The following is a 144,179-nucleotide window of genomic DNA, read 5'->3' on the forward strand; positions in this document are numbered from 1 at the left end:
AAAGGATTTCAAAATTGTAAATTTGAATTTCAAATTAACCATTGCAACCTTTCAAATATATTTTCGAAAATATCCAACAATCCCCCACCACTTAGTAAGTTAAGTTTCCACTCATCCCCGAATAGATTGGTAGACAAGCTTTGAACCAATTATCCATTAGAACAAGTGTTCATAACTCACATATGAAATCTCGGTACCATTGATCGAATTATCAAAATGACACATTTGTTAAGGCCTTGTGTCTCATATCATTTTCATGAGAATTTAAGAGTCAAGCCCTTGAACTCTATGAAGCGACCCCACTTCATTCTCATATAGGTAGACTATATCGTGAATACACCCATAATTATGCATTCAAGCAAACATATGTTATATGTCTATTAAGAGAAAAATCTCATTCTACCACTTTTTCTTTTATGGTCCAAGTATTTTTACCCCTTGGGATGTATTTGTTATTGTCAAGTACTTCAATCACTCTAATAGTGTACTTTCATCATTGAACTCAAGACTTGATGTTATTCAAGTGTGAGTTGAGTTTCCACCATTGGTGATCAATTAGATATGGGCTTGTACCACATCCCTAATGATACCTTCAATGACTTAACCATCATCTTCGAAAACATCATATCTTTGTCAATCCTTTCGTCAAAGAATTGCAAGATTTTCCAACTTTATAACTTTGATTTTGAATATTCAATCAACCACATAGCTATGCTTTTTAGAAACTTTGAATATTCCTTTATTTGATTTAACCGCTATCACAAAACCATGACTTTTTGTCATTCTATTGTCATTGTGTCATATACTCATATGCACAAACTTTATGTCATTATTCTCTTGTTATAACATATTTAATAATCATTTCAATTTGAAATTCAACTTCCACTTGAATGTATCATACATTCAATACATTAAATATGTATAACATCAACAAACATGGTCATAAAGATTTGTCATGACCAATTTTTATTTCATAAGATGGATCACACCATATACGTCATATACCCCACATGAACTTAAAATATTACTTTAGAATTTATTTCAATTTCATTTAAGAAACCTTTTCATATTATTAGTTATCAAATAACTAATACATGTATCATAAATTCTAAATGTCAAAATCAAGTTTCATGTATAATATGTTCTATGGAAAATTCAAATAATCATCATAATAGAAAGATAAACAATGATTCAAAATCATTAACATTTTCTATAACATAATTTCCTCCATGAACAATTACCAACTTAGAATAATTTCAAAATATCAAATCAATCTTATTATCAATATAAGCAAGAAATTAACAATAACTTTCATATTATCATACACATATAATATGAGATGATCACTTTAAATTTAATAAATTCTTGCACAAAATAATAATAACACTAAAATATGCATTTCATATTTTGACAATTCATATACACTACTTTTATATTAAAAGAAGATCATATAAAAGCATGTCTAAAACCAAACTTATTCAAACTTGTCAAAATTCACAATTCACATACTTTGAGTAGTTTCTGAATCATGTATATATCCATACAATTTAAATATGTACCTTTCACCGTAGTCATTATTATATGTATATTCATCTCTCCTTCAACGTTGCTTGCATTAAACTTTCTATGAATTGAATTTAGTCGCAACCCATCATGCCCTGGTGTAATTCTTCACCAAATCACACTTCGTTTCAACAAATAAATAAACTAATATTATTGCACTCATGATTGACGGTTAGAAGAACAATCAAAATGAAAGGCATTAAATTGACTACCACATACATGCCTTAAAACAAATTTATAACTGAAAAAACCATATTACTTAACAAAATTGAAGAAAGTTAATGTCAAAATTTATACATGCTTTAACCATGAACCACAACGTACATATGTGTCTGACGTAATTTTATATTCCCTCTCATGTTTTAGAATATTGAAATTTATATACTCAAATTCAACGAATCAAACACATATGTATGTATGATATAATAACCCTTAATATTTAATTTGCAATCAAAATATAAAATAAGAAAGATTATCGATACTTATCTCTATAAATTCAAACTTTGATGTTTTTCGCATCTCTTCCAAAGTTGCAGCCATGATTAATCATAAAAGAAACCATAAATCGAACCTAAAGATTGTTAGAACATTTTGTGTTGTGGGACTGCTGCAAATACTCAAACAAGAAGATGATGATGAAGAACATGATGAACATATTGCACAAATTCCAAAGCGTGTTTATCACACTAAACTTTAGGTTCGATTCGCCCCCACCATAAACTGGATGCAAAAGGGTTAACCGGCGAATCCCCTTCAGGATACTTTGGAAACCTTGACATGCATTGCACATACACATCAAGCATATCGATCAACGACATTTTACGGAATAAAGTTTCTTCAATGACCCTTGTGCACAAGAGAAATGAAGAAATGATTTAGAAAAAATTTTGACAGAATTGACTCATGAAATTCATGATTTCTGTTATGTATTTTCTGTCTCCTAAGTGTCTCTATTTATAGAGAAACTTATGTCAAATGATGAAGGGACACAACTTTTGAATGAATTTCAAAATTATAAATTTGAATTTCAAATTAACCATTGCAACCTTTCAAATATATTTTCGAAAATATCCAACAGTAAACAACCTGGTCACCAAATAACCAACGAAAATGAGATAAATAAATAAAGAGAGACAACGTAGTAATCTAGTTCATGTACATACATTAGTGTTATATTTAATTATATGTATGTTTTGTATGCTTTGTCAGTATACAATATATATCTTATATATTGTGAATAATTGCAATAATGCTGGTTTCGTGACATGCTGATTATTATATGTATTGCTATGTTATTAATATATGTTTCAGTGGGTGTGTATGGATATGTTTGGTAATCTATTTTCTTGCTTGTTTTCGTATAAAGAGAGATGGAATATAAGGATAATTAGCAAACTGAAGTAAAACGGATTAATATGGTTTCCTCTTCTCTTTTGGCCAGTCATTTAATTTTAGATGTGTGATAAAATGTGCTTTCATACTCTATTACTCTGTTTCGGTTTTCACTTTTGTACTATAACCACCAAAGCTTTTAGAAAAACTAATAATCATACTTTTTTTAAAAAGGTGAAGTGTTTTGTTATTGTTTTGTAACATTTTCTTATGGTGAGTATGATTCAATGTGGATAAGGAAACTGACTCTTACAACCAACATTTTAGGTACTCAAGGAGAAAACTATGATATGTGATGCTTGAACCGCGTACGTGCGGGGAAAATTGTGTTTTGTAAATTTGAGAATTTGATGTAATGAATAGTTCGTCGTTTTATTTTCTTCCTGCTGCAAATTTTTTATAACGGTTTTATTTTATGAAAAGAAAGAAAAATATTTGTACGTTTTATAATTAAGCAAAATTCTAACTAATATTTTGGATAAAAATCCGGGATGTTACATTTGGTATCAGAGCAATAATCCTCGGACAAATATTTTTGGGGTGGGAGCGATTTTGTATGACCCGTGTCTCATATTGACGTGTGAATGTTTTGATTTCTTTGATGTTAGTATTACCATTCTTCTTGTCTGATTAAATTGGTGATCAAAACTTCGTTGTGATTATATGTGTAACTAGTGCATTGACTTTGCAATTTTGTGATCTAAGTGGTTGACGTTGAACTATATGACTTTTTGTTTTTTTTTTTTTTGTGATATTGGTTTGAGTGACATTTTATTTGGTTATTTTTAGGTGGTTTTTTTATTTACATTTGAGAACAATTTTTATTATTAATCATATAAAGATGTTTGGAATTAATTTTTATGAGAATAAATCAATTTAGATGACGTATTTATTTGACATCAGAGTGCGCAGCGAAATGATATTCTACTCTATTCTTAGACGTACTTATATTCTTGATATTTATTTAAAGAGGTATCTTATATGAGTAGCTTTTGAAAATTATACTTCAAATCTTATATGAGGACGAAACTTTTTTAAGGGGATAATAATGTAATGACCCAATATTTTATACATATATTTTTAATAATTTTTATTATATTATTTGACAACTTATTTTATGGGTAAAGAATTAAAGAAAAATCATGTTTTAAATAAACTATTATATCTTAAAGTTTATCTATTCTTCTATATATTTATTTATAATGATAACTCCACTATTTTATTTTGTCAAAAAAAAAAAAAAAAACTCCACTATTTTATTTCATTTCACTTTAGTCTTATTTATTCTAATTATCTAGTATACAGTACTCTAACCAATTGATACTCATTGTGAAATCAATACCGTGAATGCATATGTTACTCTAGTACATTAATTCTAATTCTAATCCTAATCGACCTTGTCCTTATCTTTAATTTCCGATTTTGACTTCAATGATATGCACGTTCATATAGTATTCATATCTTTATTGGCAATAATCACAATTAAAAACTATACCTTTTTCTCCCTCTCACAACAAGGCAAGTCATTAAAAGGACCTTATTGGCCATAATTTCTTTGGCCGGCCGAGTAATTACAAAAGATAATGAACCCTTCTATCTCCAGGAAACTCACGTCATACTCTCCCTCTCTCACAAACCTTCAAACATATTTTATGACAATCTTGGGTGACACTTTGAATAAATATTTTCTAAGTCTCACAAATTACTTTGTCTACACAAAACTAGTCATTCTCATTATCTCAAGTGATCGTCAAGTCTTTCTTCTCAACACGTAGTTCTTCGTTTTCACCCCTTGGAACGTTGAAACTAACACCGGGACGAGATGTATAGTGTGTGCAACGTAGCTGCGAATTTAGGCTAGTTTTATGCTTGGAAGAAAAGCGTTCAAGGTAAAGGTTCTTTCCCCATACATTCATGCTACATAAGTTTATGTTTTGAGATGATAGTGGAACTTTTGTCATTTAAAACGAACCAAAGGAATCAACCTTATGTAAAATAAAAATAAACAAAAAAAAATATTATTTGATGAAGTTAAACAAAACAGAGATTGATAAAAAAAGGGTACAATATTAAGGAATATTTGGTTCTGTTGATGCATGTTATATTTTTACTATCTTTTAGTGTGCTTATTATTATCCGAATGGTATATATATTATCATTACTTGGTACCATTTTGCTTTGTGGGATAATTTATGTTTATTTTGATTGTTTGGTATGCAGTATGCCGGTTGTTTGTTTTCGATTGTGCCATGTAAAATATCCAATTATGTGTTGAGTACCTCATTTTGTTTTTACCAGTGTAAGGAATATAAAATTCTGATCACCCTATATACATAAATAAGTAAATATAGCCTATGACCTTTGTTGATTAAATCAAAGAAAGTATGAATAAGAGTGTAGGGACTGGTTATGTCTCGGATTGGTCTTAAGAAAATGGATTCCCTTATGTTATAGAGACATGCATTATATATAGTGTGTTTAGATGAGTCTATTTAGTGCCTTTGTGGCAAGTTTTAGGGTCTGTGTGGCAAAACTTACTTTTAACCTGTGTGACAGAACTTACTTTTAACCTGTGTGGCAGAACTTATCTTTTTAGCCTGTGTGGCAGAACCTTTTTTTTTAGCCTGTGTGGCAGAAGCTTGTGTGGCAGATTTTTCTTATCCGGATCATTGTCTCATATAGGATTGTCTTAATTGCATTGCATTGCATATAGAGATGAAAAAAAATTAACAATGCTAAGTAAACATCCTGGTCACCAAATAACCAACGAAAATGAGATAAATAAATAAAGAGATTACTACCTGTACATACATTAGTGTTAACTATAATGTTACATACTAATATATATTTAATTATATGTATGTTTTGTATGCTTTGTCAGTATACTATATATATTATATATTATGAATAATTGCACTAATACTGGTTTCGTGACATGCTGATTATTATATGTATTGCTATGTTATTAATATATGTTTCAGTGGGTGTGTATGGATATGTTTGGTAATTTATTTTCTTGCTTGTTTTCGTATAAAGAGAGATGGAATATAAGGATAATTAGCAAACTGAAGCAAAATGGATTAATATGGTTTCCTCTTCTCTTTTGGCCAGTCATTTAATTTTAGATGTGTGATAAAATGTGTTTTCATACTCTATTACTCTGTTTCGGTTTTCACTTTTGTACTATAACCACTAAAGCTTTTAGAAAAACTAATAATCATACTTTTTTTAAAAAGGTGAAGTGTTTTGTCATTGTTTTGTAACATTTTCTTATGGTGAGTATGATACAATGTGGATAAGGAAACTGACCCTTACAACCAACATTTTAGGTATTCAAGGAGAAAACCATGATATGTGATGCTTGAAGCGCGTACGTGCGGGGAAAATTGGGTTTTGTAAATTTGAGAATTTTATGTAATGAATAGTTCGTCGTTCTATTTTCTTCCGCTGCAAATTTTCAAACTATTGTTCATTTTTACTTAAGTTTATATTTCAATAAATCTCATTTCAATTCTTTTATAACTATTTTATTTTATGAAAAGAAGAAAAATATTTGTACGTTTTATAATTAAGCAAAATTCTAACTAATATCTTGGATAAAAATCCGGGATGGTACATTTATGGTCGCTAAGAATGACTCTTCTTTCAAGAGTACTCCTCATAAACACAAACTCAATTTCATGCAAGGAACTAAAATGATCAAAGTCAAAGCTTCCGAGATACCCGCAAATCATTTCAATTTCATGCCTTTCACGGAAATTTTTGCCGCTACTAAAGAGGATCAGTTTCTTGGTATGTTGTGTTCATCGTTGTTGGTTTCAGTTCATATTTAAGCAGGATTATTGGTTAGATTGTTAAATTTATGACTTACGATTATAATTTTGCCATGTTTATAGATGTTATTGGTCATGTTGAAAAAAATGCTATGAAAGAAACCCATAAAAATGGCAAGATAAGTAATAAGTAAGATAATGGATGCAACCCTCGAAGATTTGGAGTGAGTTTGATTCCCTAGATCTATTTTCCCACTGTATTCAATCATCTACCCCATTTTACTTGTGTGTTAAGCTAGTAATGCAATGTTAATTTTTTGTAGAGGGAATATAATACTCCCTCCGTCCCAAATTATAAGGGAAAAAAACTCATTTTTTTTGTTCCAAATTATAAGAGAAAAAATCATTTTCAAGAATGTTTTTTCCTTATTTTTATAAAATTAAATGCAAATTGCATTTAATTTCTTCTCTCTCATTTTCTCAATAAACAACAACCAATAAAAATTGTTTTTTAATCTTTCTATGCAACTTATTCCAAGGAAAACCCACAAAAAACATACTTCACATTCTCATATTTTACTTTTTCTTAATAAATGTGATTTTTTTATTTTCCCTTATAATTTGGGACGGAGGGAGTACATTGTACCTTATGGGATGATTATGCTGTAAAAATGCAGCAATTTCTTGATGGTCATGATCCATCACTTCCTGTCATAATTATACTTCAACTATGCAAGCTTAAGAAGTATTTTGGCATATAAAATTTCGTGTCTTTTTATTTCCTGTCTTGTGATCTATAGGACTCTGATGACAGCCAATTATATGACGTTTTTAGTAATAGATTAGAGTAGTTTCTATAGTAAATAAAGACCAAAAGCAAGGAAATATCAGGAAAAGTGAAGACACAAGGACCAGAAGCAAGAAAAGTAGGAAAAGCAGCAAAAAAGACCAAAAATGGAATAAAGAAGCGCACCATCGTACCCACGATGAGTCTGGGTGTGGCGCGATGAGAAGACTGGTAAAATTAAAGAAAATCTGCTGAAAATCTTTACCATCGTGGCACGATGGCTTGTCATCGTGGCACGATGATGACTTGAAAAATAAGCAGAAAATCCTGAGTAAATCTTCCATCGTACCACGATAAGATCCATCGTGGCCACGATGAGTCAAAAATACACGCCATCGTGGCCACGATAGGTGCGATGAAGGCGCAGAAAAAGCTCAAACCCAGCTGTAAAACGATAAATAGAGTCTTCCTCCTTCACAATTATTCATCCCACAATATTCAAAGCATTGAATATTCACAAGAGAGTTAGGAGAACTCTAAGAAGGAGGCAAGGAGGTCAAGGAACTCCTTGCCAATAAGAATGTTTGGTTGTAATATTTATAATATTTATGAATTTTAGTTATTTCTATTCAAACTCTTTTGTTGTCTGGTTTTAATTATTTTAATATTATCACATGAGAATAAAATCTAAGGACCTAGTGGATATCACATAGGAAACAAAGCTAGTAATCTCGACCGAAGGATGACATATTAGGGCCTATAGGAGACCATTAAATTCAATATTTGCCGTCTTAGTATAGGATTGGAAAGAACGTTAATTTCTACCTTGCAGAGTATGCCTGTGGGTAGGTGACTAGTTTTAGGCCATTAGTGACAGCTTATAATTTAGGGGTACCTAGGGCGATGAGACCAAAGTTCAAACGAGAAAGTGGAGTTTTGGATCATGATGTCTAAATAAAGATAAGGCAACCTTTCACTAGGCTCTGTAAAAGCTTGTAATAGAAATAGGAACAGATATTGCTTCAAACTTATTTTCAAGAGTCTAAATCCTTAAAGAAAGAAATAATTAAGCCACCAAGCAGGAGTAAGGGAGGGATCCGACCACACTTAACCACCCCGTGTGGTCACACACACATCTTTTACTTTTCCGCAATTTATTTTTCAGTCATTTATTTTTCTGCATTTATTTCCTGCAATTTACTAAAATACATGCAAAGATACATTCTTAAATACACAAAGCGAATGCAACAATCATATTCCTAAGCGAAACTAGTAACCTTTGGCACAATCCCTGTGGAGAACGATAACTTATCACTTTATTACTTGGTAGCGATTCTGTGCACTTGCAGAACCACCGTCAAACTCCTACTTATTTCCCATGATCCATTAGGTGTTATGGGAGTCTCCAACTCTTTCTATGGAACAAAGCTATTATTGAATGTTGAGATGCCTGATGTAGCTAGCTACATAGAGGTTGTTATAGTCTGTTCACTTTCCCTATTATTTTTGTCACTTCTACTTTGTTGGCCAAGTGTGTGTATTTATTGATCTTGTGATTTTTACTTAATATAGGATGACTGCTGCAAATGTGGAACTAACTCAAGTTGTTAGTCAGATGTTTGTACCTCCTGTCCTAAGTGTGGCCGATGATTTGTTGCAGACACCTAGGATGACAATCGAGGATCTCATTGAATCTACTCAGGTTGCCTATCAATTATAAATATGTTATCCCAACTTTTTGTTCTTTTTCCTGCTTATCAGGTGCTTCCTTTCCTAACTTAGAAGTTCAACATCCTACTTATTAACATAAAAATGTCGTGGTTCCGTGTTGGCGTGGGTTTGTGAGTTCGATATGGATGCTGGTTGGTTTTACCAGGCTTGCACTAAATGTGCTTCTAGGATCAATTTTGTTTCAGGACAGCTATACTGTGATAAGTGCTAGATGCCCCGTACCTAGGTATGGAATTTACAATGACCTCACATTTATTCAAGCATATAGTTGACATTGCTCTTGTGTATTTCAGGTACAAGGTTCATCTCCAAGTTATTGATGATACAAGATCAATAACTTTTGTCATGTTTGATCGTGTTGTTTTTCAAGTAGTGGGGCTGACAGCTCAAGATTTGCTGGATTATATGAACAATGTAACTTTATTTCATCCATTGGCTTCTCCATTTTACATGTTGATTTCATATATTCTTATTACCAAGGACTTCTTTGGATGTTTATGTGTGTAGGATCCTAGCTCCCCTCCTTACCCTCGAGAGCTTGACCTGTTTGTCAACAAATGGATGCTATTCAAAGCCGAAGTAACTGATGCCAATTTGTACCGCAATTGGCGTGGTTACAACGTGAAAAAAGTTACTTCTGATGCAGATGTTATTAGTCGGTTCACTTCACTGCATGGAATACAGGTAAGGTTTTGTCAGTGCCAATTTCAATCACTTAGAATGTGGTTCATTTCCTAATAGACTATTTTCGATGGTTGAATTTCAATTGAATTTCCTCCTCTTCATGACCTTCATCATCAGTATCCTCCTCCATGTTGTCAGTAAAGTTTGGGTCATAACTCAGATATGTCAGTGCTAGATGAAGAAAAATAAGCAATAACATCAAGAACTAGAGAAGTGGAAATACCTGAGAAGTCTCTTTCTAAGCCAATTGCCAACAGACGATCATCATTTAGTTTACGGTACGGTATTCAAACATCGTCAGTTTAAATAAAAATCAAGCTTGAAACAGAGGTAATGGAAACCTTTATTACTTTATCAAAGGCAAAGCATTCTTCAGATTCATTATTTTCACTTTTCTAAGACTACAATGCAATGTTGATTTTAGAAAATAAAAAATGGTAGGTTCTAAATTCTAATCAATGTAGTCTCACTCCAAGGTGAAAGATAATAACTTGCAAGCAAGTGATCATAGAAAAGACAAAAGCTATACGTTCAAAATATAGTAGAAGAATTAGATAAAAACCAAAGTATTGTGATTTAAAAAGATTTAGATAAAAAAAACAAAAATGGTAGAGAGGATGATATGAAAATAGTTTAACTTTGAATATATCAAGAGTATTGCATGGCATAATATGCAAAACAACTTGAATTAGTAAGTAGTGCAAATTTTGGGTTCTCAATTTGAGAACAAAGCCATAGACAACAAAGAGAAAATTTACTGAAAAAAAATATTGGCATTAAAAAAATTATAAGAGAGCTGCTTTGCAACCCTGCCAGTGTTATGAAACTTGTGATTGATAAACGAAACCACTTTTCTGGAAAAAAATGAAAATAAAGTAAAGTTAGAAGATTGAAATGCAATAGAAATTATGTCAATTTTCAACACTAAAAATGAAAAAATAAAAATAAAAATATAATGGGAATTAGATGATTCACACCGTAAAATGTAGTATCTCAGATCACCTCTTTCAAATCTCAAGTCACCCTCTTTCGATCCCTCTCTTCCTCTCAAAAATCCTTCAAATTGAAGTCTCATCTTTCTAAATCTTCAGCAACCGAAATTTCGAGAAAATAAGAAGAAAATAGCAGTTAGAGAATTGGAGAAATAAAGGAAAGGAAAGGAAATCGCTGCCTAGAGGTTAATATGATATGCGAGATGTTTTGATTGGAGGGGTATGAAAGGTATTTGAATTTTGATAAAAGGGTAAAGTTGGAAAACAAAGCAGCATCTCCTGGGTAGTACATGGGGACAGTCAAAAATAAAACCCAAAACACATGGAAACTACAACTATGAACATCATAGTTACTATAGGCACATAAATACCTAGGAGAGTTATGGTGGATATTAAGTAAAAATGTTTAGACCTTTTTTTAGCACCAAGATCATGAAAATGATTATATCATTATTTGTTAAGTTCCCCTCTAGAAAGCCTCACATCAATCACAGTTGATCAAGAACGAAATTAATATTTTTATCGATGCCTAAAAGGATCAGATAAGAGTTTAAAAAATGAGATAGATTTTTTAATTGATACCGTGACTTGCTTTCGAATGACTTCTTCGCCTTCTTTCCTGTTCTAGAACCTCTCTATTATGGCTTTTTATCCTTCGTCTGGAATAGCTCCCGCATTTCTTCTGTCCTTGAAGAGGAAGGCTTTCGCGAAGGATTAGATTTATTAGATTTCTTTTGAGGCTTCTTCAAAATCTTGCCAGAGTCTAGTGCCCTCTTGGTGGTGGCCTTTCCTGCGTTTGCAGGTCGGTAAGCAAGATCAACATGTGTCAATCCAGCATTTTCATTCTTATCTGTCCCCTCACCCTGCAATTTTATGCATTTCAATTTCAGCGGAACAGAAAATGAGGAATAACAAATACATCCCAACCTTAACCATATAAAGTTAACAGGTAACGAGGGCTTACTTTTGGTTTGTCATCTTGCTCGTCATCCTCCAACATCTCTCTAGCTGTTTCCAACTTTCTGCACTTCTTTCTATGCAAATTTTTCTGCATCAAAAAACAATAAGCCACAAAAAACAAACATTAAATCCACGTAGAATTGCAAACATAGCTGAAAAGGCATTAGTGTGAAAATGAAATCATGATAGGCTTGTTAAAGATACTAACCCAAGTAACTTGTGCCTTTCACACCCTCTCTTCTATGTCAACTGCCAACAGACGATCGTCATTTAGTTTACGGTATGCCCGTGCAAAATAAAAAATACAATGATTAATTTTAGGGACTATTATATTTGGATATCTCTAATATAAGTCGATTCACACAATAAAATCTCCAGTAACATTAAACAACACAGACTAATTAAAAGGAAAACATTTTAGTTTAAGAGTAGAAGCATCGTTTTCGAATCAAACATTGTCGGTTTAAATAAAAATCAAGCCTGAAACCATAGTTTTAAAAACCGGACCGGACCGGCCGGTCTGACCGGTCGGACCGGGAACCGGTGGAGTAGCCGGCTCGGTTAGCATGCAGAACCGGTTCTGCTTTGAAACCGTCGAAAACCGCTGTGACCCGGCCGGGTTGATGGTTGAACCGGGAACCGGGTTAACCCGCACTCGTGAACCGAACCGGTTTGAAGAGGAAATCAATTATTTCAAAAAAATTCTAAATATGTTGCATATGGGAGTTGAACTCAGGTCACTTGGATACAACAACATCACTACTACCACTAGGCCACTCACATTTATGTGTTATTCTAAATAACTGAAATATATTTAATACTAGTATATTAGTTATAAAACACCATGACATGTATTAATAAATACATTGATATTTTTTTCCTTATTATTTTTAATTTAATATATATTCACTGTTTATTTTAATATAATATATTGAATTATGCATTATTTTTTTTGGACTTATAAATTATGTTGTTCTACTTAAAAATTATGATATAATAATACTTTTATTGACTAAATTATAATATTATACGGTTAGATATGTGAATCAAAATATAAATAATGATGAAATGAAAAGCTTTTAAGTTTTTTCTTTTAAATATATGAAATTTTATTGAAAAAAGTTTGAAGAAATTTTTTTTTTATTAAATTTTATTGTTATGAAATTCAAGTTAATATATTTAAATTTTTTATATAAGCCGGGTCAATAGTCATGCGGTCTGACCAGTGACCCACTGGTCTGACCAGTGAACCAGTGACCCAGTGCCATGACCGGGTCGATCACTGGTCCGGGTTTTAAAACATTGCCTGAAACAGAGGTAATGGAAACCAATATTACCTTATCAAAGGCAAAGCATTCTTCAGATTCATTATTTTCACTCTTCCAACACTACAATACAATGTTGATTTTAGAAAATAAAAAATGGTAGGTTCTAAATTCTAATCAATGTAGTCTCACTCCAAGGTGAAAAATAATAACTTGCAAGCGCAAGTGATCATAGAAAAGACAAAAGCTATACGTTCAAAATATAGTAGAAGTAGATCAAACATTGTAAACAAACAAAAACCAAAGTATTGTGATTTAAAAAGATTTAGATAAAAAAAAACAAAAGAGGTAGAGAGGATGATATGAAAATAGATGAACTTTGAATATATCAAGAGTATTGCACAACATAATATGCAAAACAACTTGAGTTAGTGAGTAGTGCAGATTTTGGGTTCTCAATTTGAGAACAAAGCCATAGACAACAAAGTGAAAATTCACTGAAAAAAAATATTGGCATTACAAAAATTATAAGAGAGATGCATTGCAACCCCGCCACAGTGTTATGAAACTTGTGATTGATAAACGAAACCACTTTTCTGGAAAAAAATGAAAACAAAGTAAAGTTAGAAGATTGAAATGCAATAGAAATTATGTCAATTTTCCACACTAAAAAATGGAAAAAATAAAAATAAAAATATAATGGGAATTAGATGATTTTCCCCGTAACATGTAGTATCTCAGATCACCTCCTTCAAATCTCAAGTCAACCTCTTTCGATCCCTCTCTTCCTCTCAAAATTCCTTCAAATTCAAGTCTCGTCTTTCTAAATTTTCAGCAACCGAACTTTCAAGAAAATAAGAAGAAAATAGCAGTTGGAGAATCGGAGAAATAAAGGGAAGGAAACCGCTGCCAAGAGGTTACTATGTTACGCGAGATGTTGTTTTGATTGGAGGGGTATATGAAAGTATTTGAATTTTGATAAAAGGGTAAAGTTGGAAAATAGAGCAGCATCACCTGGGTAGTATACGGGGACAGACAAAAATAAAACCCAAAACACAGGGAAACTACAACTATGAACATCATAGTTACTATACGCACATAAATACCTGGGAGAGTTATGGAGGATTGAAGTAAAAATGTTTAGACTTTTTTTTTAGCACCAAGAAAATGAAAAGGATTATATCATTATTTGTTAAGTTGCCCTCTAGAAAGCCTCAGTCCACAACTCCACATCAATCACATAACAGAAACAAAAGACATTTTTATGAGTTGATCAAGAACGAAATTAATATTTTTATCAATGCCTAAAAGGATCAGATAAGAGTTTAAAAAATGAGATAGATTTTTAATTGATACCTTGACTTGCTTTTGAATGACTTCTTTGCCTTCTTTCCTGTTCCAGAACCTCTCTTTGCATTTCTTCTATCCTTGAAGAGGAAGGCTTTCGCGAAGGATTAGATATATTAGATTTCTTTTGAGGCTTCTTCAAAATCTTGCCAGAGTCTAGTGCCCTCTTTGTGGTGGCTTTTCCTGCTTTTGCACGTCGGTAAGCAAGATCAGCATGTGTCAATCCAGCCTTTTCATTCTTATCTGTCCCCTCACCCTGCAATTTTATGCATTTCAATTTAAGTGGAACAGAAAGTGGGGAATAACAAATACATTCCAACCTTAACCATCCAACATCTCTCTAGTTCCAACTTTCTGCGCTTCTTTCTAGGCAAATTTTTCATACCTCTCGTTCCCGCTTCCTCTTTTCCTTCAATTTTAGGTCTTCAGCTTGCTGGGCACAAACCACCTTATGAGAAGAACAGTCTTCCCCTTATTCCAAGGATGCCTGTTAACATTCATTTCATTTCTTGAGAACAAAGCCATCGACAACAAACTAAAAAATTACTGAAAAAAAATATTGGCATTACAAAAATTATAAGAGAGATGCATTGCAACCCTGCCACAGACCACAATGTTATGAAACTTGTGATTGATAAATGAAACCACTTTTCTGGAAAAAATGAAAACAAAGTAAAGTTATAAGATTGAAATGCAATAGAAATTATGTCAACTTTCCACACTGAATATGGAAAAAAAAAAATGGGAATGAGATGATTCTCAACGTAAAATATAGTATCTCAGATGACCTCTTTCAAATCTCAATGAACGTATCTCAGATGACCTTTTGTGACATTTCCAGATTGACGCGAGAGCTCGATGAACGTATTAAATACATTCATCTGCAACATATCCATGTAAGATAAACAATCTTGGATCATAAAAGACAACAAAAAAAAGGCTAACCTACCTTGACATTTTCTTCTATCTCTTTAAATCTGTCAATCAGTTTTGGACAAGCCTGTAATGCAGAAAATTGAAGGTTAGGCAGTCATGTAACTGAAGATTATAACAGGGAGTGAACAGCATTATCCACAAACAATTATACAGTTTCTTTGGGATAAAAGAAATTTTATTGGAAGAACATATGGATACCAAAACTTCTAAAAAAAACTATAAATCTAGGAAACCAAATGTTTACTCATTACCCGGGTATAAAATGATGGAAGAACATAAATATCTCAAAAAAATAAAGAGAATAGTTTATTTACAGATTACCAATAAGTGAAAGCAAGGTTACCTCATCATACAGCTTTGAAAGCAACTCACGACGAGAAACAATCAATGCAGCTAAGCATTTAGCCGCTGCTCTGTGAACTTTCCAGCTGGCATCATCATCTGTATATTCATTTGCACTCCCGCTGGAAAATAATATTGCATATATGACATTATTAACAAGAAGAATATTGTGCAAATATGAATACCATACAGACAATTAAGGGAACCACATAGCCACATACTCATCCGCCTCCTCTTCATGACCTTCATCATCAGTATCCTCCTCCATGTTGTCAGTAAAGTTTGGGTTATAAACTCAGATATGCTAGTGCCAAATGAAGAATTTCGTCACAATAAACAGAAATGTCCCTTGTACACCTTAGAAGAAAACTCTCCAGAGCCTACAGAATTTTTTTGGCATTATTGAATACATAACTAATAGTTTATAATATATACAAACATTTCACAGTACAAAGTTATGGGTAATAAACAAATATGGCACCTGCAAACTGTCTTCACGAAGCTCTTCATCATTTTCTGAAGCAGTAGTACAATAGTTGATTAGAGGACTGGAACTGTGTCTCCAAGATGGGGCCAAAATCAGTAGCCAACTGCTCGACTGAAACACCGATTAGCTCAATTATGTTACTCCACATGCTAATATAGTAATAAAGAAACAATTAAAAAAAAAAATAGAACGCAATTAAAAAACCCCAAACAGACAGATTATCTCAAAATCCAGAAAAACAGAGGTTAGAGTAGGTTTAGTCCTAACATTAAACTAAGGAAATCAAAATGTGAACAAACCTACAAAACGGTGATGTTTTGAACAAAAACATTTTCCACTATAGAACAGCTACTATGCACCAAGTAAAAGATCAAACGCTACACCAAGTTTATATGATATTAAGAGAGTTAACAGTATGAAAAACATATAGATTAGCAGCTCAAAAATATAAATGATAGAATTGGTAAAACATTCAAAATCAAATATTAAAAAAACTAGCATTTCAATAGTAAAAAATCTTTTAAAAAAATAAACATTTTCAAACAAAATGATAAGTTAATTTATCTAAAAAAACAAGAGTCGCCAAATATCAGTTCAAAGCCGCTTTGTAGAAAATATGAAGGAAATTATAAAAATCTCCTATGAACAAAGTAAGACAAAAAAAATAATTAGGAACAATAGCTGAAAGAAATGGTCTGACAGTGTTTTGGTTAACTTCTTGAACTAATTCTAAAGCACCCAGCGGCCAATAGTGGCAGAGTTGTTGATTCACTGTAGTTGCAAATCCACAACTGAAAGTATAAGCAATAGATTTGCCTCTAATATGTTCAATATTTATCAATGACCGAAACAACCAAAAGACCCTAAAACTAGCATATTTAAATAATCGTAAACCTATTGATTAAAAAATATATTTGAAGAATTCAAAATCCATAACACTAAGATTATGCATTAGTAAGTGCATTAGTCAGGGATGCTTTAGAGGTAGGTTATGAATTGTGATCCTTTGAAAAGATGAAAGAATAAGAGCAAATATTATTTAAGCATATTTTAAAATTCGTGAGTACAAAATCAGATCACCAGATTTAAGTCAATTCATCTGATTTAAGTTAGTTCATCTGATTTAATAGATATGGTACAAATGTTATTTAAGCATAATTTAGAATTTGTGAGTGCAAAATTGCTTATTGAATTTATTTGGTTGCAATGAAAATCTCACAGTCAACAGAGTCAAATTTAAACTTTAATTTGTAGTTGAGGAATTAATTTATCCCTTCATAAAAACTGTCATAGTCGGTATTTTTTTGTGTGAGGATAAATTCAGCCGCAATGTACTGTGTTCCAGAAAGCAACAATATATTTATGGTCAAGCTGCTACATCAAACAAAGAAACGATAAAAAAACAACAGAAAATTAGAACAAGAATAGTCCATATCAATTGTTACATAGTCTCATTCTTGCTTACCATATGGTTAAAGCCACTACAAAAGTCTTGGCATTATGTAGATTTCCAGCAAAATAAACGGATTGGAATTTTGAAAAAGCAATTCAAGTTAGAAGAAAGTAAGAACAATAAAAGTAATAGAGAAGAGGAAACCTATTTGGCAGCAGAGAGAGGTACTTTCTCTTCCATTTTCGCTTAGGCCAACCATCGAACTTCCTTGGATTTTTGAGTTGTTGCGGTTACACTCTATTGCACCATTTGGCCCCTTCATTTATGCATTTCACTTTCTAAATCACAGTTTGAATTCAAAACATCAAAATTATAAGACTTATTCATCCTTTCACGTCGAACATTTGCCAAAAGAAAAATGCAGCCACAATGGCTTCTATTTACAATCTTCTTTCCTTCAATTTTGACATAAATAGACATTTTAAAGTTTTCAAAAAGTGATCAATAGAAATTGTAAAACTTTTTAAACTTCATAAAATTCACCAAAAGGGGGAACAATCATAAGAGAGAGAAAACAGTGATCAATAGAAATCATAATGAATTTAGGATGTGAAAATAGGAAATATAAAAATGAGTTCAGAGAGATAGCGAAAGAAGAGGAAACAACAGAAGTTTACCAAGTGCCGCAAACCTAGATAGGCTTTTTCAAGATGTATATATTTCAAAACAGTTAAAAGGATCGGCCAAAAACTAATTCACAATTTAAATGAGCAAGAGAATCCCCAATCCCAGTAACACCCCCAAAAGGGAAAACTCAATAGTTGCTGTTGCAAAGCCGCCGTAACTATGGCCTCTTTGGGCTGCCTTCAATGGGTGTAAGGTGTGTTGATCCCACATTGGATGGTTCTCATTTCATAAACTGATTTTGTCAAATTGAATTACATCACAAGTCCAAATTATAAGATGATATTAGAGTATATATCCTAAATCCATTGTTGGAACAACAGCACTCGGCATGCTGCAGGCCTATAATCCTATGCGTGAAATGTGTGTTGAAAAGCCACCTTAGAGGCATTTTTGTAAAGGAATAACTAATGTGTAAAATTTTGTAAATAATCTCATTAAAACGAGTAATAAAGAAGCCGTAAACACTCACTCGGAAAATTCCAGCAGCTCGTGAAAGTAACGGTAAATGCTCGGGATAACGACTTTTTCCACTTAAAATTCTCCACTGAATATCATTCATGCTTCCATACGTACATAACCCCCTCTCTTCGTGCTTCCTAATTATTAGTTCAGAAAAGGAAGATGGTATCTGCTCCAGCAAAAACTGAATTCTGTAGAGCCACATATATTCGATTACAGTCGTTGCAACAAAACCACTTATCCTTTGGAAGCTCCTGTAGTAAGAATAATATGTGATGATAAAAAATGAAAAAGAAAACACAAGTATTTTATTTTCTATAAGGCTCGGTGCTTACTTCCAACTCACATAGCCCAATGTCCCGCAAGCAACCAACATGATACTCCTCACACTGGACAACAACCAAAATATACTTATTGTTTGACAAAAGAAAAATAGTTAAATACAATTTACATTAGGTAATAACGGTAATGACCATACCTGATCACAAATTATTACTGTTCGGTCATCAAATGTATCAACACTGAAATCATTTTCCCTGTTGACCGGTACAAAAAATTAACAAGTCAATAGGTACAAAAATGAAGCTTAATGCTGGTTGGAAAAAGTTACAGTTATAACAGGTTAAAGTTCCCCCACAATTCCCAAAAACAACATTAAGAAAATTGCCAAAAAATTAATATGCACATATACAATAAGTAACAGTCCCAAGTAAAAAACAACTAAAAGAAATGCAAATACCATTTGGAAATTCAATTTACCGCCACAAATCATCACAAGTCTTACCACAATAATAGATTTCATGACATGCATATGCATTGCATTAAAGTCTTAGCATTATATGCCACTGAATCCATGATCTCATGACACGTCAATCTCATGACACATCATAATCCATAATTTATTACCATAATCTTAATTTGAAGTAAAATTGCACATCCTTTCCTTAGGTGAAAGGAAACTACTTCCCGATAAAGTAAGCCAAAATGTGATTGATTTGATATATTTTAAGATAAACAAACACAGTCATATCAAATACCTGCAAACAACAAATCCACCCATTTCATATTCTGGTTCTTCATCAACCCGTGTCAACCGAATCATGATTGGCCTCGCACCTCTTCCATCACCAGTATTATCTTTACAATTTAGACAATGCCAACCACTATCTGGTACACTGTGTAATCCTAAGAAGGCTGCAATTGAAACAGAAAAGACCATAATACTATAATACCTTGTTGCCGGCATCAAAGGTAGTAAGAAACCATGATATGAAAGCTATACCAGGTATGCAACAAACTACAATTGTCATTGTCTAATGATGCATCGGATAACAGGATTTTTTATTTTTAAATAATAAACAGAGGATTTTATTAAGTGGTATAACGAAAACATGGGGAACTAATAATGTTGGAATATAAGAAAATATTTTATAATAACTTGATATTATGGAATCTTATAATACATATTAATATTAATTGATAAGAAAAAATTAAAATAAAAACAATATTAGCAAATAAATAATTTTTAAAAATTTAAAAGGTGCCTGCATGAAAGGCTCTAGGACATCCACTGCAAAGAATCAAATCTCCTCCATCTCCACATATTGCACACATATCATCACTATCTCCCGTGGTAAGGTTTTGACCATTTGCCAAAGAGAGAGCTATATCATGAAGTGTCAATCCATTGGAAGTATATATATGGCGGTAACTGCAAAAGAACAAAAAGCATTTTGAGATGAAGAAAAATAGAAAAGTCAAGTTAGTTATTTAACAATCTACTCACGGTTGACGCCTAGCCGCCATTCCAGCATGGGCTTCAAACTGTGAAGGGCTTATCTGTTTACCCATGAACAAAATATTAAGAGAGAATATCAAGAAACCTGTCCTTTGACATAGTAAGCCAACTCAGCACCGTCTGGTAGGCCATTAGGCATAAAAAGTAACCTGTGCAAATCATTGTCCCTGAAAATAGAAAAATTCAATTCAAATTTCAAAAGTAGCTAAGATATTTCAGTTCACATGGAGATGCTAGTGAGAAATAGAAAACAGCACAAGAATCCTCAACTGGAAAAAACATAAAACAAAACAACAAGAACCTTTTCTTAGTGCAACCATCAGCACTTCTCTTCTGTAGTATACCTGAGTTGTAAGTGTATGTGCTTGGCCTGCAGAAAAAGGTCTGGTGTGAATATACTGGAAGGAAAGGTCTACAATTTAATTGAACAGATAACCTCCTGCATATGTAGACTGCCTAAGCATATGCTCAACAATCAAGTACTAGTAATTAAACCAAGAGGGAAAACACACTTCTTCACCACTCCTTTGAAATGTATCAATAAGATAGACCCATACTTCGAGTTGTTTCACTCCATAAATAAATTCAAACACTTAAGAAATCCGTCGGGCAAGCGGACTCACACCTCTTACAACCTACACAGTCCTCTGTTCTTGGGGCAGAAACTATTTACTTAGCTTTACATCCATCCCAAGGTATCATTTCTAATACATTTGTGGGACAGGCTCGGGTTTCCACTCATCAGTTGTCTGGTTCACATACATTTGCTGCTCAAAATGATTTCGCGCAAGTGGAGATGAGAAGTGGCTGGCACTTTCTATAGATTGACTGGAACAACAAAATAAAATACGTAAGGTCATCTCTTTCGTTTAATTTAATAGTCAGCATAATTTTGTTAACACAAGAGAATTTGACAGAAAGAGACTGAACCTAGAGTTTTTTGAAATGCTATAAACAAAAGCACAAAAACTAAGTTGTTGGCAGTTGGCACTGGTGGGGTGGATAATACCACAGCAAAACTCCAGTGAAAATTGAATTGCATCTCCCTTTAACAAAACCCATATGTTCAGACTTCAGAATTATGAAATACCTAATTAAGTTCAGTTTAACAAAAACCAAGTCTTAAATCCTCAAATCACTGGCAATTGAAAACCTTAGGACGAATCATGTAAGCAAATTAAACCGGAAGTTAGGGTTTATGCTCAATACACAAGCAGATGCACCATTTCACACGATTAGCGAAGTAAGCTAAATCATAAAAGCAGCCTCAGCCCTCAGGTATAACTCTTTCCTAAGGGGGTCCATGGAACAGAGCAATGACTAGGTGGTTAAACTTCAACACATTGACATTTAGCCACGAAGTTCTGTTACTATTTATGTGAAAACTGAATATATTATTATATTTCAAGTTATGAATAATTTACAATCACTAATGTGTTTATATAGGCTATTCTAACCTAATGGGCTCATGGGCCAAATACAAATTACTAATAGAAGATTACTCCTAATAATAGAATATTTACTATTTATTTACAACACTCCCCCTCAAGCTGGTGAATGAATATTTATCATTCCCAACTTGGAAACAATTCTTTCAAAGTTATTGTCGTTCAGCCCCTTAGTTAGAAGATCTGCAAGGTTGCCTTGGGAAGAGACATATGGAGTGCAAATTAGACCACTATCTAATTTTTCTTTGATGAAGTGTCGGTCAACTTCAATATGTTTGGTCCTATCATGTTGCACTGGATTATGAGCTATGCTAATAGCAGATTTATTATCACAATAGAGTTTCATTGGTTCATCACTGTTTATCCTCAAGTCTTCCAAGATGCTTTTCAGCCATAGTAATTCACATATACCTTGTGACATTGCCCTGAACTCTGCTTCAGCACTAGATCTGGATACCACACTTTGTTTTTTACTGTTCCAAGTCACAAGATTTCCACCTAAAAAAGTGCAATATCCTGTAGTTGATCTCCTATCCACAATTGACCCTGCATAGTCAGCATCAGTATATGCTTCAAGTCCCACACTTCCATTTCGTTCGAAAAAAATTCCTCTACCTGGAGTTCCTTTCAAATATTGAACAATTCGGAGTGCAGCTTGTAGATGAATCTCCTTTGGTTGGTGCATGAATTGGCTGACCAAGCTTACAGCAAAAGCAACATCGGGTCTAGTATGTGATAAATATATTAGTTTGCCGACCAATCTTTGATACCTTTCCTTATTAACCGCAACATCTTCTTCTGCATTCCCCAACTTTATATTTGGATCAATTGGTGTACATGCAGGCTTGCATGCTGTCTTGCCAGTCTCTTGCAAAAGGTCGGTAATGTATTTTTGTTGGGATATGAAAATTCCTTTCTTAGAGTGAGCCACTTCTATTCCCAAAAAATACTTCAATTTTCCCAAGGTCTTAATCTCAAATTCCTTGGCTAAGTGTTGACTTAACATTTGCTGCTCCTCTTCATTATCGCCTGTTACGATAATGTCGTCCACATACACCAATAACACTGTGACTCCCCCTGACTTAGAGTGTTTAACAAATAAAGTATGGTCTCCTTGACTTTGTTTGAAGCCCAAACCAACCATAACTTTGGTGAATCTTCCAAACCAAGCTCGTGGTGATTGCTTTAGTCCATATAAAGCCTTTTTTAACTTACACACGGTGTTGGCAGCAATATCTTCACGATATCCAGGGGGTACATCCATGTAGATCTCTTCTTCAAGTTCTCCATGAAGGAAAGCATTTTTTACATCAAATTGCTGCAAGTTCCAATTGTAATTAGCTGCTAAAGATAATATCACCCTAACAGTGTTCATTTTCGCAACTGGAGCAAATGTCTCAGAGTAATCTATTCCATAAGTCTGAGTGAACCCTTTGGCTACCAATCTTGCCTTGTACCTCTCAATAGATCCATCAGCCTTGTATTTTACAGTGTATACCCATTTGCACCCTACAGGTTTCTTTCCATTTGGTAGAGAGACCAATTCCCAAGTATTGTTCTTATCAAGTGCCTCCATTTCCAAATCCATGGCTTGTTTCCATTTCCTGTCAGACAATGCCTCAGACAAGGAAGTAGGTATTGTGGTAGTGTTTAGACTTGTGAGGAAGGCTTTATGGGTAGTTGATAATTGTTCAAAGCATAAGTAATTGGATAGAGGGTAAAGTGGCTTGTTGGTGCAGGTTCTAGTATTTTTCCTATGGGCAATTGGGAGATGTAAATCTTTAGAGTCTACTGGTGTTATTTCTCTGGATTTTGGGTTTTTATGTTTTATCAGAATGGATTCTGGTTCCCTTTGTATGGTTGAGCTAGATTCTGGTTCCTGGGTATGAGAAAATTCTGAAATTGAATCACTAGAGTTTGAAGGGTCAAGGAAAGTTACCTCATGTAATGTTGGATCGGACTCATGGATATGAGTAGATTCAGGAATGGTCTTTTTTCTTGTGTATACTAAATTCTTCCCATATCTCACATCAACACCAACATTTTCATCTTTCTCAGAATCAATTTCAGTCTCAACATTGTCAACTTTAGTTTCAATATTTTCAAGATCAATTTCAGTCTCAACATTGTCACCTCTAGTTTCAGCCTCAACTTCTGGCCCGAAATTAAGGTCAGGGAGTATAAGAGACTCATCTTCCTTACTTGTGCTCTCCCCCTGAAGATGAGTTTGAATGAAGTAACTTTCATGTTCATGGAAGGTGACATCTCGGGAGACAAAGAATTTATGAGACGGTGGATGATAACATTTGTAACCCTTTTGGGTGGAAGAATACCCTATAAAGACACACTTTAAGGCTCTAGGATCAAGTTTCCCTCTACCATCACTATGGATATGGACGAACGACTTACACCCAAATATTCTAGGAATGAGATTACAAGAGGTGGACACATCAGGATAAAATGAGGATAGAACCTCCATAGGAGTTTTAGAGGCAAGGACACTAGAAGGTAAACGATTTATGAGATACGATGCGGTTAAAACCGCCTCTCCCCAATACTTCTTGGGAACCTTATTTTGGAATAATATAGTACGTGTTTGATCTAACAAATGCCTGTTTTTTCTCTCAGCAATCCCATTTTGTTGGGGTGTTTTGACACAAGAGGACTCATGAATAATACCCTCTTTTTGACAAAAGGAATTAAGTCCTTGATTGAAGTAATCTTTGGCATTATCAGACCTGACCCTCTTAATACTCACTCCAAACTGGTTTTTTACCAATGAGAAAAAATGTAGAAACACAGAGGTAACCTCGGACTTTTGTCTTAATAAGTAGACCCATGTAACCCGAGTGCAATCATCGATGAAGGTTACAAACCATCGAGCACCCGATATATTTGGAACATTAGAAGGACCCCACACATCAGTATGAATTAAATAAAATGGAGAAGTACTCACTTTGTTACTGACCGGGAAAGAGGCACGTTTGTGTTTAGCAAGTTCACACACCTCACAACAAAGACTCTCAACATCTAAATTTTTAAAAAAGGAAGGAAATATTTGTTTCATGACTCTAAATGAAGGATGACCAAGGCGACGGTGGTATAGAAAGACTTTCTCCCTGTTGGTCTTAATTGATTCCGAAAAAAGTGAGTTGTTGTTGAGTGGATTTGGGGGGAGATTTTGGTTATCCAAGTAATAAAGACCATTCAATTCTTTCGCATTTCCAATTGTCCTCCCCGAATGCTTATCTTGAAAAACACAAGCATTGTCATAAAAAATAGCATTACATGATAGGTTTTTGGTGAGTTTTTGTATGGAAATTAGGCTAGTAGACAATTTGGGAATGTGAAGGACATTTCGTAGGATTATAGATGGACTTATTTGGATATCTCCTTGACCTGCTACAGTTAAAAGGGTACCATCTGCTGTGGATATTTTCTTGTTACTGAGACAAGGTGAATAAGTGGAAAATTGTGTGGGTAAGGGTGTCATGTGGTCAGTGGCTCCAGAATCCAGTATCCAATATTGGTTATAGGGTTTATCCGAAACATTAAATCCAACAGAAAATTGAGACTTACCAAGAGAAAGTGGAAACGGAAACATACCTGAATATGCCAGAGAAGTTGTAACCGTTGTTGGTGTCTCCAATTCACTAAGAAAAGATTTCAACCTCTTTATTTCATCTTGGTTGAGTGGAACAAATCCTTTTTTTGACATATTGACCGATGTCATGTGATTGTCTTAATAAGGAGAACAAAATAGCAAAAAATCCAAGTTTTTTTTTTTTAATGAACAGTGACGCACAGTACTGCTATGAACAGTACGCACATGGACAGTGTCGTGGATGAACAGTACCGCGTGAACAGTGATTTCACAACTGTTTGCTGAAACTGCAATAAAGGCAGTAGTAACAAATCCTAATCCTGCAATGAAGGCAGTTAGGGTTTATGACCGCAATGAAGGCGGCTAGGTTTATGCGGAAGCAAGGCCCTCAAAGAACGAGAGCTCTGATGCCATGTGAAAACTGAATATATTATTATATTTCAAGTTATAAATAATTTACAATCACTAATGTGTTTATATAGGCTATTCTAACCTAATGGGCTCATGGGCCAAATACAAATTACTAATAGAAGATTACTCCTAATAATAGAATATTTACTATTTATTTACAACAATTTAAATAATATTGACAGCAAAAACTACTTCTGACGAGGAAGGTTTTTCATATCCAAATAAATTCGTTTTACAAGTTGAAGTTATAGGATCTTTGATAAAGAAGAGATGAGAAATAAGCTACGGAGATTATGGTTTTATAAAAAAGAATAAGCACTAGCCACTAACCCTTATATATCTTAATCCTAGACTACTAACCCTAATTGAATAAGGAAACCAACCACAATGCTTACTGAAATTTTAACCCAGATCAAATTCGAAAACAAATCATGAAATATAACAAAAAAATACACAGTCCTGAGACATAGCTCAAGATATTCTATATTATTCTCTAAAATACAACCATGTACTATAATTTTTTTTAATACCAAGTACTATAATTTTTTTTTAATTATTCTACTACCCCCACAAATATATAAAGCTCACTAACCATTAAGCTTGTTAGTTGTTACATACAAAACACTCAAAACGGAAAATATAATATGGGCTTCACAAAACGTGACTGGAAAGGCAGATAATGGAGGTGTAGGAGAGCTAAAACTAAGGCAGATGAGATTGGAATGATTATTAATGGTAATTTCGCAGCAACAAGAACTAAGACTTCCAGAAATCCGCCAAAAATAAAATGTGGAAGCTTTAAATTAAACAACAAAAATTAGGATGCATACTTCAGTTCAAAGCCGCTTTGTAAAAAAATATGAAGGAAATTATAAAAATCTCCTATGAACAAAGGAAGACAAAAAAAAATTAGGAATTGTACTAGTTAACATGTCATGAAAAGAAGAAAGAAAAAAAACCTCATTTAGATGAATGACCAACAAGGCCTGCATCTTCAGTACCATCATTGTGTCTTTGCTGCTGGCTGGCAACTGCAGATGAGACAAATGTTCCAAACAGATAAAAATGAATATAAATACAACTTTTCAAATAACAAAAAAAACTTTGAACTTTGAAAGAATGTAAACAAAACATGTGGTGCTGTGCTGACAATTGGCTTTTAACTACTATAAATTCATTTTATAGGAATGAGAATGCCAGCGGCACAAGTTTTTACATCAGCGAGTTATCTGTCATAGCAGCATGACCATTTTAAAATACAACAAAACACCCTTGTTTAGCTAAGTATAAAATCTGTCTTGTGTATATATGTATAAAAGCATGTGTTTTGTGCTTGACAATCAGCTAAACGGGGCATATACATAGTGTATACTCCATAACAAATTTGAATAAAAAATAGTTAATAATAAGTAAACATAAAAAACCCTGAGCAGGATTTAACATCTTACTGTGTTCCCAGTAGAAATTGCCAAGAGCCGTCCAAAAATATAAACTGAAAAACCAACCAAATTTACTGGCAGATATTAATAATAGAGCAAAAACCCTTAATTAACATCTTATTTTATCAATATAAACAAAATTCCTACAAGAGAACCAGATTCTTTAGATTACCAAGGGTAGTAGTGATGTAAGAAATTGCCTTTCTTCCCACAGTAAGGATCATCATCAACATCACTCGCGTCTGTCTCATTGTCTTGTTGAATGGTGGCTCTCTCATTTAAATCATGTTTAAAAATTTCAGGCCTACACATAAAACATGATTAAAAATGAGTTATTTTTTAGATACCATTATATGCTACCATATAACATCCAAGTTTGATATAGAGAATATGAACAAAGATGTTATTATAAGGAGCTCACCATTCTGCAGATTTCTATAATGCTCGGACTTGTACATAGACAAGAACTTGAACAACAATACATCCAACCTTGCTTCCTGATTCAAGAGCCTCTTTCTTTCCACTTTCATCAATGAAGTAAAGGCACACCAAGGAAAAACAAATAGTTTTCAAAACCAACAAATAGACAGGATTTCAAGTAAATTCTTATGCTGATAAGCTGGAGTTGCAAAAAACAGAGATCTGCAGTGAACTCGCCAATAGCCCAAACAATATTCCAAGTTTAATGTCTATGGATTGTTTGACAAAATGGGTTCGGGGAGTGGAGTTCACTCAGCCTTTAAATAATTCCATTACAACAAAATCATAATCAGCTCCAAAAAATTGGTGTTTTCTTCCCAAAGTCACACTATACATTCCATGATTGAGCATATATGGCCCATAATTAGGACACAAAGACAAACACATAATGCTACAAGCAAAATCATCAACGATAACGGAAAATCATTAGTTCACAAAGACAAACATATAATGCTACAAGTAAAACAGTTTTTGTTGTTTAAAAAAAGTAAATAACCCTGTTGAATGGTTTTTCAATTAGGACAATGGACGTTGAATTTGTACTTAAATACGACAAACCTCGTTTTATCCACATGCTTTTCTGAAATTAAGTGGGAAATAGAACTAGTGATTTCTCGCCACGTGCATCCATAACCTTGAGGAAAATCAAAATGGAAGGATCGGTAAGAACTATATACACACAAGTAAAGAATAAACAATCAATTTAGTTTTACAGTATATAAAATCTGTCAATTCAATCCCTGTTATTAAGATGTTGGAGACTAAATTGACAGATTTTTATATACTTGGGGACTAAATTGACGTTACATACACTTTACGGACTATTTTGGAGACTAAATTGGAAAAAGAGTGAGTAGTTTGGAGACTGAGTTGATGGTTAATTCCACAAGTAAAGAATGATAAAACATTAGAAATTATGTTAAAGAAACCAAAAAAATATATAAAAAGGAAAATTATGGAAGATTTAAGTAGCACTGCTACCTCAATAAGATTGGAGCCACGAAGAGACACAAGCTGCATGATGCATTGACCATCTTGAAGGGTTACATGTTTTTTCTCTGTTGCCCTTTCCAAATTTTCCTTCCTCCTCCCAAGGCCACACAAAATCTTAATATCTTGTTGCTAAGATTTATCACAATCACAAAACTCTGCATATCACAAATATCAGCAACAAAATCTATTGGAAGAATGAAAATTCCTTTACCATGTTGGAATAATATCCTAATTCCTCATGTACCGTAACTTGCTAAATATTTGGCAAAACTTGAGAACTCTTCTGATGAGGATTGAAACAGAAAAAATAAATCAAGGTTCAGAGATCGGTCTCCTACATCCTCACTAAGGTCGATCCTAACACTGTGATCAAGCTGAGCGCAGCAACATCTTGACATTACTTTCTATTAAAGGAAATTCTCAATCCCCTCACTTGAACACTCTATTGGCTCTCTTGGTAAATAATTCACACAATTTAAGGGAGTTAAGCGAAACCTCCCAAAAACCGCCACTTTCGGGCACATCTTTAGTAGTGAATGTTGAGCTCACAAAATGGGATTATTTACTTTGTATAATTCTAATGCAACAAAAACTATAGTTTATCATCATTAAAACAACATGCACCACAATAAATCACTCTTTATAAGTTATTTAAAATCATAAAGAAAAAAAACACAAATTAAAAAAGATTTAAAGAACACAAAAAAAAAAAACGCAGATTTAAACAGTAAAAAACACAAATTAAAAAATATTTAAAGAAAAATTGATGGTGAGAGGGAGACATATACAGATGGGTAAAGGAAATTAGGGTTTCGAAGAAAAACCTTTCTATAACATGTCAAGATCCTGAACCCTTGCAACCTCTGATGCAAATCTAACACACCTGTCGGAAGAAAGCGATATATGACCAACATCACAAAAAATAAAGAAAAAACACAAATTAAAAAATATTTAAAGAACACAAAAGAAAACACATATTTAAGCGGTGAAATACACAAATTCAAAAAGATTCAAAGAAAAATTGAAATTAGGGTTTGGAAGAGGGAGAAGACAACCGCCGCTGACGGTTGGTAATGTCATGATATGTTGAGTTTTGCGGTTGATCGAATGAAACAGAGAAGTTCATTGTGTGATGTCGTGATGTATTAGAGAGGGTTTGTGAGTCTCAAAAGCATTCTAAGGTTCATTTGTTGGGTTTCATGAGAATGAAAAATAGAGTAGAGAAGAAGATTTATGATTCAACAAGTTTCTTTGTGAGGGATTCAACCAGTTTCGTGAGGAATTGTGTTGATATTGTTGAGTTTTTGAGAGAAACAAAGAGATGAATACACAGGTGTGATGATTCTTGAAACAAAGAGAAACAAAGGGATGTTGGAATAATAACAGTGTTGTAATGTAATTCTTGAAGTTTTGATGGCCAGAGATAATTTTAGGGAAGAAAAATGCTTAACGGCACGACAAAGTTGTCGTCAAAAACACACGACACTTTTTGCCAACTCATATAAATGCACAGGCACTCAATAGAAGTGGCTACAGAAACACATGTAAGTTATGATATCCAATCCCCCCTTATCTTTTAAGGACATGCTTAACTGCTGGAAACACTAGTTAAGAGATAAAAAAATATATTTTTTGCATTTAAAAATAATTTTTTTTATAAGTTAATTTATTGACTACACAAGTTCTAAAATGATTATATTATTTTGGTTCATGTTAACATGTGCCCTAAGGGTCTGTTTGGTTCAAAATAGGGGGAGGGGAGGTGAGGTATTTTTATAGAGGGGAGGGGAGGGAGGGGGAGGGGAGGGAAATTTTTTAATTACATATGTGTTTGGTTCAAAAGAGGGGAGAGGAGGGGAGGTAAGGTATTTTAATTAAATATATGTTTGGTTCACAAGGGGAAGAGAAGTATTTTAAAAGCAATTTACTTTTTTACCCTTAAAATCTTTATTATTACATCAAAACAAATAACACATATTTTTCAAAGAAAAAAAATACAGCAGTGCTATATATAGCGAATGACTCTTCCCAAAAATTTCACGATGCTGATGTGTTGGTTTATTAACCGAGAGAATGGTTTAAATTCCTATTTTTGTGGAAAACATGGTTGATCTATGTATTTGACCAGCCAATCACAACAATTCGGGACAATTCGTGAAGTAGTTCTTTCGCTGTATTTATCATTTCCCAAAAAAATATTTCCAGGAGTTTGAGCAAATAAACTCATAGCAAATAAAGTATTAATAAATATCATATAGTATCAAGTTCTCCAGGAGTTTGAGCAGAAAAGTTTTCCTCATAATTCCTCTCTTTCTAGCCTGGTTCTCCAAACTTAATCTGTTAAAAAAAAAAAAAAATTAACAACGATGCAATGAAATAACTAATTAAGATACAGGAAATCATATACTAAATAAAAACACACAGAGAGGGGTTCGCTAAAGAGAGATAAAACAACAGTAAAAACACAAAGGAAGAATCACTTCAGAGCAAACGGTCTAACATCTGTTACTACGAACACGAAAACTATACAGCGAGGTATGAACTTTTTGTAATACAAGGAGTATAGGTAATACGGTGGCAGACAAGAAGTATAAGTAATACAGACAACAAAGACCTAATAATAAAAATGGTAATAAGGATAATATTGGAATTTTAAAATATATTGAGGATAATTTTGTCAGTTTAATAAACTTTGAAAAAGCTTCCCTCCCCTCACCTCCAAATCCCCCCGATTTGGGGGAAGCAAAAATTGAGTTTATGAGGGATTCTGCTTACCTCCCCTCCCCTCCTATCCCCTCCTAAAAATTGAACCAAACACAAAAAAAATAAAATATTACCTCCCCTCCCCTCACCTCCCCTCCAAAACCCCCGAACCAAACATAGAAATTTAAACATGATAAGATACTTAAATATAGAAATTTAGCATTTAATGATACAAAATATTAAATGTTAAAAGAGTTGATTACACGATTTTCAATAGCATATTTCCGCATTTATCTCATTAAAATGTGCCTTAAGGGCACAAGTTAACATTTTCCTATTATTTTTAGTTTTCTTAGCTGGTGTCTCGAAGGAACAAATTAAAATTTTCCTTATTTTTATTTTTTTTTACTATAATATTGGTACGAAGTTTTCACCGCCGCTAGCGATGATTAATCTTTGACAATCTCCGTCAGCACACAAAGTGAGTTCTCCCCTCCCAACTGAATTTTTTCGGTACACATTAGTTAGGAATCGAACTCCTAACCACATGGTGTGACTCTAACTAACAAAAATATTAGACCTATGTGGTTAATGAATTTCTCTGAGTTCGATTTCTAATGAATTTAAACAACTCCTGATCAGATTTTACTTATTTCGCAACTACACTATATATTACTAGCTGGATATCATTCTCCAAAAACCACAAGGTTAAAAACTAAAATAATAAAAAAAAAAAGTGTGACTCTAACTATTAGTTTTTTTTTAGTAAAAAAAGAACTCACAACGCGTAGCGCACATATACAGTATATTTTCATTTATCAACATGGATACATATACCGTCGTGCAATTTCGACGAATGAGCCGTCGTTACATATAGCATGGCTGTTTAGGGAAACACCGCGTGAAAGGAAAATGAGTGTTGGAATAGAGTAGTTTTTTTTTTTTTTGAAAAAAGAACGTTGGAATTTAGTAGTTTTTTTTTTACGATCGAGAATTTAGTAGGTTTAAAACCTTTCATTTTCTTTTATTTAATATTTTTTTCTAGTTTAAAGACATGTGCATTTGCACAGGTCATTTACTTTTATTCGATATTTAAGTTTGTCATTATATTATGGTAGAAAATTTATTTAGAATAAAATATTTAAAAATTTGTTATATAATATTGTTAAACTATTGTGTTTGATCTGCTAAAAAACAGGAGACTAAACAACTTTTGTTATACCCTGTTTGATTTAAAAATGGCTATGGGACTGGAAAAATTATGTAGCAAGGGACAGGACAAACGGGTCTTTAAATAAAATAGTGGTTAGATGGGCACGTTTCGTGCCCGTCTGTGTGGTCTGATTTTATGAAAATAAAAACATGAATAGTTTAATGAAAATAAAAAATATATAAGTTAGCTAGTTTATTTTTTGTTTGAGAGAAGAAATTATTAAGATAGGATTTTTTTAATATAGAAATTAAGAAAAGAAGAGTAGAAGTTATGAATAGTTTTTTTTTTAAAAAAAAAAGAAAAAAAATGTTAAGGGTATTATGGGAATTAAAAAAAGGCTACACCAAAACTTAACTATTTCCTTTATTTTTGGTATAGATTAAAAAAAGGCTACACCAAAACTTAACTATTTCCTTTATTTTTGGTATAGATGATAAAATAGTGGTCAGATGGACACGTTCTGTGCCCGTCTATGTGGTCTGATTTTATGAAAATAAAAACATGAATAGTTTAATAAAAATAAAAAAATATTTAGCTAGTTTATTTTTTGTTCGAGAGAATAAATTATTAAGATAGAAATTTTTAATATAGAAGTTAAGAAAAAAAAAGAGTAGAAGTTAGGAACAGTTTTAAAAAAAAAAAAAACTGTTAAGTATATTATGGGAATTAAAAATAAGGCTGCACCAAAATTTAACTATTCCTTTTAGATAAATTGAATGAGCAAACTTTGTTTTCAAACGACTTTTTTCCATATATACCAATATATCATTCAAACACTTTAGGGCGACATAGTTTTTAGTATAAAATTTATTTATTTTTAACAAAAAGTTTTTAGTATAGAATTTAATAATAACTATTCACGTTATTCCCTTTTACAATAAATAATTTATATTAATTTGATTAATGATATTTGTTTATTTAATCTGCAAGATATAAAAAAATATGTACATTATTTTTAGAATATTTAGTGCCAAATGAAAAGTAATTGTTTTACAATAACAATGTTGAATTTATAAAACATTTGAGATCTACTTTGAGCACAACTACAATTTTTATATGATTTGATGTGTTATTTTATCATTTTTACATAAATGGTTAATGTAATTAGTGAAATTGAAACTCTTTTACCACATTTTACAAGAAACATATTCAATTATCAAGTTAATTGAAAGTAATCCATTAATAAAGATTATAAAAAAAAATGTGTTGGAATAAATTCTATAAAAATATTATTAAAGTAATATTTAATTGCACTTTTGGTCTCCTATTTTGTAAAATACGCGGTTTTGGTTCTCATATTTTAAAATCAATCATTCTTGCCCCTCTATTTTGATTTTTGTTTTTGCACTTTTAGTCCCCCACCCCATTTTATTAACTAGTTGGCAAGAAAAACGCTTATGTGGCAATACCATGTGGCAAATAACAAATAGACATCAGCAACTATATTTTTTTAAATATCACATAAAATTTAAAATAATTAAAAAATAAGTAAATAATTTTTTAAAATTATTATAGTGTTTCTGTGTTTTAACTTCATAGTGTTTTCATATTTTTTCCTTCCCTCTTCATATTCATAATGTTTTCTCTAAAAAATTATCCAGAAAACAACAAGTTTCAACTTAAGTCTTAAAACTCGAGAATAAAAACCCAAATATTATTTGTTTTATTCCATTCACCTATGAATAAATATTCAATCAAATCTTCAAAATCAAAATACTAAACTACATGAACATCAGTAATCAAGATTAATGTAAGGATAACGGAAATCAACATTGTTCACCTGTTGTGAAAAATTGGACCTAATCACAATAATAAATCACATATTTATATAAAGTAATAATAATGAAATTAAGAATAGATATGGTAGAACTTATCTTTCTGGATTTAGTCAACAACAACATAACCAACCATGAACTTTCAAACCAACCATGAATGACCTGCAAAATAGTGAACTATGGAACAATACCTGAGGCGTGCTGATCGCACTGTCCTTAAGGATTTATCCGCCGCATAGGCGCAAATCCCCCAGGATTCAACAGGTCCTTCCCGGATATGAATCATTTTCTCAATTTAATAGTGGGGTTTTTAAAAACATAAGGAAGAAGTAAGTCCCCTTTTTTTTTTTTCTCGTCCCACACAATCATCTCTCTATATAATATACTCATGCTCTATTAAATAGTACCAAACATAACCTCCAATCCTAATAACTAGGATTAAAAACCAAGTAAATAGGAATTAAACAAAACGTGTACTATGTTATGACTTGGTCTAAAAGTAATTAATTTAATCATTATACAATAATTAACTTTAAAATAAATTACTTAGTTAAAATATACAACAATCCCCCACAATTTATTTTAAAGTACAAGAGTTCTCAAAATCATTTTCTAGATTAACATCGTTGATGTAATGCATCAAACTGGTGTAGCAAGCTATATGAACCAGTGCTAGACTGATAGTACTTAACACACAGTAACATTGGTGTAGCAAGCTATATGAACCAATGAAACTTTGTGTATGTTAGTGGTCTATCAATCGCATTACACCCCCACATTTCTTGCTGTTGCCGCTGTGTTGCGCGAATAGGCCGTGCGCGTGCCTGGTTTTTATGAGTGCTCTAGAGACCCGCCACGGTCTCATGCAAGCGGCCCCACTTGACACTCATATAGGTGATTCCATCTAGTGTATGCTACAACCATACACCACCCATAAGGGCTTATGGTAACCATTAAAAGCCTTTAAAGCTTACCCCTCAAATTAATTTTAATTTAGCACTTCTCATAGCCCTTATCATAACACATAGAAAATGGACAAAATAATTTTAGTGCTAACATAACTAACAAGTAACTTGTTTTTACCCATATGAACCTTCTTCATGGGATCTCCAATCACAAAGGTTGGGTTCCCATCACTTGTTGATTTCAATTGGCTTAAGTCCAATTCCTCTCGATGTGTCACATAATTATTTCTTCCCAGGGGCTTTTTCAGTACGTACTTTACACAAATGATGAAGACATAATTTTCTTTCATCAAGTAATATTGACTAAGACGTCTCGAAGTCAATTAATCTCATATAATATTTATTCAAGTCTATAACAATAAACTTGTTCCTCACAATAAATTCGCTTATCGATTTTATTTTCATCGGCTCTTGTATCCGATTAACATCATTGTATTGTTTTAATACAATGGCTCATCACTTTAAGTGATATCTCATATGTTATCAAACTAACTTTCATCATATATAATTCATCAGGTCTACTTGATAGACTATCAAGCGACATCACCCCCACATTTGGTAGCATATAGGTGAATTTTTATTCAGGTCTACTTGAATAATTTCAAGTGACAGTGCCTCCACAATAAGGACAATTTATAATTCCGCATAGAGATATATTTTCTCATAAACGAATTTCACTAAACATCATTGTATTATTTTAATACAATGGATAATCCACAATTTTACTAAACATCATTGTATTATTTTAATACAATGGATAATCCACAATTTCACATACATCATTGTATTATTCTAATACAATGGATAACCACAATATACCATATTATATAATTTATGGTGTCTCAAAAATATTTCATTTACAGGTCTACTTATAATATTATATTTTTAAGTGACAACATTTTTATCACATATGTATTTCTATAAATTTCTCAATGTCTCCCCAATTTGCTTCATTACTGCTCTACAAATTTACATGCTTCAGTGGCAACAAATATTACTGCATCACACTTAAAAATATAAACAATGAACCACATCAAGTGCCATAAAATAATTGGTCTAATACAGTTATACCATAAAAATTAACTTCACGGCAGAGAAACAAATATGCAAAGTGTATGCCACTGTATTTTCGTTTTTATATGTCCAGGTTATTCAAATAAGCCAATATCTCAAACCTCATGAAAAATTATATGTTTAAATCACTTAGAGCAATATGACAAACACTTACACAAGAAAATAAGAATCTCATAATTAAATTCTTTAGTAGTAGTCATCTAGTTTTTTTTTTTCATACCGATTGATCACAAGCAAAACTATACATATAATAAACCTTTGTTTTGTTTTTCCACTAGAAGAAACAGAGTATCATGGACTTGCACAAAGTCCAATTAGGAATTGAATACGTAATTTCAAAACTATCTTATCATTCATTCTCATGGATGTTGAGTAAGATATAAAAATTATTCACAGAAATTTATATAGACAGATCACCGATATAAGTTTCACAATCGAATTCAACAAGCATAGTTAAAAAGACTTACTTGAATTTTTATATCACGTTTTTGCAACATTCATATCTAAGGGATTCAACTAACCGTATACCATCATTTCGTGGATTGGAAATTCCAGCTATCTACCTAATTCTTTTTCACCCACTCTACTTGGATATTCAATATGTAATTCTTCTCTCGCCTCAAAATTGGGGTTTTACGATCTATAATCCGAGCATAATATAAGAGACTAAATCCTTAAGATTGTTGTGAAAAATTGGACCTAATCACAATAATAAATCACATATTTATATAAAGTAATAATAATGAAATTAAGAATAGATATGGTAGAACTTATCTTTCTGGATTTAGTCAACAACAACATAACCAACCATGAACTTTCAAACCAACCATGAATGACCTGCAAAATAGTGAACTATGGAACAATACCTGAGGCGTGCTGATCGCACTGTCCTTAAGGATTTATCCGCCGCATAGGCGCAAATCCCCCAGGATTCAACAGGTCCTTCCCGGATATGAATCATTTCCTCAATTTAATAGTGGGGTTTTTAAAAACATAAGGAAGAAGTAAGTCCCCCTTTTTTTTTTCTCGTCCCACACAATCATCTCTCTATATAATATACTCATGCTCTATTAAATAGTACCAAACATAACCTCCAATCCTAATAACTAGGATTAAAAACCAAGTAAATAGGAATTAAACAAAACGTGTACTATGTTATGACTTGGTCTAAAAGTAATTAATTTAATCATTATACAATAATTAACTTTAAAATAAATTACTTAGTTAAAATATACAACATCACCATCCTCACACTCCACTTTCAACCGACAAAAATCACTTTTCAAACTTCACAAAGTCAAAGCATCCAAAAGTTCATCCAATTTTTAACAAACAATGATTAGAATTCAACAATACAGGCATCCACGTTTTCATCACCCATATTTCAACAATACATAAATTAAAAGATCAACATATGGAGAAGCATCGATTTGAAGAAAAGGTCAAAACCAAAAATTTATCGGATATTCACCTAACCCTTCTTGATCCCAAAAAAATGGTGGATGGTAGATTGTGATATGAAAGAGGGAGTTCAAAGAGAAACATGGCGAGAAATTTTAGTTTTTTCAGATTTATATCATTCTTTTTTATTATTATTTTTTTAGCATCTTTTGGTTTTTCAAATTTAAAATGTTATTGATTTCTTTTATATTTTATTTACTTAAATGTTTTTTTATTTGTATAAGAATATAATTATTTAATTCTTTCTAATTATATTTGTTATTAAAAAAAAGACATTTACTAATATGTACATTTTATTTGCCACATAAGCGTTTTTCCTGCCAACTAGCTAAAAAATGGGATGGAGGACCAAAAATGCAAAAATGCAAAAAAAAAATCAAAATTGGGGGCAAGAACGTTTGATTTTAAAATAGGAGGACCAAAATCGTAAATATTGTAAAATAGGGGGACCAAAACTGCAATTAAGCCTAAAAGTAATAATAATCGTCCAAAGAGAATTGTCTTAATAATTTAATTAATGTTTTAGTTAATCGTAACATCTCAACTTTAATTAATAGAAGAAATATTAATCTGTTTGATGGCCTTCTCTCTTTTTCATCCTTATCGGCCCTAATTATTTCTCATCCCTAACCTTTTTTTATCATTATCTACTGGAGATGGGTGATTTTGGATCATTTTTTGATTGAAAATCACCTCTTTTCATCATTTCTTATTGTCATCTATTTAAATAAGTGTTTTTGTTTTGAAACATCTATTTAAATAAGTGTTATTCACATATATTTTAGTTTTTTTTCCTTTATGTTTTTGTCGTCTGTTTGGTTTGTTCGTCGTCTTGTGCTTTTCGGTTGTCCCGTTTTTGTGCGGTGTTTTGTTTGGTTGGAATGACAGATCAACTTTGACTCATTACAAGTTCAAACAATGATATAGAAATTCAGAGACATATATACAACTCGAGTAAGGGGCTTATGGTGGTTATCACTAAAGTCAATATTCTCCCAACCTTGCAAACAGGGCCGCCCCACAGCCCTAGGCATCAAGATTTTTGGGCCTCACAATTTTTTCAAGCCCATCACATACAACATCACTCAAGTATTATCGCGGACAAAATGAAACATGAAATAGTGTTTGGTTTAGTGTCGCGCATATTCTCGTGAAATTCTGTTGATCATGGGGTTGTTGATACTATTTACAATTTAAATAATTACGTTCTTTGTAAATTTTTTTATATTTTTTATTAGGGTCTATTTTATTATTTATCCCGAGACTCTAAAATTTTTGGACAGAATCGGTATATCAGAGATTACATATAGTTAATTTTTCCAAAAAAAAAATTTGGTCAAATTTTCCAAACATTTTTAAAGTCAAAAAAATGACCACAATCTGTCCCCCAAAAAAATTACTACCACAAAAACTGAAACGTGTACGTTCCAAATTCGTTCTTACCCACAGCGAAGTTTCCGATTCCCTCCATTCTTCAGTATATTATAAATAAATAAATCTTCCCTATTTCGGACAAGATCGCTTTTCCAACGCGCTTTTCTTCTAATCCATTTTTATTTTGCTTTTCACCTCACATGGATTAATCCTCAATTAACAGAAAATCATACACAAATAATCGATTCCCGAACCCTCAGATCTATTTCGTATGTTCTTCGTTCTTCGATCGGTTACGATCGAACAAAGGCGTTTTGATTTTTGTTCTGAAATTTCTTTTGTTAGAATTAGGGTTTCAAATATCATAGAATGATGTCTTCGATTTTCTTTCTACGCCATTTGGTTCTATTTCACGGTGGTTCTTCTTTTCATCGTCTTAAGCATCTTGAAAAAAGTGATCGGCGTGGTAATCTTAGTTAACCTTACGCTTTTTTCTTCCTTCTTCTTAGTTTCGTTTTCTCAAAGTTTTTCGATCTCTTTTTCGGATAATTGCTTCTGGTTTTGTGAATTTCGATTCGCGGTGATCGTGCTTCGGAAATTCGTTGACGAATTTGAGGCTTTTGGTATTGCGTTGACTTCAAAGGCCGTGATTGGTTGCTGTTGTTTGTTCCTGTTTTGAGATTTTTGCAATTTGAATCTACAAACTTCGTTGTTTAAGGTGATTTTTATTTTATTTACGATCAATTAAGTCAAATATGATGATATTATGCATAGCGCGTAATGATAAATATTCGTAAGATTGAATTTTGAATTTCATGAGATTGGTAGTTAATAGATTATTGTTTTTGTTTTGACAATTGTAGTTGTAGGTAATCGTTATTATAGCTATCTTATCTGTTGATTGATTGCTGATTAGTTCTATGTTGTTCTTAAATTTGCTTAAGGTTTGATTAAGATTTGGATTATTAGACTAGTTGACCTAATTTCTAGTATGAAAATAGTATTATAATTAGGGTTTTTCAATCATGTGCAACTTGCACATGTTAAGAAATTTATGGGAATTTGTGTATTTCATATTAAATGTTTAACTTTTTAATAAATAATTGTTGTTTTCATTAAATAGTTACTATTTTTGGTTACTTTAACATGTGCAACATGTGCAATATTGCACATGTTAGACAAACCCTTATAATTATACTCAGTTTTATTAATCATTCCTTTTTATGACAATAGTTTTATAATTATACATTGACCATGTAAATTTCATATAAGTCTAATAAAATTTTATTATCTTGTGACAATATAAATTTGTTTGAAAACATAATATATTGTGATATAGGCAGTGGTGGATCCACCACCTGGCCAGCCCAGGCTCTGGTTAAAAAAATTTGTATTTTAGGGGTTAGTTTATGGAAAAACTGAGATTTTTAGGGGCTAGTTTAGGGGAAAACTGAGAATTTGCCCGAACTTTATAAATTTCCGGACTCCTCCACTGGATATAGGTTATTCGTGTATAACATGTTTACACTCTAGTGTTTAGTTGCTGAATTAAGAAAAAAATGTTTAATTATAAAACCGGGTATAGAAAAGAATATTATGAAATGGAAAAACAGTGACATATAACTGAATATCATTGTAAAATCTATTTTCAGTAAAATCTAGAAGTCTTCACATGCTGTTTTTTGGTTGAATAAAAGTATTCACATGTTGGTTAGTCCCATCATCAATCACCTTTGAGACAGTGCTTCTATCAACTTCACAACTAGTCTTATTGCTATTTCGTTTATTGATTACAGACTTTCTATAGTTCATCGCAAACTCTTTGAACCAGATTCCTTTACTAATGCATTTCTGCTGATGAGTTTCTCTTCTCAGCACTTCGATGATCATTATATGACAATGCATATATTCGTGCTTTGCAAAAACACTAACTTTCGGATTGCTTCCTAATCATAAAGAACAACATACCTAAACTAATCATGCAATGTGTGGATGGTTTTATTTGTTACCACTTGTTTATGAAATTTAGTTTGATTTTTTTATTACTCATCTAATATTTTGTTTTGTGGATTTGTTGCCTGTGTTGTAGTGTTATCTTATACCTTTGATGGACATCCTCTCTCCTGTTAATGTTGGGGATGATGATGATGTCATAAGTAAACTTGAAAGTACTTTCGTCGGGTCCTTACATATACAAGATGATCAGGAGTTGGAACATGTATCTGACAAGGATGGTCTTGGTAACTGTCATGCAGGGGAGGGATGCATATGTGGTGGTTTTGAACAGCAAGAAACCTCACTAAAAGTGAAGAGCTTGAAGGAGTGTTCAACATTTCCTTATTCTAATACGGTGTTGCCTTCATGCTCGGCATCTGAGCGGGTAAGTTTTAAACGGTATAATGTCTGCTTGTTATTGTGTTCATAAAAATAATCCGAGCTAGTTCTAAGTTAAAGATTGTTTTTATTTTAATGAGGAAACTGAGAAAATTACTATTGGAAACTAGTTGGCTTATTGCATTAGTACATATTTCGACATGCACGTTCATTTAACTGTCGTGCTTAGATGTATAATTTTGAACTTCTGGTCGAATCATAATTGGCAACTATTTTTCTTCGCATTTCCAATAATTTGCTTATTGATTATTATTTTCTCTGTATTACACTACAGACACCTACAAAACTTGTATCTGCCATGAAGGGTAGCCGTGAGAATCATGGGGGATCACAAATGAAATTGTCAGTTAAATGGTCCCCTGATGTATATGATCCGGTACCAACATTATCGTCACATACTGTGAGAATCAAGAAACAACATAAATCTAGGATCAAGAAGAGTGATAAGAAATATGTTAAGAAAGGTCACAAAGGAAACTATTCTAAAGGGACTAGTGGCAAAGATAAGAAGCAGTATCACTATAAATGGCCGGAATCTTGTGGCAAAGGATTTGATGCTTCCATGGAATTAAATAATCTTGATGTTGTTGGCCATGATTCATACCATGAAATTAGCAACTCAAAACCACCAGCTACAGAAAATCCTTGTCATGTCGGAGAAGCGCTGAGGAACATCCTTGATTTTGTCTCCTATATAAAGACTGCATAAATAAATATATAACTAGTTCGGTTTTGTATCCTATATCAAGACTTCATAAATACTGAGGAACATCCTTGATTTTGTCTCCTATATAAAGACTGCATAAATGAATAAATAACTAGTTCGATTTTGATGTTTCAAAAAAAAAAAACTAGTTCGATTTTGTATCCTATATCAAGACTTCATAAATAATTAGTTTCCTATTATGTTGTGTGATGAAGAGTTTTAATTTTGCGGTAAAAAACTATTTAGTGCTACTATCATGAAAGACCGAGAAATATCTCTTGGAATTCAGAACATACAATGTACTGCTGGAAACAGCCTGTACTATATTCTTTTTGGTTAAATAATGTGGCGACTTCTTTTGGATAATATTATTTCTAAGCTTATAATGAACTGTACTTGAAGGCCTTCGAATCCATCATTTTCTCATCGTTATGTTTAGATAACACATCTGGTGCACGTTTACACTTCACACAATCTAGCCATGTGCTTAATAATTGCTGTGCACAAGGGACTAATGGAAAAAGCTGGGGAAAACACTATGCAAAATGGTCCTTTGTGATCTTTCTCAAATTTTTAAGTGATTTAATAAAAAATTTATTGATGTCTTTAAATTTATGTTAAACTCCTATCTTTGTTTTAAAATGAATGTCATTTTAGTAAATAAATAAATAAATTTAATTTGGTCAAATTAGGGAGGGATACGGAGCAAAAGGTCATTGTGCTGGAGAGATTTCAAGTCTATCATGAAGATCCCGAGAGTTTTTTTTCAATTGCCCCTAAATTCTTTTTTTTACAATAATACCCCTGTTTTCAAAAAAATTGTTGTAATACCCCTCATTTTGAACAAAAACTGACGCATTGCAGGTCCTGATGGCAGAACACGCTATTACATGGACATGGCGGAATTGGCAATTATGCCATTGACCAAGACCTTTTCCTGTTCGTTTGTTCCTTTTTTGCTCAAAGGAGGGTAGGCATCTAAGCCGTCTGATGAATATCAGCGGCTGTGATGAAAGACTTATGGTGCATCTGCAGTGGACCTGCCTGCGTAGGATCAACCTGGGTATAAATACCCCAAATAGTGACTGCATGTAAATCTCAACCACCGATTTTATTTATGACTTTTATTTATTTGATGAGTTTTGAATCTGGACCATTAAAATGGGATGGCTGCATGAATGCATGATTTCCCTGAGGAATCCAGGTCCCCGCTCACTCTTCTCTCTCAAGAACCGATGAATCTTCATCGGTGTTCATCATGAACACAAAAACAACGGCGACGGACCACCGCCTTGCCCAGATACTGGATAAAAAGACACCGCACCGGCTGGTTTTCGGTGGTGGCGACACCGCGCTGGAAACCTAAAACCACCCCAAATTCGACCAAAAAATCCCAAATCTTTTACTAAACACTTATTTACCAGTTTTGAACACAAATAAACCCAAAAACTCCAAATCTAAACAAACACAACAAAACCCCAAAAAAAAAATTCTGCTACCTTTCTTTTTATTTTGTTTCCGATTCTTCTTTTTATAGCTCTGTTTATGAGGTATGTTCGTTGTTATTTTTTTATATGGGCTGAAAAGTGTAGTGATGGAAGTGGTAGTTTTGGTTCTGTATTTGTTCTACTTCTCTTTTTTCTTTTTCTTTTTTTGATGGTGTTGATGATGTTGAAGGTGGTTTGGGAATGAAAGCAGTGGTGGTTTTGAGTTGGTGAAGGCTTAAGATGGTGTAGAGAATATGATGTTTATGAAAATGGTGGAATGAATATAGTGGTGGTTGTGTGTTGATCTGCAGAAACAGAGATGGAGATGAAGGTGTTTATGTTGGTTTTGAATATGGTGGGTGGTTGAGGAAACGGTGGAGGGGGAGGACCAGAAAACAAAAAAAAAATAAAAAATAATAAAGGTGGGTCAATGGCGAGGTTGGGAGTTCCGACTTCACAAGGATATGGCGAAATTGGCAATTCCGCCACCTGCTCCTGCTGTCAGCGCACAGAAATTGTCCAAAAGAGGGGTTATTACAGAAATATTTTTGGATTGGGGGTATTGCCGTAATAAAAAAATTGGGGGACATAATAAAAAAAAAAAAATCAAGATCCCGACTCCGAGTGGTGTTGGGGTGAATTGGTCTAATGAAGATCTTGAAGTTGTCTTCTAAAAATCGAGCAGGGCATTTTTGAAAACTTAGAGGGGTGCAAGAAGTTTAAGGAGTGGAAAAAAAAAAAAAAACTCTTTTGATCTATTTTTTGCACTCCTTCGCTTGGTTTAAATTTCATTAAAGGAACAACCATCAGTATGCAAAATAGAATTTCCTTTACAATTACAATGGAAGCTACTATTTGTTGTTTCTAATTGATAAGAAAACCAAATACAATTTAAGGAAGAATAAATTCTAGTGGGACTCATTTATTTTACATAGAAGAGATATCCCTTTTGACAATACCACTGTGCGAGTTTAATTGATTTCACCCCAAAAATGGATTAGATGCAGCCACGATTGGTGCAATCAATGTACAATCAACTTTTTGGTACCCTCTGATCGGTTCGGATCTTCATACAGTTTTTAGTTTTCATTTAACATAAAATTCTAAGGTTAAAATATAGATCATGATTGTGTGTTCTCTCTGACTGCACATAAAACCTGATTTGAGACTTAAATCAAACATAGTCTTTGATCTAACCTGATGATCAGAAAAAGTTGATGGCTGGTCCGTTGAGCAAATCGTCCACCGGAGGGGGGGTTTGTACCTGCAGGCACTCCGATGCTTAAGTCAGCACAAGAATGAGAGAGATACAAGAGAGAAGAGAGAGAGAGTAAAGAGTAGAATGATTCAGAATATCTGGCTCTCCTGTCTAGGAGAGCTTATATAGTTGCCCCCAGCGCTGGCAAAAGGTTGGTCTATTGGGCCGGAATAACCGGCCTAATAGACTCAACTACCAAGATAGTCCCTGTATCGTAGGGGAGGCGGTTATTCGCCTCTATCTTGGTTGAAGCCGTTCCGCTATTCGCGGGTAATGGATAGGCTCCTTGATCGCTGTCGTACGCGGTCAAAAATAAGTTTTATAAAATATAGTACAAGGGAGTTAACCTTGGTCGTCTCACAAGGATCTCTAATTTAATAATTAGTAAAAATAAGAACAATGAATAACACAATTAGATGGGGTTTTGGTTTTTAGATTGAAAGAGTATTTGAAATTCAATTGATAAAAAAAAGACGATCAATCCATTGGTTTAAGGAAAACTTCGTTATGATTCTATCCTCGGTTCACATAAAATATTGTTTATATATTCATGCCTTGGTTGGTTTATAAGACCGATTATACAAGCGATAAACAGTTTATACGAATTCATTCGATTAAGCAAAGAATGTGTTCAACTAACCATGAGTAGTGAACAAGCGTCACTTAGAACACGGTTTGTATCATGACAGATTTCGACCAACCCTTTTTTGCTAAGTGATAACACCGAAAAATGCACTATTTATTTAATAAAATTAGGTTAGTATTCTACTATTTCTTTGCATTTTTCGTAGTATTATTACTATTATTTTTATGTATTTCAGGAATGTCCGGAAACTACCAAATAATTTATAAGTTACAAAATAAATGCTAATAAAGAATTGGATCGGATCAGGAAGCAAAAAGGGAGGTGAATGCCAAAACAAACAAGTGCCAATTGGGCCACAAAAACCACAATATAGCAGCCCAAATTGCAAGTGATGGCAGCCACATGTTTTATTTCAAAGAATGGGCACATAATGTGTAACAATATATGGCGCACGCCATATAGATCATGGTGGCCACCACATAACTTATCCCCCATTTTTGCGTACGCGACTTGCTATTTAATAGGAAGCAATTAACATGTGGCGATCGCCACTCTTCCAAAGTGGGCCGAATCACACGCGCAATCTCAACGGAACAACAGGAAGAAAATATCTCCTTCTCGGTCTATAAATAGAAGACCCATATGTTGTTATTTTTCACACACGCTTCATTATTAGAATTTAAGAGCAGATAGAAAATATTTTACTTTCCTGTTTTCCATTCAGTTTAGCATTCAAGTTTCTTCCGGTGACATTGTTTTCAATTCCAGTTTATTAAGGTTCTAATCTCTTGTTCTATTTATTTTATTTTATTTATTTGTTACAATTTGTTCACTGTTCTTTTAATTCAGTCATTGTTTGTTTAAGTTTTACATCTTTCATTACCTATCGTTGCTTTATTTATGTTATGTTTATTTATTTAATTATTATGTTGTTACCAGCAACTATGTCTAGCTAATTTATTGAAACTGGCATGTGAACTTAAAAGCTAATTTGGATTCGATAATTAATTTGTATACTCAATTTTTAAACTAGTTTTCTGTATCAGTTTTTAATAATTAAATTAAAGATTTTGCACGAGAGTGAAAATTAACTAAGGTATAAATTAATAGCGCGACAGTGTGAGATTTGTACCGGATAGTAAAAACTGAACATTAATTTTAAACACCGCGACAGCTCTTTAAAATTAATTAAACTATATTAGTTTTCAAAAAGTATTTTATAAATAAATGTGAGAGCGAGAGTGAAGCATTCATTTATATAATATAGTATTAGTTCAATAGCGCGACGGCGTGAGACTATATTTTTAAACTAATGTTGTTTTGTGAAAACTAGATTCTTTTCCAATTAAATTGTATTGATTTTTAAACAGTGTTTTCATAAGTAAATGTAAGAGTGACGGTTAAACATTTATTTATTTCTACATGATATAACTCAATAGCGCGAGAGTGTGAGAGGTGTATCTTTAAATCAATATCATTTTGTTAAAAAGAAACCATTTTACTAAATACAAATTAATTATTGAATCCATTGAAGCGACTTAATTCACATTCCGGTTAGTATAATAATATTATATTTAATACAGTTTAATTAATTATCTAAAACGCCTTCTTTAATTAATATCTAGCCTTAACCTTACGATTTATTAAAAACAAGCGAATTATTGAGAAAATAGTCCCTGTGGGATCGATAATCTTTTATAACTACACGATATACCTGTGCACTTGCAGGAATATCGACCAACACTAAGCGCGAAAAAAACTATATCAATTCCTATTCGAACTAGTCATACAAGCGATGAATCAATCCGAAAAGTCTCACAATATATAACTCAAAATAGAGATTAAGCATCACTATATTCGAGTTTCATAAATAAATAAAGAGCATGAATTGATAAGAGAAGACAATAAATAAATAAACTGAATTACTATTAAGAATTGAACCTCAAGAAGTCATGAACGATGTTCCCGTATACCAATGAATCAACCTAGGGTTTTTAGGCTTCCATGAGGGAAAAGCAGCCCTCCTTTTCTATTTTGCATGAATACTCCCTGTCCCTGAAACCCTAGCTGTGTTTTTGCTTAAGTACTCAGAGAAAATTGGGCTTAAAAAGCTACGGGTCGAAAAACATAAGTTTGACCCGAAATTACATTATTTTTATAAAGTCTGGAACATAAACGTAAATATTTGACTGTGTTGCGCTCCGAACTGGGTTCTGGCCTTAACATGAAAGTTGTAGCTTTTTCTCTTGTCTTTCCAACGCATATTCGCACACCTCAATCCGATACTCGTAGCTCAAGTTATGACCTGCAGACTGAGAAGGATCAACATGCAATTAAATCCGAAAATTAATCAAAGAAATACATTAGAGCTCAATTATGACCCAAAGTTTAGAAACATGGTAAAAAGTTGATATTAGGCTAGAAAAACTTCCAATACGTCAAAGTACAAAGCCATAAAATATGTGACAAAATGCACTGATCACTCCTTGACGAAGGCGTGGTTGAACGGATCAACACGCGTGGATATATGAGCACGTGTTTAACGTGCTGCTTATCCGTTGAGTCGGGCAGGACACGTCAATGGCTGACGTGTCGGGGAAACCTCCTCTTATTGGGCTCTGCCCCCAAATGTCGGGCAGGAAGCGATTGGGCCAGCTATTGGCCCAGTCCAGAACAGGAGCCCCCCAAGTCGTTGCTCCTAGGCATAGGAGTAATGACTTAAGGTCCAGGCCCGCATGTCGAGGAAATTTTCCCCCCGTCAATCCTAGGAGGAGTTCATAACTTATTGATTATGATTGTTGCTCGTTTGCGCGAGGAGAGTTTATATGTTGCTCGTAAATTCCTATGTGGCACGACGAGGAGAATTTTCCAAGGAGGAAGTTTCCCTTTGCTCGTAACGCGTGCCACGATGTTCGTGGAGGAATTTGCGGGGAAGGGATTTTGCCTTTGAAAGTCATTTAGTTTTTCTTTCCTCGACGAACTGTCGAGGAAGTGTTGCGTTAATTGCATCTCGTTGATGCCGCCTGTGTTTGCGGGCACGTTTATTTGCGATGTTTGTTTCGCTTGCCCGTAATTCGCGCTTGTCCGCAAAGTCGGGGAGATAATCACGTTGGAGATAGCGACGAATCCCTCGAGAGCCGCGTGGTTCTGCTCGATGGGATGTGAAAAGACAGACGTTTCGTCTGATCTTGACACGTGTGCGAGCTAATGAAAAGGCGCAATAATTGCCTTGGGAGCATGCGCTAGTAGCCTCGTTTTACGAGGAGGTTTCTTGGCCGTTGGATCCATCGTGCCTTTTCATTTTTGCGAGATCGAATCTCAGCCATTTGATGGCTTTTAATCAGGATCGTTGGATCTGATCAACGGTTGTAAGATAACTGGGCGCGTTGATTTGCGACACAGGGTGCAGGGGTTCGCAGTCTATAAATAAGAAGAAAGGAAATCATTTGGAACTTTTCACTCCTTTTTCCCATTCGTTGCTGCTGCTGCTCTCACCTGCTCCATTTTCAATGTTCAAGTTTACCAAGTTTCACTTCATTTGCAGATTCAAATCTTCATTCAAACAGGTAATGTGTGTTTTATTTCTTGCTTCTGTTTGAATTTAATCTTCTTTTGTGGATTTTGTCCCTGTTATCCGCTTAGCCAAAACTTAATGTTTTCAGCGTGATTTGGTATTTGGTTTGCCTGTTGTTTAGATCCCCTTATGTTCTTTATTTAGTTTTAGGGATCTCGTGTTATGAGTTTTGGATTGTTTGGGTTTTTAGTAACCCATTTCCTCTGTGTGTCCATGATTTTGGTGTGGTTTGGTGTTTGAATCAACGCCAAACTCTGCCATCGTGTGCTTTTGAGCATTTTTTGAGTTTTAGTTATTTTGGGTTTTACCCATGTTTTTTCCATTTTCTAGAAAGATGAGGAGTTTCGATGAACTTTGATGAAGATTTGATGGTGTTTCTGGAAAATGGTGATGAACACCATGAAGATGACGAACCACATTCATAGATTTCATAGATTTCTGGAATTCCATGCGTTTTGTGTCGGGGTGGAGAGTGTTGTTTCTTCTCCCCGTTGCAACTATTATTTTGTCGGGGAGAATTGAATCGCTATTTCTCTCCATTCATTGTAGCAAAATTTTAGGTTAGTTAAACCTTATGTTGGGGAGCTTCTCCCCGTTTTCGACTTTTGCGAATTTTGCATGCCTTCGCGAATTGTGTGAATGTCGGGGACCTTTTCCCCGTTATTCCCTTGAGGAAATGAGTTTGTAAAAACTCTGTGTCGGGGAGCTTCTCCCCGTTTGTCCCTTGAATGAGTAGAGGGTTTATGTCGGGGACCTTTTCCCCGTTATTCCCTTGAGGAAATGAGTTTGTAAAAACTCTGTGTCGGGGAGCTTCTCCCCGTTTTTAACTTGAGATTTTATGCAAAACTGAGTTTGTTTTTAAACTCTTCCTGGTTAACCGTCGAGCGATGTTGCTAGCTTGTGTCGGGGACCTTCTCCCCGTTTTTAGGTTTCGCTAAGTGTTTTCCTCGTTTCCTCCGTATTTTGATTTTGTTCTGCCATTTGATAAGGGCTTTTGGTCGGGGACAGCGTCCTCGCCCTATTTTACGCCCTTTCACTTGAATTGCGGTGAAAGGGTGGATTTGATGATTTGTCGAATTCACTTTATTTTCGCTGCTTTCAGGTTTTCAGAATGTCGGACACGGAGGAGGTAACGGGGAGCTAAGCGACGTCGAAACATAAACTGGTCGACACTATTACTGACCTCGAGTTGGCTTGGGTTGCGCCCGAGCCACGGGGCATTGCTTCGACAATTCCTTCCCAGGATCCCAAGCTCTTTACTATTGTCGAGGGGGATGGGCCGGTTAACTGGGAGGTTCACATGCCTGCTGAAGGGGAGCGGATTTGCTCGTCGTACACTGAAGGTGGATTTACCATGTACGAGATGGCGTTCAAGGAGATGGGGTATCGGCTGCCCTTTAACAACCTTGAAGCTGAAATTTTTGGCCGGTTGAAGGTGGCTCCTTCCCAGCTCCATCCAAACGCGCTGGCGTTCATCCGGGCATACCAGGTCCTTTGTCGGTATCTGGAGGTGGAAGCCACCGTCTCCTTATTCTTTTATATTTTTAAAATCCAACGACAGAAGGTCGGGGACTAGCAAGGTTGGGTCTCCTTGAAGCATGCGTCGAGCAAGATCTTCAAGATGTTCGAGGAGTCTGCCCGGGGGTTCAAGGAGAGGTACTATGTGGTAATGCCGGTGACGGAGTTCGCTTTGAACTCTCTCTATATGGACAGGGTGGTACTCCTTGAGGATGGGTCTCCCCAGCTGGACGCGGAAGGGGAGCCGGTAACCGAGTGGACTCTTCATTTCCCACTATCGTGGTCGTCGGAACACTTCGTATTGCGAACCGACGAATATCTAACGGCTGGCGAGGACCTGACCCCGGCAGAGGTGGCAGGCTTTGAGAAGCTGAAGGTTTACGTGGATGGTTTTATGCCTTGTAAGGTTATAAATAGTTTAGGAGATGCTGCACTAGATAAGCATGGCAAGCCGAGGATCGAACCTCGTTTTGTCAATACAAAACTGTTGTTGTCGTGCAAGACTGTTACAGCTGAGAACACCTTGTTGGGTATTTATTTTCATTTCTGCTGGTTTGTACTTGTGTTATATTTTAACAATTTTGATGCTCGAACTTCTCCCCGTGATTCTGACCATAAATTTGATTTTGCAGGTAGAATGGCTGACCTTGCTTCCGAGCTAATCAGGATAGCTGCTGAGCAAAAGGGGGAGAAGGCAAAGAAAAAGGTGAAGAGGAGTAAGCCTGGGTCGAGCAGCGCCCTTCATACCGAGCAGGCAGCTTATGGGAGTGCCAATCAGTCTTCGCCCGTGATGAGCTCAGCGGGGACCCTGGGAAGTCGTACGAAGAGGCAAAGGGACGAGCAGATGACGACCATCGTCGATTTGTCTGAGGGGGACGGTGGATTTGTCCTCCCAACATGCCTGAGCAATAAGAACTTTTTTGACAACAACCCCCCCAGGTGCTTGTGTCGGAGAGGAATTTTGTCCTGGGTACTTCTTCGGATGCCCGGCAACAGCAGCTGACCCAAGACATTGCTGCTGTCATCTGGCTGGCGGAGACGACCTTGGTATTAAATGAGGGGGGCCCACTCATGAAGCCAAGAAGTTAGCTGCTCGAAATAGCAAGCTGGAGGGGCGTATGGTGCAGATAGAGAGTGAGCTGATCGATCTTCGGGGTAAGCAGGAGAACTATGGTAACCTGTTGGAAGAAGCCCGGCTTACTCGTGAAGACTTGGAAAAAACTAAGAAGGAGCTCGAAGAGTTGAAAACCCATGGTGCTGAGGAGAAGAAGAAACTGGAGGAGGTGATAGCCGACCTGCAGTCCAAGCTTGCTCCTGCTGCTGATGAGGCAGTTGAAACCTCCAGGCTTACCAGTCGAGCAGACCTGGTCAAGGAAATTAAGAGGCTCGGGGGCCAGATGTTGGCGAGCATGGTATATGGGTGGAAGAATGCGGTGGCTCAGCTGAAGATTGTGAATTCCGAGCACGGGTTGAATACCGAGGGAATTCACAGGCTGAAAAGGGTTGAGAATGGCCAGATTGTTTTTCCAGAGAAGTATAAGCAAATGACCTTGGAGGAGGAAGGTGAGGATGATGACGAGGAGGAGGATGCTGAGGAGGATGCTGTCAAGGAGGAGAAGGGTCCTGACAGGGACAAAGAAGGTCATGATGAGAGCCACTGAGCCTCCTCGACAAGCTGTTTAGGACTGCGCGCCATTAACTTTGTATTTGTTTGTTTTATTTTATAACGATTTTTGGGGGCCTGCGTGCCCGGTTTTGTAATATTCGAACAAGTGGGTTTTTGTCCCCGTATTTATTTATGACAATGTTGGGCATCTGCCCGTTAATATTATCCTGCTCGTTTATTTCATCCTGCTCGTGTGTATGTTTAGTTTTCTGCTAAGTTATGTCTGTTCGTTATTCATAGTTGTTATGCATGTCTGTATGCTTGCCCGTTTTTAACTTAACAATTTTTTTTGGTTTTGAATGGATATTTTACCCCTGTTGCTCGACATTGTTGTATGCCTGCGCGACAAAACCATTTTTCTTATTTGCAAGTTTTTTTTTCCGGGCGCGTTTCGTCGAGGAGGTCGTCCTCGATTTTAACTTAGATAGTTTAGGGAACTGTCTAAGCGCCTAGAGTTGTTTCTAAGGCTAATACGGATGCCGACACGTTGGTGTGCCCGCCCCCGCGGCTTGAACTTCCCATCGCGAGCTGGGCGTTAAGCCTTGGCACGAAGACGAGGGGCTTGTCTCAAAGGTCATCCCCGTCGGGGAGACGCTCTGCCCTTCTTGAGCCATAATATCTCCTTTTTAATTATTGGATCGAGCACGTGTGCCTGCGTGCTCTCCGTTGTAGAGGAGCCGGGCTCGTTGCAAGAGAATCCGAGCAGCCTTTAGTAGTGTTTTTTAGTTTGACAATAACTTAGCTATAATATTGTTTCAATTTTTGTGCGTTCCAAGGTCGAGGAAGTTTCTTTCCTCGAAGATCCTCGAGATAATATGCGTCATTTTCTGTTTTATCGATGACGCGATATGGTCCTTCCCAGTTGGCTGCGAGTTTCCCATCCTGGGAGTCCTTAGCATTTCGTCTTAAGACGAGGCTGCCCACTTCAAAGTCTCTTTTGACGACTTTTACGTCATGACGAGCAACAATTTTTTGCTTAAGGGTGGCTTCCCGAAGGGATGCCCCCGATCGGATCTCTTCGACGAGATCAAGTTCTTCGCGGAGAGCTTTGTCGTTCATTTCTTCTTCGAGCGGTTGCTCGGTTCGACGGGATGGCTCCCCAACCTCCACGGGGATGACTGCCTCTGTTTCATATACCATTCGGAATGGAGTCTCCCCGGTTGTGGAGTGTGGTGTTGTGCGATAGGCCCACAGGACGCTTTCAAGTTCCTCGACCCATTTCTTTTTGTTTTGGTCCAATCTTCTTCGTAGGCCGCGTAGGATTACTCTGTTGGCGGCCTCGGCTTGCCCGTTAGTCTGGGGATGTTCAACTGAAGTAAAATGTTGCTTGGTTCCCAGGGCAGCAAGGAAGTCTTGGAATCCTTTGTCCGTGAATTGTGTCCCGTTGTCCGTAACAACGGCTTGTGGTATCCCAAATCGGCAGAGTACGTCTCGTTTGAAGAAACGGAGTATTCTGAACGACGTTATGTGGAGAGAGGTTCAGCCTCTACCCATTTGGTGAAATAGTCCACGGAGACTATTAAGAATTTGTTCTGGTGCAGTCCCTTTGTAAAGGGGCCAAGTATATCCATGCCCTACCAAGCAAAGGGCCATGGTGACGACAAAGATTTGAGCTCGTGGGGAGGAGCTAGGTGCATGTCCCCATGTCGTTGACATTTGTCACATTTTTTCACATGGTCTTTGGCATCTTGCTGCATGGTGGGCCAGTAGTATCCTGCTCGGAGAGCTTTCCTGGCCAGCGATCTTCCTCCCTGGTGCTGGGCGTTGATCCCCTCGTGTACCTCGCGCAGGATGTAGTCGACTGTCTCCTCGTCGACACATTTTAGGAGCGGGATTGAGAATCCTCTCCTGTATAAATTTCCGTCGAGGATAACGTAGGCGCATGCTCGGCGTCTAACGATTGCTGCTTCCTTCTGGTCGGCCGGAAGGGTTCCATTCGCGAGGAAGTTGTAAACGGGGGTCATCCAACAATTTTTGTCGCCAATGACGTTTATGTCGAGGACGTTGGCCGGCTTTTCGATGCTTGGTCGAGGGAGTATTTCCTGAATGACGGATTTGTTCCCGCCTTTCTTTTTCGTGCTCGCCAGTTTGGACAGGATGTCTGCCCGTTTGTTATGCTCGCGTGGAACGTGTTGCACCTCCACGAACTCGAACTTAGTGATTTTCTCTTTCACTAATGCTAAATATTCAGAGAGATTATCATTTTTCGCTTGATATTTCCCCAACACTTGTGAAGCGACGAGTTGTGAATCTGTGTAGATTTTTATTTCTTTTGCTTCCATGTCCTCGGCTAACCGTAGTCCTGCTAGGAAGGCCTCGTATTCTGCCTGGTTGTTTGATGTCGGGAAGGATAATGCTAGGGATACTTCGATTATGATCCCATTGTCGTTTTCCAGGATAATTCCTGCTCTTGCTCCCGTGGCGCTTGATGCTCCGTCGACGAATATTGTCCATTTGTCTGCCTCGCTTGTCGTGGAGGATGGACTCGTCATTTCGGCCACGATGTCTGCTAGGACTTGTGATTTTAGTGCTTTTCTGCTTTCGTAACGAATGTCGAATTCGGATAGCTCGAGGGACCATTTAAGCATCCTGCCCGCCATATCTGGTCGACCAAGCAGTGACTTGATGGGTTGGTCGGTTCGGACTACGATTGTGTGTGCTAGGAAGTAGTGACGTAGTCTTCTTGCTGCGTTGATCAAGGCAAGGGCCACCTTCTCGATTTGTTGATATATGAGTTCGGGCCCCTGGAGAGCCTTGCTCGTAAAGTACACTGGTTTTTGTCCTTCCGTTGTTTCACGGACAAGAGCTGCGCTGACGACCTCAGATGCGACAGAGAGGTAAATGTATAATACTTCCTCGACATCTGGGCGTGAGAGGACCGAGGGTTCGGACAGGGCCTTCTTTAGATGTTGGAGGGCCTGCTCGCACTCGTCCGTCCATTCGAACACAACTTCTTTCCTCAGTAATTTGAAGAGGGGCAATGCGTGTTGAGCAGATTTTGCTACTAAGCGAGATAATGAGGTCAGTATTCCGTTCAGGGTTTGTATCGATTTTTTGTTGCTAGGAGTTGGGAGCTCGGTAAATGCACGACACTTGTCGGGGTTGGCTTCAATTCCTCGTTCTGTTAGGTAGAATCCGAGGAACTTTCCTGCCCGTACCCCGAAGGTGCATTTCTCCGTATTGAATCGCATGTTATGTTTTCTGGCCTGCTCGAAGACCTTACGTAGGTGGGCGGTATGATCGATTTCCTCGTGGGACTTGACGATCATGTCGTCCATGTAGACTTCGAGCATGTCGCCAATTTCTCCTCGGAATACCTTGTTCATCATTCTTTGGTAGGTAGCACCAGCGTTTTTCAGACCAAAGGGCATTACGTTGTAGTAATAGTTGCCTGACTCGGTCATAAAAGCTGTTTTTTCCCTGTCGGCCACGACCATTTGGATTTGATTGTACCCTGAATATGCATCCATAAAAGACAATAATTTAAAACCAGAGGAATTATCAACTAATTTATCAATGCAAGGTAAAGGGTAGGAATCTTTAGGGCAATCCCTATTGAGATCGGTATAGTCAACACACATTCTCCATTTTCCATTAGATTTTTTAACTAGTACAACGTTGGACAACCAGGTAGTGTATCTGGCTTCAGAAATAAAATTTGCCTCTAGGAGGTCTTTTACAGCTTTTTCAGCAGCCTCCGCTTTTTCGGGAGACTGCCTACGCCTACGTTGCACTACGGCACTAGCAATATTTGGATCTAGCCCGGGCATATCAGCAGCGTGTCATGCGAACAGATCAGCATTTTCTCTAAGGCAGGCTTTTAGCTGCTTCCTCGCCAGGTCGGGGAGCCCTGTACCAATCTTGACTCCTCTGCCCGGATCCTCGCCGAACTGGACTATCTCGAACTCTCCATCTGGAATGGGGCGGTAATGCTCTTTGCTCGCCTCATCAGACTCCTTCCGCAGCTTTTTCTCCTCCTTGTTCTCTTTCTTGGAGGTGCGGCTGTCGAGATCAACTGAGCTCACATTTGGTGCGGGCAGCTTTGGTGGTGATTCCGGGGAAGGCTTCGACTTCTTCGGTTCAGGGGCTTTGCCAACGAAGTTGTTGCCCTTGGATGCTGCATCGAAGCACCTCCTCGCAGCTTCAATGTCCCCGTGCAGAGTAGCAACCTGCCTGTTATGAGTATAGTACTTCATCTTCAGGTGGGCAATGGAGGGGACAACGATCAGGTCCGCTATGGCTGTCCTGCCGATGATGCACTGATAGAGGCATGGGCAGTCCACGACCAAGAATTTGACCTTGATTGACTTGGCAGTTTCCTCGAAGCCAAAGGTGACGATGAGGTCGACATAGCCCCAAGGCTTAGTAGTTGCCCCGTTGAATCCTATGAGATATGAGCCCATGTATGGGGTGAGATGTGTCTCGTCCAGCTGCAAGGTCCTGAAAAGACTGACGTACATAATGTCGTAGGAGCTCCCCGGATCGATGAGGACCCGACGAACGTCCATGTTTGCCATGTCTGCCCGGACCATAAGGGGAATTTGAAAGTTGGTCGTCCCACCGGGCAGCTCTTCGAGATAGAAGGCTAAAGGCATTGATCGCCCCTTCGCCTTGTCCAGCGTTGCATTCATGTTCGAGGATATGTCGATGAGCTCCCCGAATTTGCTTTTTATTGATCCGATGGTGTGCTTGTCCATTCGACCACCGGATATAATGAATGAGTCTGTAAAATAGTCCCACGTGCTAAGCGTAGGACCAGTATAGATGTCCCCGAAGCAGCTGGGGATAGCAAAATCTTCGGGCCGGGATACGCTCATAGCTATCTGTTTGGCGCTGTTCTGCCCGGCTGGTTGGGGAAGTACCTCCTCGACCACGCGAGCTTCCGCGGCCTCTGGTCGAGGGTCGTTGTTTCTTTTGACGAACTCTTTCAGCTGTCCGTTCCTTATCATAATTTCAATAGCATCCTTCAGCTGGATGCAGTCGTCGGTTCTGTGACCATAACTTTTGTGGTATTTGCAATACCTGTTTTTGTCTTGGCCGGGCTTCAAGGGGGTTGGGTTCGGCCACTTTACACCTGCTCTGTTGAATTCGGAGGTGTGGACTTCGGCAAATACCTCTGCCCGTGATTTGATGAGCGGGGTATAAGCGCTGAATGTGCTCGGAGGGCCACGAGGTTCTCGTCGGTCATTCCTCCTCCTGTCTCTGCCCTTGTTATCGCCCCTGTCGCCACCCCTGTTGCCGCCCCTGTCGCCGCCCTATCATCGCTCCTGTGAGTGGACTCACGGGCAGGGTGGCTGCTCCCAGGTCGGGATAGGCGGGCAAAATCTGCTGCCTGGACTTCCTCGTACTGGATGTACGCTTGAGCTTTGACGAGGAGGTCGTCCCAGGTTGTTGGTTTTTAAATGCCAACAGCTTTGGCAAAATCGTTGTTCGGGCGAAGGCCCCTCTGCAGCAAGTATTTCTTCATGTCGTCGGTCGTGTCGACCTGCACGGCTTCTTTATTGAACCTCTCGATAAAGTTACGGAGAGATTCTTCCTCAGCTTGGTATATGGCCTCCAAGGCAAGCACAGTCTTTGGATGCTTGCGGGAAGCTGTAAAGTGTCTACAGAACTGGTCTGTAAGGTCCTTCCACGAGTGAATAGATTGAGGGGGCAGGCTTTGGTACCATGCCATTGCTCCCTTCCTTAGCGTGGTTGGAAAAATTCTGCACCTAATGGCACCGCTAATATTCCTGAAATCTAAATTAGCGTTGACATTAGCTATGTGGTCGTCGAGGTCAGTCAAACCGTCGTACGCAGGAAGCGTAGGAGGTCTCTCGAAGCCCTTGGGAATATGCGCCTTCAAGATGCCTTTGGTAAGGGGGCATCGGGGATCGCCCTCGTCACTCCCGTTGGGAGAATGGTCCTCGGATGACCGGGGAGAATAATCGTCGGGCATAGGCGGACTACGAGACCTGTAGTTGCGAGGGTGGTAGCTGCCCGACGCGCCTTGCTTGGTCATCAGTGCTAACCCTTGAGGTGAATTGCGGCGTGGAACTTCTTGTTTCCCTTTCTTACCCAGGGAGAGCCTACCCTCGCGATGAGGAGGAGTACGCTCTCTCTTCCGAGGAGTTAGTTCGACCCTCTCTAGGTCAGGGCGTCGATGTTTGACAGCCGCCTGACGGGGAGGGGATGGAGTAGCATGGCGTCTCCGCGGGGGAGAGTTGGTCTTTTTGCGGCGCCGACTCCTCTCCAGCGCGGCGAGTCTTTCATTCTGTTCGTCCAGTCGACGACCCTGAGCCTGCACGGACTCAGTTGTTTGTTTCAAGGCAGCGATCTCAGAATTGGCCAAGGTGGTGACCTGCCCGGCGTTGTCTACCGGAATCTCCTGTTTAAGCTGAGGGCATTTGCCCGTTCGACGTTCGGTCAAGACCTCAACGTCTTCTTCATCGGACGAGATGGAGGTTTCCCGGCCATCGCGGGGGTCGCTTTCTGGACCACGTGTTGTGGCATTGTCATGCACCGGTCACAAAATAGTATTGTGCTATGCGGTGGAGAGCCTGGAATGTTGGGAACGTTTTCGTCGCCGGTAGTGGCATTGAATTGCTGTGATGAACTAGCCATGAAGGAAGTTGTTGAAAGAAAGAGAATCAGTTTTGATCTTTGTTTCTTTGAGAAAGAGTAAAGATGGGGAAGAACTCAGTTCCCCACAGACGGCGCCACTGATCTAACCTGATGATCAGAAAAGGTTGATGGCTGGTCCGTTAAGCAAATCGTCCACCGGAGGGGGGTTTATACCTGCAGGCACTCCGATGCTTAAGTCAGCACAAGAATGAGAGAGATACAAGAGAGAAGAGAGAGAGAGAGAGAGTAAAGAGTAGAATGATTCAGAATACCTGGCTCTCCTGTCTAGGAGAGCTTATATAGTTGCCCTCAGCGCTGGGCCAAAGGTTGGTCTATTGGGCCGGAATAACCGGCCCAATAGACTCAACTGCCAAGATAGTCCCTGTATCGTAGGGGAGGCGGTTATTCACCTCTATCTTGGTTGGAGTCGTTCCGCTATTCGCGGGTAATGGATAGGCTCCTTGACGAAGGCGTGGTTGAACGGATCAACACACGTGGATATATGAGCACGTGTTTAACGTGCTGCTTATCCGTTGAGTCGGGCAGGACACGTCATTGGCTGACGTGTCGGGGAAACCTCCTCTTATTGGGCTCTGTCCCCAAATGTCGGGCAGGAAGCGATTGGGCCAGCTATTGACCCAGTCCAGAACAGTCTTCATCTGATTATGATGTGTACTCCGCATTTATTTTGACATAATCGTAGCTTAAATCGCAGCCCCATGCTCAGCGACGGATCCAGAAGTTTATCACACCGGTGGCCGAAAAATAATAAAATAATAAAATAATAAAAATGAATGTAGATTTTTTTGTTGCACTGTCCATGTAATATTCTTTGTTATGTTATCGTGTTATATTTACGAAGTTCTTGTTTAATGGTGACATGATGACTAATCGCCTCAAGGAAATATGCGGGGCACAAAAAATGAGTTATTCCCCTTAATCGGATTTGGTTCATACGCAAGAGTCAAATATCAAACTTTTGAGCACTTACTTAAGAGACTCAAAACTCTTGCCACTTGAACCAACTAATTTTTTGTTAATTAAAAGATTATATTTTTAATAATTCAACACTTATATGATATAATATGATATATTATGTATATGTATGTATGTAAATGAGGGAGAGGGGGGCCTTGGCCACTGCTTGCCACCCTCCAGGTCCATCCCTGCCCATGCTTGTCCATGTCCTAGTCCATTGCCTGTTTGTAGGAAACGGATATATCAAATACTAATATTAGGAGGAAAAAAAAGGAAATTCACACCCCATGTTTATAAATTTTAGTCAGTTCAAAAAAGAAATACACGCTAGGGATGAAATGAAAAGCATGTTAAATGTTTTTAGGCTATTTCTCTATCTAGCACACAATACAGGTGCAAGCATGGGTAGAATCTTTTTTTTTTTTTTTTGATAAGCAGCATGGGTAGAATCTAAGCTCAACGGATAAAGGAGACTTGCATAAAATTTCTCATAAGAGTGTACCATATATTTACCCGATTGTCCGGCAGAAGCATCAACATAGCAATTAAAATACAATTTTAGTATTACCAAAAAAAAAAAAATACAATTTTAGATAACATTTTTATGTTGACATGCAAAAAAAAGGGAACAGACTATATATGTTCTTTGCTTAAAATGGAAATAGATAGCTGAATTTTTTGAATAATAAAACCTAACATGATAACAACTCTTGTTACATATGATACGTCCTATGTTACAAGGTACGTTTTCAATCTTGACCTTTTCTTTTTTCGGACAACTAATAAATTGACACTAAACAGTTTCCTTTATGCAAATTTTTCTTGCCCTCGAATTTTATTCTCATTCTACAACTTATTGTATTGATTCTTTGATCTCTAATGAAATGCTATAAGGTCAAAGAAGGTAAAAACATTTTACTTTAGGTTTTGTCTAACATGCAATATTGCACTAAGTGATGTATTGTGCACAAGTAAATTTTACCATTGGATTTCGTGGAATTGGTAAACTAGGAGATCAAAAGTGTAAATAAGTCATTATTTTATCAAGTAGTTTAGTGTTATATAATTTCACCTTTTTAAAGCGCATAAGTGAGAGTCTGCGATCCCTACATAATATATTCCTACCAACTAAATATGTTATATTTATAATTCCAAGATGCATATACAATTTTGATACATTCTAACTAGGCATGGCAATGGGGCGGGGACGAGTTTTACCCTCCTCAAACTCAAACCCATAAAGTTCGGGTTTCCCCAAACCCATCCCAAATTCGAGCGGGGATAAAAATAATAACCTCAAACCCATACCCAACGGAAATCGGGTATCCCATCGAGTTTCGGGTATCCCCATTACGTCTCTTTCCACATGAATTTAGATTATATTTTAGTATTTTTTATTAAAAAAAAGTTAAATGTCCAAAACTATTTTCTCTCAACAATATTTTTTAAAATAAAGAAAACAAAATAGAGAAAATGGTTTGTTTAATACTCAAATTAAAATAAAAAATAAATATATGAACGTAATTTAAGAGTTTGTTTAAGCGTTTCTAATTTAAAAGAGGTGAAATATAATTTTTAGTATAAACGGAGCGGGTTCGGGGACGGATTCAGGGTGGGTATCAATGTACCTATTACATTCTCCAAACCCATCTTTTGAAATCGGGAAAAACTCAAACCCGAACCCAAACCCAGTCAACTCGGATTTTCCCCATCAAAACGGGTATGATTTGGATAGATACCCGCGAGTATGAGTTTTATTGTCATGCCTAATTCTAACTTAAAAATGTGTAGAAAATCATAATATTAGACATTTTTAAAACACACTTTGGTTTCGAGAAGAAACTGAAAAAAGAAAAACATGTGAGAAAGAGTAATAAATGACGGAAAGAGATATAAGTAAATTTGAGGTATCATTTGGTTAAAAAATAATAAAAAAGAGAAGTATTTATAATTTTTAAAAAGACAAAAATATCATTGTGTTAAAGATTAATTTATTTTATTAATATAATACTATAAAGCAAGAAACTACACTGGCATCACTCTTTGATGCAATATATTACTATAATGCAGATATTTTAAGATGATTTGAATGCATATCCCAACAATATGGTGCTTAGAAAAAAACAGTATAATGCTTGCGTGTTCGCAGTTGAGGTAGCCAGTCAAGAAAATAGTTAATTTTCCATAAATATATACACCCAACAATATTTTGCTATCATTCATCATTGTTTTATGTTCCAAAAAGAGCCAACAACCATCATGGACATCAATTCAAAGTAAAATTCTATAGCGGACATGCATGCTAGTTAAAAATTAGAGAGCATGCTCTCTAAAATCTTCTATTTCTATCATTTTAGGCCACATTCCCCATTTTCCAAGCTTACTCTTTTATCCTACACTAGGGATAAACCCGTGCGTTGCACGGGTTTGATTAAAATATATAATTAAAATATTTTTATAAATAAAAAATAATAATTGCGATAACTATAATTACATATAGTTAAATAATAGATATTATTTTAAAATATGATTATATTTAATATTAGTATATGAGTAAAAAAAAGTTGTTTAGAAATATTAGATTTTTTATTAATTTATATCGTAGTTTGTTTACATTTTAATGTAATAGATCTCTTATAATATTTCATAAGTTTGAAAAGATGTATCATTTTTTATTTTATTAGTGTTATAATATAAGATTTTAGTTTTCTTTATAATATAAGATCTCTTATAATATAAGATTTTATTTTCGATAGTTTCAATTTTATAGTCAAATGTCACTTTGTTTTTTATTTTTGATGTATCCCTTATTTTATTATTTTCAATAAGAGTTGGAGGCATACCTAATTATACTTGTAGACAATATTGCTCATGAGAAATGTTAAAAAAAGTTTTGATTATAGAATATGATTCATATATGGTGGCTTTGACTATATGTTCCACGTGTTCTCATTTTTTGAAAATTATGTATCAAATAGCATATTTTGCTTACTACGTTCTATGCAATTTAAGGTTCCAAATAGCTTATCTACTTACTCATCTCTCGTTTTCTTGGAGTTTATTCTCACTTATTCACTTGGTGAAAATTTATTCCAACTTTATTAGTCCCAATTTTTTAGTCTATTGTTTGGTTCACTTTTTTTTTTTGCTTGGTCCTTTTGTTTTTGGTTTGTTTTTCTTTTTCTTGGTGAGGTTTGTGTCTCTTCAAAATTATTGTTAGTTTTTGTCCCTCTTATTTAATATTTTCTTGAACATTTATTTTCTTATTATATTATATAAACTTGAATATTTGTTGTTGTCAATATATAAGTTTGGACGAAGATTTTATATATTTGAATTTAGGTTTAGTTATTTGGTTAAGGTAAAGAAAGTCTTATAGATGAATTTAAGATTTAACATGTGTCATCTTCTTATTTGCTTAAAAAAATGTCATCTTATTCTTATAAATATTCCACTATTTTATTTTCAGCCATAACGTAAACATTCTTTTAGAATATGTACTTAATTTATCCAAAAAGTTATATTATTATGTAAATTAAATTAATAATTTTTGAATTATTGGTGAATTTTAGTTGTGTGTAAATATGTTTAAATATATGTGTGATTATATTTTCTAAATATATGTAAATATATTTTAATATCTACGGTTTTAATAATTTCTAAAATTTATTTTGACAAATGAGCATCAACAATTTTTATTTAATAATTTTTGTCTTTTTTTAATTTAATTTAGAAAGTTTTTAGTACAATTCTAAGTGGGAGGAAAAAATATTTAGCACAATTTCTAAACTAACATGTTTTTAGCACAATTCTTTTCATCGATTCATTTTATGGTTGTAAGAATAAGATGGCATGCGTAGATTAAAATAGGACCGTCCATTAAAATTCATATATACTCATATTGAACCATCCAGATTTAGGCAAGTGTTATACGATAAATGCATGAAAATTATATATTTGGACAACCTCTAAGTCAAGTTGAATCAATATAACTTCTTGCATGTATTACAATTATAAGAACCGCATGACTTGAGTGTCAACTACAAAAAAAAACTTATTTTAATTTCTACTTTATTTTTGTTTCTATATTTCTCTTGATCGAGATCAAGTAGATCACCTACACATTATAGACAATATAATATTTAAAAATGAGACACATTTATATTTCTAAATTATTTGGACTGTCCTCTTTTAATTGAATGCCTCCAACATCAATATACCCTCGATCTATATAAATTTTAAGGCACTTCAAAATCAATAAATAGAAGTCTCTTTTATCCTCTTCAACTTATTCACATGAAAATAATTAATTATATTCCCATTAATCAACAATTTTTTATACAAATCTTTTACCTTATATAAAATAATAAATGAAAAAGAAAATAAGAAACAAATAAGCTAAAACATTAGACTAATAAAATAATAAATGAAAAAGAAAAGTTGTCTAATTACAAACATTATATCAATAAAAAAAATGATGGTTTACAAACTGCCATTAGAGTTAAATACACATCCTTACATGAGGTGCCATTTCATAGGCTTTATAAGGAGCAAGGATGCAACGTAAGCAAAAATATAAGTATGTTTTATCCTGTTCTCCTCCTTCACATGAAAAAATAGTCATATTCATATTAATCGATTCAACTCAAAGTTTAATTAATCATCGAACAAAACACCGGTTGATATTTAAAAAAATATCCAACCTAAAAAAGAAATAAAAAAATGATTAGAGATGTTCTAAACTCAAAGTAATAGAAAAATTCCAATTTACAAACATATTAATAGGCAACTATCACATATATGTATATCAATTTCTTAATCAATCACATGTAGACATACCTAATATTCTAAGAGGTTAGACACCATCACATACCAAGGACAAAAACCAATATACTTATGATGTAACTATGTATATATGCACACAATAGCTTTTAAATCAATTCAAGACACTATAATGTGTAACTTTAAGATATGGAAGGTGAAGATGCATAACTTTTTCTCATGGAGATGTTAGACAAAGAAACCATAGAGTTTTTGCCATGAAATAGATAAATTAAAATTTTGTTAAAACATAGAAGGTAGACTTCATGATATGGTGGTGGTGATAATTAGTTTTTGGGTTAACTTTATATAGAGTTTGTGTTTGATAATTAGCTAAATTTATATATTCAATATTAGTGTCTCCAAGAATTCTTTGTTTTCAATTGCATTAATAGGAAATTGTAACATACAATATATATTTTAATAATATATTGCAATGCAATTAAAACAATAACATGATGCATCATTCCACCTTTCATTACTTGCAATTCATTTTTGTCTCAATTCAATAACAATAAATTGTGTTAGTTTTTTTTTAATATATTATTATTGTTTATTATTTATTATTAGAGTAACTCTATTATATGAAATGTGAAATTTTTTTAATAAAGATTGTAGATTTTTCTTATAGAGTGTCACATCATCACAATAACTTATATGTCTAAGTAGAGTCATAAAATTAGAAGTATGATCCTTTTAATTCATTAGGCTAAGTAGAAGTATGATCCCTTTGGTTTCAAGCAATCCCTTCTAAACAATATAAGTAATGAAGAATGATCCATTTTAATTCATTTAGTATTGAAAGAATATATTTCAAGCAAGAGAGACACACGTTTTTTTTATTATTAAATTCAGTTCTTTAAGGCATTGATCAAAGAGGTTTGGAATATCAAAGTGACTCACTTGCTTGAAATATAATGATTCCTTTTTTTATTAGTCATGAATATTTTGTGGTTATATAAATCTTATATATTAGTTGGTCCATTTTAATTTAATAATTTTTCATTTTAGTTAGTTGGTCCCTTGTAAGAAGTTATATAGTGATAATTTGATATATTGATAATTAAAATAAAAATGATTTAATTAAAGATAATTAAAATTAAAATGATTTAATTAAAGGAGATGATGAAAAGGTTATATAGTGATAATTTGATATATTGATAATTCAAATTAAAATGATTTAATTAAAGATAATTAAAATGAAAATGATTTAATTAAAGGAGATGATGAAAATGTTTTTTAATAGAGATTGTAAACTTTTCTTATAGAGTGCCACATCATCAAAATACTTGATTGTGAGCAACTCAACATTCCTTTTACTTGTAAAAGATTGTTTGGATTTTGCCCCTTCTATAATATTTAACTCATGTTGAGATGATGAAAATGTTTTTTAATAGAGATTGTAAACTTTTCTTATAGAGTGCCACATCATCAAAATACTTGATTGTGAGCAACTCAACATTCCTTTTACTTGTAAAAGATTGTACAAGGTTGCCACAACAACCCATACTCCAAAAAAATATAGGAAAAGGAAAAACAATATAGCTAAGCAAGAACATAGAAGCAATGTTACACTGAGGAAAATGCTATAAAATGAATAGATAACCAAAATTTAGTTACAACACCAGATAAAGCATATCATTCGGTCACCAGCTGCACAGTCTTCTCCAGCACTGAAGTTTTGTTGAAGAGGGTGAGCTGCACCTCTTTAAGATATTTGGATAACTGGCCAAAACAATAAAATTATAACTGTTAATATTCAAAACAGTATTTTTGAATTCTGAATCCATGTCATCATAACAATTCTTAGTATGCCATGTCAGTAAATATAACGAAATAAAATAAACAGGTCATGTTTAAGTATGTCTTCCTTAATTGCTTCCCAAAAAAAAGTCTTCCTCTACAAATCACAATACTTGTGCATTACACATAACTAACAGCCAACACCCTGAAGTCTGCTTGCAAAATGAAATCTAACATGAGGCTAACTACCATAGAAGAATATCTCAAAACCAGAATGACATTCAAGTCCTGGAATGATAGAATTATCAAAATAAACCCCATTTACAAAAAAGTGATTTATAGTCCTAACCAATGCAAAGAAAACGCTTTTGATTTTAACCTAGTCAGTATCTGTATCTGCAGTAGGGATGCGAGAAATTGAAGGCTGATGCAATTCCAAACATAGCATCAATTGATTTGAAAGTTTGGGTTCAAGATATCACTATCTTACCTAGTTAACCAGTGAAATGTAGAAGATGAACTTTACCTGATCTTCACTCATCTTGTGAAAGCCTAATTTCTTAGTCCAAATTGACTCTGCATCCCCTGCAGCAGGGAGCACCAGCTTTTCTACATTTAGAGAAGACAACAACCTCTCTATGCAAGAGAACAGCACTTGAAAATAACCCTACAATGGAAAATTGCATGTTAATTTGGAAGATGTACAAAGAGTGTTATTAATCCACTTTTTCAATGAGTCATTCCTGAATTACAATAAATTGCTTACTTTTCCTTGATGCTCTCTACTTGTAGCAACCAGGGGAAGCTCAGCAATGTTGCAGCCAAAAATCCTAAGAAGCCCGGCAGATACTACGACAGAACTGCAAAGTATGATACATACAAAGTCAGCTTAACAAAAATTAAGAACTCAGGAAAATAACAAAGCATAGAAAACCACATACTTCACAATTAAAACAATGCAATACATTCCCCCGAATTCTTGGCCAGAAATATTTCTCCTGCAAAAATTTCAAAATACATTATAACATTATCAGAAACAAGACAATGGTAATAGAAACAAGACAATTGAAAAAGTACCCTTAGAACACTGGTTAAATAATAAAACTTTATAGTTCTTATAAAAAATTTCTTTAAAATTACTAATATATTGAATGTTGTGATTTTCAATAAAATTTCATGTGTATTGATTACTTAACTAGTGTCCCTTTGACAATAGTTAGCATTTGATAAGAAAAAAGAAGGGTCAAAAACTAAAATAAATTTTAAAGAAAGACACTGCCAAGACTTGAATCAAAAACAAACTCAAATGCTAACACAACAAATTTTTAAAGAAATAAAAGGTGGTCATTAATTCACTCTAAAACATGTTCCGATATTAAGGTAGGTCAGAGAGCCTATCAAAGAGCTTTTCCATAACCAATGATTATGTAGGGGAGGGGGAGAACCGAGGAAATATGCATATTTATCATAATTCATGTCAGCTTCAATATATGCCGTTAATGGTCTCTTTTTTGTTATATTTTTTGGTACATATGCCGTTGGTAATCTATAATCCTACAGTAAGTCATGTAAGACTGTTAATAATTCAGTGTACAATAAATAATCACTTACAGTTACAGTGAAAAATAAAAAATAATCACTCGGACCAACCACAGTCAACCAACATTAAAATAAATTTTAGTTGCTTACCCATAGACCATAACAGGAATCAGGTCACGACCAGATATTGCAACAATGGGATCAAAACACTCCTGCCAAAGCATTAACAGAGCATATTCAAAATGTGGTACAAAATAAAGATAGAATACTAGATAGGCTTTTTCAAGATGTATATATATTTCACAACAGTTAAAAGGCTCGGCCAAAAACTAATTCACAACTTAAATGAGCAAGAGAATCCCCAATTCCAGTAACACCCCCAAAAGGGAAAACTCAATAGTTGCTGTTGCAAAGCTGCCTTAACTATGGCCTCTTTGGGCTGCCTTCAATGGGCGTAAGGTGTGTTGATCCCACATTGGATGGTTCTCATTTCATAAATTGATTTTGTCAAATTGAATGAGATCACAAGTCCAAATTATAAGATGATATTAGAGTATATATCCAAATTGATATTAGGCCTATAACCCTATGCGTCAAAGGTGTTGAAAAGGCACCTTATATTAAATACAGGCAGTTTTGTAAAGGAATTACTAATGTGTGAAATTTTGTAAATAATCTCATTAAAACGAGTAATATAGAAGCCGTAAACACTCACTCGAAAAATTGCAGCAGCTCGTGAAAGTAACGGTAAATGCTCGGGATAACGACTTTTTCCACTTAAAATTCTCCACTGAATATCATTCATGCTTCCATACGTACATAACCCCCTCTCTTCGTGCTTCCTAATTATAAGTTCAGACAAGGAAGATGGTATTGTATCTGCTCCAGCAGAAACTGAATTCTGTAGAGCCACATATATTCGATTACAGTCGTCGCAACAAAACCACTTATCCTTTGGAAGCTCCTGTAGTAAGAATAATATGTGATGATAAAAAATGAAAAAGAAAACACAAGTATTTTATTTTCTATAAGGCTCGGTGCTTACTTCCAACTCACATAGCCCAATGTCCCGCAAGCAACCAACATGATACTCCTTCTCACACTGGACAACAACCAAAATATACTTACTGTTTGACAAAAGAAAAATAGTTAAATACCATTTACATTAGGTAAATAACGGTAAAAACCATACCTGATCACAAATTATTACTGTTCGGTCATCAAATGTATCAACACTGAAATCATTTTCCCTGTTAACCAATACAAAAAAATTAACACGTCAATATGTACAAAAATAAAGTTTAATGCTGGTTGGAAAAAGTTACAGTTATAACAGGTTAAAGTTCCCCCACAATTCCCGATAACACATTGGTGGAAGAAAATTGCCAAACAATTAATATGCACACATACAAGAAGTAACAGTCCCAAGTAAAAAACAACTAAAAGAAATGCAATTTACCGCCACAAATCTTCACAAGTCTTACCACAAGAATAGATTTCATGACAAGCATTGCATTGAAGTCTTAGCATTATATGCTACTGAACCCATGATCTCATGACACATCATAATCCATAATCTATTACCATAATCTTAATTGAAAGTAAAATTGCACATCCTTTCCTTAGGTGAAAGGAAACTACTTCCCGATAAAGTTGCCAAAATGTGATTGATTTGATATATTTTAAGATAAACAAACACAATCATATCACATACCTGCAAACAACACATCCACCCATTTCATATTCTGGTTCTTTATCAACCCGTGTCAACCGAATCATGATTGGCCTCGCACCTCCTCCATCACCCGTATTATCTTTACAATTTAGACAATGCCAACCACTATCTGGTACACCGTTTAATCCTAAGCAGGCTGCAAGGCATCAAAGGTAGTATGAAACCATGATATGCAAGCTATACCAGGTATGCCACAAACTACAATTGTCATTGTCTAACAATGCATCGAAGAAAACATGGGGAACTAAGAATGTTGGAATATAAGAAAATATTTTATAATAACTTGATATTATGGTATCTTATAACACATATTAAGATTAATTGATAAGAAAAAATTAAAATAAAAACAATATTACCAAATAAATAATTTTTAAAAATTTAAAAGGTACCTGCATGAAAGGCTCTAGGACATCCATTGCAAAGAATCAAATCTCCTCCATCTCCACATATTGCACACATATCATCACTATCTCCCGTAGTAAGGTTTTGACCATTTGCCAAAGACAGAGCTATATCATGAAGTGTCAATCCATTGGAAGTATATATGTGGCGGTAACTGCAAAAGAACAAAAAGCATTTTGAGATGAAGAAAAATAGAAAAGTCAATTTAGTTATATAACAGTCTACTCACGGTTGACGCCTAGCCGCCATTCCAGCATGGGCTTCAAACTGTGAAGGGCTTATCTGTTTACCCACGAACAAAAATCATAAAGCTTATCTTAGCATTTGCATACAAACATAAGGTAGTTGGTGCAAATAGGTATATGACCATACCTCTACATCACAACAACCACAGACTATACCGTTTCCTTGTTTGTAACCTCCAAGTAGTTTCTGAAAAGCACATCAGTCAAGTCACATATTTATTTAAGAAAAATAAAAATAATGTGCAGATCAATCCATAAACGCAAAATATTAAGAGAGAATATCAAGAAACCTGTCCTTTGACATAGTAAGCCAACTCAGCACCGTCTGGTAGGCCATTAGGCATAAAAAGTAACCTGTGCAAATCATTGTCCCTGAAAAAAGAAAAATCCAATTCAAATTTCAAACTACAGTAGCTAAGATATTTCAGTTCATATGGAGATGCTAGTGAGAAATAGAAAACAGCGCAAGAATCCTCAACTGGAAAAAACATAAAACAAAACAAGAACCTTTTCTTAGTGCAACCATCAGCACTTCTCTTCTGCAGTATACCTGAGTTGTAAGGGTATGTGCTTGGCCTGCAGAAAAAGGTCTAGTGTGAATATACATAAGGAAAGGTCTACAATTTAATTGAACAGATAACCTCCTACATATGTAGACTGCCTAAGCACATGCTCAACAATCAAGTATCAAGTACTAGTAATTAAACCAAGAGGGAGAACACACTTCTTCACCACTCGTTTCCACTCATCAGTTGTCTGGTTCACATACATTTGCTGCTCAAAATGATTTCGCGCACGTGAAGATGAGAAGTGGCTCGCACTTTCTATAGATTGACTGGAACAACAAAATAAAATACGTAAGAATGGTCATCTCTTGCGTTTAATTTAATAGTCAGCATAATTTTGTTAACACAATAGAATTTGACAGAAAAAGACTGAACCTAGAGTTTTTTGAAATGCTATAAACAAAAGCACAAAAACTAAGTTGTTGGCAGTTGGGACTGGTGGGGTGGATAATACCACAGCAAAACTCCAGTGAAAATGAATTGCATCTCCCTTTAACAAAACTCATATGTTCAGACTTCAGAATTATGAAATACCTAATTAAGTTCAGTTTAACAAAAACCAAGCCTTAAATCCTCAAATCACTGGCAACTGAAAACCTTAGGACGAATCATGTAAGCAAATTAAACCGGAAGTTAGGGTTTATGCTCAATACACAAGCAGATGCACCATTTCACACGATTAGTGAAGTAAGCTAAATCACAGAAGCAGCCTCAGGTATAACTATTTCCTAAGGGGGTGCATGGAACAGAGCCATCACTAGGTGGTTAAACTTCAACACATTGACATTTTGCCACGAAGTTCTGTTACTATTTAAATAATATTGACAGCAAAAACTACTTCTGACGAGGAAGGTTTTTCATATCCAAATGAATTAGTTTTACAAGTGTAAGTTATAGGATCTTTGATAAAGAAGAAGAGATGAGAAATAATCTACTGAGATTATGGTTTTATAAAAAAGAATAAGAACTAGCCACTAACCCTTATATATCTTAATCCTAGACTACTAACCCTAATTGAATAAGGAAACCAACCTTACTGAAATTTTAACCCAGATCAAATTAGAAAACAAATCATGAAATATAACAAAAAAAGTCCTGAGACAGCTCAAGATATTCTATATTATTCTCTAAAATACAACCAAGTACTATAATTTTTTTTTAATTATTCTACTACCCCCACCAAGATATAAAGCTCACTAACCATTAAGCTTGTTAGTTGTTACATACAAAACTTAAAATGGAAAATATAATACAAGCTTCACAAAACGTGACTGGAAAGGCAGATGGTGGAGGTGTAGGAGAGCTAAAACTAAGGCAGATGAGATCGGAATGATTATTATTATTATTATTATTATTATTATTATTATTATTATTAATGGTAATTTCGCAGCAACAAGAACTAAGACTTCTAGAAATCCGCAAAAAACAAAATATGGAAGCTTTAAATTAAACCACAACAAAAATTAGGATGCCTAAATAAATTTCTAAAATTTGAATGAGATTTGAAATGTAGGCTGGTGTGGATCTTAGCCAAGGAAATTTTATTGCAGCATGACTTGGCTCATCAATGAGATATAAGAAATCAGCATTGGTATGATTCACAATGGGAGGTTGGTATGAGTTATATCTAATTCATAATTAGTTTATACTTTTTCCGTATAAGTGTAACTAATAAGTGTTACACTTAGAATATTTGTTTGTCTAGTATTATTTGTCATTATAGAATATCAAGGAAACATTAATTACCTTTTTCACTAGTACCCTTATTGTATCCATGTCCACCTAATGACACCATTAACTACTTTATAAGTATACATAAGCTTAAACAACACTTAATATGATATGGAGAGTAATTACTGAGGCCAAACTGAACCTGCGATAATTGGGTCCAAACTGAATCTGGGTGGTAGAGATCAAACATCATTCAGTTTAAGTTACAGCCTAAATATTATGAGATCTATTTTTTTTTATTTTTGAGTTTATTTCTGTTTTACCTGTTGTGTGTATGACGCATGCCAGTAAACTTTGTACTGTAGTTTTTATGAGTTGGAACCTTCCTGTTGCTTTGTAGGAGACTTTCTGCAGAAGCCATGGAAAACATATAAACATATATAAGGAAAATGCAGGTCCAAAAGCAAAGCAAGAGAAACACCTCTTACTATTTGATATGTAGTCTGCATCCATATGACTAATATGCCTACCAATGCAAGTTGCGGCAAACAACATGCATGGGTTACTCTATGTTTTATATTTCTATTCCTTCCCATTCGTGGATGCTGTGCAATAATAATTGTTAGATATAAAACCATTCATAAGCTTTCACCTAGGCACCTAGCAACTTAAGCTTTTTGAACAGTTGGTGATTGACAATAATACCTCTCCTAGTTGATAGACCAGATGACTATCACACGATTGAGAGCGTGTTTATTTAAGTTTTTTTTAAAAAAACTGTATAGATAAAAAATACATCACTTCAATTTTGACAAAACAAATTTTAATAAAATTAGAATGCTTGTCTAAACATTCGAAAAACCAAGATTTATAATTATTTTGAGAAACTACTCAAATAAATACTGAAGCAGGTGGCTAACTGAAACTTTTCTATCTTCAATAAAGTGATGTTAGAAACTCAAGTCAAAGGCCGGTGTAGATTATATAGAAGATGGAAGCTGTGGACAATATCTAAAAGATAAAATGACTTAGGTAGGGATGTAAAGATGGAATCTGTGGACAATTTCAAACGCAAGTGATGTTAGAAACTCAAGCCAAAGGCAAGTGCGTTGAACAAAAGGAGGACACTAGATAAGAGAGTAAGAGAACAAAATCTGGTGCTATAAAACTCCTAGTCTCCTACTATGATAAGTTCCAAGGACGGATCAGACCCCTATGGGTTTATTACTATCGCACGTAGTCTTTTTACTTTACATTTACAAGAGGTGTAGTCTGCTATTCTACTTAGATATATATGTTAGATAAAACAATGACTGGTTCGAATTTAGTATTTTGAACATTAGTTTCAAATCAAGACTTCTGTTGAATGTTATATAGCTTTTCAAGACTACCCATAGTAGTTAATCCTGGATCCCGGAGCGGAGCGGCCAGCCCCAAAACTGGGATAGCGGCATCCCGGGGAGCGGGATGGCCGGGATGCCGCTATTATTTTTTATTTATTTATAAATTACATAAATAATACTATAAACATATAATTAATGTAAAATTAAACAAACATCTCAAAATCCATAAAACATTCATAAATTAAAAATTAAAAACACAAATCTCAAGTCTACAACACCTTCTTCATCTTTGTCAAAAAAAAAAAAACACCTTCATCATAAAGTAACTAAAAATTACCAACAAAAGTCAAGCAAAATAAATAAGCAAAAGTCAAGTCTCCAACACTTAGATTAATAAAGTAACTAAAAATTAAAACTCGAGTTCATCATCAAAGTCTAAGTCTAATCATCCGAGGTTGAAGAAGAAACAACAGATGAAGGTTGAAGAAGAAACAGCAGATGAAGGTTGAAGAAGTTTGGATCTTGAGAGTGAGAGAAGATAGTACGATAGCGTGAGAGAAAGAATGAATTGCGGCTAGGGTTTAGTTAGGAGTAAGTAACAGTTTTAAAGGTAAAAAAACCAATTTTACCCTTACTAAAATGAGTGAGATTTCAAAAATGGCCTTTAAAACCCATGAAAACAAAATCTCAGTCCTAACCCGGGATGGCAACCCGGGACCCGCTCCGCTCCGGTCCACCGGGAACCTGCTGGGATCCCACCGAGAAGCTTAGCTGCGCCGCTCCATCCCATCCCGTCCCGGCAGAGCTCCGCTCCGCTCTGCTCCACCGGGATCCCACTGGGATCGCCCGGGATTGACTACCTGACTACCAATAACTTGCCGGCCAAAAATCTAAACCACTAAATTAACACATTTATCCAGCACGCATTTCCCTCTTTTTTAAGACATCTGATTTGACCAACATGAACCTAAAACCTATAGGCTCCATAATGCAATTATAAACCAGAGAAATAATTGTCACCTTTCCAAACCTGGAAGGATTCCTCGTTGATAGATGAACCAGCCACATTCTTTATAATCTCATCTGGCATGCTGTTTGGAGCGGTTTTTATTTCGTGTATGATGCTATAAATTGGTTTTCCATTTTCTAGGAATATATGATTATTTGGATGTCTAGTCTTAGCACCAGCATGCTGCTCAAACTCATAGGCACTGAGCACCTGAGAAAACATTGACATTAACTATCTGGTAAATATAGAGCAAAAATTCCAATAATAGCGATAAATAAATCATGTATCTTACTCTAGAGTAACTGCACATTGAACAGCCACACAAATACCCACCACCACCAATAATCCCATCGAGCTCAACCTGACAACAATTCCAAAATATAAGAAACTTAGCAGAACTGTATAAAAAAACAGACCACAATAATGCATGCTATACCTTTCCGGGATTGTAGATATATTTTACTGCAGCTCCATCAAGGATACCAGTTGATAACAGCTTTTTGACATTTGTGGGGAAGCAGTTAGGGACGACTTTCTTTGACATTTTCAATTCCATATTTCCAGAATACAAATCTGAATCTTCATAAGGAACATATCCCGTGCCATATGAGGTCTCTAAAAACCCACTATTAGAATCATCCTTTGCCAAATATTCATCATCCCCGTGATAGCCATAGCCATAGCCATTTCCATCAGTATAGCCAGCAGATGTTTGATAATCATTATCATAGTCCTCCTTCTTTTTACTGAACTTAAAAGTAATCTTTCTAATACCAGTTGAACTAGCATGCTTCGGGATTTCCATCACAACACGGGACATCACTGCATCGTTGCTATCCGTACTTTTATCATTCCGAGAAGTATTATTGTTATTATCATTATCGTTGTCATTATTCTGATCACCGGCTTCATCACTCGTGGTATCATGAGAACTAGAAGAATTTTCCAAACAAGTAGATGTAAGTTCCCCACACTCTGCATGGTTAACATTTTCCGATTCTGTGAGTTGGCTACTGATATCATGAAAGGTTAGTGCATGCTCTGTTGAAGAAGCGTTGGGATTTGTAACTTCAGAGCGCACTTCATCGTTCGAAACTTCTTTTGCTTGTTTTTTATTGGGAAAAACATCGGGTTCGGTATCAGCAACGCATTGGTTATAGTCACGTTTCAGTTCCGTCTTTGATTCCTCTTTATTTTCCGTTCTTCCATCTTCCAATGCTTGCACACAAACAACTTCTTCTCCCATCAAAATCAAAGAACAGAGCCTCTGAGAATTCAAACCACACAAAACCAAAACCACCGCACAGCATCCACGAATAAATCAATGCCAGACTCAAATTTTCGCTGAAGTTGACTCCAGAATCGGGTATCCAACCAACGCCTGAACATAAAATCTATAATTAGAAACAATTTTCGATCAATCATCAGTAACAAACACGACAAAAACAGAAATAAAAACAAAAAAACCAAACAACTAAACAATAATCCAATCGGCGAGTCCACAAAAATTTCCGATATGAATTTTTGAATCGAAAATAACCGCTTAACCGTTTAATTCAATTAATTTGAAGATCGAAAGAAACAACAAGAATTATTACAAATCTAAATCGATCAAAAAAATTCGACAAACTCAAATCCAAACACGTTTAAATCGGTAAAATTGAAAGACGACCTGAAATCGATATGAATCGAGTAATTGAGTAACAGATCTGAGAGTGCAGTGAAAGAAATTGGAAAGAGAAGAGTGTTAGGGTTTGGTTTAGGACGAAAGGTAGAGATAGAAGTGAGAGTGCGGGAAGAAAGTGAAGCGAAAAGCTTGGTTCGTGGTTGAGATTTCAAGTTTTATATGGAAAAAATGAAAAGAAAGAAGAGAGCGAAGAGGCGATGAGTTTAGTTTATTTAGTGAAAAAGAAAAAAGAAAATAAAAAATTGAATAAAGAATGACGAACTTTTGGAAGGGAGGAGAAGAGAGATGGATAAAGAGATAGGACCCACCGGAAGTTGGGCCTATATTGTTTAGCGACGTGGCATAACTTGTGGGATCTAACGGCCGCCTTCGTCAGCCGTTTTTATGTGATAAAGTGTCCTGCAAGTTAACACGTGTAAGCATTTTTGTACTTGTAGTAGTAACTCTCTTCCAAATCTATACTAATTGTTATGCAAAAAAATTACTTTTTATATTCATTAAAAAATTTATGTATTTGGTTAATAATATAAGTTAAATATATTAGTTTTTCAACGAACCTAAAAAAATGATTTGTTTTTGCTTATAATAGTGATTTGAGGAGTACAATACTAGCGGTCAGACGTGCATGTTTCACGCTTGTCGGTGTGATTTATATTTGTTAATAAAAAATTTTGCTGTTAAAAAAAAAAAGATGTCTTATGTTTTGCTGAGTTTGTTAATAAAAAAAAATTTACCGCTAAAAAAAAATTGGTATTATGTAAAGTTCACACAAAAGAAAAATTATCCTCTTTATAAATAGGTATAAAATAGATTAATTTTGTGCAACATTTTTTAAAAATACCATAAATACTTTTAGCAATTTTTTTTTCACATTCTTTTTAACTTCCAAAACCAACCAGTTTTTTTTCACACTTTTTTTAACTTTCAAAATCATGTGCAAGCATTTCTATTGATTTGTTCCATTCATTTAATCTCGCGATGTTAGCAAAACAATGATGGCGAATTTTGAATTATACTCCCCCTAATTCTAAATATAAGATAACATCTACTTTTTAGATTCATTAAAAATCTGATGTATCTAATTCATAATATGGACTGGATACATTACATTCTCAATAAATCTAAATATAAAAATTCCTCTTATATTTGGAACCGGAGGGAAGGAGAGCCTTCTCGCTAAATGCTTGAAAAGTCGCTATTTTTCGAGATGCAATTGGTTTCAAACCAAGTTACACATGGAGAGTATATATTTCAAGCAATACAAGATGTCATTCATTTTGCTGGCATGCGACGATTTGGTGATGGGGAAAATGTGAGGATTTGGGAAGATAATTGGTTACCTCACCAACATGGACACAAAGTTTGATCTCCAAAAACTTATGTGGCGGACATCATACATGAAGACTCGAGAGGATGTAATACTCAGTTGGTGAATGGTCTTTTTTTGCAATTTGAAGCACAACAAATTTTGCAAATTCCAGTGTTTCCCCTCTCACCAAACAAACAAATACACTTGGAGGGCTAATAAAACGGGTGAGTTTTTGGTAAAGTCAATATATAAGTTTCTTAAGGAAAGACAAGATATATTGAGCTCAAATTGATCTTATAACTCTCTTGATGGATATGTTTAGAAGAAATTATGGAAGGTGAAATCTATTATGTGACATATTAATTTCGTCTGGCGAGTGTTGCATAATAGGTTGCCGGTTAAATCTTATCTTATCTACTTAAAAGATGAATTAATTGTTTTCCTCTCTACTGATTGTGTGTTCAGCAACAAGAAACTATTGACCATCTTTTTATGGAGTGTGAATGGACTACAACAGTTTGGTTTGTGTCACTCTAGTGGTGAATGTGGACGCTGTGAGGTGGGTGCCGTGTATCTCGGGTCATTACAAATTGAATATGGACGCTGCAGGTCTAACGGAAGATGATAATTGTCGTGCTAGTAGTGGCAGATCTTCATTATAAGAAAAAAAAAAAAACAATGTAAATTTGAATTATTTAATTTATTCAGAAAAAAATGAATTATTTAGTTTGTTATCCTAATCCTATTATGTATCAATAACTTATGTTAATCCTAATTATTTATTATTTTAGTTTAGATAAATTTAAGTGAGGTCCATCGTTTATTTTTTTAGTTATGTTAATCCTCTACCTTCTTTTAGTAACATACATTTAAATTATTTGTTTAGCTATGATATGTCGTTAAATTTAAATGTGGTTCATCATTTTTTTTAGTTATGCTAATTCTCTGCTTTTTTTTTTAGTTCAGATAAATTTAAATTATTTGTTTAGCTATGATTTTTTTTTTTAGTTATGCTAATTCTCTCCATTATTTTCTTTTTGAGTTATTTGTTTTGTTATACTAATTTTAATAGACCAAATTACATTTTAGTCAAAAAAAAATAGTGCAAATTACATTTAGTAAAAAAAAATAGAGCAAATTACATTTTCCTCCCTTGAGTGATACTTAAATTACATTTTTTTTTTTGAGAAACGATACTTAAATTACATTATCCTCTCCTCTTGTGTTAAAATATACATTTCCCTCCCCCTTATGCAAATTAAATTACACTACCCTCCCTCTTATGTTAAAATATACACTCCTCTACCCTCTTATACAAATTATAATCACACTCCCCTCCCTTGAGACGGAGAGAGTATTATTTTAAAATATAAAACCTAATATAATTTTTTTAATCGACTTTAGTAATTTATCTGAGATTTGTATTTTATTTTGTATAGTTTCGCAATTTATAACAACATTTACACACCGTTTGGTTGAAGAGAAAGTAAGAGGAAATAAACTAAGGGAGGTGAAAGCTCAAATCCCAATTAATTTTCCGTTGTTTGATTGTAGCAGAAAGTTGGAAGGAAAGAATAATATAGCTATGGGACCCACAATAATTCTTTCCACCCACAACAACTGAGAAGAAGTTTGGAACCAGCGGAAATTTTTGTTTATTCCAAATCTGCCCTTTTCTACTTTCTTTCTCATACTGTGCGTTGACATGTTGATTTTTCTTGTGCCATTATTTTGCATGAATTATGTAACGTAAAAAATATACATTGTTTTCTTGTGCCATTTTTTTCTCATACAATATACTGTACACTGTTTTTCATAAAAAATAGTGTTGTCCACATAATTAATATATTTATACATTTTTTTGTGTGAGGATATTTCTGTCATTTCATAAACATGCATCTTTCTTTCCTATCACATTCTTTTCACTTTCAATCAAACCAAACAATAAAAAAATCACCTCACTTTCTACTCACTTTCATTCCCTCAACATTTTTTCATCTTACTTTCACTTTCCCTTACCATCCAAACAAAGCCTTGACATTATATGTTAATGACTAGATTTCCGACCCGTGCAACGCACGGGCAAGCATTTGTTATATATTTTAATTGTTAGTACCATGATAAATAATTAGGCATAATATTAAGATATCAAACATTGACCTAAAAATAATCGAATAATACGAAATAGTACAATAATAATGACATAGGTCAATCAATAATACAACACATGATTTTTAAAGTAGAATTTGAAACTCATACTAATCAAAATATAATAAAACAACACATGGTTCAAACCATAATAAAACATCACATGGTTCTTAAAACATAAGCTAAACTGAACAAATGATAAATAGAGTTAATCATGTTGGTCGATGATTCCAACATTCAAAATTTATGGTGGATCTAAAAGAGTAATCCTAAGCCTGGAACCGATGTTGATATTAGCTTGTTTGATAAATGCAATCCACCCTTGACTTATATACTTCTCATTCATATTCCTTGGTGATGTATGAATCATGCAATTCACAGAAATGCGACACACAGGGAAGAATTTGTATATATGATATGGTTTTATATTTCGTTTGTTAGTACAATCAATAAATAATTTCATATAATTTCCCGATATCATTATAAATTAAACTAAATATAATTCGACATTGTCATTAGATTAGAGGGATAATATTTATCTGATTAACTACAACACTTAAGATTATATGATTAAATAATGACATACGCTTTTTTAAATATAATAATTAGACATCTGTTAATTATTAACATAATAAAACCATATAATAAGGAAAATATAATAAAGGCTACATAAAATCATACAGCTCCCGTGCGTATTTTAGATATATAAAATTTGAAAATTAATATTAAATTTAATGGATAAAAAACTTGATACACAAAACATAGAGCGTATAATAAAGGCTACATAAAATCTTACAGTCCCCGTGCGGTTCGTAGAGATATAGAATTTGAAAATTAATATTAAATTTAATGGATAAACAAAATGATACACAAATCATAGAGCGTATAATAAAGGCTACATAAAATCTTACAGTCCCCGTGCGTTTTTTAGAGATATAAAATTTGAAAATTAATATTAAATTTAATGGCTAAACAAAATGGAAAAACAAAACATAGAGCGTATAATAAAGGCTACATAAAATCTTACAGTCCCCGTGCATTTTTTAAAGATATAAAATTTGAAAATTAATATTAAATTTAATGGATAAACAAAATGGATACACAAAACATAGAGCGTATAATAAAAGCTGCATAAAATCTTACCGTCCCCGTGCGGTTTGTAGAGATATAGAATTTGAAAATTAATATTAAATTTAATGGATAAACAAAATGGATACACAAATCATAGAGCGTATAATAAAGATTACATAAAATCTTACAGTCCCCGTGCATTTTTGAGAGATACGAAATTTGAAATTTATTTATGGTAAAACATATATCATATTACACGGTTACATTATTAAATTATAAATTTCATAAAAAATTAATGTAATCTTGAATGGATAGACAAAAATGGATACACAAAACATAGATCGTATAATAAAGTCTAAATAAAATCATACAGTCCCCGTGCATTTTTGAGAGATACGAAATTTGAAATTTATTTATGGTAAAAGATATATCATATTACACGGTTACATTATGAAATTATAAATTCAATTAAAAAATTAATGTAATCTTGAATGGATAGACAAAAATGGATACACAAAACATAGAGCGTATAATAAAGTCTGCATAAAATCATACAGTCCCCGTGCATTTTTGAGAGATACGAAATTTGAAATTTATCTATGGTAAAACATATATCATATTACACGGTTACATTATGAAATTATAAATTCAATTAAAAAATTAATGTAATCTTGAATGGATAGACAAAATGGATACACAAAACATAGAGCGTATAATAAAGTCTACATAAAATCATACAGTCCCCGTGCATTTTTTAGAGATACGAAATTTGAAATTTATTTATGGTAAAACATATATCATATTACACGGTTACATTATGAAATTATAAATTTCATATAAAATTAATGTAATCTTGAATAGATAAACAAAAATGGATACACAAAACATAGAACGTATAATAAAGTCTACATAAAATCATACAGTCCCCGTGCATTGTTAAGAGATACGAAATTTGAAATTTATTTATGGTAAAACATAAATCATATTACACGGTTACATTATGAAATTATAAATTCAATTAAAAATTAATGTAATCTTGAATGGATAGACAAATGGATACACAAAATATAGAGCGTATGATAAAGTCTACATAAAATCATACAGTCCCCGTGCATTTTTGAGAGATACTAAATTTGAAATTTATTTATGGTAAAACATATATCATATTACACGGTTACATTATGAAATTATAAATTCAATTAAAAAATTAATGTAATCTTGAATGGATAAACAAAAATGGATACACAAAACATAGAGCGTATAATAAAGTCTACATAAAATCATACAGTCCCCGTGCATTTTTGAGAGATACGAAATTTGAAATTTATTTATGGTAAAACATATATCATATTACACGGTTACATTATGAAATTATAAATTCAATTAAAAAATTAATGTAATCTTGAATGGATAGACAAAATGGATACACAAAACATAGAGCGTATGATAAAGTCTACATAAAATAATACAGTCCCCGTGCATTTTTGAGAGATACGAAATTTGAAATTTATTTATGGTAAAACATATATCATATTACACGGTTACATTATGAAATTATAAATTTCATAAAAAATTAATGTAATCTTGAATGGGTACACAAAACATAGAGCGTATGATAAAGTCTACATAAAATCATACAGTCCCCGTGAGTTAGATGAGATTGAACTATTTTATCATTAAAATTGGAATTCTTATGTCGTGAATCGTTAATACATAGAAGTTAGAATTACTAAATTGTAGTTAGTCTAATTAAGTGAGAAATATTACTCCATTTCCTTGTGATATGAAATTCATGCTATAATATTATTGGTAAATTAATGTTTGGTCCATTTTGTTTTTCCTCTCCATTTAGATGACGTATTTTGTAGTTACCCTTAAAATTTTGTTAGATAACTATCAACATTGTTCATAAGCTCATGTGGATATATGTTGCAAGTTTGTGTGAAGAGTAAATGTTATGTGATAAATATAAGTTGTTAGCAAAATGAAATCTCTTGAACCAAGAAAAACTTAATGAATGGAACCCAATATTAGGAGATTTCCGATTACCTTCAAATTTATATTGTCATAAAATAACATTTGTATGATAATAATGAGAAACTAATGTCTTTTTTCAAAAATCAAAGCTTTTTGACATCTTTTTATACCAATTTTTTGAAAAAATTATATATACAACACAAAACTAATATGTCTCTTGTTTTAATTCATTTGGTTTACACTACTTCACCTATTTAAAAAACTATGCCGTAATTTACATAAGTTTTTCAATGTGCAAGTACTTTGCTTTCATTTTTTTCACTAAAACTATCCCAAAAAATATTGTAGGGAAAGCAACATATAAAAAGAGAAGTATGGAAAAAAAAAACTTCTTTATCATTGAAAAATATTCGGATTTACATAATCATTAACTACTTTAATTATGCTACAAATCATATCTAAAAAGATTACAAATAGATCACATGCCTAGAAAAGATTCAAGGCCTAGTTCCCATACAATCTCTATCATGACAGTAGGAGTAACAATAGGCTAGTGGTATGCTCTTAATGTCCTCTATAGTTATAATTCTTGCACGTAGTAGTAATAATAAAATGAAATTAAGTAATGGAAAGGAAAATCAAAGAAATAATACACACTATAATAAAACTAAATATAATCCTCAAAATTATCTCATTGTTCTGTAACAATTTGTGTTGGCGCTATCTCCCTTTGTAACTTCCCTTCATCTTACCTCTTTCCTGCAACCATTCCACACTCATGTCAAAAATAGTTGATGACAAAATTATAACAGAAGACAATGGGCTGGTGATGATAAAACTAAAAGCAAAACCTTAGACTACCAAACACCCTTCAAAGTAAGGTATATGAGAGATTATACTACTCTCGATCAAATAGAATCACATTTGATTCCTTTTCAATAAGCCTTACATGATTTAGCTTCTTCAAAAAAAATAAAAAATAATAAGCCTTACATCAAATAAATGGCAGATTCTTTGCAACCTTACAACATTCCACAAAATTTATCTTATAATCTTACATTGCAGTTGAGGCCTATAAACCTTCAATCAAGCATTATATACTAAAAAATGAATTATTCTATAACATTAAGCTTAAATACCATAAATTGGGTGAACCTCTATTCTATCAATAAAGTAAACTAAAAAATAAGATGCATCTTACTTACTTATGAGCATCTGGAACAACCATTCAACTATTCTCTTGATCATCTTGTCATATCATATGGATGTAGGATTCTTTCATAAACCTTCAATCAAGCCATATACCCAACAATGAAACTAACAACTAAAATATCAATCAATATAGGAGAAAACATATAATCTCGTAATAACAATAACAATATAAAATGTAATTGAAGCAACTTGCAATTATATCTCAAAGGACCTAAATTCAACATATGTTGTGAATCTGGATGCAAGCAAACATACTAATACTAATCACTACAAAACAATTGAATTATTGACTTTGTTATTTTCCTTTTTTCTATGGCACAACAAAGACACAGGTGAAGCAAATCCATCCACTAATTTCAAATATCACAGTCACAATGTGAAGCACCATGTAAACAAAAAGTAACATATTTACTTTTTAAGACATAAAATTTACAAAATGGATGATAGAGACAAACAAAAGTAACAACAAATTCTAGGTAAGTAGTTTATTTAGCTTCTAATGATAGCTTACCAGTAAGCATGTGGTGGATAGAATGGTGAAGGCATGAAAGGCCTCCTTGCTCGTAAACCAGCAGGTCTTCTTCCAAAATACTGCTTCAATCCAGGCACATTTGTACATTTCGCAGACGACTGAAGGAAAAACCATAATTCAAGTAAAAATGAATGTAAACATGGAGTGATTAATTGAATTTACACAGATAATCAGATAAAAATACCTTTAGCTGTCGGCCATGCAATTCAGTTTCATTTAAAATGAGATCATTCTGAACAACATGTACCTCAACAAATTCTAGGTAAGCAAATCCTTTCGATTGGCCAAATTTATCTGTCAGTGTTGTCATTTAAATACAAAATAAAAAAAAAGAAATAAAACTGATTGTGTTCAACAATAAAAGCAAGAACAGGGAAAAAAATTTATATAGATCTCACCTGATTGTGTTCAAGACATTAATCAACCAAAGTGAGGATGGAAATGCACCCCATCTCACCTATTATTGGAGATGGAGGAGGCAAAAAAAACAGAGAAGAGGGAGAATCCTTATAATAATGCAAATTAAAATGATCTGACCTTGCCAATTTTTTTTGTTTGTGTTGGGAATTAAACTGGGCTTACGAAAAATATGGCCCATTACAACATTACACGATAACAATTGCTTCTCAATGGTCAATTCAAAAAATTGTCCAAAAGAGGAATCACAAAGGAAGAAAAAGAGGAGTCACAAAGGTAAGCATTGTTTTTTAAACTTCGGAGGGATTTTTGAAATTTTAATTTTGAAAACATTTGTCACAGCTTGTAGAATAAGATTGCAAAGTAACAGCTTTTGGTTTTTCACCAAAATGGGATGGTCAAGATGCACAAAGAAAAGAAGAAAATCAGAGCTAAAAGTGACACAACACTGTGTGTTCTGCCTTGCCAATTTTTTTTGTTTGACTGTGAAAGAATTACCAAAAGTAGGAGTTCAAGGTCAAAACGTGAAGTCTGCCAAAAAATGCATCCTTTCATTCAATATCATTAAAACAGGTGGTTTGGTCGTTAAAAATTAGAGCTTCAAATTAGCACAACACTACTTAGTGTTATTAAAAGCATTATGTTTCAACACACAAACCAATTAACTCATTCAAGTATTGTTCTAACCAATCAACCAATGAAAGTATTGATGAAAAATATCTTATGCAACTTCTTTTACATGTGATAGAAATAAACTTTGCATCATCATAATCAAAATTCCTAGAAATCTAAGGATTAAAGTTTTCAGAAATCTTTATCCTACAATTAATCATAAAGTAAAAAAAAAAGTATGCAACTAAAGTAAAATTGTAAAATTGATCAGGAAAAAATAAAAAAATTCCAAAAATAATCATATTTTTTCATATTCATTATACTAATTCAAGCAAATCTAATTCATATAAATATAGTTTCATAAAAAACTAATCCATGGAAATTCATAAACTTGACCCCTCAATTTGATAGTCTTCATCCCCTCAATTCAAATAAGATATTTCGAAATAAACAGGACGGAACAAAAAAACCTTGAGAAAAGATGAAGCAAATTCTCATCACGTTAGAAAGAAAATGGATAGTTGTTTTGATTGTTAACATGGCATACCTTTATTTATCCTCAAATTGATGAGCAACAAGAACCTCTGATTGCACATGAAAACAAAAAAATAAAGCAAAGATCTAAGTAGAGCAGGAAGCAACATCATTACAAATTGAAGGAATAAAATATAATGATATGAAATACGAAAATGAATGAAACACAATAATGAGAAACATCTTTTTTCATAATCCAAAGCTGGTTGACATTTTTTTATACCAGATTTTTCTTTAAATGTAAATATGAGAGATTGAGAGTTCTTAATTTTTCTTAGGCTTATAAATAACAGAACAATAAAACTAACATCAACTAAAACTGTCACAAAGCACACCATCAAATCAAAACACCATAAAAAAAAACATTAACAATAATAATATCACTTGAACTGGTTCCTGCTATGTGTCCTTGCTAATAGCAGATTCGACGGTGTTTCCTTCTTGATGGAGGTTCCTTCCATTGCAGCTTCAATTGATTTTCCTTGTATTCAAAATCACTGTTACTTGTCTTTTGCCGAAAAAAGAGAATGGAATAAAATTAGGGATTGGTAAACGGCTAATTGATTTTATTTTGTATGCATTGATATATAATAAAGTGGTTGTCATCAAGAACAACTAATTAAAGTGGTTGCCACTTAAGTAAAATAAGTAACAACTAATTGATAGGATATTTTATATTAGTTGCTAATTTGAAATCAAATTAAAAAGAGGTTGTTATCAATTGAGAAAAATTAGGAACTGAGGTTATCCAACAATCAAAACTTATTTACAAAAAAAAAAAAAACCAGTAACTACAAACTTTGTTGCAAGGTCAAAGTGAAAATTGCAGAAACCTGTGTCTTTAGATACATGAAAGGAAGAAATCTCAATTTGAACATGCATTTAATTAGTCATGAAATCCAAAGCCAAAATAATAATAATAATAATAATAATAATAATAATAATAATAATAATAATAATAATAATAATAATAATAATAATTTCAACAGAAATTCAAAGAAAAAACAAATAATCAAAACTCATGAAATCCAAGGAAAGTTTTTTTTTGGACACAAAAATCCAAATTAGGAAATTAGAAAACAATAAAGCAAATATTGAATGAAATTAGAAAACAAATTAAGAACACCAATTAAAGCAAATATTGAAATCAATAGAGTTAGAAAAACAATCATTATTATAGTAAAATATTTAAACAGTAGATTTAAAAAATCAAAAGACCTACCTTGTTTTTTGAGAAGCCCTTTGAACATTCCTTCATGAAAATCCAAAGATCACCAAAGTTACTTCAATACATCGCCGCTTCAATTGATATTTTGCTTGAAATCAAAATCAAAGTTATTCCATGTATCTAAGTGAAAACAGCAAAATAGAATCAAAATTCATTTGAACCAACAATAACAGAAACAAAAAAAAAACATTTAGATATCTCTCACCTGATTGACGTGATTAATTTGTTAGGGTTTCAGACCAATTTTTTTGCCTCTAATTCAGAATTGAAAAAAACGATAAAGAGGGTTAGAAATACAATTGAAGAAAATTAGGGATTTAAAAAATGAAAGAACCTGAGATTAAGAGTGTTACCGGAAAAACAATCGTTGTAGGCATTTTTGGTTTCATATTAAAGGATGAGATGGTGGTGTGCCGATTTGATACGGAGGAAGGTTACCAGCTTTGTTGTTGTGCGTGAGTTGTTGTTTTAAGAGAGATGGAGGATGAAAAAAAGAAAAGAAGAGAGAGAATCTTGTATATGCAATGGAAGAAAGAAAGGAGGAGTCACAAAGATAAAGATTGTATTGAAGTTTTTGAATTTGAAATATGAAAACATGCTTTTGGTTTTTTCACCAAAATGGGTTAGTGAAGAAGGAAAAAGAAAAGAGACAGGGAAAGCAACGTGGGAAGAGAAATGAAAGTGACACTACTTGCTAGCTCATTTTGTTTTTTTTGTTCATCCATGTGGGCTTATTGGACTGGGCCAGAGAACAAAGCTGGCCCTTTGAAGCTTTTGTTCACCATTTTTTCCCTCCATTTTCAAATTTGAAAACATTGCCTAAATTAAGCTAATTTTTTGTCTTGTCATGAAACTTAAAATCCTATGTGGACTAACTTAGAGGATGACACCTGTTTTTTTTTGCTATTTGTTGTTTTACACTTGTGTAGTTTGAGAGATGTGAGCAAAAAATAATAATTAAAATATATGCATTAGAAGTTTGATTACATTAAAATGAAGTTTTATTAAATGATAGTAATGTAAGATTTAACAGGGACGAACCCAGAAACATATCATACCGAAGGTCGAAAACTAACAAACCTAATTATAATTATAAATTTTTTTTTTTTATCAAGTAGTCCAGAGGTTAGAATTTTATTTTTAAAATGAAAAAGTAGATGTACTAGAGTTCGAACACCAACCCATATATATTACATGCAATATTCCTATCGCCCGAAACATGAATTATAATATACTTACTACTAAGTATATATAGTATATTAGGAATTAGTGTTTGAGTTGGAGTGAAATATTGTTATCCCATATTTTAGCTTGAGCTAAAATATGTTTTCATCTCTAGTTCCAAAGACATTCATTATTGAAAAGCTTGTTAAAAGGGCTTTAAATAGTGTCAGGTTTTAAATGTCTTCAAGAACAAGAGAGATTAACTCTCTTATCTTCTCATTTAATGAATGTTAAGGGTAATGTCTTTAAGAATAAGAGAGTTTTGATGGAAAGTGTTCTTTGTATTGTCCAATGTGAGTCTACAAGATATGAAGAAATTTTGCCTTTCGAGTAGATGGTTGATTCGATTAAAGTTAACGAATCGAAGTGCTTAAAATTGTGGACTTAGAGTATTTTCCATCCTTCAAGTGTGATTCAATTTCGACAGTTACAACGGTTCAAGGCCTTGGTTCATTTCAAATGCAGAAAGACGCGTGGCAGAGGAATAATAGTTTAACGTTAAAATAGTAGTTACTTAGTTTTCCTATAAATGGGAGTTTGTAAGTCGAAATAAGGGTCAGAATTCACTTACACAAATTCTCAAACACTCAAAATACCCATGTTAAAGTGAGAAACGAGTTACTCGAGAAAGATGTATAAATCAGTGAACCACTCTCATTTATTTGTAACTTTTACATTCTAAATGCAAATTTACTTTTCATAAGTTCTTATTTTTAAAGTACTTACAATTTCTGCATTTAATTGGTTCTCTCATTCGAGTGAACTTTTATCTTCATTTTCATTCAATTTATGTCTTAAACTTGTGTTTCGTAAACTTGGTTTTACAAACTAAACACATTGTTTTACGAATTAATGATGAGCATTCAAACCTCTTTTAATATAACGCACAAACAATTGTCCCGAGATTTACTAGTTGATCTCTCAAGTAATTAATTTAAACTAGCGGTTGTTTACCAAAAATCAGTGTAAACAAATTGGCACCCCCGGTGGGGCGGGTTGTTTTGTGCAGTTTTATATTCTTAAAAGAAGTTTGTTTTCTAAGAGTCTTCATCGAATACTAAAACAATTGGTATTCAAAGTTGTATGTTTTGATTTTGTATGCATTTGAGGAGTGGTAAATCCTTACCAAATTTAACTAGTGTTAAATCTCAATAAAAAATGGTTCGACCACCCAATAATAATCAAAACAACAATAACAATGTCCAAAATCCTGAGGGACAACCAACACAAGCGTCCAATAGTAACGCTACAATCATGGCCAATAGCTCTGGAACATCTGGTTCGAGCGCACCCTCAGTGAGTTTTGGGAATATAGGAGTAACAGTTCCTTCAACGAGTTCGACCCTATCTGGGTCAATATCTTCGTTAGTGTCAAATATGGGAAATAATCAGCCAGGTCCTAACGATTTAAGAAGCCCAATTTGATCATTTGCGCTGAATCAATCAGGATTAGATATGCCAGAATCTCTAATGATGGGCTTACATCATTCTAATTCTAATCCTGAAGGGGTTACCATGCCTTCCCCATCAGTCTCTGTTGTGGGAAATAGGGCTAGGGATATTGCCCAACAAAATTTGACAAATGTAACCATGATGTCTTTTCGACAACAAATGGACGAAAGCAACCATGAAATGGTTAACACCCTAACATCACAATTGGGAACTATTTTGAATCCTTTAATCAATAATACAAACAACAATTATCAGTTGTTAGCCCACCAGATGGGGCGAATTGTAGATTTCTTTGGCACACCTGCAATGCCTAACAAAAACCTTCAACCCATTCGAAACCCAGCGCATGTTCAGAACCAGGGTTTGCCCATTAATGATGAAGTTCCTGTCAATCAAGTGCCACAAGTGGTGCAAGAGGAACCACCAGTCCAAGTGGCGAATCAGGTTCAAGACCCAGGGATAGTTTTGGTTAATAGAAATCAAAATGTTGACGAAGTAGTCAGAAATGTGCAACGAAACAATTTTGCACAACAAGATAATTTGGCAAATTTAGTCGAAACGATATTGACCCAAAATGGTTTTAATGTTGCCTTGCACATGCCTAACTTCGTTTCCCCTTTGTCTGAGTACATACTACAGACTGAATTGCCAAGGGGATGGAAGATCCCCAAATTCACAAAGTTTGCTATGGATACAACTGAATCAACAATGGAGCATGTTGCAAGATTTTTTACTGAAACAGGAAATTTGGCAGATAATGAAAATTTAAGAATGAAATATTTCCCAAATTCCCTCACAAAAAATGCTTTCACTTGGTTCGCAACGCTTCCCCCTCATTTGATTCATCATTGGGCTCAACTAGAAAGGGTTTTCCATGAACAGTTTTACATGGGCCAGTCTAAGATTAGTTTGAAAGAATTGGCCAGTGTTAGGAGGAAAACACCAGAGTCCGTAGATGATTATTTGAATCGATTCAGGCTACTCAAGGCTAGGTGTTTTACCCAAGTGCCTGAACATGAGTTAGTCGAAATGGCTGCTGGAGGCCTAGACTATTCGATTCGAAAGAAATTAGATACACAACATCTAAGAGATATGACACAATTAGCAGATAGAGTAAGACAGGTCGAACGCCTTAAAGCTGAAAAGGCTAGATCATCGAAGTTTCAAAAAAGAGAAAAAATAGCCTATGTTGAAACAATAGATGATGAAGATGAATATGTGGTAAATTACGAAGACATAGAGGACAATGAAATTAATGTGGCCGAATTAAAACCAGGCCCTCCCTATGTTTGTAAATTGCTAAAGCCATCGAATGGAAAAAATCCTGTCGAACCTAAAAATGATAAATTTGTTGCTAAAACATATTCATTCGATATAACTAAATGTGATGAAATATTTGATTTATTGGTTGCTGATGGCCAAATTGTTGTCCCAAAGGGGTTAAAAGTGCCTCCTTTAGAACAACAAAAGAAAAGAGGTTTTTGTAAATTTCATAATTTTTTGGGTCATAAAACCTCACAATGTGTTCTTTTCAGGGATCTTGTTCAAAAGGCTTTAAAAGATGGAAGGCTGAAGTTTTGAGAGAAACCCAAACAACAGATGAAAATTGATGAAGATCCATTACAAATATCAGATGCTTCCTATGTGGAACCAGTCGAATGCTTAATGATTGATGCCATGGATTTATCTGGTGGCGCACAATTAGTTTCTATTCCAGAGAATGAGTACTACGAAAAGATGAAAGTAGTATATCCTGGGGCTGAAGAGGAACTAATAGATTTCTTACAGAGGTGTAAACTTAACAAATCTGAAGTTATGCTCTGCCCAAGGTGCAGTGCAGTATTCGACAAGAAGGCTACTGAGGGCCTTAACAAGTTTATACCTTTTAGAAGAAACAAAGAGAATTGGCCAAAATCAAGGCTAGTGAAAAGACAAAATGTGGCGCATGCTAAACCAATGTATCAAAGGTTAGACAATCCAAATACTTTTGTGCCATCCAACAACACACCAATGAACAAATGGGTTCATGGTCATGCATCAAACCTTGTCAGAAATTTTGTTGATAAGGGGAGTTCAAGTAAGAGCCAGTCGAATCAATCTGTTGATTCGAAGAAGTATGCTTACAGAAATAACTACATGGGAAAGAATCCCATGACACATACACAATGGCGTTGGCATCAGCGCCAACAAAAATTGTCACTTCAGGGGGTTCAGAAGGCAGAAGATAACAAGGGAAAACAGGTGGTCAAAGCGACCAGAAGGCCAATAAAGGAGAGATTGTCTCAACCTTTGGCTGATCGAAAGACTGATGACAAACTCGAAGAGGAGAACATGGAAGATGAGGATCTCCTTGATTCAGATCCTGAGTTTGATGTGCTGGTAAATGTAGTTTCCATTCTGCCTGCTGAATATGACGTGTGGTCCGAAGTAACTGAAGGAGATGATGAGTTCAATGAAAGTGAATTGGCTTTACACAAGCCAATGTGTTACTATGTTATGAACAATGGCTGCCTAAAAGAGCAAATGGCCAATTTCGAATGGCCAATTGAGGGAATGAAGAATCATTTGAAACCCCTCTTCATTCAGGCCAAAGTTAACAATGTGGGGGTCAACAAGGTGTTGATTGATGGAGGAGCAGCAGTAAATCTGATGCCAGAATTCATGATAACCAAGATTGGTAAGTTTTCTACTGACTTACACCCTCACAACATCGTTCTTTCGAATTACGAAGGTGAGACTGGTTTCTCACTAGGGGCAATTCAAGTCGATGTAGCAGTTGGCAGCACTGTTAGGCCAACTTTGTTTTTGGTTGTGGCATCAAAGGCCAATTACAATCTGCTTCTAGGAAGGGAATGTATACATGGTGTAGGAGCGGTGCCTTCGACTCTCCATCAGAGGGTAAGTATTTGGAGAGAAGATGATGTGGTGGAAAATATCGAAGCCGATCAAAGCTATTTTAGGGCTGAGACACACCATATAACCAAGCACTCTTTTGATAAGAAATTGGCGAATATTTCGCCATGTACTGAACAGGGATATGCCTATGCCCCTGCTGATAATGTCTATCATTCTGTCAAGTTAGATCCAACTCATGGGTTTATTTGGGAGAGAGAGGAGATAGATGATGGTCCATATGAGGATGAAGGCAAAATTCACCCAACTGGGTGGAACCTTTATGAAGACCACTATGACTAAGCCCAATGCTTGGGCCAAGATTTCGGCTTATATGGCCGAAAACAGAATAAATATGGCTTTATAAGCCACCATGTTACAAGAAAATATGGCTGTCGAAGCCAATAATTGTGAAAATGGCAAAGTTGTGCCAACAATCCAAAAGTTGGACTGCATCTATGATGAAGAACCATTAGGATTTGAAAAAGATCCTTCGAATTCTAGTCAAAAGATGCAGGCCCAAGATCCTTTGGAGGAAATAGATATTGGAGATGGCTCGATCAAAAGGCCAACATACATAAGTGCCAATATCCCAAAGGAATTGCATGATAAATTGGTTGAACTCCTCAAAGAGTTCAAAGATTGTTTTGCTTGGGATTACAACGAAATGCCAGGTCTGAACAGAAATTTGGTCGAACACAGATTACCCATTCGACCAGACAAGAAACCAGTTAAACAATCACCAAGAAGATTTGCACCAGAAATCCTATCTAAAATCAAGGAAGAAATCGAAAGGCTGCTGAGAAGTAAATTCATCAAAACTGCCAGGTATGTCGAATGGTTAGCAAATATAGTTCTTGTTATTAAGAAAAATGGTTCCCTTAGGATATGCATAGATTTTAGGGACTTAAATAATGCTACACCCAAGGATGAATATTCCATGCCTGTGGCAGAAATGCTAATAGATTCAGCAGCAGGATTCGAATACCTTAGTATGTTAGATGGATATTCTGGATATAATCAAATTTTTATTGCTGAGGAAGATGTGACAAAAACAACTTTTCGATGCCTAGGGGCCTTAGGCACCTATGAATGGGTAGTAATGCCTTTTGGTTTGAAAAATGCTGGAGCCACATACCAAAGAGCAATGAATTCAATTTTCCATGATTTTATAGATACATTTATGCAAGTGTATATTGATGAATGATGATATTATTATTAAGTCATCATCTCAAAATGATCATTTGGTTTGTCTAAGAAAATCATTCGAAAGAATGAGGAAATATGGATTGAAAATGAATCCATTGAAATGTGCTTTTTGTGTACATGCAGAAGACTTCCTTGGTTTTGTGGTGCATAAAAAAGGCATTGAGATAAACCAAAATAAGACAAAGGCTATTTTTGAGACTAAGCCTCCAACGAACAAAAAGCAACTTCAATCCTTGTTAGGGAAAATCAACTTTCTGAGGAGATTCATTTCGATTCTAAGTGGTAAGGCTCAAGCTTTTTCACCATTGCTTCGACTCAAGAAAGAAGATGTTTTCACTTGGGGGCAGGATCAGCAAGAAGCATTTGATGAGATCAAGAAATACTTGTCTAATCCTCCAACTCTTATGCCTCCAATTAGGAATAAATTTATGAAGTTGTATATTTCAGCATCTGGTACAACATTAGGTAGTATGTTGGCCCAAGAGGACGAAAATGGCGAAGAAAAAGCCATTTATTATTTAAGTAGAGTTCTTAATGATGTTGAAACTAGATACAGTAGTATCGAAAAGCTTTATCTTTGTTTATACTTTTCCTGTATGAAATTGAAGCATTATATAAAGCCTATTGATGTTTATGTGTACTCTCATTATGATGTCATTAAACATATGTTGTTAAAACCAATTTTACATAGTCGAATTGGAAGATGAGCTTTAGCTCTTTCCGAGGATTCACTTTCATACAAGCCTTTGAAGGCTATTAAAGGCCAAATATTGGCTGATTTTATTGTTGATCATTCAGAAATCGAATCACCCCAAAACTATGTTGGTTTGGAACCATGGATACTATATTTTGATGGGTCTAAACATCAACATGGTACATGAATTGGTATTTTAATCATTTCCCCATTAAAAATTCCGACTAAGTTCAAGTATAAGATTAATGGTATCTGTTCGAATAATGAGGCTGAATATGAAGCCTTAATAGCTGGTTTAGAGATACTGTTAAGCTTGGGGGCAAAAGATATTAAGATAAAAGGTGATTCAGAATTGGTTTTGAAACAATTAACAAAAGAGTACAAATGTATCAAAGAGCATTTGATTCGATATTTTGTCATAGCGAATACGTTATTAAAGCGTTTCGATTCGATTGACATAGAACATGTCCCTCGAATAGAGAATCAGGAAGCAAATGACTTAGCGCAGATTGCTTCAGGATACAAAGTGTCCAAAGAAAAATTGGAACAATTAGTGGAAATTAAAGAAAAATTGATTTCCGACGAACCAATGCATTTGGAATTGTCAATGCCAAAACTTGTGGGGGCAGATACGTCACACAGTGACATAAATAATTTTGATCCAAAAATGGATCATGATGTTTATGATGAATTTCAAATTTTTGTCATTGACAATTTAGTAAATGGTGATTGGAGGAAACCAATTGTGGAATACTTGGAAAACCCAATTGGGAATGCTCCTCGAAAGATCAAATATAGGGCGTCAAATTATGTAATCATTGGTAATGAATTATTCAAAAAGACCCTTGAAGGAATATTATTAAAATGCCTTAGTGAAACTGAAGCCTATATAGCAATTTCAGATGTCCATAGTGGAGCCTGTGGTTCTCACCAATCAGGTCATAAGATGAAATGGCTTCTATTTCGACAGGGTATGTATTGGCCATCCATGTTGAAAGATTGTATAGATTTTGCTAAGGGATGTCAAGAATGTCAAAAACATGCAGGAATTCAACATGTACCTGCAAGCGAATTACATTCGATAGTAAAACCTTGGCCATTTAGAGGTTGGGCTTTAGATTTAATTGGTGAAATAAGACCAACATCATCAAAAAATCAAAAGTACATAATAGTTGGTATTGACTATTTCACTAAATGGATCGAAGCCATACCCTTGCCCAATGTTGATCAAGAAGAAGTGATAAGTTTCATTCAAAATCATATCATTTATAGATTTGGAATTCCCGAAACTATTACAACTGATCAAGGCTCAGTGTTCATTGGTCGAAAGATGCAAGAATTTGCTAGGCAAACAGGGTTTAAACTATTGACTTCGACTGATCAGTGCATTTTGGCACATATTTTCTAGTATTATAATTTAGCATATTAGTAGTCTTTCTACAATAATATCGAGTTTTTATTATGTTTCTAAGTTTTGGGTCACAATTGAGCCTTAATGAATTTATTTGACCAATTTTCGTATTTAATGACATATTGACACCTTCTCATTGCGCAGACCATAACTTGAGCTACGGATATCGGATTGAGGCGCGGGAAGATGTGTTGGAAAGCTAAGATAAAGAGCTACAACTTTCATGTTGATGTCGAAATCCAGTTCAGAGCGAAAAGGAGTCGTTTATTCACATTTATGTTCCAGACTTAGTGATAATAATGTAATTTCGGGTTAAACTTCTAATTTTCGGCCCGATACTTTTAGAGCCCGTTTCCCATGTATTATAAAAGCCAAAAAACGCAGCCTAGGGTTCATTATTCTGATTTCACGCAAAAAAATAGAAAAGAAAGGCTGCTACATTCTCATGGAGAACTAGCAACCCTAGGTTGATCCATTGGTATACGGGAACATCGTTCATGACTTCTTGAGGTTCAATTCTTAATAGTAATTCAGTTTATTTATTTATTGTCTTCTCTTATCAATTCATGCTCTTTATTTATTTATGAAACTCGAATATAGTGATGCTTAATCTCTATTTTGAGTTATATATTGTGAGACTTTTCGGATTGATTCATCGCTTGTATGACTAGTTCGAATAGGAATTGATATAGGTTTTTTCGCGCTTAGCAAAAAAGGGTTGGTCGAAATCTGTCATGATACAAACCGTGTTCTAAGTGACGCTTGTTCACTACTCATGGTTAGTTGAACACATTCTTTGCTTAATCGAATGAATTCGTATAAACTGTTTATCGCTTGTATAATCGGTCTTATAAACCAACCAAGGCATGAATATATAAACAATATTTTATGTGAACCGGGGATAGAATCATAACGAAGTTTTCCTAAAACCAATGGATTGATCGTCTTTTTATCAATTGAATTTCTAATACTCTTTCGATCTAAACAAACCCAAAACCCCATATTTAATTGTGTTATTCATTGTTCTTATTTTTACTAATTATTAAATTAGAGGTCCTTGTGAGACGACCAAGGTTAACTACCTTGTTACTACTTTTCTTAATTAAAACTTATTTTGATCGCGAAACGACAGCGATCATCGACACCTTATTATGCACAAGCGAATGGTCAAGTTGAAGCTTCCAATAAGATTATTATTGGATTAATTAGAAAACACATTGCTCAAAAGCCAAGAAATTGGAATAAGACTTTGAATCAAGTCTTATGGGCATGTAGAAATTCCCCTAAAGAATCAACGAATTCTACTCCGTTTCGATTAACATATGGTCATGATGCTGTTCTACCTGTGGAAATTTATTTGCAATCTATCAGAATTCAAAGGCAAATGGAAATACCAACTGACCAGTATTGGAGTATGATGTTTGATGAATTAGTTGATTTAGACGAAGAAAGGCTAAGGGCACTTGATACTTTAAGTAGACAAAAAGAAAGAGTAGCAAATGCCTATAATAAAAAGGTTAAGTCAAAAACCTTTGATGTGGGGCATTTAGTGTGGAAAGTGATTTTGCCTATGGACAAAAAAGATAGAGTTATAGGCAAATGGTCCCTAAATTGGGAAGGACCTTTTAAAATAATTCAATTATTTTCGAATGGTGCGTATGAGATAGAAGAATTAACTTCAGAAAAGCGAACATTGAATATAAATGGTAAATATTTGAAAAAGTATAAGCCAACGCTTTTAGAAGTTAATATCAGCACAGAATAGATATTCGAAATAAAACTGAAATGGCATAAGCAAGGTAAAAAGTGCCATAAAAGGCAATTGTCAAGGTTACAAACCAAATAAAATGAAGCCGGATAATTGTTCGAATAGTAAAAACATAAAAGAAAATCTAAGGTAAACACTTGGATTTAAAATCTGCATAATGGTCTTTGATGAGACCAACCTCTACGCTCTGGATCTTGATAGCGTCTTCGAGAGACTTGATTTCTTCCTTGATCACAGCAGCAGCACTGAAGTGAGAAATACCATCTTTTGCAGCCTTTCGAATTGACTCTTGAGTGGTAGCAGCAATAGCTTCCTCAATCTTCGAGCGTTTGGTCTTTTCTTCGAGGATCTTCTGCTCTCGATCAGCAATCTCAGCTCGAAAAGATTGTATTTCTGCTTCCCACTTAGCAATATTGTTGTTGCACTCCTGAATCCCAAGACCTGGTTGCTAAACATGTGCCTTCATTTGCTCGACCTTCGATTGTGCAGCCATAGCCTTCTCGAATAGAGCATCGTAGGCAGCTTGTTGACCAGCGAGCTTTTGAGAATTACGCCTTAAGTTCTGCACAGTAATAGCAAATTGGTCCAAGATAGACTCGAGTTTGATAACCTTCCCCAGAGTTTCAACATCAGTATGTGGGTTGTGCAACCTGTTCAAAAATGATTTATGTTTGAAAGCGTTAGAAGGGTGCTCCTCCACTGATGCTAAGATATCTCCATTGATAAATTCATTATATAGCTTCGAGATGAGAGAATCTTGTCGAACAGAAGAGTTGATTTCTGAATCTGAAGCAGTTGAATTGCTGGGTCCACTCGAACTCAAAGGATCAGTAGTCTTCTTAGATAACAAGAGCTTCAAAGCAGCTTCTGGGTCATCCCTTTGTAAAGCAATGAACTCTTCTTCAGGAAGCCCTAGACTGGCTGATAGCTTTGATGTTGAAGTTTCAGGCAATAACTCCGATCCTCCAGCTTCAGCTTCCTTCATGGCTTCTGAATCAAACTCCTCTTCTTCTGAGGAGGTCTGAGAGACTTCGACTTCGACTGGCGCAATTTTGCCCCATTCCTTGAAAGGAGAAGTTTTGTCTTGAGGCTCGTTGGAGTCAGGATGCTCTGGCTGGTCTTGGTTCGGTTCTGGCATGATTTTCTCAGAGATAGTGGCTTCAATATCCTTATGGGTATCACCACTAGCCTTGTTCGATATAATTTCCTAGAAAATATCAAAATATGAGAAAATCCATTTTTGTTAGAACCAATATTGAAAATAAAGGAATGCAAGAAATTATTGAGAATACCTCTTAAACAGTATCTCTCTGGGGTACATTGCTTGGTGGATCAGGAGTTGCATCAGACAGGATGGTATCTTCTTGAGTTTCTGCTTGAGGGGTGGGTTCTTTTTGTTCATTCGAGACAGACGGAACGCCAAGATTTGCTTCAGAGGGATCACTCGAAGACTTGGATTTCTTCTTCTTCTTCTTCTCTTTAGGTTGGCCCTCTGAACCTATCTTTTCCTCTTTCCTCTTCTCTTTCTTTTCTTTCTTCTCTTTCTTCTCTTGTTTCTTCTTCTGTCTTTCTTTAGCAGAAGGGTTATCAGATGGAATATCTTCTGGGATATTAGTTTCGATGCGTACAGGAGGTTGACTCCTCTTCCTCTGAAAACCTACTTCTGCTTCTTCATGTATTCGTTAAAAGGTCGAAACATAAAACATTAGAAATAATGACTTCGATCTAGAAGGTTTTTGAAAAAACAAAAATAGAAGAGAAAGGAATTGAAACCTCTTCTTCTTCTTCACTTTCGACTACAACGCTAGGTTTTGGCTTCTTCGATGGGCCAGTTTCAGTAGTGGTGGTGGTGGTTGACCTTTTGCGTGCCTGAAGGATGAGATAAGGTGGAGAAGATAAGAAAAGTGATTCAGAAATTGAAAAAAGAGTTTGATTGAAATTACCTTAGAAGGCTCTTCGATCCTCTCTACAGCCTCTGGTACTTGTTTCTTTGTGACTGCAAAATATAAACAAATTCGAATGATTAGATCGAATGGCATGAAAAATAAATAGCAGGAAAATTAGAGAAGTATATATAAAACAAGTTACCTGTAGGCTTGACCTGTTGCTTGATTCTATTGATCTGGGGCTGGGTAAATCCACTCTCCAACCTGGAGATAAGTGCTTGATCTCCCAGGTACCTGCTGTAAAAGTATTGCCTCCACCAGTTGGCAAACTCTTGCGTGTAGTAGTAAGAAAGGTTGAAATCAAATGGCTCGAAGCCATAAACATTATTGTGAGCACGTGCATATACTTTTCGTACAGAGTGGAAGTAATGGTAGTGCCTAGAACAATATTCTTCTTTCTCATGTACATACTTCTGGGTCGAAGTTGTGAGAACCCAAATTGTCTGGAGACAAGATTTGGTTGGTACCCAACCAATCCATACTCAGAGGATAGGGTACCAATTCGACAGGATAAAATAGTAGGATCCAAATAGGCTGTCCAAACTTCATTAACTTCCTCTTCGAGATCTGGATTCAGCACGGGAATTTCTTCAACAAACCAGTGAGGTCCAATGGGTCTCTTCACAAATGGGGCGTGTTCAGGTTTAAACTTGTCAATGGCTAAAAAGATTTTCATATATTTCATGAAAAGTTGTTGGGAGTTTTGTTCAAGGGGGTTAGGTTGAAGCCTTATCAAACGAGTGCCTTCGATTTTCCTTTTGGCTATCGAAGCTTGGTGTTCAGTGGGAATGAACAAGCCAAGTTCTTTTTCAAAAGTGGCATTGAGCCACAATTGTAATAGCCACATAGGCCCAGCAGCCTGGAAACCTCCATCTGTCACAGCCTTCTTCGATTTCGATTTAGCAGGAACCAAACCCTTCAAGTTATCACAAACTTCACCTATAGACTCATAGAGGGTTGCTAATAATAAGCGTCCTAAGGCAAAGTGGTTTCCTTCATGTATCTGCACAGCCATGGGAATAAACTTCCTAGCAATTTGGAGAGATCTGGAGCAGAATACATAGTGGGATAGCCAAAGATTAAGGAAAGCCACATGTTCCTCATCAGAGACCTCTTCGTTATCAGGTCCTGAATGCTTAAGGATGTAAGCAGAAAAGGCATTCTCTTTGTAGTTCAAGGTGATATTATCACTCGAATCAGAAGGGTTATAGGTTTTTCCAGTGGGTCTTAACCCTGTGATAGCTGACACATCGAAAAGGGTGGGTGTCATCATACCACTTTTAAAATGGAAAGTGTTGGTAGATTTCTCAAAGAAGTGCATAGCTGCTATTAACATTTCAGGTTGGTATTTGGGTCTTACCCTAGAAAATTGCACTAATTCGAAAATGCCATAATCTTTCCAAAAATTTCCAAAAGTGTTTTCTACTCGATCAAGCCATGAAAGGTACAAACTGTTTCCATAATAAGGATGGGATCGAAAGGGTTTGTAATTATTCAGCAAATATTCGAAATTGTAGGGTTTGCTATTAAAAATCCTAGGTTCGCAAGTATCGAAACAGGGAAATATTTCATCTACTTCTCTAGTTAAAGACAGTTCATCGGGAACTGGACCACCAAAGGCATAAACGCTCTTATTAACAACAAAAGGGATTAATACCTGACTTTGCCAAATTAGCTTGTGTTATTTGATGTCTCTGGGTTCTGGAACGTACTTGATTCCACCATCAGCAATGGGGAATTCGCTCCATTTTCCGGCAAAGGGAACTTGATCTGGATTTGATGAAGACACCATGGAAATTTGAATAGAAGATGAAAAGATGTGGGTTTTAGATCTGAGATAGAAAAGGTTTGTTTTGAACTAAAATTTAAAAGTTCAAAGAGTTGAAGTTCAAGAAGTTGTTTTGTGTTCAAGATTGAAGAAAAAGAAAGGTCTTCAGATCGTATTAGCACTAGAGGAAGTTGAAAAAGTGTGAACTGATGAAGAAAGTGGTATTTATAGCAGTTTATTAAATTAAATTTATTTTAATTAAATTGAATAAATGCAAAAAGGCGCTTTTTGCCTTTTCTTCTTCAACTTCCCAAAACGACACGTGTCCCACTACTTGAGTATAGTGCAGAACGTGACAGTTTGTTGGAAACGAAGCAGTTGCCTTTTAATTCCATGACATCATCCAATCGAATCGAAAGCATGAGATTTGAAGCAAAGTACTTTAAAAATGCCAATCTCTTATTTCATTCGAATCATTCAAATCGAAATAGGCATTTTTGGGGGCAATTTGTTATCCCATATTTTAGCTTGAGCTAAAATATGTTTTCATCTCTAGTTCCAAAGACATTCATTATTGAAAAGCTTGTTAAAAGGGCTTTAAATAGTGTCAGACTTTAAATGTCTTCAAGAACAAGAGAGATTAACTCTCTTATCTTCTCATTTAATGAAGGTTAAGGGTAATGTCTTTAAGAATAAGAGAGTTTTGATGGAAAGTGTTCTTTGTATTGTCCAATGTGAGTCTACAAGATATGAAGAAATTCTGCCTTTCGAGGATGGTTGATTCGATTAAAGTTAACGAATCGAAGTTCTTAAAATTGTGGACTTAGAGTATTTTCCATCCTTCAAGTGTGATTTGATTTCGACAGTTACAACGGTTCAAAGCCTTGGTTCATTTCAAATGCAGAAGGACACGTGGCAGAGGAATAATAGTTTAACGTTAAAATAGTAGTTACTTAGTTTTCCTATAAATAGGAGTTTGTAAGTCGAAATAAGGGTCACAATTCACTTACACAAATTCTCAAACACTCAAAGTACCCATGTTAAAGCGAGAAACGAGTTACTCGAGAAAGATGTAGGAATCAGTGAACCACTCTCATTTATTTGTAACTTTTACATTCTGAATGCAAATTTACTTTTCATAAGTTCTTATTTTCAAAGTACTTACAATTTCTGCATTTAATTGGTTCTCTCATTCGAGTGAACTTTTATCTTCATTTTCATTCAATTTATGTCTTAAACTTGTGTTTCGTAAACTTGGTTTTACAAACTAAACACATTGTTTTACGAATTAATGATGTCTTTAATTCCAATATCGAGCCTTTGTATTTGTTACATTATTTTTAGCTTTGCAAACATTCGAATGTCTAATTATAAGAGGAGAAGGGCCATAGCAAAACATTTATTGGCCAACGACTATTCATCTTTGGTGGTTGTGGACAATCTGCTGATAATAACAGTGATGTCTACTACAATAATCTTTACATCCTAAATAGAGGTAATTTTCCCTCATCATACCGCAATAATGCTCATTAACATTTAAATGAGACCTCATGTAGCTGACATAAAGTAGGATAAATTGACCAGGATTTCCTATTCTATTGATTATTTTTGCAAACTAGTTTAAACTAGTTATACTACATGATTTGCTTTTTGAGGCTCATTAAAATTTCAATTGTGTGTGAAATTATAATTGGTTTAGCTTGTTTAGAGCTCTTGTTTGGATACATAGGGAGAACTGTGTAGCTGCATTATTTGGATATTTATGCCTCAATGAGCCTCATGAATAATGATGCCTTGAATTTATTTACAATATTGATGCCTCGTTGTCCCTACAGATGCCTTGAATTTATTTGCGGTATTGATGCCTCGATGACCCTAATGATGCCTTGAATTTAATTGCAATATTGACGCCTCGTTGACCCTATTGATGCCTTGAATTTAATTGCAATATTGATGGTTCAATGATACTATTGGTGCCTTGCGTTTCCTTTTGATATTGATGCATCATTGACCCTAATAATGCCTTGACTTTACTTGCTATATTGTTGCCTCAATGACCTTAATGATGCCTTGAGTTTTCTTTCGATACTGATGCCTTGATGATCCTAATAAAATGAAATATTATTAATACTTCACTCAAATGTAAAAGTTGTCTTATTGAGATAATGAAATGAATTTTTATTCATTTTTAATATCTCGATACTGATGCCACAATGTCCCTACAGATGCCTTGAATTTAATTGCGGTATTGATGCCTCGATGACCTTAATGAGCCTTTAATTTACTTGCGATATTGATGCCTCGTTGACCCTTCTGATGTCTTAAATTTACTTGCAATAATGGCTCAATGATACTACTGGTGGCTTGTGTTTACGTTTGATATTGATGCCTCATTGACCCTAATAATGCCTTGAATTTACTTGCTATATTGTTGTCTCGATGACCTTAATGTTGCCTTGAATTTTCTTGCGATATTGATGCCTCGATGACCCTAATAAATTGAAGTATTATGAATACTTTACTCAAATTTAAAAGTTGCCTTGTTGGGATATTGAAATGAAATTTTATTCATTGATAGTATATCGATACTGATGCCTCGATGTCCCTATAGATGCCTTGAATTTACTTGCGGTATTGATGTCTCGATGACCCTAATGATGCCTTTAATTTACTTGTGATATTGATGCCTCGTTGACCATACTGATGCCTTGAATATACTTGCAATATTGATGGCTCGATGATACTACTGATGCTTTGAGATTACTTTTGATATTGATGCTTCATTGACCCAAATAATGCCTTGAATTTACTTGCGGTATTGATGCCTGACCCTAATGATGCCTTGAATTTACTTGTGATATTGATGCCTCATTGACCCTACTGATACCTTGTTTACTTGCAATATTGATGGTTTGATGATACTACTGGTGCGTTGAGTTTACTTTTGATATTGATGCCTCATTGACCCTAATAATGCCTTGAATTTACTTGCTATATGTTGCCTCAATGACCCTAATTTGCATTGAATTTTCTTGCGATATTGATGCTTCACTGACCCTAATAAAATGAAATATTATGAATACTTTACTCAAAAATGTAAAAGTTGCCTTATTGGGATATTGATGCCTCGATGTCCCTATAGATGTCTTGAATTTACTTGCAGTATTAATGCCTCGATGACCCTAATGATGCCTTGTACTTGCGATATTGATGCCTCGATGACCCTATTGGTGCCTTGAATATTTTTGAGATATTGATGCCTCGATGACCCTAATGATGCCCTGAGTTTACTTGCGATATTGATGCCTCAATGACCCTAATAAAATGAAGTATTATGAATACTTTTAATGTGATATTGATGCCTCGATGATCCTAATGACGCCTTGAATTTACTTGCAATATTAATGCCTCGATGGCCCTACTGGTGCGTTGAATATTCTTGAGATATTGATGCCTCAATGAACCTAATGATGCCATGAATTTACTTGCGATCTTTGATGCCTCGATGCCTAATAATGCCTTCAATTTTTTTGTGATATTGATGACTCAATGACCTTAAATGAAGTATTACGAATACTTTAGATGCAATATTGATGCCTCGACGAGCCTAATGATGACTTTAATTTACTTGTGATATTTGATGCCTCGATGCCTTCAATTTGCTTGTGATATTGTTGCCTCTATGACCCTAAAGGAAGTATTATGAATACTTCAAATGTGATATTGATGCCTCAATGACCCTAATGATGACTTGAATTTACTTGTGATATTTGATGCCTCGATGCCTAATGCCTTCTATTTGCTTGTGATATTGATGCCTCGAGTTTGCTTGTTATATTGATGTCTCAACGACCCTAAGTGAAGTAACATGAATACTTTAGTCATTATGTGAAAGTTGCCTTACTTGTGATATTGATCTGTCAAATCTTTTTTTTTTTGTTACATTTTCTGGTAAGTCTAATGATAGGCCATCATAGAATTCACAGAAAATCATAGATAATGGCTTTGAAATTTAAGACTTTGAACCCTCGTATATTTTCTACTTGTATATACAAAGATTTTCTGCATAAGTGTTGTTTATAAACCTTGGTACACAATGGATTGTTTGGAGTTGACGTAAGGTGGTAGTGTTAGGTTGTTGTCTTGAAATGTGATAACACTACCTAAAACATAGACCAAGAGCTATTGAATATCAAACTTGTAAATCTAAATACTGACAAAATTCGTACACGACCTCTTGGTCAAATTGTAAGTATAAAATTCAAAATGACACTCTAGTTTGCACCAAATGGTGTAAAAAGGCTCAACATCAGAATGAAATAATTTTCAAATGAAAAACGATTTTGCAATGAAAGAATTTTGATTTTCCAAATACAAAGTTCACAAGAGAAACCATATCCAACAGACCACCAGAACTTATACTGGACCCCTAGAACCAAATTCACAACTTTTTAAGGCTTAAACGAGTGGACAAAATGGTTAAATCTCAAATCTTGTGTATCTGTAGGCTATGAAGCACGGACTCCGACACGGACACCGCGACACGACACGGACACGGACACCACGACACCGCTAATGTAAAAAATATATGATACCGACACCGCTACATATTTATAAAACATATAAATTGAGAATCAAAATATATACATGTAAATCTAATTTGAGCAAGTTATTTTTTTAAAAAAGTTTTAAAACAAGATATGATAGTATTTTACCTTTATTTATCCATCTACGATCGAAAAAACTAAAACTATCGTAATCAAAATGTAATGTCTTCGATCCCTCATTGATCAATATTATTGTTTCTAAACATCTTTAACTCTTGTAGATATGTCTGGTATGTGCCTAAAGAGAGTATAAGCAAAGAAAAATAATTATTTTTGGGACACTTGTCCGACACGTGTCATACGAGTGTCTTACAGGTGTCGGACACCGATCAAATGAGTGTCAAACTAAAGGAAAAATTGATTTTTTTCCGACACCGATATGAGCTATCCGACACGTGTCGGACGAGTGTCGGACACCGACACGTGTCGGACACCGCGACACACCTAATCATAGAGGTGTCGGTGCTTCCTTATCTGTAGGGATGAGAATTTTATACTCAGTTCTATATAATATAATTTAACACCCAAACTCACTATATATTTGACACTAGTACCTACTTAAGGAGTCTGAATAGAAATTTATGAAACTCCAAAGTGAGCCTCTAAGCCATTCATCATATATGAGAGCTGAATTTGAAATTGAATATGTAAAATTTAAATGGAGTTAATATGTTGTTATAAGGTTTATAAGGTATCTATTGTGGATTCTGCCATTGAACTCGCTTGTACCAAAAAATACGACTCAATTTTCTTGTGATAACGTTTCTTTGTTACCGTTTTAGATCTTTCTAACACCAAATTCAATTTCATTCTAATTGATCATCGATTCAACCCATTGCCGCGAATCTTTCGTTTACGAAACTGATTCGTTCTCCGCAAATCTTGATTACTGGAACCCTAAAAGTTTTATTTGAATGGTGTCGCAATTTTAGGGTTTCATATTTCTGCAGCCATTCGATTTGAAAGAGATATGTAGAAATGGAAATGGAAATGATTCTGCAGTCTTCTCAAGTTTAGCGATGTCGCTCGTATCAATGTAATTTTTCTCACTCTTTCAATTCTTGATTCTTTATTATCTTTTTAATTTTTTTTTTTATAATTGGTTTGACAGGAATGCTAAATCTTGTTTATCCCAGAAGATGCTAAATCTGTAAGTCTTGATTATTCAAGTCTAAGAATTCTCAATACTAAGTCTTGGGATAATGTGTTTGGATGACTTTTTTTTTATTCTTTACCCGTATGGAATCAGGATATACACATGGAAATTTTGATGGTCTGAATCCAATTTTAAATATGAATGAATGTTTATTGGAAATGCAAGTTGAGACTTGTTAAGGATTTTCTTATTATGGTAAATTGGGAAGATGTACTTTGTGTGCCCTAATGCCTTTGATGCAAAATTGAGTATAGGATGTCCCTAAATTGATGGTTTGAATGGAATTTCAATGTGAATGCTTATTCATAACTCAAATGTAAGTTGAGATGACCCTTGGTGCCATTGATGCGAAAAAGTATATATGTCCCTCGATGTCCCTAAATTGGATATATGTCCCTCGATGTCCCTAAATTGCATATATGTCCCTCGATGTTCCTAAATTGAATATATGTCCCTCGGGGTGTCCCTAAATTGAATAGATGTATATGTCGCTCGATGTCCCTGAATTGATGATCTGAATGAATGCAATTTGGTGTCTCTAAATTGATGGTCTGAATGAATTCAATTCGGTGTCCCTAAATTATTGAGCACAACTAATGTGCATGTTTTTCCTTCGATATGCTATCGGTTATGTCTTATCGAGCATAGTATTTTTAAGGAATTACCTGCTGTTCATTTTGGTTCACAGCTTCCATGGTACCAATTTTTATGTTGATGCTGGTCTTATTAAGTATACCAGTTTTACCATTGAGATACATCTATTCCCGAGTCTTAAATTCTTATTTACATGCTTGAGGTCATGAATACCAATTTAAACTCGACGTTTGCATAATATTTTATAGGAAAAAGTGGTTGAATCTCAACGGTGGGGTCACATTATTTTCTGCTTACAGAGTTGCTCTAGAATTTCAAAGGAAGCAATTGATTTGCTATATGAGTTACTTCAAGACCGTTCTGGCTGGAATAAGAGTTTCTGTAAAAGGCTTTCTGAGCATCCCAGCGTAATTCTTGACCTTGTTACCATTCTAAAGGAACCTGTCAGTGATTCAACTGGGATTGCAGAAAAGATTTTGATAGAGCTTTTTGAAATAGATGAGGAAAATGTTTCTTGTGCTGCTAAGTTTAGTTGGTACAAAGAGCTTGTTGATCGCATTATTCAAGGTAGAAAGACATTGTTGTTTTAGCTCGTCTTTGTTGTGTTGAGAGTTCATGGAATGCGCATATTCAATTATATATATTGACGACAATGCAATTACATTCATTAAATACATGTATAGATAAAGAGAAAATACTGAATATCTTCTATTGTCAACAATCGACATCTATAATATTTTAAGATAAACTATAAACACAGCAAAATCAATGATAAACAATGTTGTATCCTTGACAATAGTTTTTGATTCCTCTGGTATTTTGTACTAATCAGTAATCACATATGGGAAATCTTCTTTTCTCTATGGTTTATGCACCAAATGAAGTATTTGTGTCTATGTGATTGCAGTCCTATAATTTACCGATCAAATTATTTTTCCTTATTTGTATTCTTCAGGATCGGAGTCTTCAAGAATCTTAATGGTTAAAGCCATGATTAATTTGGAATTGGAAGAATCAAACTTGAAACTCCTTGGAGAGAAAGGAGTTATACCTCCTTTGCTACCTGGAAGCATTATCATTATCAGGCTTGGTCAAACTAGCAGGAGCTCATGCTATAAGGGAATTATTGCTGCATATGGAGGTGTCCTTCTTGTTCTAGATTTAATGTTCTCTCGCAGGACACGAGCGTACATTTCAATTAAATGCTTTGAAATCCTTGAGAAGCTTTCATCCGATGATGACAGAATTAATTTCTTTATTGATGGAGAAGGGAAACAACTCGAGTTAGATAACATTATCACCGATTTGCTAGCTCTACAGAAGCTTCCTAACTCAGGTCACTACTTCCGTAAGCCTGCATTACGCGCTCTTGGCATTTGTAAGTTTGAAACAAGTTTAGTTAAGAAGGTGGTTTTGGCAGCGAATGGTGTATCGCAAATTCTCCCCCTTCTTGATGACTCTGACTCAGAAATCAGGGAAACTGCCAATATGTTTTCTCTTTCTTTTCTCACAACATGAACCGGAAGGAGTTGTTGAATACCTCTTCAGGCCGAGAAGACTCGAAGCTTTAGTCGGGTTTCTTGAGAATGATGGAAATAATGTACAAGTGACTGCTGCTGGTTTACTTGCCAACCTTCCTAACTCCAAACGAAAATTCACTATGCAATTAATCAATTTGGGTGGGCTTGATGCAATTATACACATTTTGAAAAATGGTACAATGAAGCAAAAGAAAATGCTCTCAGTGCACTCTTCACAGCGTGATTTGGTTAAATGCGGAATATACCCTTTGCCAGTAAATTTCTGAATACTGATTCAGTGACAGCAAAGGCGAGAGCAGCAGCATTCATCGGTGATCTTTCCATGAGCACTCCAAAGCTCACAGGTGCCTCAAAATCAAGCTTTTCCTGGTGTTTTGGATCATCTCGAGCTTCTTTATGTTCGGCACACTGAAGCATTTGAAATGTGAATTCCACATTTTGTCTGTTGGAAGCAAATGCTTTACCTGGCTTGATAAGGGTTTTACAGGAGGAAGTTCATGCAACTGCTTATGAGGCTATACAAACACTTTCCACATTGGTTTTAGAAGACTTTCCGCAGAGAGGAGCTCGTGTCTTGCACGAGTCGAATGCAATGAGGACCGTTGTTGAAAATTTTGAACTGTGGAAGTGATTCTCTCAAGGCAGAAGCTATAGGACTCTTGGAGAAGGTGTTTGTCTCAAAGGAAATGGTTGATTACTCTGCTGTTGAACTCCATATTTTCTCTTATTTTCCCTTATACTTCTTCTTTCCTCCTATTTTACAATTATTTACTTGCAATTTTAGTATAGTTGCTTAATATTATAGCACTTCAAGGACCTGTCCAATGATTTGCAATTATTCGATAATTAATAGTCCTTTATTTGAATTAATCTATTTTATTTTGAATTTATTGTTTCATTTTTTTAAGAGTGATACAGTCAAATTTCAATGTGCATGTTTGTTTCATGCAAGCTAATGATATTGGGAGCGAGCTAATGCAAAATCTAGTTGCTTCAGGTCAAAGACAAGTGCTGAAAAAGTCTCTTAGTCAAAAAGATTTGAGATCATATGATGGCTACTCCCTAAGTGTGATAGTTGTCTGGATTTTGTTGTTAAATATATTTGTTTGTCTCACTTAAAGCTTGTCCTTGCAGTAATTTTTTATGTTGAGAAGATGCTTAACAATAAAAAAAATCTATTAGATAGAGGTGAAAGTGCAACGTGATATCTAATGCTGTCTAGTTAAATTATTCTCATTTTATTTTAGAATAGTTATCATGTGATTGTGACTATGAGTTTTCAGAATCATTCTTCATGATGATGAAGGAGCAAGTACTCACTTCAAAAAAAGTGGAAGGGGGAAAGTACGAGCAGTTCATGCTCATGAGAAGATTGGGGAATTATAGTTGAGTAAGTAGTGCCTGAGTTTTATGATTTTCACTTCTAATCTTCTTGTTTATTAAAAATCTTTAGGTTGGCCTCACTGACATGGCTAATGGATTGCACAAAGCAATGCAAGAAGAATTTTTAGGCATATGGAAACTGATCTAGTATGTCAAATGTGATTTAGTTTTATGTAAATCTGCCTGTTTGTATGTTCTTTTTCATGCACACAATAATTGCAACCCTTCCTTGCGCACCGAAAATTTTCCTACTCTCTAATGAAACTTTCACCATTAAGGTGGTGGTGAAATTAAGGCTCCCCCCCTTTATCCCCGAGCAATCAGTTACTGTCAGATTATTCAGATTCTTTGCAGGGTGTTTCTTCAGTCCGGAGGAGCTATTCAGGGTGTTTCTTCAGTCCGGAGGATGAAACTGAATTGGAACAGGTATTAGAAGTTAGTAGTTATTTTCAAACAATATATTACATTTTTTATCATTGATTAGTGTGAAATTTTGAGTAACAGTGTTACTCTGAATTTTGTTTTGCATTTTTGTTTGGCATTTTAGTATGAACATATTTATGCATTAGGCTTCACATGCACACTTCCATTGACTGCTAAAAGAGCATGATGGAGCAAACTTTGTCTCACCTCACTATATATATACTACTAAGACATAACCAACTTGCCAATTAAGCATTTTAAACCACACTATTTACCATATAACTTCACCATACTCTTTATTACACAATAGCCCATTTTCATAATCTCTCATGCTCGGGTCTCTATCACTACTCACCCCTTCAAAACAGCCTTATCCTCAAGGCTGGTATTTATATTGGCATAAGGGTCACCAAACATAAATGCTTGAAGGAATTAGTGGATGTTGTGTCACTTTCTCCCTAAGCAAAATTTCCCTTAAATTCACTTTTTCTCCCTCAAATTGGAGGATTTGGAGTGGAGAAAAGGAAAGGGATAATATATTATTATTATTATTATTATTATTATTATTATTATTATTATAAAACTATCCTAATATTTTATGTTGAAATCCAAAATTATCGTTATCAAAATTTTCAACATCTTTATTATTCATGGTGGATCATTTTTTTTTATTACTATACCCATATCTTGAAGGATAAGGCTGTTTTGTAGTGAAGGAATTAGTGGATGTTGTGTCACTTTCTCCCTAAGCAAAATTTCCCTTAAATTCACTTTTTCTCCCTCAAATTGGAGGATTTGGAGTGGAGAAAAGGAAAGGGATAATATATTATTATTATTATTATGGCAGCATCTATTATGCACCCCAAAAAATGGGGGTTTATGGTGCACCAAACCATTTTTACTGCGGTTCCACTTCAATTTAATATCTGATTATTTTAATTAACAATGCAAGATTACATTTATGCCTTTTTGGATTGATTTACTAACCACCTCCTTCTATTTCTCCTTCACATGACAAGAACAACACCAAATTCTTCACAACACCATCTTAATTTCTCCACTTCCTGCTACCATCCTAATCTCTTTCTTCTGTACTCTCATTACATCTTTTTGGTGAATTTTCTCCACTTCCATCTCCTATTTCACAACCCTCCTTAAATTTTGATTTTCAATTTCAAACTAAACAAATTCAATCTCAATCTGAATCCAACTCCATCAATTCCGATTCTTCATCTCTGCAAGGAAATCTCCGGTTCCAAATTTCATTCATAGAACAAGCAAGGAGAAGCTTTGGGTCTTCCTATCCACCATTTCCAAGACGTGATTTTAACTTCATCCACCAGTTTTCAATACAAAACAATATGAAAATGTTGTTAGATTCTTGATTCTATGCTTAAAACTTGAATTTTTGGTGTTAAAATGCCCTAAAATCGTGTATTCCAGATATGGGTTTCGTGGGTTTTAACCGGGTCATTTTGACCCGTCTAGAGGTTGAAGGAGAGTTAAAAAAACGCAGAAAAAAGAGTTTTTATAAAAAAAAAACGAAAAAAAAAATGCTTTTCCTAGAGACTTGGACTTGGATGTTAGTGTGAAATTCCTCTAGGCTGTCCTTACTTTATTTGTAAATTTATGATTCTACTAATATATATTACTCCCTGTGTCCCATAATATAGGAAAAAAAATATTTTCACACTTATTAAAAAAAAGTAAAATATGATAATTTTAAGGTTGACTTTTTGTGTGTTTGTTGAAATAAGTTTTATGGGAAGATGTAAAAACAGTTTTTATTGGTTATTGATTATGGGGAAAAGAAGAGAGGGAGTAAATTAAGTAAAAGTTTATCTTGAAAATGATAAAAGTTAGTTTTTTTTGCTTATAATTTGGGACATGAAAAAATGATTTTTTTTGCTTATAATATGGGACGGAGGGAGTACTTCATACAGCGTTGTAACCGCATTAACTAAGGGATTAAAATTAATTAATTGCTATTCAGTTGTCATTTAAAAGTCATGATTAAGAATTTGTATTAAGAACAAAAGGAGAGATCCAATTATCCAAATGGGTGAGTGACACGCAACAATAAGTTTTGAAACGATATTTTGGTATCGAAATTAATGCGTTCTTTGTTTTGACTAATCGCATTATAAAATATTTAATTTAGACTTGGGAATTCTAATTAAACGATGACTACCGCTAATCTCATTATAAAATATACTTACTTTAGACCTAGAAATTCAAATTAGACGATGACTACCACTAATCTCATTATAAAAATCATAATTTAGACATTCGAATTCGAATTAGACGATGATTATGCCTAATCGCACTATAAAATACATAATTTATACCTTACAATTCAAATTAGACAATGACTACCACTAATCCATCATAAACTACTTACTTTAGACCTAGAAATTCAAATTAGACGATGACTGTGACTAAACACATTATAAAATAGTTACTTTAGACCTAAGAATTCAAATTAGACGATGACTATCACTAATCCACTATAAAATACTTACTTTAGATCTACGAATGCAAATTATACGATGACTATGCCTAAACACATTATAAAATATTTACTTTAGACCTAGGAATTCAAATTAGACGATGACTACCACTCATCCATTATAAGATATTTACTTTAGACCTACGAATTCAAATCAGACGATTACTACCATTATAAAATAGTTACTTTAGACCTAGGAATTCAAATTAGACAATGGTTATGACTAATCGCATTATAAAATACTTATTTTAGACGTAGGAATTCTAATTAGACGATGACTACCGCTAATTCCATTATAAAATATACCTATTTTAGACCTAGAAATTCAAATTATACGATGACTACCACTAATCCCATTATAAAAATCATAATTTAGACATTCAAATTCAAATTAGACGATGATTATGTCTAATCGCACTATAAAATATTTAATTTATACCTTACAATTCAAATTAGACAATGACTACCACTAATCCATCATAAAATACTTACTTTATACTTAAGAATTCAATTTAGACGATGACTATGACTAAACGCATTATAAAATAGTTACTTTAGACCTACGAATTCAAATCAGACGATTACTACCATTATAAAATAGTTACTTTAGACCTAAGGATTCAAATTAGACAATGGTTATGACTAATCACATTATAAAATACTTATTTTAGACGTAGGAATTCAAATTAGACGATAACTACCACTAATCCATCATAAAATACTTACTTTAAACCTAGGAATTCAAATTAGACGATGACCACCACTAATCCCATTATAAAAATCATAATCTAGACATTCGAATTAGACGATGACTACCACTGATCCCATTATAAATACTTACTTTAGAACTTGAAATTCAAATTAGACGATGATTATGATTGTTCTTCAAGAGCATGTAACAATTGTTTAAACAATTGTTTAACTCTTCTATTTGAAAAATCTAATTCTAAAATGCTTAATTTTGACCTTCGAATTCAAATTAGACATTGCTTATGCCTAATCGCACTATAAAATACTTAATTTAGACCTTATAATTTAAATTTAGACCTTGATTATAATTTATTATGTGTGAAAATAACATTGAATTTCATTATCACTATGTATATGTATTCATTAAGGCTGTTTTCAAGATTTTTAGGGTGGATATAGATTGAAGAAGTCACAATTTAATTAGGGGAAAATTGATTTACCGTAATGAATTTCAATTAATTTTGAAATTAGAACTTAAGCTAGTATTCATGGAGGTGATGAAACTTAGGTATTTTAGAACTTAAGCTACATGTATCTTCACGCAAATTTATTGGTTTACATTTCGGTCGATTTTGAGCTCAATGGATCCAACATTCTAAAATCGCACTCGTTGATAGTTTTAGTCAAACTTCACGACCATTTCATAGAAATAATCAATAGAGAGAAACAACAAGGACCGAAGATCAAACAAACATAAGCAATCGATATCGAGAGAAACAATCTCAATGAAATAAACCAATAAAGAGAATAACAATCAAAGATAAAACAATGTTTGTATAACACTAAACATTGTTTAAACAAAGTCTTACACGCCCTTGAAGAATAAGTAAGGTTTATAAAGTAAGTATTTTATAATGCGATTACTCATAACCATTGTCTAATTTGAATTTCAAGGTCTAAGGTATGTACTTATAATGGAATTAGCGGTAGTCATTGTCCATTAACTTTGGCAAAATCTACAAGTTGCTGCAATTGTTTCCTTGGCCTTATAATTCAAATTTAGACTTTGGAATTTCAAATTAGACGATGACTACCACCGATCAATTATAAAATATTTACTTTAGACCTAGGAATTCAAATTAGACGATGACTCCACCAATCCATTATAAAATACTTACTTTAGACCTAGAAATTCAAATTAGACGATGACTACCATCAATCCATTGTAAAATACTTACTTTAGACATAAGAATTCAAATCAGACGATGACTACCAATAATTTCATTATAAATACTTACTTTGGAACTTGAAATTCAAATTAGACGATGACTACCACTAAATTATGTTTTTTATAATGGGATTAATGGTAGTCATGGTCTAATTATAATTGTAAGGTATAAATTAATTATTTTAGAATGCGATTAGTTGTTATCATCGTCTAATTTGAATTCCGAAGTCTAAATTATGATTTTTATAATGCGATTAGTCATAACAATCGTCTAATTTGAATTCCTAGGTCTAAAGTAAGTATTTTATAATACGATTAGTCGTAACCATCGTCGAATTTGAATTCCTAGGTCTAAATTAAGTATTTTATAATGCGATTAGTCGTAACCATCGTCTAATTTGAATTTAAAGGTCTAAAGTAAGTATTTTATAATAGAATTAGTGGTAGTCATCGTCTAAATTAAATTTCTAGGTCTAAAGTAAGTATTTTATAATGAGATTAGTGGTAGTCATCGTCTAATTTGAATTCATAGGTCTAAAGTAAGTATTTTATAATGGGATTAGTGGTAGTCATCGTCTAATTGGAATTCCTAGGTGTAAATTATGATTTTTATAATGCGATTAGTCATAACCATCGTCAAATTTGAATTCCCAGGTCTAATTTAAGTATTTTATAATGCGATTAGTCGTAACCATCGTCTAATTTGAATTTGAATTTCTAATTTGTTTGTCAATCCAATTAGGTGATATTGAACGGTCGGATTGATAAAATTCAAAATATCTGGTCAAGATATGTAGTTTTAGTCGAACTTCGTAACCCTTTCATTAAAACTAGGTTTGCGATGAGATTGTTTTTACGATCTGTCTATACATTCGGAGTCCGATCATCAAAAGTCTTTTTCTAATTTGTTTGTCGGTCCAATTAGGTGATATTGAACGGTCGGATTGATAAAATTCAAAATATCTGGTCAAGATCTGTAGTTTTAGTCGAACTTCATAACCCTTTCATTAAAACTAGGTTTCCGATGAGACTGTTTTTACGATCTGTCTATACATTCGAAGTCTGATCATCAAAATTCTTTTTCTAATTTGTTTGTCAGTCCAATTAGGTGATATTGAACGGTCGGATTGATAAAATTCAAAATATCTGGTCAAGATCTGTAGTTTTAGTCGAACTTCATAACCCTTTCACAAGTTTAATTGCGGGGGATCGAACCGCGATCCTCCATACCAAGTTCAGCGTCAATCACCACTGAACCAACTAACGATTGGTTTATTTGATATTAATGGTTGTTAATTTTTTAAGGAATGATTCATTTTCATTGATTAATTCGTTATTATTTTAGAAGAAGTTTGTATCGATTTTGCTTAGCTCCTTTTACTCCTTTTCGATGCATGGATGCGTGACACATGACAACAATGAATCTAATGGTTGAGATTAAAATGTTATAATTTAATTGAAACAAAAAGAGAAAAAGAAAGAAAAAATATAATACATGACCTGCACTTACTATAATACATGACCAACTTCAAATTGCTCAGAACTTAGTTAACAATCTTTGGCGTTCCCTTTTTTCTTTCTTATTGCTTACTGTTTTATTTGCCTTAAATTATCAAAGTCTATTTTTCTTTTGGTTCCGCGAGAGCGTTGTTCTCTGGTTTCAACATTATAGATTGAGTCTTAAAGGTGTCATTGCACACTAATTTCACAGTTCTAAATTTCAATATGGATTTGTTCAATTGGACTAGTTACTAAATCATTTAACCAAGTTTATATCTCAGGACAAATGACACAATTAAATATCTCTCTAGTAAGTTGCTATTTGCTAGCAACTTGGATGCTAACAAGAACAATAATGAGATCTGTTCTGGACTAGACTAATGCTAGTCCACCTAGACCCTCACAAAGTCCACATGGCTTGCCCAACCACCTCCATGTCAGCATGGCACAACCTCTCCACCAAGATGGGGTAAAATTACTACTCCACCCACTATCTAAGGGTAATATCTTGGCAGTCCCTCTTAATGGGCCTTGGCTAGTCCAGCCCACTAAGAGGACCTTTGGCCCAGAGCTGGGGGCTATATAAGCTCTCCTATACAGGAGAACTAGGTAACATTATTCATTCTCTCATTTACTTTCTCTCTCTAGTATCTCTCTTGCTCTCTTTCCTTGTCTGACTTTGGCATCGGAGCACCTGCAGGTACAACCCCCCCCTCCGTGGACCATCTGCTCGGACCTGCTGCCTACCACCTGCTCAACGGACTTCCAGCTGGCCTTCTACCTGTTCTGATCAACAAAATTCAGGCAAAAATTCTCTAAGTTGAAAACGGGGAGGCAAGCTCCCCGGCATGTTCGAACTATCTAAAGTTTGAAACGGGGAGAGAAGCTCCCCATCACCTAATAAACCATCAAAGTTGGGAACGGGGAGGTAAGCTCCCCGGCACTAGTTATCTAACCTAGAGTTTCAAAAGGGAGGAAAGCTCCCCGGCACTAAAATTCGTACGGTGCCCGGCACATTCATCCTAACGTTCATAAATTCATAGCGTTCTTCATGCAAAAACCCAGAAAAACACATAAAACGCTGGGCGGGAAAGCAAAAATGGATCTAAGTAACAAAATTTGGAAGAATTACCTTGAATATGAAGAAAATCTGAAGAACGATCTGACAAGTAAGTTGAAACTTCAGAGAGAATATCCAGAATTACAATTGAAGAGAGAGAGTGAAAAGTGAAAATGAAATTCACTCTCCTCTATTTATAGATCAAGCCAGGAAAATGAAGAGACGCTTTGATCCGATGGTCCTTACACTCCCTCGTAAAAATCAAAGCAGTAAATGCGCCCTTTCACATTCCCAACAAACAGTCCTCCTCGTTACTAACCTCCTCGTCATAGTAACAAGCAATAAAACCCCCTCGTTCCTAACCTCCTCTTCATAGTAACTAGCGATAAAGCCTCCTCGTTGCTAGCCTCTTCGTCATAGCAACGAGCGACAAGACTTCCTCGTCGCTATCTCTTCACCAGAACAACAAGCAACATAGCAACAAGTAACAATTCTTTCTTGAAAATAATCTCCTCGTCATCGTTGCGAGCAACAATACTTCTCGTTGTTATCTCTTCGCTATAGCAACGAGCAACTATTCCATCTTGTGCAATATCTCCTCGCAGGAGATACGAGCAACACATGCTTCCTCGTAACCATAACTACAAGCAAGATATTAAACATCCTCGAAAAATCGATTCGAGCAAAACATTGCAGATGCTTGCTTCGAGCAAGGCTTTGACGAGCAACTTCCTCGTCCACTTTTGTTCAAGAGAGGTTGCAAGGAGATTTCCTTCTGCACTTGGGCACACATCTAAAGTCATCACTCCTATGCCTAGGAGCAACGACTTGGGGGGCTCCTGTTCTGGACTAGACTAATGCTAGTCCACCTAGACCCTCACAAAGTCCACATGGCTTGCCCAACCACCTCCATGTCAGCATGGCACAAACTCTCCACCAAGATGGGGTAAAATTACTACTCCACCCACTATCTAAGGGTAATATCTTGGCAGTCCCTCTTAATGGGCCTTGGCTAGTCCAGCCCACTAAGAGGACCTTTGGCCCAGAGCTGGGGGCTATATAAGCTCTCCTATACAGGAGAACTAGGTAACATTATTCATTCTCTCATTTACTTTCTCTCTCTAGTATCTCTCTTGCTCTCTTTCCTTGTCTGACTTTGGCATCGGAGCACCTGCAGGTACAACCCCCCCCTCCGTGGACCATCTGCTCGGACCTGCTGCCTACCACCTGCTCAACGGACTTCCAGCTGGCCTTCTACCTGTTCTGATCAACAGTTAAGATCAAGATCAAAAGACTTGCTACGCAGAAAACATTTATAACATGATAATAATAGTCAAGAAAAAATCAAGATAATCTCAAGAAATCTGTAACGACAAAATCCACAAAATTTTATTGAAGAATTAAAAAGAACTAATCAACATACACAGTAAATGGATAACAATGGGAACGAACTACAAATGGCAGAGTTTCACTTCAGCAGAGAAACGCACGTCTGACACGCGAATCCATAGCTTCAGAAACCCTCATCTGATTCCTCATAAGTTCACCAACCGTTAACAGCCGTTTCGGTTTACCTTGACCCGAACCGGAACCAGAACCAGGACTCTTCTTAGAACCCGAACCAGGAGATTTCAAACCAAAAGCCTTCTTAACCTTACTGGCGGCGGTAGAAGTTAGAGATCGTTGAATAACTAACGAGTTCTGACTCGATGAATCGGAATGGTTGTTGTTGGAAGAGGAATTAGCAACAGAAGAACTTAAAGGCTTACTGGAGGATGTTCTACATGCGGCGACAAGATCTCGTAAGCGGTTAAGGTGAGCTGTGAATCGGAGAGGTTGATTGAAAGTTGACCGAGCGGTGAAGGAAGATCGTCAGCGATTGTAGGTGGTTTTCTAGGTGGCATTATCTTTAACGGTGGTGATGGTGTTGATGTTGATTCTCTCTTGGAATGGCCTAATGATAGGTCTCTGCACAACTATCTTCACAACTATTCTCAAGATCCGCTATCGACAAGTAATGGTTCGGTACGATATGGAATCTCACATTGCTAATGTATGACTGAGAACCAGAGAATATAGAAAGATCGTCCACGGGCGCTTCTTCGCAAGCCGCAGTGTCACCCACCGCTTCGCCGCCCACCACCGTCGGAACCGAGAAGCATATGGGTCGAAGAAGAGAGTCAATTCTTTTTCCTTCAGATATTCAGTTCCTATAAAATCAGAATTTTCTCCCTTTAAAAATTCCGTGGGGCCCACGAGAAAGTAGAAACAACACTTCAAGGGCGAAACCGTAATCACATAAAGCTTTTCAATTTTTTGATTTTTCAATTTTTAGGTGGGCCCATGATAAAACAGTGAAAAAGTGGGGGTGTATAAAGGGGTGCACCCTAAAAGTGTCCATAATAGATGCTGCCTATTATTATTATTATTATTATAAAACTATCCTAATATTTTATGTTGAAATCCAAAATTATCGTTATCAAAATTTTCAACATCTTTATTATTCATGCTGGATCATTTTTTTTTTATTACTATACACATATCTTGCTTCTTTTTTTTTTTCGTTGCTAATGTTACATTGTATTACGACATTTTTTTTTATTACTTTGTATTTACAACGTTTTTGTTTTTTAAAAAAGGTATTACAATGTTTTGCTTTGTATTCTTACTAGTCTATTCTTACTAGTCTCTATACCCGTGCGATGCACGGGGCTATGTTAAAATTTGAAACGTGTTAAAAATTTATATAATTTTTTGTTACAAAATTTTTGTTCAAAGAGTCTTTAAAATGTTAAATATATAAAATATTAACATTGTGTGCCAAAATTGTCATAAATATATATAAATTATTTTTGTAAATAAATAAATTTTTATTTTAATTCATAAATTTTCATTGACAAAAATGATATTTTTATAAGTTGTTTTATCATAAACTTACTTGAAAAGCTTATAATAATACATAAAAAACTTATTTATTTGTATAAGCTGTTTCACATAAGTTAAAAAATAATTAAGTCAATCCAAAAGACCTTAAAATGGGTGTTGTTAGTTTTTTGAAAATAGTATGGTTGTTTTTTTTTTCCTTAGTGGCTAAATTTTTTATCTTAAAAGGTGAACATGTCAGTGTCCAAGGTTCGAACACTGACTCTTCAATATATAATATGATGTCTTGACCAATTGAGTCACATGTGTTATTCTTACTACTACTATATGTGTTGTTGGGAATTGAAAATTAGATGGATTGGAATATTAAATTTCATTAGAAAAGGTTTGGTATAGTGGTGAGGAGTTTGGGTAGTATGTTATAGGTCCTGGGTTCGACCTCCAACTCATTGTAAACCAAAAAAAAAGTGAATATTAATTTATATGGACTAATCGGAGCTTTTGTCGGGAAATAGTGCTTAAGATAGTATTGTGTCTTACTCCCTCCGTTTATTTTTAAGTGTCTTTTTAGAATGTTATAAAAAAAATGTCTTTTTAAAATAGTAACACCAAATTAGTAAATTATATTTTTGCACTTTATCTTTCTATTATACCCTAAATCCACCAACAAATTTTTATTTTTTTGCACAACACTTTCTCTTTCTAATAAATTTAATATATTATGTAAATTTTTTTTTTTTTTTTTTCAAATATATAGCAATAATTAGTTTATTGAAAAAAATAAGAGTAATTGACAATAGGTATAATTGAATCATACCTTTAAAATACCAAAAGGATAGTCAAATTGGAACGTTAAATCAGACGTCAAAAGACACTTAAAAAGGAACAGGGAAAGTAATATGTTAAGGATAAAGTTATATAAATCAAGAGCGGTATCATAAAATGATGATTTTTTACGTGAAAAAAAAATATTATCAATCAAATTTGTTTAGAATTGGTATATTGTACTTATAATAAGTTATAATCCCCATAATCATTTTTATAAGAGACAATTGAGTATATAAAAAATGATGTATTAGTGATCTAACCTGATGATCAGAAGAGGTTGGTGGCTGGTCCGTTGAGCAATCGTCCACACCGAAGGGGGGGTTTGTACCTGCAGGCACTCCGATGCTTAAGTCAGCAAGAGAATGAGAGATACAAGAGAAGAGAGAGAAAGTATAGTGAGTAATGGTTTAGAATACCTGGCTCTCCTGCCTAGGAGAACTTATATAGTGCCCCCAGCGTTGGGCCAAAGGTTGGTCTATTGGGCCGGGATAACCGGCCCAATAGACTCAACTGCCAAGATAGTCCCTCTATCGTAGGGGAGGCCGTTATTTGCCTCTATCTTGGTTGGAGCCGTTCCGCTATTCGCGGGTAAAGGATAAGCTCCGTGACAGATGTGGTTGGATAAATGGGCACGTGTTAAACGTGTTGCTTAGCTGTTAAGCTACGGTAGAATGGATCAACATGCATGGATAGACGAGCACGTGTTTAACGTGCTGCCTATCCGTTGTGTCGAGCAGGGCACGTCACTGGCTGACGTGTCGGGGAAGTCTCCCCTTATTGGGTTGTGCCCCAAATGTCGGGCATAAGCGATTGGGCCAGCTCCTGGCTCAGTCCAGAACAGGAGCCCCCCAAGTCGTTGCTCCTAGGCATAGGAGTAATGACTTAAGGTCCAGGCCCGCATGTCGAGGAGATGTTTTCCCCGTCAATCCTAGGAGGAGTTCATAATTCATTCATTATTATTGTTGCTCGTTTGCGCGAGGAGAGTATATATGTTGCTTGTAAGACCTCGAATTTCCACAAGCTTATTTACGTATTTTATCGTTTAAATATAGGTTATTAATCGTTAAAAATAATTATGTGCTTGGTGAAATTATATGTTGTTGAGTCTTGGCGCAAGTTGATTTATGTTTGTTTGGTTGAAGTAGGAACAGATATGTGTCTTTTTGACCCCTTTGCGTTTTGAATTGGTTTTTATGGCCAACATGAGAGTTGTAGCCCTTTTTGCTTGGTTTTTCGCGTAGGTTTCGATTTCGAGAGTCGTTTGTTGTTGAGAGTCTTACCTTGTATCGTAGGTTGGTTTGGGAACCTTGAGTTTTGGTAGGTTGGATTCGAGTTTCGTTTAGTTAGTTCGAGTATCGTCGATTAACGACATTATTTGCTGAGATCGTGTCTGTTTCTCGCTCGAGTGTCAGAATTGTTTGGGGTTTGTTTTGTTGGTCTTCTTTTGAGAGAGCGAACGTTCCTGTGTTTTTAGAATTTCATTTTTCGCGTTAACCTATTTTCTTATAAAACGATCTAAAATTTGTCCGACGTTCCGAAATCTTTCGAACTCGGAATTCTTTTAAAATTTAACCCGAAGTTTTATATATCGGCGTGAGTTAGGAAATGTCTTTAAAATATTTTTAAGAGTTAGGGTTGAGAATCACAGTCGAGGAAAAATATTTCGAGTAACTTTTCGTAAACCATTTTTAACGGACATTTAAATTCTTAATTTTCTTATTTCGCGACTTTTGTCCGTGAGCGTAACGCGACTCGTCTGTGGAGGGTTCTAATCTCTAAACTTTATGAAAATTATCTTTGTCACAAAAGTAAAAGATCTAATGGTGAGGATTCAATTTGCTTTTTGATCCAATGGCTAGGGAATGCCTAGGCTTTACTTGTGAAGGAAGGTCACATTGCTTTTGTACTTAGCCAAAATCAAAAGATCACTTTTTCTTTCTCCTTTCTTCTTCTCTTTGCCGTGGCTTCTCCTCTCTTAAACCCCATCTTCATAAATTTTTCCTTTCCACCATTTTCATTGAAGATCAAGCTTGCTTTCCATTAGTTCTTTGCTAGCTTACTTCCTTCTTGAGGTATATCATTCTTTCTCTTCATTTCACTAGTTTTTCTCATGATTTTTCTTAACTCTAAACTCTATGAAAAATTTCTTAACTTGTGAAAAAGAGTTTTAATCCATGGAAAAGCTTCATTGTTGTTAAACTAACATGGATTAGGCTTTGTTTCTCTTGATTCCTTTAGCTATTGAATTTTTCATGGATTTCTCTCTAGTCTAGGGTTTTCGAAAATTCTCTTGATCAATGAGTAGTCTAATGACATTTTGTGCATAGGAGAGAAGTGTTTAGAATGTGTTTGTGAGCTAGAAAACATTGTCAAAAATCATTTGTGAGAAAAATAAAATTTTTGTCATAAAACACTTAGTGAATTTTATGAAAATTTCATGAATTTTGGGTGTGTTTGGAAAATGTTTTGGGTATGCAAGAAAATTATCTTAAGAGCTAGGTGATCAAGGCTATGGTTTTAAAAATGAAAATTTGTGGGAGAATGCCTTGATTTCTCAATTCTGGACAAACTGTGCAGGGGCATTTTCGTCCATTTAAAATTGTTCCAGTTCCAAAAAAACTTAACCATTTGATCCGTCTTTTCGAGACGAAGAGTTTGGCGTATGGTTCGTCTCGATTGGACAAGAATTGAATGTGTTATGGTCATTTTAGTTTGAAAACTATTTGGTCGAAAATTGTGTTTAAAAGAGTTTTACTTGAATTGGTGATCAATTAGGGAGGTCTCGAAAACACTATCCGAGAGTGTTAGAACGTATCCTTAGAACCCCTTTCGATTGTGTAGAATAGGTTCGTTCCTTTGGTTTTGTCGGAGAGTGACTTATGGTATTATGTGTATTATTTTAGGAAACGAGTAACGGTGTTTAATTGCGCGTTCGATTGTGTGATTGGAAACTTTTTCCGAGGTAAGGGCATCTTCTATCCATGACTTTAAATTATGTCAAAAGCCATGAAATATTTGATGTTTGAATTTGTTTGAAATGCATGTGAAATGTATTCATTTTTGGATGGTTTGTAGGGTTGCATTAGCATATGATGTGAAGTTATATGTTCATGCATTCATTGGTAGACATGTGCGTACAGTGAATGGCGTTACTAAATGTCTTTTGTATTTTTGAGTATTAGACTCGTAACGCACAGTGAATGACGTTACACAAGAGTCTCTTATCTATTTCTTTTAGTAAGCTTGTGATGTACAGTGAATGGCATTACTAGAATGTTTACGACTCCCTGCGGTGAGGTTAATTTCCGGAAATCATGCATGTGACGTACAGTGAATGGCGTCACGGTGACGTACAGTGAATGGCGTCCCAGTGGTGCACAGTGAATGACACCACCATTCATTAGAGTTTTGCATTAGGCTATGTGCGCATTTTATTTATTATGCTTGTGTGCGACTTTGTGGTAATTGCCTAATATTTGTATACATGTTAATTGCTCAATACTTGTATTTATGTTAAATGCTATTTGCCTATTTGTTACTGTTGGTGACCCTTACTTTTGCATGTATACATCGCGGGCTCCTCCCACCCCTAGATGACATTCATGAGCGTGGTGCCGTCGGCCACGAGGATGAGATTGATTTGGAGCGCTCTTAGGATTGTGGTGTTTGTGATGAGACGTTCTCCACCACATCCATTTGATCAGACCTAGAGTCTTAGTTCATTTTGCTTACGTATCTAGTTTATTTTGAGATGTAGTACTTTGACAGACTATTATACTTATGGTGCCTTAGTGGCCTTGCGATACATTAGGTTCACGTAACCGTCTTTGTGGTTCGTGAACTAATTGTATCCCTTTTGATATGTATATTATTCAGGTGAACACTTGCTTCCCGTAAGCCCTATATATATATATATGATGGTTGGTTGTATATTATATTTTGTCTTGTGTAATTTAATTTCTTGAGCCGATTTCGAGTTACGCGCACTCTGATAAATTTTTAAAAGGCGTGTTTTATTTCGAAAAAAAAATATGCCCTTGTTTGCTTCCGCATTGTTTTTATTTGAAAAATCGGGCTGTAACATTTTTGGTATCAGAGCTCAGGTTATTAGATTATCAAACAGGGAAAGTGTTCACATGAATAGATAGTCTGGAGTCGGTCGGTCTAGAGTTAGAGTTGTGTCAGTTTCGTGAGTGTTAGAGTGTCTCCTTGATTTAGTCGTGTCTTTCACCAAACATAGACTTATATATTTAACGTTTGATTTTCTTGGACGTGGAACTCTGTGGAATTGGAAAAGGAGTAAATTAACAATTTGGTTATTTCTCCGCTCATGTTTGATCTAAATGTTTCAACGCCTGCAAAAGAATTAATGGTTAATACTGCATGTCTGCATTGTCCGGTAGTAATTCAAAATAGGGAGTTTTTGATTAATCTGATCTGTATGCCCCTTAAGTCTCTCGAGATCATTCTCGGGATGGATTGGTTGTCTTACCATTACGTTATTCTGGATTGTGCTCGTAAGTTAGCGTTCTTTCCCGAGCCGGGAGTTGCTAAATATTTGTCTGCTAATAGGCTTGTAGTGTCTTTGAATAATGGAGAGACTGAGTTTGTGTCACTTGCTAGTATGGAAGTAAGTTCGGAAATTCTTGTGGGAGAAGTGCGTGTGGTCCAACAATTTCAGGATGTTTTTCCATCAGAGATTCCGGGTTTTCCACCAGTCAGAGAAGTGGAGTTCTTTATTGATTTGCATCCGGGTACCGGACCAATTTCTGAGTCTCCTTATCGTATGGCTCCAGCTGAGTTAGTAGAGTTGAAAAGTCAGATTGAGGACTTGTTGCAGAAAGGTTTTATTAGGCCGAGTGTGTCTCCGTGGGGAGCACCGGTTTTGTTGGTTAAGAAGAAGGACGGGAAGTCAAGGTTATGTGTGGATTATCGGAAGTTGAACAAAGTGACCATTAAGAATCGTTACCCTTTGCCTCGAATTGACGATTTAATGGATCAATTGAAAGATGCATCGGTGTTTTCCAAGATTGACTTGAAGTCGGGTTACCACCAGATAAGAGTGAGGAATGAAGATATTCAGAAAACGGCTTTTCGTACGTGTTATGGACATTATGAGTATTTGGTAATGCCATTTGGAGTGACGAATGCACCTGCAATTTTTATGGATTATATGAATAGAGTATTTCATCCGTTCTTGGATAAGTTCGTGGTGGTGTTTATTGATGATATACTTGTGTACTCGATGAGTGAAGAAGAGCATGAAGAGCATCTTCGGTTGGTTTTGCAAGTTTTACGCGACCGTGAGTTGTATGCTAATCCGTCAAAGTGTGAATTCTGGATGGAAAAAGTGAATTTTCTTGGTCATGTTATATCTAAAGAGGGTATAGCTGTGGATCCGGCTAAGATTGATACTGTGCTTTCATGGAAACAACCCGAAACTGTTACTGAAGTGAGGAGTTTTGTTGGTCTTGCGGGTTATTATCGGAGATTTATCGAGGGTTTTGCAAAGATTGTGGCACCTATGACGCAACTTACTAGAAAAGATCAACCTTTTGCTTGGACTGATAAATGTGAATCTAGTTTTCAGTTGTTGAAAGAGCGTTTGACTACATCACCAGTGTTGATTTTACCACAGTCGGACGAACCGTATGAAGTGTATTGTGATGCGTCGCATCAAGGGCTTGGTTGTGTGTTGATGCAACATAGGAAAGCGGTGGCTTATGCATCGCGTCAGTTGAAAGTGCATGAGAAGAACTACCCCACTCATGATTTGGAATTGGCTGCGGTGGTTTTTGCTTTGAAGATCTGGAGGCACTATCTGTATGGTTGTACTTTTGTGGTGTTCAGTGATCATAAAAGTCTGAGGTATCTGTTTGATCAGAAAGAATTGAATATGCGACAGAGACGTTGGATGGAAACGCTTAAGGATTTTGACTTTACTTTGGAGTATCACCCCGGGAAGGCTAATGTGGTGGCAGATGCCTTGAGTAGAAAGAGTGTATCGGCGTGTTCAGCTGTAATGGCAAGTCAACAAGAGTTACTAGAGAAGTTTCGAGATTTGCACCTTTCGGTTAAGTTTGCACCTGGAGTTCTAAAGTTCGGTATGATTACAATTTCAAGTGGATTTTTGGAAGAGATTGCAAATTGTCAAGATGACAAGTTGCTTATGGCGAAGAGAGATTTGATAGTACGAGGAACGACCACAGAATTTAAAGTAGGGCCGGATAATATTCTGAGATGTAATGGGCGAGTTTGTGTGCCAGATGTTAATAATTTGAGAAATACCGTTTTGGAAGAGGCTCACAAGAGTAAGTTAAGTATTCACCCTGGAGCTACCAAGATGTATCAGGATCTGAGGAAAGATTTTTGGTGGCCGAGTATGAAAAGGAATGTTGCGGAGTATGTGGCATCGTGTTTGACGTGTCAGAAAGCGAAGGTGGAACATCAGAAACCTGCTGGGTTGTTACACTCATTGGATATTCCGGAATGGAAGTGGGACAGTATTTCAATGGACTTTGTCACGGGTTTGCCTAAGACAAAGAAAAAGAAAGATTCGATTTGGGTGATAGTGGATCGTTTGACGAAATCCGCTCATTTTCTAGCTGTCAAGATTACAGATACTACGGAGAAGTTAACTGACCTCTACATTGCAGAGATTGTGAAATTACATGGAATACCTTCGAGTATTGTTTCGGATAGAGACCCAAAGTTTACTTCACATTTTTGGACAACACTTCATGAAGCGTTGGGAACTAAGTTAAGATTGAGTTCGGCTTATCATCCACAAACAGATGGTCAAACAGAGAGAACTAATCAGTCATTGGAGGACTTATTAAGAGCTTGTGTGTTGGATGAACGAGGAAGTTGGGACGACGTGCTACCATTGATAGAATTTACCTACAACAACAGTTATCATTCGAGCATTGGTATGGCTCCTTATGAGGCACTTTATGGGAGGAGATGTCAGACACCGTTATGTTGGTATCAAGGTGGAGAAAGTATGATATTAGGACCTGAGATGGTGCAACAGACAACGGATAAAGTGAGGCAAATCCAAGCGAGGTTGAAAGTTTCTCAGGATCGCCAGAAAAGTTATACGGATAAACGTCGTAGACCTTTGGAATTTGAAGCGGGAGAGCATGTTTTTCTTCGAGTTACACCTACCACGGGCGTGGGGAGAGCTTTGAAAGCAAAGAAGTTAACACCAAAGTTTATTGGACCGTATCAGATTACGGAGAGAATAGGAAAAGTGGCCTACCGTATTGCTTTACCACCGGTTTTATCAAGGATTCATGACGTGTTTCATGTGTCGCAATTGAGGAAATATATTTCGGACCCTTCACATGTTATCACACCAGACGATATTCAACTTAAGGAAAATTTGTCGTTTGAGGTTCCACCAATTAAGATTGCGGATAGAAAGATGAAGAGTTTGAGGACGAAAGAGATACCGTTAGTCAAAGTTATTTGGAACGAGGTTACCGGAGATGCGACTTGGGAGCTCGAGAGCAAAATAAAGGAGCAATATCCGGGATTATTTATCGACGTTTGAGTTTCGAGGACGAAACTTCTTTTTTGTTGCGGAGTAATGTAAGACCTCGAATTTCCACAAGCTTATTTACGTATTTTATCGTTTAAATATAGGTTATTAATCGTTAAAAATAATTATGTGCTTGGTGAAATTATATGTTGTTGAGTCTTGGCGCAAGTTGATTTATGTTTGTTTGGTTGAAGTAGGAACAGATATGTGTCTTTTTGACCCCTTTGCGTTTTGAATTGGTTTTTATGGCCAACATGAGAGTTGTAGCCCTTTTTGCTTGGTTTTTCGCGTAGGTTTCGATTTCGAGAGTCGTTTGTTGTTGAGAGTCTTACCTTGTATCGTAGGTTGGTTTGGGAACCTTGAGTTTTGGTAGGTTGGATTCGAGTTTCGTTTAGTTAGTTCGAGTATCGTCGATTAACGACATTATTTGCTGAGATCGTGTCTGTTTCTCGCTCGAGTGTCAGAATTGTTTGGGGTTTGTTTTGTTGGTCTTCTTTTGAGAGAGCGAACGTTCCTGTGTTTTTAGAATTTCATTTTTCGCGTTAACCTATTTTCTTATAAAACGATCTAAAATTTGTCCGACGTTCCGAAATCTTTCGAACTCGGAATTCTTTTAAAATTTAACCCGAAGTTTTATATATCGGCGTGAGTTAGGAAATGTCTTTAAAATATTTTTAAGAGTTAGGGTTGAGAATCACAGTCGAGGAAAAATATTTCGAGTAACTTTTCGTAAACCATTTTTAACGGACATTTAAATTCTTAATTTTCTTATTTCGCGACTTTTGTCCGTGAGCGTAACGCGACTCGTCTGTGGAGGGTTCTAATCTCTAAACTTTATGAAAATTATCTTTGTCACAAAAGTAAAAGATCTAATGGTGAGGATTCAATTTGCTTTTTGATCCAATGGCTAGGGAATGCCTGTTGGAGTAAGCCCTAAGAGCCAATCTATTTTCATAGTATTTGCTTTAGGAGTTTGAATATAAATATGGCATTTCTTTATTATATTTGTAAGGTTGCAAAATAATGAAGTCCCTAGAATAGAAAGTCCGTTTAATAATTAAGTGTGACTTAATCATGAGATAATATTAAACATAAGGACACTATTCTTAAAGTATCCGTAGTCGAGCTTTAAGGTAAAGGGGATAACCTTAAAGCATAAAGACTATTATGAAGATAGACTGATGATCACATCTCATGGATCATGGGATAAGGAGTTATCAAGTCTTGACGTAGGTATAAATATTAGGAGTAATATTTATACTGGATTGACCCGCTATGAGAGTACTACATGCAAAGTTATGCAAAGTGTCATAAGTTACTCTCATGGTGATAATGGTGTAAACCGCCCTTAGACCTGAAACCACTTTGTACCCTAGATGTGGAGTCAAGTACTTTGTTGCTGATCTAACGTTATCCGTAACAGGATAACCATAAAGGCAGTTGATGGGTACTTCACAAAGCATGCTGAGGGACAGTAGTGACCTAGATGGAATTTGCCAATCCTGCATAACAGGATAAATGTCATGGGCCCAATATTGAACTGGACAAAGATGACACCAAGTATGTTTTGTGTTCAATATAGACATAAAGGGCAAAGGGGTAATTATACACACTGATATTATCACAAGAGGTTATGTTTAGATCACATGTTAATTTCTCGTAACTTGAGTAGCAGTGATGTGTTGCTAGATACCGCTCACTGTTTATTGTAATAAATAGTGATTTATTATAATTGTCAATGTTACGGAAACCTACAGGGTCACACACATAAGAACAATCTAGTGAGATTGGAACACCGTAAGGTACGGTGCACCTTGGAGAAATAAGAAAATATGATAAGGGTATTATGGTAATTAAAATGAGCATTACATCATATGGTATGATGTAGCAAGAAGGGGGTGCAAATATGTACTAGACATATTTACATGAGAATGGCGCCCACTATAGCCCATTTAGTTAAAAGGGCTTTAGTGTAATTTTGCCATGGCAAGTGGTTCTATAAATAGAACCCTTGTGGTAAGGAGAAATAGTTACACACTTTTGTTACTCATTCTCATGAGCCTTTGTTCTCTCCTCTCTTGAGAAACCCTAATCACCTTTCTAGAGTTTTTGTGAAAAACCCTAATCCTTATTTTGTGCCTCCTTTCTCCTAACCCTTCAAACCATTGGAGCTAGCACTCCATTGAAGGTTGTTGTTTGTGTGGACTGGCTAGAGGCGTTATACCTTTAACGCTTGTGATCAAATTCGTTGGTGACTTGGTGGTGACCTTGTTCGTGACGGTTCGAGGTTCTTGTTCGTGACCTTGTTCGTGATTCGAAGTGTTCGATAGCCGTTCGTGATTTAAAGGGAGTTTTCGAACCAAAAGGTAAAACTCTAAACACAATCCATGACCATTCGTAAGGATCACAAAAGGAAAATTTTAAAATTCCGCTGCTTTTATCGTATCAATTTTCCTTCAATGCCTAGGCTTTACTTGTGAAGGAAGGTCACATTGCTTTTGTACTTAGCCAAAATCAAAAGATCACTTTTTCTTTCTCCTTTCTTCTTCTCTTTGCCGTGGCTTCTCCTCTCTTAAACCCCATCTTCATAAATTTTTCCTTTCCACCATTTTCATTGAAGATCAAGCTTGCTTTCCATTAGTTCTTTGCTAGCTTACTTCCTTCTTGAGGTATATCATTCTTTCTCTTCATTTCACTAGTTTTTCTCATGATTTTTCTTAACTCTAAACTCTATGAAAAATTTCTTAACTTGTGAAAAAGAGTTTTAATCCATGGAAAAGCTTCATTGTTGTTAAACTAACATGGATTAGGCTTTGTTTCTCTTGATTCCTTTAGCTATTGAATTTTTCATGGATTTCTCTCTAGTCTAGGGTTTTCGAAAATTCTCTTGATCAATGAGTAGTCTAATGACATTTTGTGCATAGGAGAGAAGTGTTTAGAATGTGTTTGTGAGCTAGAAAACATTGTCAAAAATCATTTGTGAGAAAAATAAAATTTTTGTCATAAAACACTTAGTGAATTTTATGAAAATTTCATGAATTTTGGGTGTGTTTGGAAAATGTTTTGGGTATGCAAGAAAATTATCTTAAGAGCTAGGTGATCAAGGCTATGGTTTTAAAAATGAAAATTTGTGGGAGAATGCCTTGATTTCTCAATTCTGGACAAACTGTGCAGGGGCATTTTCGTCCATTTAAAATTGTTCCAGTTCCAAAAAAACTTAACCATTTGATCCGTCTTTTCGAGACGAAGAGTTTGGCGTATGGTTCGTCTCGATTGGACAAGAATTGAATGTGTTATGGTCATTTTAGTTTGAAAACTATTTGGTCGAAAATTGTGTTTAAAAGAGTTTTACTTGAATTGGTGATCAATTAGGGAGGTCTCGAAAACACTATCCGAGAGTGTTAGAACGTATCCTTAGAACCCCTTTCGATTGTGTAGAATAGGTTCGTTCCTTTGGTTTTGTCGGAGAGTGACTTATGGTATTATGTGTATTATTTTAGGAAACGAGTAACGGTGTTTAATTGCGCGTTCGATTGTGTGATTGGAAACTTTTTCCGAGGTAAGGGCATCTTCTATCCATGACTTTAAATTATGTCAAAAGCCATGAAATATTTGATGTTTGAATTTGTTTGAAATGCATGTGAAATGTATTCATTTTTGGATGGTTTGTAGGGTTGCATTAGCATATGATGTGAAGTTATATGTTCATGCATTCATTGGTAGACATGTGCGTACAGTGAATGGCGTTACTAAATGTCTTTTGTATTTTTGAGTATTAGACTCGTAACGCACAGTGAATGACGTTACACAAGAGTCTCTTATCTATTTCTTTTAGTAAGCTTGTGATGTACAGTGAATGGCATTACTAGAATGTTTACGACTCCCTGCGGTGAGGTTAATTTCCGGAAATCATGCATGTGACGTACAGTGAATGGCGTCACGGTGACGTACAGTGAATGGCGTCCCAGTGGTGCACAGTGAATGACACCACCATTCATTAGAGTTTTGCATTAGGCTATGTGCGCATTTTATTTATTATGCTTGTGTGCGACTTTGTGGTAATTGCCTAATATTTGTATACATGTTAATTGCTCAATACTTGTATTTATGTTAAATGCTATTTGCCTATTTGTTACTGTTGGTGACCCTTACTTTTGCATGTATACATCGCGGGCTCCTCCCACCCCTAGATGACATTCATGAGCGTGGTGCCGTCGGCCACGAGGATGAGATTGATTTGGAGCGCTCTTAGGATTGTGGTGTTTGTGATGAGACGTTCTCCACCACATCCATTTGATCAGACCTAGAGTCTTAGTTCATTTTGCTTACGTATCTAGTTTATTTTGAGATGTAGTACTTTGACAGACTATTATACTTATGGTGCCTTAGTGGCCTTGCGATACATTAGGTTCACGTAACCGTCTTTGTGGTTCGTGAACTAATTGTATCCCTTTTGATATGTATATTATTCAGGTGAACACTTGCTTCCCGTAAGCCCTATATATATATATATGATGGTTGGTTGTATATTATATTTTGTCTTGTGTAATTTAATTTCTTGAGCCGATTTCGAGTTACGCGCACTCTGATAAATTTTTAAAAGGCGTGTTTTATTTCGAAAAAAAAATATGCCCTTGTTTGCTTCCGCATTGTTTTTATTTGAAAAATCGGGCTGTAACATTTTTGGTATCAGAGCTCAGGTTATTAGATTATCAAACAGGGAAAGTGTTCACATGAATAGATAGTCTGGAGTCGGTCGGTCTAGAGTTAGAGTTGTGTCAGTTTCGTGAGTGTTAGAGTGTCTCCTTGATTTAGTCGTGTCTTTCACCAAACATAGACTTATATATTTAACGTTTGATTTTCTTGGACGTGGAACTCTGTGGAATTGGAAAAGGAGTAAATTAACAATTTGGTTATTTCTCCGCTCATGTTTGATCTAAATGTTTCAACGCCTGCAAAAGAATTAATGGTTAATACTGCATGTCTGCATTGTCCGGTAGTAATTCAAAATAGGGAGTTTTTGATTAATCTGATCTGTATGCCCCTTAAGTCTCTCGAGATCATTCTCGGGATGGATTGGTTGTCTTACCATTACGTTATTCTGGATTGTGCTCGTAAGTTAGCGTTCTTTCCCGAGCCGGGAGTTGCTAAATATTTGTCTGCTAATAGGCTTGTAGTGTCTTTGAATAATGGAGAGACTGAGTTTGTGTCACTTGCTAGTATGGAAGTAAGTTCGGAAATTCTTGTGGGAGAAGTGCGTGTGGTCCAACAATTTCAGGATGTTTTTCCATCAGAGATTCCGGGTTTTCCACCAGTCAGAGAAGTGGAGTTCTTTATTGATTTGCATCCGGGTACCGGACCAATTTCTGAGTCTCCTTATCGTATGGCTCCAGCTGAGTTAGTAGAGTTGAAAAGTCAGATTGAGGACTTGTTGCAGAAAGGTTTTATTAGGCCGAGTGTGTCTCCGTGGGGAGCACCGGTTTTGTTGGTTAAGAAGAAGGACGGGAAGTCAAGGTTATGTGTGGATTATCGGAAGTTGAACAAAGTGACCATTAAGAATCGTTACCCTTTGCCTCGAATTGACGATTTAATGGATCAATTGAAAGATTCATCGGTGTTTTCCAAGATTGACTTGAAGTCGGGTTACCACCAGATAAGAGTGAGGAATGAAGATATTCAGAAAACGGCTTTTCGTACGCGTTATGGACATTATGAGTATTTGGTAATGCCATTTGGAGTGACGAATGCACCTGCAATTTTTATGGATTATATGAATAGAGTATTTCATCCGTTCTTGGATAAGTTCGTGGTGGTTGATCAGTGCATTTTGGCACATATTTTCTAGTATTATAATTTAGCATATTAGTAGTCTTTCTACAATAATATCGAGTTTTTATTATGTTTCTAAGTTTTGGGTCACAATTGAGCCTTAATGAATTTATTTGACCAATTTTCGTATTTAATGACATATTGACACCTTCTCATTGCGCAGACCATAACTTGAGCTACGGATATCGGATTGAGGCGCGGGAAGATGTGTTGGAAAGCTAAGATAAAGAGCTACAACTTTCATGTTGATGTCGAAATCCAGTTCAGAGCGAAAAGGAGTCGTTTATTCACATTTATGTTCCAGACTTAGTGATAATAATGTAATTTCGGGTTAAACTTCTAATTTTCGGCCCGATACTTTTAGAGCCCGTTTCCCATGTATTATAAAAGCCAAAAAACTCAGCCTAGGGTTCATTATTCTGATTTCACGCAAAAAAAATAGAAAAGAAAGGTTGCTACATTCTCATGGAGAACTAGCAACCCTAGGTTGATCCATTGGTATACAGGAACATCGTTCATGACTTCTTGAGGTTCAATTCTTAATAGTAATTCAGTTTATTTATTTATTGTCTTCTCTTATCAATTCATGCTCTTTATTTATTTATGAAACTCGAATATAGTGATGCTTAATCTCTATTTTGAGTTATATATTGTGAGACTTTTCGGATTGATTCATCGCTTGTATGACTAGTTCGAATAGGAATTGATATAGTTTTTTTCGCGCTTAGCAAAAAAGGGTTGGTCGAAATCTGTCATGATACAAACCGTGTTCTAAGTGACGCTTGTTCACTACTCATGGTTAGTTGAACACATTCTTTGCTTAATCGAATGAATTCGTATAAACTGTTTATCGCTTGTATAATCGGTTTTATAAACCAACCAAGGCATGAATATATAAACAATATTTTATGTGAACCGAGGATAGAATCATAACGAAGTTTTCCTAAAACCAATGGATTGATCGTCTTTTTATCAATTGAATTTCTAATACTACTCTTTCGATCTAAACAAAACCAAAACCCCATATTTAATTGTGTTATTCATTGTTCTTATTTTTACTAATTATTAAATTAGAGGTCATTGTGAGACGACCAAGGTTAACTACCTTGTTACTACGTTTTATAATTATAATACTTATTTTTGACCGCGCACGACAGCGATCAAATTGGCGCCGTTGCCGGGGATCTCTGATTAGGATTAGTAAAATTGAGAACTAACTAACATTACTAACAATTTTGTTTTGTGAGTTTTAGTTGTGTTTCAGGTTCTGACGTTGAATTTTGTAGTGAAGCTGAAAAATAATTAATTTTCGGTTCATATCTTGGATTGATCCGAAATTTGGTCCACAAATCCGAAAAAAATCAAGGAACAAAACTTTCGTATCTTTGATACGAAAATTCAGGCTGAGATTGCGAAATTCCTTCGTTTAGACCACTTTTTATTTTTTTTGAATTTTCCATATATTTAAAAAAATCCAAAAAAATTATATATAGATTTGTTTGATTTTTAGAGATTTTAGGTGGTATTTTTATTTTTTTTAGATTTTATTTGACTCAATTTTTTATTTTTCTCTTCATTTCATTTAGACAAAAAAAAAAAAAAACCTATAAAAAAAATGGAAGATTCATTGGACCAGTTGACTTATATAATTAATTGCTTGGATGCAAGAAAACAACAAACATGCTATCAAAATCATATTCCAACTGTGATGTGTAATATTTGTTCTTCGAGTTTTCATATTAGTGATGCATGTCCTATATTGTTAGATACTGCTCTTTGTGGTGAGACCCAATTTGTAGGTAATTTTCAAGGACAATACTATCAAGAACAAAATTCATATCTTGAAGAACAGCCTATTTGGTCACATCCACAGTTTCAGCAAATTGATTCATTGGTAGTTGAACCACAACCTAGTTTGGAAGAAATGATAATGCAGATGGCTGAAAATAATAAGAGAATGGCTGAAGATCATTTGCAATTTCTTCAACATATGCAAGTTATGAAAGTCCAAACTGATCAAGTTGAACAAATAATCTCCACCGTCCATCGAATTCAAGAGGAGAAGATGTCTCATGTTGATGTACAACCTGCTGCACTATTAGAGGTAATGCAATGTGATACAAGTCTTGATGAAACTCCAAGTGAGCTCATTGAAAAAATACTTGTTTCCGTTGATGAACACAAAATAAGCAACATAAATTCAAGTGAATGCATGGAAGAGATTACACCACAAAATTTATTGAAATCTGATTTAGATGAATTATATACTTCTCTTGAAGTAGATAAATCTTTTGAAATTTTTGCTTGTGAATGTGGTGTTTGTAATATTTGTCATGAGATCAATGCAGCTATTTTAGGTGAAGACATTTTGATTCCGGCAACCAGTTGTGCAGAAATCCCAACAAATTCAATAACTCTTGAAGTTAACACAAAAAGTGTGGATTTTAGTCGGAAGCAACCATTGTCTATAGCAAAAAGATTGTTGGTGGAACCTCTGATTAAGCCGCACAACAAGCAGCCATCCTTCATCATTTGTGCATCTCTTCCACCCAATTTATCTGACTCACAAGCTAAATGTGGATTTTCTGATATTCATGCTTTTGTTATTGCAGGTCCACCATATACATTGGCTATTCCTCCTAAGCCACCAGATTTTTTACTAAAGGGCAAGTCCACTTGCCACTTGCTTCTTCCTGTTACGTGTATTCGTAGTGTGGAACGACCTCCTCCAAAACCACCAGACATGAAAGCTACACCTTAGCCCTCGGGTGTGTTCCTTCCTTTTCTTTATGCTTATTGTTATACATTGCGGACAATGTCTGTTTTAAGTGTGGGGGGGACATTTATTTATTTTATTTTTTTGTCAATTAAAAAAAAATAGTAATAATAAAATAAAAAATAAATTTAGCATGCATGCAATTGTTATGAGTAGTTACATGTTTTAAGACTAGAGCAATATAGCTGTAGGATTGGTGAAATTTTTGGAAATTCTTGTTTTCATGCTTGATATGATGATCTTTGCACCTTAATGCACAACTGCTGAAAAACATGCAAACTTAGTAGTGGCTTGATAAATCTTTAAAATACACAGTCATTATCCTAAGTTGTCTGAGTATAGAATATGATAAAGAGGTATGATTAGGACTAAGTTTGAGGGAAAGCTGGATTACTTGATTGTAGGATCATGGCTAGATTAAATGATGGGATACTACACAATAAAAAAAAAATTAAAAAAATTAATTATAGAATAAGTTCCTGTGCCCGAAACTGGAGGAACAAATGCTGTGTAGGGTGCTCTATTCGGAGTAACAGGTTGGACTCATTACAAGTGAGATCCCGTCAGGTGAAAAGGTAGAGTAGCACCTAAAGCATAACTAAAATGAACTTAAGTAGTATCCTTGCGTATAAAAATCAAAAAGCCTGTGAGAACAAGAAAAGCGTAGCTTCCCCTCAAGCTGAAATCCGAACTCAAACTCTGAGTTGTAGGAAAGAAAAGACAGCTTAGTATCCTGACTGTGTAGTTTTCAAGAAGGATCATGTCATGACTCTGGTTGACAGTAATAGGCAGTACACACACACACGCAGGGTTATCGTTGACAGTTGATATACAAGAGTTATGTCAATCTTTGAAATACAGTCCACGGTTGGAAGCTTGAATCCTAGAATTTGTTGATTGCTTGTGATGATTGTAGCATGCTTTGTTCTTGAGTTTTGCTCAGGAGAGCAAAAGAATAAGTGTGGGGGAATTTGATCAGTGCATTTTGGCACATATTTTCTAGTATTATAATTTAGCATATTAGTAGTCTTTCTACAATAATATCGAGTTTTTATTATGTTTCTAAGTTTTGGGTCACAATTGAGCCTTAATGAATTTATTTGACCAATTTTCGTATTTAATGACATATTGACACCTTCTCATTGCGCAGACCATAACTTGAGCTACGGATATCGGATTGAGGCGCGGGAAGATGTGTTGGAAAGCTAAGATAAAGAGCTACAACTTTCATGTTGATGTCGAAATCCAGTTCAGAGCGAAAAGGAGTCGTTTATTCACATTTATGTTCCAGACTTAGTGATAATAATGTAATTTCGGGTTAAACTTCTAATTTTCGGCCCGATACTTTTAGAGCCCGTTTCCCATGTATTATAAAAGCCAAAAAACTCAGCCTAGGGTTCATTATTCTGATTTCACGCAAAAAAAATAGAAAAGAAAGGTTGCTACATTCTCATGGAGAACTAGCAACCCTAGGTTGATCCATTGGTATACGGGAACATCGTTCATGACTTCTTGAGGTTCAATTCTTAATAGTAATTCAGTTTATTTATTTATTGTCTTCTCTTATCAATTCATGCTCTTTATTTATTTATGAAACTCGAATATAGTGATGCTTAATCTCTATTTTGAGTTATATATTGTGAGACTTTTCGGATTGATTCATCGCTTGTATGACTAGTTCGAATAGGAATTGATATAGTTTTTTTCGCGCTTAGCAAAAAAGGGTTGGTCGAAATCTGTCATGATACAAACCGTGTTCTAAGTGACGCTTGTTCACTACTCATGGTTAGTTGAACACATTCTTTGCTTAATCGAATGAATTCGTATAAACTGTTTATCGCTTGTATAATCGGTTTTATAAACCAACCAAGGCATGAATATATAAACAATATTTTATGTGAACCGAGGATAGAATCATAACGAAGTTTTCCTAAAACCAATGGATTGATCGTCTTTTTATCAATTGAATTTCTAATACTACTCTTTCGATCTAAACAAAACCAAAACCCCATATTTAATTGTGTTATTCATTGTTCTTATTTTTACTAATTATTAAATTAGAGGTCCTTGTGAGACGACCAAGGTTAACTACCTTGTTACTACGTTTTATAATTATAATACTTATTTTTGACCGCGCACGACAGCGATCAGTGGTGTTTATTGATGATATACTTGTGTACTCGAGGAGTGAAGAAGAGCATGAAGAGCATCTTCGGTTGGTTTTGCAAGTTTTACGCGACCGTGAGTTGTATGCTAATCCGTCAAAGTGTGAATTCTGGATGGAAAAAGTGAATTTTCTTGGTCATGTTATATCTAAAGAGGGTATAGCTGTGGATCCGGCTAAGATTGATACTGTGCTTTCATGGAAACAACCCGAAACTGTTACTGAAGTGAGGAGTTTTGTTGGTCTTGCGGGTTATTATCGGAGATTTATCGAGGGTTTTGCAAAGATTGTGGCACCTATGACGCAACTTACTAGAAAAGATCAACCTTTTGCTTGGACTGATAAATGTGAATCTAGTTTTCAGTTGTTGAAAGAGCGTTTGACTACATCACCAGTGTTGATTTTACCACAGTCGGACGAACCGTATGAAGTGTATTGTGATGCGTCGCATCAAGGGCTTGGTTGTGTGTTGATGCAACATAGGAAAGCGGTGGCTTATGCATCGCGTCAGTTGAAAGTGCATGAGAAGAACTACCCCACTCATGATTTGGAATTGGCTGCGGTGGTTTTTGCTTTGAAGATCTGGAGGCACTATCTGTATGGTTGTACTTTTGTGGTGTTCAGTGATCATAAAAGTCTGAGGTATCTGTTTGATCAGAAAGAATTGAATATGCGACAGAGACGTTGGATGGAAACGCTTAAGGATTTTGACTTTACTTTGGAGTATCACCCCGGGAAGGCTAATGTGGTGGCAGATGCCTTGAGTAGAAAGAGTGTATCGGCGTGTTCAGCTGTAATGGCAAGTCAACAAGAGTTACTAGAGAAGTTTCGAGATTTGCACCTTTCGGTTAAGTTTGCACCTGGAGTTCTAAAGTTCGGTATGATTACAATTTCAAGTGGATTTTTGGAAGAGATTGCAAATTGTCAATGAAATCTGGCATGCAGTGAACACAATGCTGCACAAGATGCTATAGCATACGTTGCAGCAAGACAGTCGCAGAACACAGGAAATAAATAAATAAATGGCAGAATAATAAATAAGACAGATAGTTGTTAACCCAGTTCAGTGCAACGTCACCTACTCTGGGGGATACCAATCCAGGAATGAATCCACTATAATAACTCTAGTTCAAAGCCCTCGACCAACACCCGGTACTTGACTTATCACCTAGACACTACCCGTGCAATCCTACCTAAGAACCTCTTAGATAATGAGACCCCGTCCCAAATTCCCTCTAACAACACGTACTATGTTGCTGTCAATAATAATAATCAGGATGGAGACACTCTCCTAAAAACTAGACCACACTCTTGCTTAAAAGCTTATGAGTGAATCACACACACTAACTCCGTGCTTCAAAGCTTAGGAGCAGCTTACAATAAACAACACAAACACAGTCCTAAACTTGCATCAGATTGACACAAGAAAGGCTGACAAAAAACACACAACCAAAACCTTAAAAAAAACGCACGCTTTATGAAAGACAAGGTTTTGAATACACGAGTAGAATAGCTTGAGGCTTCACATATTTATAGTCTTCAATTGTCTTGATGTCCAAGTTAGGTCTTCAGACTTGTACAGCTTTGACCGACTTCAATAAAACTTGCTGAGTAAGGCTCGTCTTGCCCAGACGCACGTGCCTGAATATATAATTGAAGCAAATCTTGACTCAGATTTGAAATAAAAATTCTGCACGAAAACAGAGCTTCAGTATGCTGTACTATAATGCTACAGCATCTCAGTCCAGCATCTGGCTGGTTGGCTTTTGCAAAATGTAGCCAATCAAAACACCAACAATCTCCCCCTTTGGCAAATTTTGGCTAAAACAACCTTAGGCCAGTGCATAGAGAGATACAGTCTAAACTTTCCTTCGAGTCAACACAAGCACACAACTAGGAAAGAGAGTAAAGAAATTCATCAGATGAATAGATAGCTAGCATGTAAGCATCAGAGGCATGCAACAGCGGAACATAACACATCTTAGCCTCAAAGTACAGACAAAGAGAAATAAACTCTCACATAGTGGATTCAAGATCGGAGAAATAAACTCCTTAATAGTTAAATAGCGCCACAGAGAATAGGAAAAATAAATTCCTATATAAGCATGCATATCATAAGTAGTAGAAAAATAAATTCTACCTACTCCCCCTCAATATATGCATAAACTTCACTCCCCCTCAAAACTTGCATATCACATAGAACAGACATGCTATACTAGATGCTATAGCATTATGCATCACATCATGCACAACATATTACTCCCCCTTTTTAGCCATAAATTCTGACAAATAAAGTCAGTATCACATAGTAGGAGCAAAATACATATTTCCACAGAGTTATCAGATCATAGAGAACATAGAGTGCAGAGAGAATCAGAGCATAGGAACTCATAAAGTGCATATACAAACCATCATGGCATAGAAAACCTGGAGTATCGGACCCAAAGACATGGATTATGCATGTTACAATCCAGAGAGCATCAGGGCGTAGCCCAACAAATTAAAATCCAAAAGGACATGCAAATAAAGCATAAGCAGGTCACATAGAAGGACTTGCGTCAGAGTCCTCCTCCTCTACCTTAGTATCACCACCTGCAATATCATTAAGAACACCAGGATTGACATTGAAAAAAAACACCTTGAGGTCAACAATCATTTGCTTCCTAGGCAAAACATCAGTTTGACTGGTTGACAGATGATGCAGCACAGTCTGCAGCATGTGTTACTCAAACAGTCTAAAATCAAAAGACAAATTACAACCTCTCTTACTAGAAACACCAGCCTTAGTACAAATGTCAGTATGTTGAGCTAAAATAGTATCACACATCAGTGTAGGAAAGGCTATAGGCATCTTCACAGCACATGACTTAACATCCAGAATAATTTCATCAAGAATATAAGAACCAAAGTCAGAAGGTGATCTGGTCCCTACAACATATATAAATCTAGCCAAACCTGTAGCCACAGTATTGGAATGAGTAGTTGGAGCCCAGT

General features: G+C 35.0%; 6 protein-coding genes and 1 pseudogene across 25 annotated transcripts; 4 read left to right on the forward strand and 3 right to left on the reverse strand.

The window, feature by feature from the left end:
• Positions 1-7,399: 7,399 nt before the first annotated feature.
• Positions 7,400-9,984, forward strand: LOC123895200. The gene is made up of 5 exons (XM_045945435.1): positions 7,400-7,473; positions 9,088-9,217; positions 9,432-9,472; positions 9,540-9,660; positions 9,754-9,984. Exons 1-5 carry the CDS (start codon positions 7,400-7,402, stop codon positions 9,982-9,984), a joined length of 597 nt encoding a protein of 198 aa, XP_045801391.1.
• A 570-nt stretch (positions 9,985-10,554) lies between these two features.
• LOC123904952 (cullin-associated NEDD8-dissociated protein 1-like) lies at positions 10,555-18,951 on the reverse strand. Of its 11 annotated transcripts, none has more exons than XR_006808291.1 (16): positions 18,809-18,951; positions 17,857-17,990; positions 16,254-16,370; positions 15,994-16,152; positions 15,774-15,894; positions 15,444-15,494; positions 15,283-15,375; positions 15,064-15,146; positions 14,880-14,981; positions 14,504-14,750; positions 13,220-13,270; positions 12,091-12,131; positions 11,887-11,970; positions 11,505-11,785; positions 10,908-11,015; positions 10,557-10,784 (listed from the first exon to the last, which is right to left on the reverse strand). XR_006808291.1 is itself a non-coding variant. In XM_045954555.1 (7 exons), the coding sequence occupies exons 4-7, from the start codon at positions 16,038-16,040 to the stop codon at positions 15,295-15,297; spliced, it is 300 nt and encodes a 99-aa protein (XP_045810511.1). In that variant the 5' UTR covers positions 16,041-16,152; positions 16,254-16,370; positions 17,857-17,990; positions 18,809-18,951; the 3' UTR covers positions 15,153-15,294. The 11 variants fall into 11 exon arrangements, 1 of the variants encoding a protein (XP_045810511.1); XR_006808292.1 differs by having other exon boundaries at positions 10,558-10,784; positions 15,104-15,146; XR_006808290.1 differs by lacking the exons at positions 15,064-15,146; positions 15,283-15,375 and adding an exon at positions 13,668-13,743 and having other exon boundaries at positions 10,561-10,784.
• Positions 18,952-39,602: 20,651 nt separating this feature from the next.
• LOC123904976 lies at positions 39,603-42,833 on the forward strand. Of its 2 annotated transcripts, XR_006808294.1 has the most exons (4): positions 39,665-40,254; positions 41,626-41,916; positions 42,205-42,752; positions 42,786-42,833. XR_006808294.1 is itself a non-coding variant. In XM_045954581.1 (3 exons), exons 2-3 carry the CDS (start codon positions 41,644-41,646, stop codon positions 42,637-42,639), a joined length of 708 nt encoding a protein of 235 aa, XP_045810537.1. In that variant the 5' UTR covers positions 39,603-40,254; positions 41,626-41,643; the 3' UTR covers positions 42,640-42,833. The 2 variants fall into 2 exon arrangements, 1 of the variants encoding a protein (XP_045810537.1); XM_045954581.1 differs by having other exon boundaries at positions 39,603-40,254; positions 42,205-42,833.
• Positions 42,834-46,113: 3,280 nt separating this feature from the next.
• On the forward strand, positions 46,114-52,875 carry LOC123904985. The gene is made up of 2 exons (XM_045954587.1): positions 46,114-46,744; positions 51,692-52,875. The coding sequence occupies exon 2, from the start codon at positions 52,178-52,180 to the stop codon at positions 52,718-52,720; it is 543 nt and encodes a 180-aa protein (XP_045810543.1). The 5' UTR covers positions 46,114-46,744; positions 51,692-52,177; the 3' UTR covers positions 52,721-52,875.
• A 13,772-nt stretch (positions 52,876-66,647) lies between these two features.
• Positions 66,648-77,424, reverse strand: LOC123904992. Of its 3 annotated transcripts, none has more exons than XM_045954606.1 (20): positions 77,053-77,424; positions 75,817-76,761; positions 75,673-75,741; positions 75,392-75,590; positions 73,352-73,436; positions 71,516-71,626; positions 71,299-71,367; positions 71,082-71,163; positions 70,919-70,978; positions 70,776-70,828; positions 70,534-70,700; positions 70,124-70,280; positions 69,602-69,659; positions 69,455-69,511; positions 69,125-69,373; positions 68,560-68,621; positions 67,812-67,868; positions 67,637-67,730; positions 67,397-67,537; positions 66,648-66,852 (listed from the first exon to the last, which is right to left on the reverse strand). In XM_045954606.1, exons 2-20 carry the CDS (start codon positions 76,624-76,626, stop codon positions 66,766-66,768), a joined length of 2,667 nt encoding a protein of 888 aa, XP_045810562.1. In that variant the 5' UTR covers positions 76,627-76,761; positions 77,053-77,424; the 3' UTR covers positions 66,648-66,765. The 3 variants fall into 3 exon arrangements, with proteins under 3 accessions (XP_045810562.1, XP_045810557.1, XP_045810551.1); XM_045954601.1 differs by having other exon boundaries at positions 75,817-76,774; positions 77,053-77,326; XM_045954595.1 differs by having other exon boundaries at positions 71,082-71,367; positions 77,053-77,326.
• A 6,527-nt stretch (positions 77,425-83,951) lies between these two features.
• On the reverse strand, positions 83,952-88,691 carry LOC123905009 (polyadenylate-binding protein 1-like). Of its 7 annotated transcripts, none has more exons than XR_006808302.1 (7): positions 88,461-88,691; positions 88,313-88,361; positions 88,102-88,227; positions 87,264-87,387; positions 86,893-86,929; positions 85,296-85,610; positions 84,342-84,858 (listed from the first exon to the last, which is right to left on the reverse strand). XR_006808302.1 is itself a non-coding variant. In XM_045954642.1 (7 exons), exons 3-7 carry the CDS (start codon positions 88,135-88,137, stop codon positions 84,825-84,827), a joined length of 336 nt encoding a protein of 111 aa, XP_045810598.1. In that variant the 5' UTR covers positions 88,138-88,227; positions 88,313-88,361; positions 88,461-88,691; the 3' UTR covers positions 84,342-84,824. The 7 variants fall into 7 exon arrangements, 4 of the variants coding, with proteins under 4 accessions (XP_045810598.1, XP_045810582.1, XP_045810575.1 ...); XM_045954642.1 differs by lacking the exon at positions 87,264-87,387 and having other exon boundaries at positions 85,296-85,414; positions 85,501-85,610; XM_045954626.1 differs by having other exon boundaries at positions 85,296-85,414; positions 85,501-85,610; positions 86,893-87,360.
• Positions 88,692-108,375: 19,684 nt separating this feature from the next.
• On the forward strand, positions 108,376-111,259 carry LOC123895225 (annotated as a pseudogene).
• Positions 111,260-144,179: the final 32,920 nt, after the last annotated feature.

This window comes from Trifolium pratense, linkage group LG1 (assembly GCF_020283565.1).
Source record: "Trifolium pratense cultivar HEN17-A07 linkage group LG1, ARS_RC_1.1, whole genome shotgun sequence".
In the NCBI taxonomy this organism is placed as follows: domain Eukaryota; kingdom Viridiplantae; phylum Streptophyta; class Magnoliopsida; order Fabales; family Fabaceae; genus Trifolium; species Trifolium pratense.

What these genes read in the sequence shown, in the direction of transcription:
- LOC123904985 (XM_045954587.1), top strand. Translation starts at nt 52,178, where the DNA reads ATGGTGCAGATAGAGAGTGAGCTGATCGATCTTCGGGGTAAGCAGGAG.
- LOC123904992 (XM_045954595.1), bottom strand. Translation starts at nt 76,626, where the DNA reads ATGGGAGAAGAAGTTGTTTGTGTGCAAGCATTGGAAGATGGAAGAACG. An exon ending in ATGGCGGCTAGGCGTCAACC is followed by an intron (nt 70,701 to 70,775) that starts GTGAGTAGACTG and finishes GTTCTTTTGCAG; the next exon opens with TTACCGCCACATATATACTT. An exon ending in CAGTAATAATTTGTGATCAG is followed by an intron (nt 69,512 to 69,601) that starts GTATGGTTTTTA and finishes GTTGTTGTCCAG; the next exon opens with TGTGAGAAGGAGTATCATGT.
- LOC123904976 (XM_045954581.1), top strand. Translation starts at nt 41,644, where the DNA reads ATGGACATCCTCTCTCCTGTTAATGTTGGGGATGATGATGATGTCATA. An exon ending in CATGCTCGGCATCTGAGCGG is followed by an intron (nt 41,917 to 42,204) that starts GTAAGTTTTAAA and finishes ATTACACTACAG; the next exon opens with ACACCTACAAAACTTGTATC.
- LOC123895200 (XM_045945435.1), top strand. Translation starts at nt 7,400, where the DNA reads ATGCAGCAATTTCTTGATGGTCATGATCCATCACTTCCTGTCATAATT. An exon ending in CAACTATGCAAGCTTAAGAA is followed by an intron (nt 7,474 to 9,087) that starts GTATTTTGGCAT and finishes TACTTAATATAG; the next exon opens with GATGACTGCTGCAAATGTGG. An exon ending in ATCTCATTGAATCTACTCAG is followed by an intron (nt 9,218 to 9,431) that starts GTTGCCTATCAA and finishes ATTTTGTTTCAG; the next exon opens with GACAGCTATACTGTGATAAG.
- LOC123905009 (XM_045954626.1), bottom strand. Translation starts at nt 87,217, where the DNA reads ATGGTGTGCTTTGTGACAGTTTTAGTTGATGTTAGTTTTATTGTTCTG. An exon ending in CAATTTGAGGATAAATAAAG is followed by an intron (nt 85,611 to 86,892) that starts GTATGCCATGTT and finishes CAACACTGACAG; the next exon opens with ATAAATTTGGCCAATCGAAA. An exon ending in TATCCACCACATGCTTACTG is followed by an intron (nt 84,859 to 85,295) that starts GTAAGCTATCAT and finishes GCTTGATTGAAG; the next exon opens with GTTTATGAAAGAATCCTACA.
- LOC123904952 (XM_045954555.1), bottom strand. Translation starts at nt 16,040, where the DNA reads ATGGAGGAGGATACTGATGATGAAGGTCATGAAGAGGAGGCGGATGA. An exon ending in CATGAAGAGGAGGCGGATGA is followed by an intron (nt 15,895 to 15,993) that starts GTATGTGGCTAT and finishes ATTATTTTCCAG; the next exon opens with CGGGAGTGCAAATGAATATA. An exon ending in TTTCAAAGCTGTATGATGAG is followed by an intron (nt 15,495 to 15,773) that starts GTAACCTTGCTT and finishes TCTGCATTACAG; the next exon opens with GCTTGTCCAAAACTGATTGA.